This window comes from Zootoca vivipara, chromosome 7 (assembly GCF_965207765.1).
Source record: "Zootoca vivipara chromosome 7, rZooViv2.hap1.1, whole genome shotgun sequence".
NCBI classification, from domain to species: Eukaryota; Metazoa; Chordata; class Lepidosauria; order Squamata; family Lacertidae; genus Zootoca; species Zootoca vivipara.
The window spans coordinates 80960466-81074755 of NC_142590.1; the positions used below are offsets into that span (position 1 = coordinate 80960466).

At 44.1% G+C, this 114290-nt stretch overlaps 4 protein-coding genes across 11 annotated transcripts; 3 read left to right on the forward strand and 1 right to left on the reverse strand.

Annotated features, from left to right (window-relative positions):
* Window positions 1-3845: 3845 nt before the first annotated feature.
* AURKA (aurora kinase A) lies at window positions 3846-51648 on the reverse strand. Of its 5 annotated transcripts, none has more exons than XM_088674670.1 (10): window positions 51356-51582; window positions 50597-50656; window positions 49845-50106; window positions 47844-47922; window positions 44453-44644; window positions 43171-43309; window positions 41828-41976; window positions 40311-40485; window positions 11555-11661; window positions 3846-4166 (listed from the first exon to the last, which is right to left on the reverse strand). In XM_088674670.1, exons 2-9 carry the CDS (start codon window positions 50648-50650, stop codon window positions 11593-11595), a joined length of 1119 nt encoding a protein of 372 aa, XP_088530796.1. In that variant the 5' UTR covers window positions 50651-50656; window positions 51356-51582; the 3' UTR covers window positions 3846-4166; window positions 11555-11592. The 5 variants fall into 5 exon arrangements, with proteins under 5 accessions (XP_088530796.1, XP_088530795.1, XP_088530793.1 ...); XM_088674669.1 differs by having other exon boundaries at window positions 51277-51421; XM_088674667.1 differs by lacking the exons at window positions 3846-4166; window positions 11555-11661 and adding an exon at window positions 39112-39748 and having other exon boundaries at window positions 51477-51648.
* Window positions 23236-36104, forward strand: MIMS2 (mitochondrial inner membrane scaffold 2). Its single transcript, XM_035123047.3, has 3 exons — window positions 23236-24095; window positions 34394-34569; window positions 35717-36104. The coding sequence occupies exons 1-3, from the start codon at window positions 23631-23633 to the stop codon at window positions 35931-35933; spliced, it is 858 nt and encodes a 285-aa protein (XP_034978938.2). The 5' UTR covers window positions 23236-23630; the 3' UTR covers window positions 35934-36104.
* A 1273-nt stretch (window positions 51649-52921) lies between the features above and the next one.
* On the forward strand, window positions 52922-71860 carry CSTF1 (cleavage stimulation factor subunit 1). Of its 3 annotated transcripts, none has more exons than XM_035123664.3 (7): window positions 52922-53056; window positions 54436-54627; window positions 55097-55292; window positions 56543-56820; window positions 57922-58119; window positions 59205-59595; window positions 71174-71860. In XM_035123664.3, the coding sequence occupies exons 1-7, from the start codon at window positions 52937-52939 to the stop codon at window positions 71431-71433; spliced, it is 1635 nt and encodes a 544-aa protein (XP_034979555.2). In that variant the 5' UTR covers window positions 52922-52936; the 3' UTR covers window positions 71434-71860. The 3 variants fall into 3 exon arrangements, with proteins under 3 accessions (XP_034979555.2, XP_088530792.1, XP_088530791.1); XM_088674666.1 differs by lacking the exon at window positions 52922-53056 and adding an exon at window positions 62291-62329 and having other exon boundaries at window positions 54594-54627; window positions 71174-71856; XM_088674665.1 differs by lacking the exon at window positions 52922-53056 and having other exon boundaries at window positions 54594-54915.
* A 7779-nt stretch (window positions 71861-79639) lies between these two features.
* CASS4 (Cas scaffold protein family member 4) lies at window positions 79640-113759 on the forward strand. 2 transcript variants are annotated; one of them, XM_088674671.1, is made up of 7 exons: window positions 79641-80170; window positions 99125-99553; window positions 105496-105594; window positions 107567-107716; window positions 108711-110084; window positions 110698-110778; window positions 112278-113759. In XM_088674671.1, exons 1-7 carry the CDS (start codon window positions 80159-80161, stop codon window positions 112689-112691), a joined length of 2559 nt encoding a protein of 852 aa, XP_088530797.1. In that variant the 5' UTR covers window positions 79641-80158; the 3' UTR covers window positions 112692-113759. The 2 variants fall into 2 exon arrangements, with proteins under 2 accessions (XP_088530798.1, XP_088530797.1); XM_088674672.1 differs by lacking the exon at window positions 105496-105594 and having other exon boundaries at window positions 79640-80170.
* Window positions 113760-114290: the final 531 nt, after the last annotated feature.

The window sequence follows — 114290 nt, forward strand, 5'->3', positions numbered from 1 at the left end:
TGTGGGAGGAATTTTTTTTAAAAAAATAATTTTTATTAATTTTTAGAAAAAGAAAACACGTACAAAGTATACAACATAAACTCTGTCCCTTCATTTTCCCTCCACCCACAAGCCCACCTCTGCCACCAGTGAGCCCCATGGGTATTGGGGAACAAAGGGGTCCATTTTAAGCTGGGTTTGACCTCCCCCCTCCTTCCTCCCCCCTCATCCCCCCCCCCCCTGCCACTGAGAGGACAAAGGCGGAGGATCTCTGGGGATTGGCTTATCCCCCAGCTATTTCTTCACTGTACTGGAAAAAAAGAAAAGCAAAGAAAAAAGGAGATTAAAAAAAAAAGCAAAAATATGAAAAGGGGAAAAAAGGGAAGGAAAAAAAAAGGAAAAAGGAAAAATATTAATGGCTTCCATGACTCTCCTCCTCCTGGATTTCCCAACCTCTTTACATAGTTATGGCGGGTTTTCTAATCCAATTCAGAATCTTATTCTTATAATATTAACACAATCCTCCTCCTTCTTCATGCTGTCCCCCTCTGAGGCCCCCCCCCCTGCCACTGGGGTAGCCCGAGGAGTCCAGCAGTCAAAAGGTTCCATTTTTGTGTCTGGGTTTCCCTCCACCCTTCCCTCTCCCCTCAAGGCACCCCCTGCCACTGGGTACCAAGAGTAAGAAGGGGGAGACAGGCAGTTTTCCACCCAAACACCTGATCACCAAAATTATTCAAAAACAAACTCTAAGCCTATTTCCTCAGCCATTCTTTTTACTCCCTCCAGAAAGCTCTTAACCTTAAACTATAAAAATCTCTCCTTCCCCCTCCCCCCAATGTCCCTCCTCCCAATTGGATCAGCATATCCTTTAACAGGCCAAGATTCCGACACCGTTGTTCATAAACCAAAAACAGTACCTTAAACTAAAATTTTTACCCCACACCAATTCTTTCCCACATCCACTTCCAGACCTCTGCTCCTCCCTCTTTCTGCCTTTCCCTCCCTTCACTAACACCATTCAACATTTCAGTCTCTCCAGGATTTTCACTTCCATCAATCTTCTCTTCACTTTGCTTCTCCTTGTCGGCCTCATCTCTCTGTTCTGATCTTTGTTTTTCATCATCCAACACATATTTTTTATAGTCTGAATCAGTCTCCAAATTGTCCTCAAATTGTTGCTCCTCACACACAATCTCATAATCAAAATTGTCCTCTAAATCTTGCTCTTGCACCTCATTCTCCTTTTCTGTTGGATTGAAACATTGCCTTTCCTTGTAGATATCTTCCCATGTTTGTAGATAACCCAGCACAGCTTCCTGGAAAGCTCGAGAGAATTTTGTTTTCATAGTTCACTTGACCACAGGCAGACCAGAGATAAGGGCAGAAGGGTACTGGAAAATTCCTCTCTACCACGTTTTCGGCTCCATCTTGGCTGTTCTTATCCTTTGTCTTTAACCTCATCAGATTTCAAATTTACAGTCCGCTTAAATCCTTTTAAAACCTTTTGAATCAATTTTTCCAATTCACAGGAATAAAATCGTCTTTCTTAGCCCTTTAACAATTTGACAGCTTTTGACAGCTGTCAAAACGTCCTCCCCCTTGTTGCTGCTGAACCTCAAGGGGCAACGACACCGGGGGGCTGGGGAGGTTTGGAAAAGTCTTTCTTTCTCTCGGGTCCGCAATCTTGAAAGAAGTTTTCCCTTTTCGGCTTGGGAATATTTAATGCGCCTCCCGATTGTCCATTTGGAAGAGATCGGCTTCCGTTACTTTAGAATCTCTTCCTATCTTCAAATTTAAAATTTTTAAGATCCAAATAGAGATTTGACTTACTTTGAAGAAGTCTTTTATTGCCTTCTTTTATTGCCTTTTATTGCCTTTTATTGCCTTGGAAGAATCCGCCGCTTGCAGGCTGAGGACTCGGAGCTTCACTTCAAGGAGGTAAGATGAAACCCAAAAATGGCTCCCGCGACTCCACTCCGCTGGCTCTCGATTGCTCTACTGAGCTCTCGGGCAGCAGAGGATTCGCGTTCAGAGCAAACAGCTGGGCACTATGTCACCGGGACTCTCTACCCGGTGTTTTTTCGGGGAGTCCGCTCGCTCTGCGGACTTCCCCCCCCTCCACGAAGCCAGGGACTTCAGAGCACGAAGTCCCTGCGTCCAACTTCACCAGCGCGACGAATCGGAAGCCTGGATGTGGGAGGAATATGACTTGGTTCACATTTAAAGGTGAATGCAGCCACTTCCCATTTTCCAAACTCGTATGTGAACCAAAACACAGCCATAATTTACCCATATCTGAACTTCGCAATGCAGTTCTCCAACCAAGGAGCATGCACAATAATGCATATGCTAGAGTTAAGAGTGCAAAAAAATGCATATATTGTTGAAAATAGCATACAAAAAATGAAATTATATTAGGGGAAATTGCACAAATATGTATATTAGCCAAAAAGGTATTCAGATCTGTATATTGAGAGAAATCTCCACTGAAATTTCCATGAGGACTTTTTAATAATTAAAAAAATGGAAACCGATGTGGAAATGTGGAGAACGGAAGACTGGAAAAAATGAGAAACCAGAATTGACAAATCTCTCCTCTCCCCTAGCTCCATATTATGCACAACCTGACATCAAGAATATGTAGAATGTGAGAACAGGTGTCACTATGAGCTGCCTGTGTCTAACGCAAAACAGGGAAGGCTGGTGTACCTAAATGGGATCCCAAAAGCCTCAGGTCCTTACCAACTCTAGTCCCTAGCAAGGCTGGCACTCCACAAAAGGTATACTATACAGAACATCTCCATTAAAAGCAGGAGGCATGCCACATGTGGAGTCTTAACGTGAGAGCTATTGCCATTTTAAAACTAGCCAGAAAATTATAAATTGCCCAGAGAGCAATTCCTGGGTGAAAGTGATCAATTAGCCCATCCACAGCACATTATGTACCATGGAAACCACTTCACATATTTGCTGCTGCTTCTCCTTTTCAGCTTTCAAATGCCTGCTGTTTTTCCTATTCCCAGTCTGTGGCTTGTTCCATTTGTCCATCATGCACCTGTAGACGTCCAGGTGTGTGAATGATGTAGCCACATGGACAAGTCAGGGAGGGGGTTCTCTGTAGAATTACCTATGCAAAAGACCTGTGTGATCAGCCCTCTCCATTTAATTGCACAGCTATTTGTTTAAACTCATCTGTGCACCATGTGCTGCTGTTGTTGTTTTTCTAGTGCCCAAAATGACTTCTGAAAATACAGTGATGAAAAAGCAACTCCTTCACAACTGGAGGTGGTGTCAGAAGGTGACTTCCATCAATTCAGATTTCCAGCAGATTGACGTTTGTTCCGATTGAGCTTTAAAGAGCAGGTTTTCACTGGGAAATCTCAGGAGCAAAAGCGAAAACAAACAAAGGTGCTCAGACACAGAGCTTTCAATCGCAGGCCATGCCTGGAAAGGGTGGGATAAAGGTAAGTGTGGATTAGCCCTTTGCCACCTAGGTCAGTGTTAGCTTCCCCTTACTCCATTTTGAATCTAAATTCTTGCCTAATGGACAGAAACTCAGACACCACCACAATAATGAAAACGGGCAGTACCCTGGAGGAGGAAGGGCACCTGGGAGGAGCACAGAAAGAAGAAATGCCATAGTACACCTGGATCAGCACAACCAAACACCTTCATCTGCCCCAGCTGCAACAAAACATGTCTCTCCCATATTGGTCTGTAACTCTCCAGTGGTTTGATTTCACCCCCAAAGGTGCATTCTTTCATTGTCTCCGGAGACAGACGGCTGCCAGCCAACAAGACCAACCCGAGCAGTTCTACATCTCTCAATAGAATCCATCTCTATTAAACATCAGATTTGTATCCTGTTTGTATGTTCCTGTTTTGTACGTTTATTTAGTTAACTTCTCCTAGGCTGCTGTTCCAGCAGTTCAAAGCAACTTGCATCAAATGAAAGAAAAATACATTTAGGAGAACAAAAAAAGCATCAACAACATGCTACTACAGATGAAAGCAGCCACACACAAAAATTGATTTCTCCATCAAAATCCAGAACAGAAGAGGCAGGGCTTGCAACCTCTCCTCCAGCAAGATAATGAAGTTGTATCTCTTCTAACCTCTTCAGAGAGGAAGCTGTATTTAGGGACAATCACTCAGAATACTCAGCTCTTGATTGTTGACGTCTATACCTGCCACCAAAATGGAACAGACATTACAACCTGCTGAATCATTCAGCGAAGCATACATATAGCTCTTAAGGCATGAGAGTCCCAGGCCATCCAAGGCTTTAAAGGTTAAATCACTATTACCTTGAATTGGGTTCCGAAGCAAACCAGCAAGCCCACATAACTGCTGCAGATATGGTTCAATATGCACCTTTCAGCTCCTATTAAGAGGTGGGCATCAGCATTTAAACCCTCTCAGTATCTGTATAGGATTTGAAACTGTTTTAGGATATGCCATCACTTTAACTATTTTTATATATGTAATGGTTTTCATTTGTTTTATGTATGCAATTGTTTAGGTGATTTCATATAGGAAATTATTTGTATACGGTTTTTATTGTATTGTGAATAGGACGTTTCCTTAGGACATTCCTTATTTTAATTAGAACAATGTTGAAGGGTATAGAGTTAGGTGACCCCCCGGAGCCAAGGAGATAAGTAACTACACAACCTTTAGAAGACATCTGGAGGCAACCCTGGATAGGGAAGTTTTTTAATGTTTCATGTTCTATTATGCTTTTAAATATGTTGGAAGGCACCCAGAGTGACTGGGGAAACCCAGTCAAGATGAGTGGGGTATAAATAGTAAAATGGTGGTGGTGGTGGTGGAATAGGACACCCCTATTTTCATCGGAGGGATGCAGGTGGCACTGTGGTGTAAACCAGAGCCTAGGGCTTGCCAATCAGAAAGTCGGCGGTTTGAATCCCAGAGACACGGTGAGCTCCTGTTGCTCGGTCCCAGCTCCTGCCAACCTAACAGTTTGAAAGCACTCCAAAAAGTGCAAGTAGATAAATAGGTACCACTGCAGCGGGAAGGTAAACGGCGTTTCTGTGCGCTGCTCTGGTTTTGCCAAAAGCGGCTTTGTCATGCTGGCCACATGACCGGAAAAACTGTCTGCGGAAAAACGCCAGCTCCCTCGGCCTGTAAAGCAAGATGAGCGCCGCAACCCCAGAGTCATCTGCAACTGGACTGAACTGTCAGGGGTACCTTTACTTTTATTTTCATTGGAGAAATGTTGGAGGGTATGATTGTCAGCTGCAACCCATGGAAACCCCCCTACCCAGGGTTGGCCCGCTGATGAGGCAAGGTGAGGCCCTTGCCTCGAGCAGTAGAAGCCTGCCTCACCTCCACCCCGCATTCCACCGCCAGTGGAGAAGCAGCACCAGCAGCAGAGGCAATTGTTTCTGGCAAGATCTCACTGGAAGCCAGCGCCAAAGCCAGGGTTACACCAGCACCACTGTGCAATACCGGAAAGAATGGCAGCAAGGACATCATATAGTAGTGCATTAACACAGCGCAGAATAGATAGCCTTCTCCAATCCCAGAGTTAAGAACTGAGCAAAGATTGTTGTTGTTGGCAACTCAAGAAAAAGCAAAGCGAAAGGTTAATTACATCAATAAAGGAGGAGGGAAAGAGATGGACTAATGTGGAGGATATTGAAAGGTGTTTTGTTAAGTCATGTCCGACTGTTCGTGACCCCATGGACCAGAGCACGCCAGGCACTCCTGTCTTCCACTGCCTCCCGCAGTTTGGTCAGACTCATGTTGGTAGCTTCGAGAACGCTGTCCAACCATCTCGTCCTCTGCCGTCCCCTTCTCCTTGTGCCCTCCATCTTTCCCAACATCAGGGTCTTTTCCAGGGAGTCTTCTCTTCTCATGAGGTGGCCAAAGTATTGGAGCCTCAGCTTCACAATCTGTCCTTCCAGTGAGCACTCAGGGCTGATTTCCTTCAGAATGGATAGGTTTGATCTTCTTGCAGTTCATGGGACTCTCAAGAGTCTCCTCCAGCACCATAATTCAAAAGCATCAATTCTTTGGCGATCAGCCTTCTTGATGGTCCAGCTCTCACTTCCATACATCACTACTGGGAAAACCATAGCTTTAACTATACAGACATTTGTCAGCAAGGTGATGTCTCTGCTTTTTAAGATGCTGTCTAGGTTTGTCATTGCTTTTCTCCCAAGAAGCAGGCGTCTTTTAATTTTGTGGCTGCTGTCACCATCTGTAGTGATAATGGAACCCAAGAAAGTAAAATCTCTCACTGCCTCCATTTCTTCCCCTTCTATTTGCCAGGAGGTGATGGGACCAGTGGCCATGATTTTAGTTTTTTTGATGTTGAGCTTCAGACCATATTTTGAGCAAAGATGCTCCCAGGTAATTTTCCAGCCGGCTAACCTGGCTAGGGACTATCCAAGAGTCTGCACTGCCACCCACTGGCTGCCAAGTGAACAGCACACTTGCCTCACCTTTAGAAAGCGGGAGAGACGATGAGACTTCACGTCAGCATTAAATAATTTGAAGAGGCCCATTTCAATTAACCTTCACTCCAGTAAGAACTGCAGATAGAGGTGTGAATTAAATCTGTCGGCCCTGGCTTCACTCACATTTAGGCAGAACCGAAGCCTGCACTTAATAATACATTTATTTTCTACCCAGGGATGTGTTGGTGCTAGCTAATTACTGGCCACTGGCACTGGGTTATTATTGACCAAAGCTGAAAGGTGGATCTTGGAGGGGGCACATTAATGAAGTGTTAAAGCTTTCATCACTTTGGTGCATTTGGGCATAAAACATAATCCCCTAAAACAGCCTTCCCCAACCTGGTGCTCTGCAGATATTTTGGACTACCACTGCCATTATAGCTGGAGACTGTTGCATTCAGAAGCCAGAGACTCTTAGAAATAAGAATCTGGACCCAAACTTTGCGTAGTAGTTTTTTTAAAAAAATTAGAGTTCTTTTCTTGCAGAATTCCCCTTCCTTCCAGAATTCCCCTTGATGGAAAATCCTCGAGTGGATTAGTCTCTGGCTAGCCCAGAGCATTCAAAAAAACCTGTTTTGGTACGGGGAATGGATCTGCCATAAACATTACAGCAGGTATGGGGAACTAGTGGGGCTTACTCTCCAGATTCCGGTTGTAGAACTGCAGCCTCGGGGATGTAAAAAAGCAGTTTTCCATTTCTTCCTGTATTCATCACATGTACCACTATTTCCGTTCTGCTGCAGTTTGTCTTCTGCCAAAAACTGTGTTACGTACGTTGCAATGTCATTACGTTATTCTACCCCATTCATTTCAAAGCAAAGGAAATAAAATGCAGGTGGGGTGGGGTGGGGTGTAACAATTAGCTCATCATTTGCGGCAGCAGCAAAGACCTGACACATTCATAGGATTGGTTTCCATTCCAGACACGAGACGAATAAGCAAACCTTGGGAATTTCAGCTCCCTTTGCTTGTTTTCAACAGATGTCTCTGACATCCCTAACTGGGAACCCTGTGGGTCTGCTGCCCTGTGCTCTGTTGAAGAAAAGCATGGATAGAGATGTATTAAATAATGAATAAATCACTGCTTTTGAATTATGGATCAAAGATCTCTGCTGCAGCAACAGACGACCGTAGCAGCATTATTGAAAAACATCACTTTCAAAAACATCTCACTCACCTTGACTAAACTTGTGAAAATATTCCACAATAGGTTTTTTTTTTCTAATTTACACCCCCCCAAAAAAAAAAAAACCTGGGGTTAAATCCTAAAGATAAAAACACAGGATGCCTCAATACTATCACTGTTTTGCAGGCATTCTGAACCCTAACCCTCAAAATGTACCTTTCGTTTGCTATTACTGCTGTTTAGATATTACTTTTATGTTTTATTTTGCATTGATCGTATTTCAATGTTTGTATTTCTTGATTCATTTATTTTTAATGTAAGGAGAAGAAGGGGCCAGGTGAGCCTCTCTGGAGATGCTGTCCAACAGCCAAAGTGTCACTACCAAAAAGGCCATCCATTTGGTAGTCACCTGCCTTGTTTTGCTTGGCAGGAGCCCTTGAAGCAGGCCGTTGGGTTTCTTTGAAATCCATGCTGTGCGATCAGCTCTCAGTGCAACGGGGGTGGGGGGAAAATCACATCATTAGGAAGGGATGTTGGGTCCAGCCAAGGTAGCTCAGAGCTTGCTGTTCTAAACAGGCTCTGCAGCCAACAACACCTGCAGATTTATAGGCATCATGGTCATTTGCATTTCCATCAGGCAACCTTCGAAGGGGCCCAGAAGTACCCTATCAATTTTTCACCAGCTTTCCTCAGTCAAAAAGCCAGCTGAACATATGCTGTGTAGCACTGCTGGGGCAGGTTTTCTATTTTTCCCTTTCTTGTGTATATTTTAACCAGGCTATCTACCCTTTCCCATCATCTTTCCCGGGCTCAGCAGGATGCAAGAGGATTAAATTTGAAGCATAATATTCTCCTTGTTCTCCTTGTTAGCTAATAAACATCTCTCTTACAGTTAATTTTCAGTGATCCATATTTCATTGTCCTCCAAACCACACTTTCCCACACTTCCCCGTCCCACAATCCAGATTCTCTCCTACCCAGGCTCGCCAGCCCATGGGGCAGGCTGAGGCAGCTGTCTCAGGTGGTGGAATGCCAAGAAGAAGTGCCCTGCAGAGATCTCATGAGATGAAACTTGACACAACACCCCTGCTCATACTCTCCCGTTTTTTGGCATATATCTGGTCCGAGAAAATCTAGACCAAGGGAGGGAGAAGTGTGGGAAGGCAGCAATTTAGAGGTCAATGTCATACAGGCAATGGATAAAATGTGGGTGGTTGTTGTTTAGTTGTGTAGTTGTGTCCGACTCTTCGTGACCTCATGGACCAGGGCATGCCAGGCACTCCTGTCTTCCACTGCCTCCCACAGTTTGGTCAGACTCATGTTAGTAGCTCGAGAACACTGTCAACCATACATCACTACTGGGAAAACCATAGCTTTAACTATATGGACCTTTGTCGGCAAGGTGATGTCTCTGCTTTTTAAATGCTGTCTCCCAAGAAGCAGGCGTCTTTTAATTTTGTGACTGCTGTCACCATCTGCAGTGATCATGGAGCCCAAGAAAGTAAAATCTCTCACTGCCTCCATTTCTCCCCCTTCCATTTGCCAGGAGGTGGGTATATATCCACATTAAATGAGAGTATGGATGTGCCCTTTATTAGTTCAGTTTGGCCAGTCTCTGTCCCCATTAGTCCTCCCCTATCCTCCACCACAATATGCCAGTGGTACTCTTCAAGAGGTGGAACAGCCAGGTGTTGTCTGGGCTCCTGCACCTTTGTTGGTTGTTGTCTGGGCAATCTGTCCGGAAGATAAACTGTATTTCGAGGAGTTAGTGGTCTGACATGATTACCCTTCCTGCCTCTGTTCCTCCCCACCCCCACCCCCTTTTTGTCTCTTCTTAAGTTATTTGATGGCATGAAGAACAGCCTTTAGTGTCCTAATCAGTTGGGAGGAAGTGATAGTGCTGGGTACCTTCTTTGAAGTTGGACATTGTTTTGAGAAAGTGAGGCATTGGGAGGGGGTGGCTAATGAATAATATGCATGTAGCCAGTAATGAATGATCTGCACGTAGCCAGTCAGGCAAGCCGCACAGGCTAGCTATCTGTAAATCGGATGGTTGTGGGCAGAATTTTTGAGAAGCTCGTGCACGGACTTGATCAGCCACAGGGCTGTGCAAACTGAGGCTACCTGGGGGGGGGGTCACTTTGCCTCTACTTGAGGGCTTCCAAGCGGCAGATTGAAGTGCTTGCTTGGTATGTATATATTGCATGCTGTTTAGAATAAAATCTTTAAGCTCACTCACTTGTGTTTTGTATTACTCCTGAATCTCATTTTAAAAGAGCCACCTTGCATTTGGCAAGACAGTTGTGTAGAAGAGGCAATTTCAGCAGGGGCATCTTGTCATGCAATTATTATTATTGTATTTTTCTGTTGTGAACTGCCTTGAGATTTGTGGTTGAAGGGAAGAAGAAGAAGAAGAAGAAGAAGAAGAAGAAGAAGAAGAAGAAGAAGAAGAAGAAGAAGAAGAAGAAGAAGAAGAAGAAGAAGAAGAAGAAGAAGAAGAAGAAGAAGAAGAAGAAGAAGAAGAAGAAGACCGGTGCAGAAGCCTTATATTGCCCCCTTCCTCCTCAGGCCCCACTTGTAGTCCAGTGGTAGAGCATCTGAAGTTCCCAAATTCAATCCCTGGCACCTCCTGATAGGGCTGGGAGAGACTCCCTGCCTGAAACCCTACACAGTTGCTACCAGTCCATGTTGACAGTACAGTGGAACCTCGGTTTATGAACACCTCGGTTTATGAATTTTCGGTTTATGAACGCCGCGGACCCATCTGGAACGGATTAATTCACTTTCCATTACTTTCAATGGGAAAGTTCGCTTCAGTTTATGAACGCTTCAGTTTATGAACAGACTTCCGGAACCAATTACACCCATGCTTCAGTTTATGAACGCTTCAGTTTAAGTACTCCATGGACCCATCTGGAACGGATTAATCCACTTTCCATTACTTTCAATGGGAAAGTTCGCTTCAGTTTATGAACGCTTACTCCGCGGACCGTCTGGAACGGATTAATTCACTTTCCATTACTTTCAATGGGAAAGTTCGCTTCAGTTTATGAACACTTCAGTTTATGAACAGACTTCCGGAACCAATTGTGTTCATAAACCGAGGTACCACTGTACTGAATTGTTGTTGTTGTTGTTTAGTTGTTTAGTCGTGTCCGACTCTTCATGACCCCATGGACCATAGCATGCCAGGCACTCCTGTCTTCCACTGCCTCCTGCAGTTTGGTCAGACTCATGTTGGTAGCTTCGAGAACACTGTCCAACCATCTTGTCCTCTGTCGTCCCCTTCTCCTAGTGCCCTCAATCTTTCCCAACATCAGGGTCTTTTCCAGGGAGTCTTCTCTTCTCATGAGGTGGCCAAAGTATTGGAGCCTCAGCTTCACGATCTGTCCTTCCAATGAGCACTCAGGGCTGATTTCCTTCAGAATGGATAGGTTTGATCTTCTTGCAGTCCATGGGACTCTCAAGAGTCTCCTCCAGCACCAGAATTCAAAAGCATCAATTCTTCGGCGATCAGCCTTCTTTATGGTCCAGCTCTCACTTCCATACATCACTACAGTACTGAATTAAATGGACCAATGACTAAAGCAGCTTCCTAGGTTTCTATGTTCATTGGGCCACCATACCAAGAGGAAGAATTAAACATATTGAGTGCTGTCTTCTCCCCACTCCCTGGCATTTATTATTTCCTATTGAATTATTCCAAATTACCGTATCCTACTCTGACATACAAGATGGCACCGTACGTTTCTTACTTGCACAATTGCTTCTTGAATCATATGTCGCCTGGAGAGTTTGAAGTAAATACAAGTTAATCCTTAAATTGGTCTCCTTCATTTTTCTGAAGTGTTAGTTCTTTGATTGAAAGGTGGGGAGGTTTCTCCTACTGTGTAGGAGGCAAAGACGTAGATTGTTATTTAACGGGCTCAGTCATTTCCAGACTTTGGGGGGATTTTAGCCTTACCTTAGCAACCTGTTTGTAATCAGATTCTGATTGGTATTTCAGGCTGAGTTAGGGCTAAAGTTGCTGCAGAAATCCATTAATAGGTTATTTCCCCATGTTTCCAGCAGCTGCAATGGGAGGGGGAGGATATAAGAATCAGGACTGTACTGCTTTAAATCCTACCCTTTTGTAACAAAAAGAAAGTTATAACATACAAAAAGAAAGAAAAACAAAAGAACAAAAAGTTACCTCCCGTTATTTACAGAACGCTTTCCTTTCTCTTGCTATAACTCTTACTTCCCATGTTTCCATTTCTTCACAATGCCTATAAATTAAACCTCACCTCTCATGTTTTCATTCCAAGCACGCCACTAGATTATTTTTTGTAATTTCACTTTCCAAGTAGTTTTGTACATATTCCCATTCCTTCATTATTTTCTTCCTTGGTACATATTCAGTTTTTTTTCTGTTTTGTATGAATGTGAAAATTTGTATTAGTTGATTATTCTATCATATGATTTTGGGATTGTGTTTTCTGTTAAGTTATTTGATGTTTTGTTTTTGTTATATGCTTTTAAATCTTCTTTTACTTTTACTTTTTTGTTAGTATTTTGAGAATTTTGTAACTTTTAACATCTAAATAAAGCTTATTTTAAATTTTAAAAAATTAAATCCTACCCTTTTGAAGCCACTAAGTGAGGTAGAAAAGGTAATGGACCCCCCCCCCTGGATGGTTAAGTCCAGTCAAAGGCGACTATGAGGTTGTGGCGCTCATCTCACTTTTAGGCTGAGGGAGCCGCCGTTTGTCCACAGACAGCTTTCCAGGTCATGTGGCCAGCATGACTAAACAGCTTCTGGCACTATCAGGGCACTGTGACGGAAACCAGAGCGCATGGAAATGCCGTTTACCTTCCCGCCACAGTGGTACATATTTATCTACTTGCACTGGTGCAGTTTTGAACTGCAAGGTTCACAGAAGCTGGGACAGAGCAATGGGAGCTCACCCCGTCATGGGGATTCGAACTGCCAACCTTCCGATCAGCAAGCCCAAGAGGCTCAGTGGTTTTTAGACAACAGCACCACCCGCATCCCTAAGGCCACTAAGTATCCTTTGCAACACACAAGTATCTCTAGTGGTTCCCTCTAAGAGCTAAATAGCTCAATAGTTTCATTGCAAAAAGGCAAAATAAAAAGGTGATCGGTTCCCCCCGGCATCTGATCACAGCCCAAATCAAACCCCCTCTGTGGCAGCTTGAAATCATTATGATTTTAAGACTAGCTCCATCGGGCTTTCACAACAACTGCCCCACAGGGCTCTTGTGAGACTGTTTGTTCTTCTTGCTCAGTTCCTGTTCGCGCTGGCTCAACCTGACCATGCCCACATTTTATTGAATAGCAGGACCGATACCCACCCTCACAGCTGTTGTGAACAAAGGACAGGTGCAAATATCTTATTTCTCTTGCGGGCTCAGGCACAGTTACCTTTCACCTCATGCTTTTTAGGCACAGGTCTGCATTTTAAAGTGCTGTGTCAGAGCACTTCCGCCCCCCCCCCAGCGCTTTCCCAGCAAAATCCCACTCTTTAACACTGAATCGGAACAAACAGTCATTTGGGTTTTCTGTGGGTTGCTGTTTGCTTCGATTTAGCCTCAAAGAGTGGGTTTCTGCCGGGAGAGTGACAGAACCAAAAAAAAGTGCTCAGACATGGCAAATTAAAGTAGGGTTACCATTTTTTCAAATCCAGGCACAAAAGGTTTTGGGCTTCTTTTTTTCAAGATCTCAAAAAAGAAGTTTTTGACCTTTTTTTAAAGGAAATTCACAAAAAATATAGACATATAGGCTGCCATACGTATGGATTTTTCCAGACACCTCAGCGATTTCTGCCTGGTCACTGTTACTGACTGCCATATTCTGGCTATGTCCAGGAATTTCCGGACATATGGCAACCCATAAACACAAAAGGAAGTCTGGATGAGCCCTACGTGAGTGCACAGTTGCTGAGGTTGGTGCATTTTGCAGGAATTGTCTGGGGTGCGGAGCAGCTTGCACTGTGAACTGATGTACCGTTATGAGAAAGGGAATAAGAGAGATGTTACGTACTGAGCTGAATCCTAGAACAATAGGATCCAGAATGCAGCAGTCTGATTGGTCTGCAGGAGCCACCCAATCCAGCTCCAGGTGGAAGTGAATCAGCAACCTGTTTGGCCTGCAGGAGCAGCCAATCAGGCTGCTGGCAGAAGTCAATCCGCAACCTGATTGGCCTGCAGGAGCAGCCCTGAAGTAGCCAATCACGCAAGGCCTATTGTGTAAATAATGTATATAAGCAGACGTTTTTGGGGAAAGAGCCATTCTTCTCTTCTTCCTCTATTGCTACTACAAGCTGAATAAAGAGAATGAAAGTCACTCATAGACTGCCCATCTTGCCCTGACCTCTGTTGATCTTCCTTCAACATTGGGCTGATACTCCTAGGGTTGTTGACCTCATGCCATATTTCCTTTCCTTCTTCCTTCATGTTTCCCTCGTGAGAGCAGCCATGAGGGCAAGCATAGCTTATTGCATCTCCATTATAGGATGATAGATCTGGGGAACTTTCCTACCAACATGGATTTCCAATAATAAAGATTAGCTTTCTTGTTTTCTTAAACCTGGTGTGTGATTGTATCCAGAGAAAGTCACAGAGCTACGTTCTCAGAGTTCCCTAGTAAGGCGGGCCAACTGTTAAGCCATTCTGAGAACTGGAGCTCTGTGAAGAGTATAGGGGTCTCGGAACTCTTGTCACCCTTAATAAACTACAGTTCCCAGGATTCTTGGGGAGGAAGCCATGACTGTTTCAAGTGGTAAGATGCTGTTTCGAATGTGTAGTGCAGATGGAAGCTGAGAAGTAAGAATTTGCGTTGCGGCTTATCTGCACTTAGCTTTCCTCTGCTGTTTCCAGACATGGTCCATGCTTAAAAGCTCCAAAGCTCAATCCATGAAAAACCACAATGGATGTTTGCTTCAACTGAGCACTAAACAGGGTTTTCGCAGGGAAAGCTCCACGGTAAAAACAAAAAAACAAAAATGCTAGAATTGGACAGAGAGGTTTTAAGTGTGTGCAAAGAGCAGGGCAAAAGGCAAGTGTGGCTAAGCCCTTAGTCTTTCAGCAAGTGAAAACACACACACACACAAAAAACTCCTGGCCAGTGGTGGCTGTGGCTCATTGGGACTAGTAAGGCAGAAAGCCAACAGCAGGCAGAGTCAGAGCCAAGGGGAAGCAGAGTCAACCAATCCTACTTTTCTCTCCATCCTCTTCCCCATGAGTTCGGCAAAAGCAAATCTGGGACTAAAATGAGGGAGTTGGTCATGTACCCCCTCAACTGTGGACATCCCAGAATTACAGAAGCCATCCCGGCTTCTGGTTGGATCCTGGGGTGTCCTGCTTTGGCTCCCATGAGAGAGCAGCCCCCAAAGACCTCTGTTTTGGGGGAGGATGCTCTTGTGCGAGTCACCTGGCTCCAGCAAGAGCCCAGCTCCAAAAAAGATATATGCCCAGGTTCCCCCCCTGCAGCATGTTGGAGAGTATGTGATAGGTGGTGCCCCCCCCCCCTGGAGTAAGAAAGCAGGCAATTGGAGGGTGGTGAAGAGCAGACTAAGGTTGGGTGGAAATCAGGCACCCCATTCACCCTAAAGGACCAGTCTCCCATGCCCAAGAGTGCAATTGTCATGGGTTTTCGGGTGTAGCTGCTCCAGCACCTGGAGCGGTGGGGACGGGGCGATCCGCACACAGGGCTACTGTAGCGACCTGCGAACTGGGGTGCCGCGGCAATCCGTGCACAGGCGCCATGGCAATCTGCACATGGGGGCACCGCGGCAAGCTGCCCATGGAGTCTGCCTGGCAGACGCAAGCCGCATGCTGCCTTTTCGGGGACCACGGGGCCCCAAGCCACCACGTCACTCCCAGGAGAGACACATGGCTCGGGTGCGCTGCAGACCAGGCCCCGCGGTAAGTGCCGCCCCCCGCAGAATGCCATTTTGTCACCCCCCTCAAGGATGACACCCGGGTGGACCACACTCCCCGCACACACACCCTTCCTATGCCCCTGTTTGAGTGGTCATTTTGTAATGTATGAAGAAGTTCTTGCTGGCCTCTTCTGGCCACTCAGAAGTCTGCGCTGATCGTTCCTGGCATCTAATCATTCCGAAGCAGAGGGCACCCAGTGGAAGAAACCCTCCCCCCCCCACATGCCCATAACATATTGGGCTAAGCTGCAAGCCACTGATCCACCAAAGTGCTCACTATCGCAAATCAAAGGAGAGACACGGTTGTCAGAGCGCCCATGAGCCCTGCCTTTTTCTTCCAGCACGGATGCTCCAAAGTCACTGGATCTCCTACGTGAATACTTGGAGGAGAAAAATAAGCAAGCACGATTTGAACTTTCTACAAATGTAGATTAATTGGCTAAATAGAATTCCTCATCAGGCTCAGCCGCCTACACCAGCTAATCGGAACTCTCTGTAGCGAGAGGTTGTTTACTGCTGCTTCAACAAAGATCTTACTACAGAGACTGGAAGGGGCCTGAGCATAAGGGAGTGTTTGTTCTGCAGTAATCGGTCCCCAGATGTCTCACTGCAGTGCCAGCAAGTGGAGAGTTTGCTTCTGAGCGCCAGGCTCCAGCTGCAGAGCAAAGTAGCAATGGAAGGCAAGATGTCTCCCTTTCATTCCAGATTGAATTAATATGGGGCAAATGGAAGCCAATCATCACAGGGCCTCGAGCAAGCCTGCAAAACCTGTGACCCGCGAAGTGTGGAGTGTGGCCTGCCTGCTCCATTTTTCCAATTATATTCAGGCAGCAAAGATGTCCCTGGCAGGCTGCCCTAGATTGCTGGTGGTTTGCATTCACCTAGGTAGGCTCACAAGCTGTATTTGGAGGGTGTATTAAGGGGCAAGCTTAATGGACCAGCTGAGCAACTGGTCTATGGAATGCCACAACAGCATACCCTGACGTCTTATTCAACAACAACGTCTTATTCAACAACAACAACAACATCAACAATTTAAATGTTATTTATATTATTTATTTGTGTTGGGGGGTTCTCCAGATTTGGAGGCAGTGAAGGAGACATGAAGGGAGAGGAAAGGAAGAAGACGCTATTTGCACAACCGGAAGCTGTTTTGACTTAACTCAAGTCAGCTCTCTGTTATTCGGAGGGCAAGTAGTACTGTTAAACTTCATTTTTTAATCGTGTATATTTCTTGTTCCAACAGGCTTGGGGGAATGGATAATTTTTAAGTTGTAGGCAAAAAACATCTGGAGGGCCGAGGTTGAGGAAGCCTGATGTAAAAAAATATAATAATCATAATATGGTGTGAGTCTCCAGGAGATGTTTTATATTTGGCAACAGATGATTTGAATTAAAACAATGTATTTACTCCCAGCAGCTGGTAGCAAGAAAGCAAATAATCTAAGATCACAAATAATGGATGGATGGACAGAAGAAATAAAATAAAAATTCTAAGATCCTTCCATACTGCATTAGTGGAACCTCATGCAACCTCTTGTCACTAGGTGGCACTCACCTATTAAAGGTAAAGGTAAAGGGACCCCTGACCGTTAGGTCCAATCCCAATCCCAAATTTTGGGGTTGCTGCGCTTATCTCGCTTTATTGGCCAAGGGAGCCGGCGTACAGCTTCTGGGTCATGTGGTCAGCATGACTAAGCCGCTTCTGGCGAACCAGAGCAGCACACGGAAACGCCATTTACCTTCCTGCCAGAGCGGTACCTATTTATCTACAGTGGTACCTCTACTTACGAATGACTCGATTTACGAATGTTTCTACTTATGACTGGAGCTCCGTCCGCCATCTTGGATGCTGTTTAGATGGGATTTTTTTTTACTTATGAATTTTTAGATAGGGTTGCTTCGACTTATGAATTTTTTCTCCCTATGGGATTTGACTTACAATTTTTTTCAACTTACGAATGTGCGTTCGGAATGCATTAAATTCATAAATAGAGGTACCACTGTACTTGCACTTTGATGTGCTTTCGAACTGCTAGGTTGGCAGAAGCAGGGACAGAGCAATGGGAGCTCACCCTGTCGCGGGGATTTGAACCGCCGACCTTCTGATCGGCAAGCCCTAGGCTCTGTGGTTTAGACCACAGCACAACCCGCGTCCCACTCACCTATTAAATGTGCCTAAAAGAGTTAAGACTCATCTGCACTATATATTTAAAGCAGAATCACACCACTTCAGTCATGGCTTCCCCAAAAGAATCCCAAGAACTGTGGGGTGCTGAGAATTGTCGGAGGACTCCTATTTCCTTCACAGAACTACAATTCCCAGGGTTGTAAGGCAAGAAGGATGGATGGTTAAAACACATTGTAGCTCTGCAAATATGGAAGGCGGGTTGGTGGCATCATCATTACAGCATTTCAGTACTGTGAATTGATGGCCAGTGCTCAAATGAGATAGACCTATTTCCTCCAAGCTCAATCTGGAAGAGAAGGTGATACATCTTGCGGAAGAATAACACTATTTCCTTGGAGCATTTCCTTGGAGTTGGTTTTTTTGAGAGGGGGGGGGAGCCTACCATTGAAATGATTTGTGCCTGTTCACTAGGCTTGCCGTATTTCAAAATGTGAAAATCCAGACACAAATGTTGCAAAATCTAAAAAAAAGAAGTTGTTTTTTAGCTCTTTTTAGGGAAATTGGCCAAAATCTATACTTCCAACATTGGTTGCCACCAGGAAAACTGGTTGCGATTTCTGACCAGGACACTGTTTCCAACTGCTGTGTTCACACTTTAGCACGGTTCCTTTTCTGAAAATGCAACAAAGAAGAGGCCGCATCTGCTGTCTGGTGCAATTGCCAGTTTCAGTGAGTTATTTTGCACGAATCAAACTTCTCTGAACCGCTCAAATAAATAACCTAATAACGAAGTGCATCAGCCCTTAAGCTGCAAACATCTGAGCCTTGAGAGCAGCACCTACCGATTTATCATCCATCTATTTAAGGGTGGGCATTGTATTCAAGGAGCCCAGTACCTACCTTGCAGCTATACAGAGGGTCCTGAAAATATGCCCTCAGTTTCTGTTATGTACTGAGCTGAATCCTAGAACAATAGGATTCAGAATCAGCGGGAGCTACCCAATCCAACTCCAGGTGGAAGTGAATCCGCAACCTGATTGGCCTGCTGGAGCAGCCAATCAGGCGGCTGGCAGAAGTGAATCTGCTACCTGATTGGCCTGTAGGAGCAGCCAATCAGGCTGCAGGCAGAAGTCAATCCACAATATAATTGGCCCACAGGTGTAGCCCTGAAGTAGCCAATCACGCAAGGCCCATTGTGTAAATAATGTATATAAGCAGATGGTTTTGGGAAAAGAGCCATTCGTCTTCTCTTCTTCTCCTTGATGAATATGAGCTGAATAAAGAGCATGAAATTCACTCTCGACTCCGAGTATATTTCACTGGCGACGAAGGTGGGATCCTGCTGAGCTGACCGCCACCACGCACTGCACGACTCCGAGTATATTTCAGTTTCCAAACCTTTCGGAAGAGCTGGAGTAACGTATTTTCACTGAAGATAATCACCCTGGGAACCAGAGGATCATGTTTACCTTCATGAATATTCAGCAGCTAGTACATCCATCCACCTTCAGGTCTGCAATTTGAATTCCATGTTTCCCTCTGGGACCTGTACCACTAAGCCTGGTAAATACTTTACACGTCCGTGGAGAGACTCTGAGCGCAAAGGAGCAGCATAAAAGCTAAACAGAGATTAAATATGAATGGGCTGAGCTGCAGCATTTAGTAGTTAAAAGCCGCATGCTGTGCTTTGTAGCGATATGGCTTTCTCACTGGTGTCCTGGGATAATGATTCCAAGTTAAGGCATCTATAGATGTTACGCAAGAACCAGTACAGCTTGCTATTTCACTTTTCCAAGCATGCAGAAGCTTAAACCAGATACAAGGTTTGTAAAGACCTCATAATACTGGCACAATTGCCTGAAGTATTTATTTGTTTAAGTTATTCATTCATTCATTCATTCATTTATTACATTTATATCCCCAAGTAGTTTAAGGTGCCACACATGGTTCTCCCCTCCCCATTTTGTCCTCACAACAACCCTGTGAGGTAGGTTCATCTGAGCGACAGTGACTGGTCCAAGGCCACCCAGTGAGTTTCATGTCTGAGTGGGGATTTGAACCCAGCTCTCCCAGGTCTTGGTCCAACTACCGGTATCTAACCACTACACCACAGTGGCTCCCATCCTTCTGCTCAGCTATATCTGCAATACAGCCTCATCCCATACCAGCCGACTCCATCCTTAGGAGTGGACTCTGTTCATAGTCCCCACGAGAATCTGTGGTGAGGGGACTCATAAAATGGCCTTCTCTGTGTTGGGGCCTTGACTCTGGAATGATCTCCCCCCAGAGGTGAATGTCTCCTTTGTGGTTGGGGTTTAGATGCCAACTAAAACGGTTTCTATTTCCCTAACCCTTTCAGCCTGAGATGGTAATAGTTTCCCTGAACAGCAATGTGTGGGTTGTGTTTTTTTTAATTGCGATTACATAATTAATGCTTTCGTTTTATATTTGTTTTGTTCCTTAATCCTTTGTCGCACACAGCCCTTTGCTCTGTCCAAGGAAGGGTCATTTATAAATACAATAAAATGAACATGTAGCGTGATGCAGGTTGTTTTTTTCTGCTTCCGTTTTTTTTGTTTCAAAGCAGGCTTAGCAGAATCTTGCCCTCCTCCCGCCAACCACAAAAGGGAACTGTACGGCATACATGCTCATCATCTGAGCAACAGGCTCACCGGCTCCAATGTGGCGGGTTTAGATATCACTTCTTAGGCAAACCCAACAGATGTTGCCATCAGCAGAAATTATCCCTGCAGACAGAAGGCCAATGTCACCAGAGCATTTCCCCCCTCTGTGAAAAAAATACCTGGAAGCAGTGTTACATCAGAATATGTAACACACAATGGAGAGCTGCTGTGGCAAAGTGCTTCTTACAGTGTCGGACCAGGACCTAGGAGACCAGCTGACCTTGGGCCAGTTACTGCTCCTTATCCTAACCTACCTCACAGGGTAGTTATAAAATGAAAATAGGGAGAGCCATGCATGCCACCTTTTGCTCCTTGAGATATAAATTCAAGAAAATAAAGTGCATATGAATATTATGGGTGATATGAATGAGGAGTTGTTCAGATGAATCAAATCTCCTGGGATAGCTCAGTCGGTGGAGCATGAGATTCTTTATCTCAGGGTCGTGGGTTTGAGCCCATTGGGCAAAATATTCCTGTGTTGCAAGGGGTTGGACTAGATGGCCCCCAGGGTCCCTTCCAACACTGCAGTTCTATAATTCCTGCTCGTGGAGCCAGTGGAGGTTGAACCATTTGGGCAACTGGGGTGGGTGCTGCAAACTTTGTACAAAACTGCAAATTGAGTTATTATGTACTTATTTCAGTTATGGAAATAGATGCATTTAAGAACCAAATATATTACTATTACCATGGAAATAATAGGGGTCCTAATATAAAGTCAACTCATTTATTGCAAACTGAAGACATCCTACCCTGTCCTCTTTCATTGTCACACTCCCATTGTGACATTCCCATGTCCTTCACCTCTGGTACCCAATGATCAGGATAAAATATGAAACTCTGGGACAAAACTAGACATGTTGGCAGAGAGATGTGATTGCATCTCTGGGATTTGGTGTGGCTTTGCTATTATGGGACTGGAGTTCAGCTTGACTCCTAGCCAGGTGAGGCTTGCAACAGCAGCAGTGCCATCCTGGGGCCTAAGTTGTGGGGTGTCCCGGGAGAGCAAGGCAATGCATCAGCCCAATGGGACTTGGTTGGTATGTTGGCCCCAGCAAATGCCCAGGTATGCAGGGGATTGAAATGATGGTGAGTGCTGTTGAGGGGGCAAGACTCCAGCATGCCTTAGAAATGTCACACAGTATTCCAGGTCCTGGAGCTGAACCCGACAGCCCTACACATCTCTTTCTACACAAAAGCCTTGATTCAAAGGACCAGCTCATACAATTTCTGAGAACCGGCTGTCAGCGAAGGAATGCAAAGCTCCCTTGAAGATGCTCTTCTCAAGACCCATCTGTTCTGCTGTGCAGTTTTATCTCGAATGTTCCATCTCCTGTCCGCACACATCCAGCCCATGCTCCTTCTACAATGCTGCTTCGCCACTGTATCATCTTGGGCCGATCCCTGCAATTCTCTTTCGCTCCAAATTTGCATGGCTTCCCAGACAGGAAAGCTCTTGTTTAGGTTATGGCCTGGAAGTCTACAGCACTATAGACGTAACAAAACAATGTGCCTAAGGAAGGGTGGAAAATTAGAGATCAAAGGGATCCTTTTTGATGAGAGAGAATGCCAAACATCAGCCCTGCCGATACTGAAACAGAAATCCCTTTCAAGTCAAAGTTTACAAAGGCCCCCTCTGCCCTCTCTTACTTGCAATTCCCAGATCTGCATTTTTAAAGGATGCGCCAAACAATTTTGCTTATTTAGTTAATGGGAATCTTTTCAAACAACACAAAAGGGAAAGTGCAATAGTTTTGTTGCAAACTGATCCCATTCCCACCGATCCACCCGTGGCATCCAACACAAGACAAATCGGAATAAGTGAATAAGCTTTGCACCTGTGCCATTTATAGACCTCCGTGTTCAGAGTACTATAGGGCAGCCGCTTGTAAGTATTTTCTGGTTGCTCCTGTGGTTTGGAATGCTCTTTCCCTCAGTGACCCACAAGGCAACATCATCTATTTTAGGTACCTCCTGAAAACACACTTGGAAAAAAAATACAGGCTGGAGCTGGTTTTAGACCAGCTTGTTTGAGCAGGGGAGTTGAGAGGGTGATGGGGGCACAACTGCAAGCCTTTTGGGGGATATATGGATTATCTAGACCAGGGGTCAGCAAACTTTTTCAGCAGGGGGGCGGTTCCCTGTCCCTCAGACCTTGTGGGGGGCCAGACTGTATTTTGATTAAAAATATGAATGAATTCCTATGCCCCACAAATAACCCAGAGATGCATTTTAAATAAAAGCACACATTCTGCTCATGTAAAAACACCAGGCAGGCCCCACAAATAACCCAGAGATGCATTTTAAATAAAAGGACACATTCGACTCATGTAAAAACATGCTGATGATTCCCGGACAATCTGCGGGCCGGATTGAGAAGGCGATTGGGCCGCATCCAGCCCCTGGGCCTTAGTTTGGGGACCCCTGATCTAGACCCATTCCAATCTGGGTTCCAGCCTAGCTTTGGGGCTAAATCAGCCTTGGTCACCCTGATGTATGACCTTCATTTTGAAGGATAAGTGAATTACTCTACTGCACTCCCTCTGAAACACCATGCAGCCTTGGTGACTTTGAGAGTGCTTCTTACCAGGCTTTGGATACTATTTTGGATACTTTTGATACTATTGTACAGCTGTTTTATTGAAATTATTTGTATGTTTTAAACAGATTTTATATAATGAGTCCCATCAAAGGAAAAAGACGGTGCATTAATTAATAATTAAGCCATTCCCTGCCAGAGAAAGCTTGACTAGAGCAGCTACTCTGCGGATTTGTGGTTGAAGGCTGGAGATGGCGCACCTATTGCATTCAATACTGACTTTTAATTACATTTTTAATCGCTTCTTTCAATTCACCGCGCATTGTAAACACGATGTAAACAAGAACCGAAAGAAGCGTTTGGAAATGCGTGGGGAAATCGTGCAGCGAATTAGGGCAGCGCATCGCAATTGCTACCCAAAGGCGGTGGTGGGGAGACATTCATTGGTTCCCCGCGTCCCCCCGACAGAGAGCCCCGGCGATTTGCAAGTGCTCCCTGCCGAGAGGCGAAAGTTTGGGAGGAAGAAGAAGGCAGAGGCCTGAACGACACAGCGGCTCTAAGCAGGCTCCCTTGCCCTGCCCAAGACAATCGGGGCGCTGTCCCTTTAAGGAGGAGGGTGCCTGGCAAGGCGGTAGGTGGCTGTTTTGCGCTCTCTCTCCGGGCCTGATCAGCCGCCTCCCTTGGCCGGGATCCGTCGGCCGCTTGGGCTGCCAGCCGTGGGAAGCCGGCGCAGCCCCTCTGAGGCCATGCTGCGGCTAGGCCGGCCGTGCGCTCTGCACGAGCTCTGCCCCGGCGGGCTGCTGCAGGTCTCCAGCAGGAGCGTCGCCTCCGGGGAAGCGGTAACCGGCAGCCTCCCGGCGGGCGCGGGACTCCCGATCGGCCAGGTGCAGCCCAGCCCGGGAGTCGAGAAGCGAGCGCCGCGCAGGACGCACTGGAGGGGCAGCCGGAGGCTCCTGCGGGAAGCGCTGCTGCTACTGCTGCAGCAGCAGCAGCCGCCAAGCCCCGGGCGCTTCTGGTTCCCGGCCGCCGGGGCTGATCTGCGCCGAGGAAGAGAGGGCGACCCGTTGCTGCTGCTGCCGCTGCTGCTGCTGACACGTCCTCTGCCACAGGCAGAAGGGGAGGCGGGCGGCCCCCGCCAGCTGCTCTCCGAGATCACCCTGCATGCGGTCGGGGGCGGCGGAAAAGGCAGCGGCGGCCTCGGATCCAGGAAGGTGGGTGAGTCAAGCAGCCAGCGCGAGCTGTGGGTGGTTAAAACTCGGGAGAAGCCGCAGTTCAATGGGATCCCCCGCAAACGTGGGCAAGAGTTCCACTGAGCACGAGCAGAGTGTCCTTTCCTAGGATCCAAGACTGGCAGAGGCCTGGTTTAAGGCCTAGGCACCTCTCTCTCTCTCTGAGGGGCTTTTCTGCGGTGGCTCCCCATTTGTAGAATGCTCTCCCCAGTGAGGCTCACCTGGAACCATAGCTGCCAAGTTATCCCTTTTTTAAAGGGATTTTCCCTTATGCTGAATAGGCTTCCTCGTGAGAAAAGGGAAAACTTGGCAGCTATGCCTGGAACCTTCATACATTTATTTAGGCACCTCTATAACAGGCCCTTCGGCCTTTTAAATGTGCTTGTGAGAGCTGGTTATTGGTTTTGTTTGACTTTAAGTAGTCTGCCTTTTCATTTTGCATTTTTATGCTGTAAAACCGCCTTGTAATCTTTGGATGAAGAATGATACGTGCGTTTAATTAATAACAATGACAATACTAATATTTGTAGTACTGTTGCCTTATTTGGTGCCTGGGAAATGACACTTCATAAAGCCACTAAGAATCTACATAGAAGTACTGCATACATATACAGTATTGTTAACCCAGTACAGTGGGGGGGGGGCCTGTCTGTGGACATTCAGACTGCTACTCCCATGGTCCCTGGCCATTGCCCCTTCTGGCTGGGGCTGATGGGAGTTGGAGTCCAACAACATCAAGAAGGCCAGGAGGAGTTGCTCAGGCCTCTTGCACAACATTCCTTAGGACATGAGAGAGGCTGAGGCTTGCAGAAGGCCAGGTGTTTAATAGCAAAACTTCGTCATTTGCTGACAGTTCGCCCTGGTGACTGCTCTATGCTGCACTAGCTCTGTTATTTCTTCGTATCCATCAGAACCAGCACTTCTCTCTCTTATTTTTATTATCTGTATGACTTGCATATTAATGTTATTACTTGTATAACTCCTGCCTTCCCACTGCAGAGCAAAGCCTAGGCGGCTTTAAACTAACATGATAAAAACAGCACATGATGCACTTTAAAAAAAAATGGATCAAGCAAGGCAGAGGGGGGCAGCATCAAAATACAAATTACAGTAGATGGTGGTGATATCTGAAAACAAGATCGAGCTGAAGAGCTTCTGAAACGAAATTGTTTTTGCATGATGACAAAATGCCATTGATGAGGCAAAGTAGATATTCTGGGGTGGGGAGTCCCAAAGCCTGAGTGCCACTACTAATAATTGAACTTCTGAAGCTCATGGGAGCAGAGAAGAGACTTCTCCAGTTGTATGAGAGGAAGGGAAGATATCTCAGTCCTAAATGGTTAGGGCTTCTGTGCTCTTTGCCTCTCTGTTGCCTACCGTATATGCCTGTCCTGTTGTTATCAGTCTGTTCTTATTGTTCAGCTGCTTCATTTCACTCTGTTGCTCTGCTTCTGTACAGCATCTGGAAACCATTGGTGCTAAATGTTAAATAACAATGGCCAGGTACCATGTAAGATTATGTCATTGAGCACTGGCTTCATTAATCCAGAATCTTTACATGGACGCCTGCAGGATTTTTTTTAAAGAGAGGGCCAAAGTAAAATGCTGAAAGGGGGAGCCAGCTAATTTCCTACAAGTAATTAGAGGAATAGCATCTGTATATTTTGTCGCACATTTTAGATTTTTGCAATGTTAGACACTTACTTTAAAAAAGTGCGGGGGAAGTATTTGGGAGTTGTGGTTCCTCTAGTGAGGAGGGGCAATTGCCTGGCTGGTCATCACTCACCCTTCACCCTATTTGGCCATCCAAGAATCATTACCTTTTATTGGTACTTTGACTTGGTAGCTAATTTAATTGGTAGCCATTGCAGATCCCTCAGCACCAGCGTTACGCGTGTATGGTAGGATATGACACTATGATAATAATGAAATAAATAAATAATAATAATATATTACTTATATCCCACCCATCTGGCTGGGCCTCCCCAGCCACTTTGGGCAGCTCCCAACACAATATTAAAAACAAAATAAAACATCAAACATTAAATACTTCCCCAAACAGGGCTGCTTTCAGATGTCTTCTATAAGTCAGATAGTTGTTTATTTCCTCTGACATCCACAGAGAGGGCGCCACCACCGAGAAGGCCATCTGCCTGGTTCCCTGTAACCTCACATCTCACAGTGAGGGAACCACCAGAAGGCCCTCGGAGCTGGACCTCAGTTTCCGGGCTGAGCGATGGGGGTGGAGACGCTCCTTCAGGTATACTGGACGGCGGTGGCCTTATTTTTCCTACCAGCAAAAATAATCTCATCTAGCACAGCATCCTTTTCTCACAGGGGCTGACCAGATACTTGTGGGAAGCCTGAAAGCACTCTGCCCACCTGTGATTCTCAGCAACTGGTAGCAACAGTAGAGGCAGAACACCACTAACAGGACTAGTAGCTTTCCCTCCATGTTCAGTCCTCTGTTAAAAACATTCAAGTTGGTGGCCAGCACTGCCACCTCTGGGAGCAAGTTCCGTAGTTTTACTATGAGCTGTATGAATTAAGTGTTTTCTTTTATGTGGCATGAATCTTCCAAAATTCATTGGATGTCCGTTCAGTTCTAGCGTTTAGGAAAAGGGGGAAAAGTATCCATTTTCTCCATGCCATGTATAATTTTATAAACTTCTATCATGTCACCTTTTCTCTAAACCAGGGTTTCGCAAACTTGGGTCTCCAGCTGTTTTTGGACTACAGTTCCCATCATTCCTGACAGCTAGGGGTGATGGGAGTTGTAGTCCAAAAACAGCGGGAGACCCAAGTTTGGGAAACCCTGCTCTAAACTAACCCTTTCTTCATTGGGGAGTTGTTCCACCCCCTTTTTTCCATTTTGGTTGCCCTTTTCTGAACCTTTTCCAACCTTGCAGTATCCTTTTCGAGGATGTTTCTTAATTCATTTTCCGATGCATTTGTTTATATTTGTTTTGTGCTGGAACGGTTCAGTTTAAATGTTGCAATCAAACTTCCTTTTCTAGAGATGCTCTTAACGATCCTTGGAAACTTGCCTGGCATTATATGTGTATTTTTCTAGAGCTGATGACCCTAGCCATGAACTGCCCCTTGTGTTCATTATTGACAGAAATCAAAAGAAGCTGTAAGGCTCATTGTCCCTCTCAAATTGCTGGCCTTTTTTTCAGCTGGAGGCACTTGATGCCGTTTTGAGCAGAAGTGTTGGAAGAAGAGGAGCATAGTGATGGGGAGCTGAATCGCTGCCAGTTCCCATCACTTCAGGTCCTTGACAAAAGTTCCTTTCTCTCCCTATTTTTTTTAGACCACCTACAGACTTCCAGGCTTTTATCCATATGCCCTTTTCTTGGTTGGGTTGAAACACTTCATTTGCACCCATTATATGGCCTTTGCCTCTCTTAACATTTTCTAATATTACCATGAGTATTTTTAGGGGGCAACATGAGATTAGCAAAGTTTCAAATGGCATATTTGGGGGGGGGGGTTGCAGAGGAAGAAACATTCTCCTGTTCAAATTTGCATTTAATTTTTTGGTGTATCATGATAGGCCTTTTGCACAACATCACAGTTTTAAGCCAGCCCCTTGCCCCAAAACAAAACATAACACTTAGAGGTGCCAACGAAGAAAGATCAGTCTAGGCTGCTACCCTATACCAAGTAAGCCCATTAAACCGAATGGGACTTATCTGTAAGAGGATGTATATGGGATTCTGCTGTTCGTTGATTAATTTTCTTTCTTTTAAAGGAATGTACATATTACAATTTTTTCGATATAATACACAAAAGTTGCCAAGCATTGTTTGGATGAACTTGATATTTCCTTTTTTTTCCATTACATGTTACGGCAACACACCAAAATACCCTCCTATCAAATCAACCTGTTTTTCATCCTCATCTCCGCCATGTAAAACTGGCTTTTACCAATTAAATGAAAAGCTTCAGTTGATCGACCTATTAAGGGCCGCAGCCCCTATAAGCAAGATTAGCTTGCAGGGTAGGCAGCAGAGATCACGGCACTTTCAGGAGGGCGTATCTTCTAGGTATCGTCTAGCAAGTTCAATGGGGCAAAACGATATTCGAAAAATAGATGTGGGCACGGCGGGTTTGCATTTTGGGTTAGGTGGACACGGCAGGGGGGAACAGAATGGCATAGGGCTAACAAAGGACTGAAGGTGGTGAAAGGGAGAGCAACGGCTCCTTTTGAAAAAGAGGCTCTGGGATCCAGTTTGCTAGAAATCCACACGCGGAACCATAAGAGAGTCCTTCTGGATCAGACCTAAGGTCCGTCTAGTCCAGGATAGGGGATGTAGCTCACTGGAAGCATCTGCTTTTCATGCAGAAGCTCTCACACTATTATTATTATTATCATTATCATCATCATCATCATCATCATTTAAAACCTGAAGGAGCGTCTCCACCCCCATCATTCAGCCCGGACACTGAGATCCAGCACCGAGGGCCTTCTGGTGGTTCCCTCATTGCAAGAAGTGCGGTTACAGGCAACCAGACAGAGGGCCTTCTCGGTAGTGGCACCCGCCCTGTGGAACGCCCTCCCAGCAGATGTCAAGGCAATAAGCAACTATTTTACTTTTAGAAGACAACCGAAGGCGGCCCTGTTTAGGGAAGTTTTTAATGTTTAATGCTGTACTGTTTTTAATATTTGGTTGGAAGCCACCCAGAGTGGCTGGGGAAACCCAGCCAGATTGGGGGTGGTTATAAATAAATAAATTATTATTATTATTATTATTATTATTATTATTATTATTATTATTCTATTTATTTATTTCCAGCCCATCTGGCTGGGTTGCCCAAGCCACTCTGGGCGGCTTCTGACACATATAAAAACATAATAAAACATCAAACATTAATAATAACAGTCTGATCCAATACAAAAACAAGTTCAAACTCAAAGGTTCTGGAGACTTTCTGCTGGTCACTGAAAACAGTACTAAGCTACATGGACCAATGGTCTGTCTTGGTGTAAGGCAACTTCCTCTGTTCATGTTCTCACAGTGGCCAGGCCAACCACAGGTGCCTGTGAGATTCCCACAAACAGGGCTTGAGGGCCACGGGACTTTCCCCACTTAACAGTTCCCAGCTACTGGCAGCAAAGGCATATTCAAAGACGGAGCAAGCTTGTTTCCTACTGCTGTGGAGGGCAGGACTCGAACCCATGGCTTCAAGTTGCAAGAAAGGAGATTCCGACTAAACATCACCAAGAACTTTCTGACAGTAATAGCTGTTCGACAGTGGAATGGACTCCCTCGGAAGGTTGTGGATTCTCCTTCCTTGGAGGTTTTTAAGCAGAGATTGGATGGCCATCTGTCACGGATGCTTTAGTTGAGATTCCTGCATTGCAGGGGGTTGGACTAGATGACCCTTGGGGTCCCTTCCAACTCTATAATTCTATGATTCTACTGCCTCCAACAATGGAGATGGAGCGTAGCTATCATAACGAGTAGCCATTGAGCTAGTGTTGCCTCTGTTATACTTCATTCAAAGGTGACCTTAACAGCAAGAGAAATGTAATCTGTACACGCCCGGGGAGTTGCAAAATGCCTACCAAAAAGACAAGGCATGGTTTGGGGAGATAATACGAGGAGAGGGTGAAGTAAGAGCTCTTTCTTCTGGCTTCCTCCTCTCTCTGGCCTGCCTGCCGGTCATCATCCAAACAGCAGCCAACGAGCACACACAGAACAAAGGTCCCAAAACAAAATGCACAACATTGTATTGATTTTCCCTGCTGAGCAAAAGCCAAATTGTGTCCCAGTCGGGCGCTGCCACAGCCAGTTTCATTGTCAAATGGGAAAGCATTTTCTCTCGCTTCATGCCTCTCCTCGTGACTGCTTTAAGCGTCTGCAAATTATCCCAGTCTCCTTTGTTTGTGTGTGCTGTTTCCTTTTGTATTTTTAAAAAATTATTAGTCCAAATCAAAACAAGTTAGCTTTTCTCCAGTTCTCTTGGCTAGGGCTTTGTTGCTAACCAAATGCATAAAAAGCTCGGGTGCTCAGAAGTGAAAGGGAGGAAGGAGCACGGCCTGTTGTCGCCTTGCAAGTTATCCACCAAGCTGAACGTAGCCCAGGAGCTCACCAAAGAGGTTCACCAAGTGCTTCAGAAGATAGGAAGCTGCCTTAAATTGAGTTAGAGCATGGTGCCAATAACGCCAAGGTTGCACTTGCAGTTATGATCCCTGTAAGGGACAGCTGCATATTCCTGCATTGCAAGGGGTTGGACTAGATGTTCCTCAGGGACCCTTCCAATTCTATGAATTTATGAGTCAGGCCATTGGTCAATCTAGTAGAAGGATAGGGAACCTCAGGGCTGGGCTGTGGTAGGGTCAAATGCAACCCTCTTTCTGGCCCTTGGCTCCCCAGGCCGCATCCCCTTCTCAACCAGATACCCCATCAGCCCTTTTTCATACCCTTCCAGGGGTTTTTTTCCCCCTGGCTAGAAAATGTCCTTGAATTGTGATAATGCTTCTTGATTGCCTGGATGGAAGACAGAGGTGTGTGTGTGTGTGTGTGTGTGTGTGTGTGTGTGTGTGTGTGGGAGCTAGTTACTGTACAACCGTTGCCCACTTTTGCCTTTGGTCTCACCCCCCACTGGCATTTGGACCAGTTAGGAATGTGGCCTCTGAGGGGGAAAAAATTCCCACCCCTGATCTATCCCAAAATATACTTCAAAGAGTGCCCAAATACCTTGAAGAGTGCCTCTCCAATATGTTCCAGCCTGACCATTGAGATTGTCAGAAGGGAACCTTCTTAGGGTGCTATCATATAGTGAGGACGGGGAGCCTTCTCAGTTGTGGCACCTTCCCTGTGGAACTCTCTGCCACTGGAGGTCCATCAGCTCTCTTCAGTTTCATCAGGTGCCAAAGCTATGCCTCTGCACTGTGGCCTACAGGCCTTCCTGACAGATGTCACCAGCTAGCTTCAGGAAAATTTGGTTTGGATGGGATCATTTATGTCTTGCTGTTTTAAGGCAGAAGTGTTTCGATTGTATTTTGCTCTTCACGTATCCGACAGCCTGGGACATGAGAACCAGGCCACCGTGATCCAGGACCTACTGTTTAGTGTGCAGTCGACCTGTAGGGTGAGCTGTCAGAAGCACCTAGAATGCTGTACATAACTCAGAGGTGGTGTGGTCCCTGGAGTCCCAGCTGGGTCGCAAAAACAATCCCCTTGTCAATCTCTTGCCTTTTAAAAGGAGTCCTCTCCTATCTACTCAACATAATCTCTTTCCCTGCACCATTTGGGAGGGTGTGGAAGCGATCCACTCTGGGCACTCAAGGTCTACTATATTTCCTGTTTTCCTGGCTCCCAGTAAATTGTTTCCTCCACCACCTTCTCTCCCATTTAAAAAAGGGCAGGTTTGTTCTCTCATCTCCACTTCTCCTCCCCGCAAATTGCTTATGCAATGGAGAGGCAGGGCCGCCTTGGGAATTTGCTCATGTCCTCCCCCTGGGACCTGGGAGTTCTAAACCTGTTCTTCCAGCAAAACAAACAAACACACTGAACCTGTAGCGCCATTTTAAGGTTCACATATTTGTAACTGATTTACGGCAAATGTTAAGCCAGTCTAAGGTGCCACAGCCTTTGTTGTTTTCACTGCAGTACTAACAGAGCTTCCCCTCTGGAATTTGTTCTCCCAGATCTGCTTTTATTAGTTGCAGTCGTTTCACCAGCCTAGCAAAGCATATTGTCAGCAAGCAATTGCCAGCAATTCCCCAGTGGGGAATTTCCTGAGTTTTCCCGAGTTTTTAGTACAATATTTTGTTGCAAACATGCATATTTCACAACATCATGGGAACTGAAAATGCTGGTCTTTATACTGGGATGAATTATTTCAAGACTCTAAATAGCTTTCTGCTTGCCTGCAGCAGTACAGTACACCTAGGATTTGCACACGTCAGCAGAGCCAGCTGAAGTTGAACTGAAAGTTACTATGCCATAATCAACATAGATTCAGATTCTATAGCTTAGAACAGGCATCCCCAAACTTCGGCCCTCCAGGTGTTTTGGACTACAATTCCCATCATCCCTGACCACTGGTCCTCTTAGCTAGGGACCATGGGAGTTGTAGGCCAAAACATCTGGAGGGCCGCAATTTGGGGGTGCCTGGCTTAGAATCATTGAATTGCAGCATTGGAAGGGACCCTGATGGTCATAAAGTCCAACCCCTGCAATTGCAAGAATCCTGCCCACAGCTGTCCCTGGGGCAGGGGGCCCTCAAACCACCAACCTTCTGATTAACAGCCAAATGCACTGACTGACCCATTGTGCCACTGGAGTCTCTCTGAAATCTGACCCGTGTGCTTCTCACTTATAAAAGTAGGGTTAAAGACTTAGAAGTTACTGTGGTTTTCAGTTTGTGATCCAGTTGCCTTACAGAGTAAGGTACATAGAACAAGGTTCTTTAAACTCTCTGTTTGTGTACAGAGGCCTTCCAAAGTTTGGACAGAGGTCTTTCCCAGTGTTGCTACTTAAGATCCTTTTAATTGAAGATTGGACCTTCTTTTTGCAAAGCACACATTCTTGCCACTGAACTATGGCCTTGGAGCATAAACAATAATGTCTTATACCAAGTCAGGTCATTGGTTCATCTTGCTGGGTTGGATAGCTCAGAAATGTATGTGAAGAATGTGCTCTTTTCTTCCAAATGATTGTCTGCCGCCATATTCTTGTGGGTGTTTTACAACACCCCTGTAAAAAGGTCATGCATTTTATAGACCAGTTACTACGTAGAACTGAAAGAGGGTGAATTGTTGAAGAACACACAGTGAGTCTGGGCCAATTCTCTATATACTTTATCCATAATCATTTCCTTCTCTCATTAGAAGCGTGTCACCATCTCTCAGCTTCATGTTCTCAGTTGCATTATGCGAATGACCATCAGTTTTGCAGCATTAAGAAGACTGTACAGCTACACATTCACAGTGTGTCCTTCTTCTACAATTGACCATCTTTCACATCCTTTTACTCATTGCATGTTCACATCAAAATACAGTGTAGTACCTAGTTATGACTATTTTTCAAAGAGCATTATGGTATCTTTTGAGCATCAACAAATGTGTGTAGTACTCTGCAGTAGGTACTCTTCACTGGGATAAGAGGGTGGTTGTTCTGAAGCAGCAAGCTATCAGTAACTTATAGCATCTTATTATACACATTGTTTGAAATCAGATAGTATAAACATTGCTTGAAAAGTTCCATTGAAAAAAGAAACTAGTTCAACTTCATCCTATCCAAAAAGGTACTCGTTCCAGTTTGTCCTTTTACAAAATAATTTAGTTCAAGTTCATAAAAAGTTTATCCTTGGCAAAACAAAGAGTGTTCTGAATGTTACAAGCTGAAATATAGGGTCCAAATGGAAGCCAGGGGGCACACATAAGTAGTAAAGTGTCTGACAGACAGAATGTCAACAGGTGAAAGTTTTCCTCATAAATGTATTTCCATACTAGGTTTACAAGGTAAAGGTACCCCTGACCGTTAGGTCTAGTCTCAACAACTCTGGGGTTGCTGCGCTCATCTCACTTTATTGGCCGAGGGAGCTGGGGTTTTCCGCAGACAGCTTCCTGGTCATGTGGCCAGCATGACTTAGCCGCTTCTGGCGAACCAAACACACAGAAATGCCGTTTACTTTCCCACCGGAGCGGTACCTTGACTTGCTTTCGAACTGCTAGGTGGGCAGGAGCTGGGGCCGAACAATGGGAGCTCACCTCCATATCTGCCTGATAAGCCTTAGAACATTGTCTCCACACTTTGCTTTCTAACTTTGTCCAAGTGTCTTGGTTTTCTTTCCCTTTCTTTTGCTCAATTTAAAAGAAAGAGTCTGGGCCTCCTTCTGAGGGGTGGGGTAATTGGCTGTGAAGATGAAGTAGAAATCATTCCATGTTCTACCTCCCAAATTAATTCATCTGGTAATTATGGGAACTACTTTCAGGTGTAGTGCAATGAATTGTGTTCAACTGAAGTAGTTCATTCCAAGCACTGGATAGGCATGATGAACATCACCATCGTAATTTTTAAAATTTGTATACCGCCCTTCATCCGGAGATCTCAGGGCAGTTCACAACATAAAAATACAATATAATACATATGAACAATGCAGGTAAGAAATAGGAAAACTATGGTGCACACAGATTATATTGTAGCATTTGAACAGAGCACTATGAACTAAACTTCGAGCGTTTCACTAAAAATAAAAGTGCAATCACTCTAGAAACAAAACTACATATTTTAATGAGCACCCATTCCCCCCACTATACATAGGAGACTAGTGAAACTGCAGGAAACGACCATGAAGATCCTAGCCAGGAGAATGGAAAGAAACCTAACAAATCCCAGCAGCTGAAGAAAGTTTTTAAGGAATATGGAGCTGTAGGAGTTGTATTCCATGTTGGGATTTCTTTGATGTCTCTAGGAATGTTCTATCTAGCCGTGTCAAGGTAAGTTTTCCATACTATTTGTAATTGGGTTTGGTGTGGCGGGGACTTGATACAATGTCACATATAACATGGGAGAAATCTTTATGGCTGTTGGATATAAAAATTGATTTGCTGGATCAAAGAGCGATCCATCCAGTCCAGCATTTGGTTTCCAACAACAGCCAGCAAGATCCCTGTAGAAGTTCTTAAGCATGGAATTAAGATGGCTATTTCTTGTAGTTTGTCCCCAGCATTTGGCATTCAAGAGACAATAGGCTGTGTCGAGCTAACTTTTACCCAGAGTGGAACCACATAAATTAATGAACCTGTTTGTCATGCTCATTTTCAGTAGGTCTACTCTAAGTAAGACCTGCATTGGCTATAACCTACTGCTTTTTGGATATTATGCACACCCATCGATTCCCCTCCCCCATGCAGAACATCTCCTTATAGTTGTCATTTTTAAACAATTGTCTAAACCACTGAGTCTAGGGCTTGCCGATCAGAAGGTTGGCGGTTCGAATCCCCGCGACGGGGTGAGCTCCCGTTGTTCAGTCCCAGCTCCTGCCCACCTACCGGTTCGAAAGCATGTCAAAGTGCAAGTAGATAAATAGGTACCACTCTGGCAGGAAGGTAAACGATGTTTCCATGCGCTGCTCTGGTTCGCCAGAAGCAGCTTAGTCATGCTGGCCACAAGCTGTCTGCAGACAAACGCCAGCTCCCTTGGCCTATAGAGCGAAATGAGCGCTGCAACCAGAGTCGTCTGCGACTGGACCTAACGATCAGGGGTACCTTTACCTTTTTAAGTCTCCTTAAGAGGTACAATTTGTTGATCAGCCCCTTTACATGTTCTTTACCTGTAAAGTATTACTTTGATCAGGTCTTTGTAATAGTTGTACTGGCCAACTTGTATGTGAACAGAAGCAACTCGAGTATAAAATTGTACTTTGAATACAAATTGGGTCCAGCTTCTAAGCCACCACTTTGTAGTGACTCCGATTGATGGACCTTGGAGTTGATACGACACAAATGATGTCTGCCCATCCCTGATCTAAACTGGTGCCCATCATGAAATCTTGCAGTAGCGAAGAATATAACTTTGGAAAATCCATGCTTGTTTTTGTAATGTTACTAAGCTAAGTTGTGGTTTGTTTTCACCCCCTTTTAGTGGAGTGGACATGACTGCCATCCTCTTCAAGTTGGGATTTGATGACACTCTTGTGCAATCAAAGTTGGCCGCTGGGACGAGTACTTTTGTTTTGGCCTACGCTATCCACAAACTGTTTGCTCCAGTCCGCATAAGCATCACCTTAGTCTCTGTGCCATTACTTGTGCGATATTTTCGGAAGATAGGTTTCTTCAAACCTCCAGCTCCAAATCCATGATTAACCACTGGAAGAAAACAAGGCTGCCACCTCAGTTAATATAAAATGTTTTTTAATTGCTGCACCCTGGTGGTGCCTGTGCAGATTCCTGTAATACCCCCTTTGCATTCTATATTCATGGTGGAGGGAGGGGAAGTGTTTTTTCCTGATAAACTACTTCACAAATACTGATTACCTATGTTTCTTCAAGTCCTGTGCCAGCCTAGAGGGGCAATGCTCTAATAACAATAATATGGGTACTTCTAGGAAACTAGGAAACTGCCTTATTATAGAAACTTAGACCATTGCTCAGTATTGTCTGTTTGGACCAGCAGTGCCTCTAAGACAGCAGTCTTTTACCTCACTTTCTAGCTGCTTTTAACTGGAGTTGGCAGGGGTTGATCTTGAAACCTTTTGCAAGAAAAGCACATACTGATACAGTTGAACTTTGGTTCCTCTCCATATACAGATACCTGTATAAGCTTAGTGGACTAAAACCTCATCTCATTAAATGCATGACATCTTCATTGGTGGGTGCATGTATACATATGCATATAAACACATATGCATTCACACATAAATGCAAATGGGAGATGGCATACATCTAACAAAGTGGGTTTTAATCCACAAATATGTGTATATATATGCACATATGCGTGAGCACGGACACATGCAAAGATGGAAAATTTAAGACAGGGGTTACCAATCCAGGGGCCGGATAAGGCCTGAGGGACTCGTTTATCCGGCCCCCGCCACCATCTGCTCTTAGCAGCGCGGGGACCAACTTCCAGGTCGGAGGAGCATCGGAAACAGCTTCTGCATGCACACAGGCCTCCTCTGACCTGGATGTGCACCGGAAATAGTGTTTGCACACGCATATGGGTGCATGCTCCCCGCCCTCCGCGCAATCATCGCTGAAGACACCGGCCCGAGGCAAGGAAAGCTTGGAGACCCCTGATTTAAGATGTCTGAGGACTATAATTCTAGTGTTTAGTGCCAACATGAATGTAGGCTAGAATGGGCTGCTAGGTAATGAGGTATCGTCACACCTGGAGGAATTCCAGGGTTTTCAGAAATACAAAAACTTTTTAAAATTCTGAAGCGGTAGGTCAGTAAAACTGGGCCTAGGCAGTAGCCACATAATGTTGCCTGTCAACTGAAAAAGACTAGGGTAAGGGGCAGGGGATCACCCTATTTAAAGGGAAGGACTGGAAGGAATGCTGAACTCGTATACTCTTCAGGTGAGGTGACTGTTACCAATAATTGTATTTGATGAGATCGGTTTGTTTGTATTTGCATTGGGTACTTAATTTATCTTTCCCAGGTGTTCTCCCACTTGACAAAGTCTAAGATTCTATATTGCCATCACTAGTAATAGTCAATGGTAATAGACTGGACCTGATGGTCAGGGGCCCCTTTACTCGGGACCCAGTTGGCGCTGTGGGTTAAACCAGAGTCTAGGGCTTGCTGATCAGAAGGTTGGCGGTTCGAATTCCTGCAACGGGGTGAGCTCCCGTTGCTCGGTCCCAGCTCCTGCCCACCTAGCAGTTCGAAAGCACATCAAAGTGCAAGTAGATAAATAGGGACCGCTCCGGCGGGAAGGTAAACGGCGTTTCCATGCGCTGCTCTGGTTCGCCAGAAGCAGCTTTGTCATGCTGGCCACATGACCCGGAAGCTGTCTGCTGACAAATGCCGGCTCCCTCGGCCTATAGAGCGAGATGAGCGCCGCAACCCCAGTCGGACACGACTGGACCTGATGGTCAGGGGCCCCTTTACTAGTAATAGTCAATGGTAAATTTATCCTCCATCAATTTGTTACCCTTTTAACAGCCATTACATTTTATGGTAGCAAAATCCATGTGATTAATTCTGTGCTGCATGAGGAACTGCTTTTGTGTCCTGGATATACTGCTAATCTACAGGAGTTGAGAATTGAGAAGTCAGATTTGTTAGCAGGCCATTCTAGTGGACCCAAACACTACAGAAACCGACCAAGAATTGCCATAATCATTTGTTGTTTTCCAGGCCCATATGAAACAAACCAGACACAGGACCCACAAATGTTTCAACTCATATTTTATAGTAGCCTTACATCCTTGCACACAGCATTGTAGGAATGCCGCAGTGAAATATGAAACTTATTGCTAATGACAATTTTAAAAAATCAAATGCCTTCATTTCTGCCTCTTTAATATTTTAAAATTTAGGCTAAAAAGCAGTTAACAAGTTCATCCCCAAATTTAATTCCTTGCAGAAATTAATCCAAATCACTTCCAATTAGAGTGGTGCCTCAGGTTAAGAACTTAGTTCGTTCCAGAGGTCCACTCTTAACCTGAAATGGTTTTAACCTGAGACGTGCTTTTGCTAATGGGGCCTCCCGTTGTTGCTGCTGCGCCGCTGGCGCACGATTTCCATTCTTATCCTGGAGCAAAGTTCTTAACCTGGAGCAACCACTTCCTGGTTAGCGGAGTTTGTAACCCGAAGTGTCTAACCAAGGTACTACTGTAAATTTAAGTTTTGAAGCCATACACAAATAATCCAACAATATAAGTTTTATTATTTACACCACTTAAATAAAGATGCTTAACCCTGTAGCTTTACAGAAGTCTCTCTTCCCTCTCTAATATAGTTTTAATAATCAAGAACACTAGTTCTGTCTTGATTTCTAAGACTAGTTCAACTAGTGTATTTATTCCACCTGGACATTTAAGCAGTACATTCTTCAAGGTACTGTTAAGTCAGGAATGGGGAAAATCTACCTTGCAGGCCCCATACTATTCCCAATTTGGCATGAGGCAAGTTTCCCCAAATGCCCACCTGCCCCACACCTCGTGTGATGTCAGATGTGGGATAGGTAGATACACAACTGGAATGACTTACAAGCAAGTTCCTATTGGAGAATGCCAGGTGTTTGACAGGTGGATCATTCCATGGGGCTGGGAACCAATAAGGATCTGGCCTGTTAGGCCAGAAAGGTTCCCCACCCTGGCATAGGCAGATGTGAAAAAATCCAGAACAGATTTAAGTATCAAAGGCAACTTCAAGTAAGGTATGCAGAATCAGTGTCAGATTGCATTTTATAATGGATCTTTGCTAGCCAGTAGGCATAGTTGTAATATTGGCAAATTTGGTACACCAATCAGAATGTGTGGGTGCTTAGAATGACCACTAAACCGACCATTTTGGTAGCAAAAATAAGTCTTGTTATTAAAAAAAACCTTTATTTAAAACTTTTAAATGCCTCACCTAAGGAAAAGAACAACTAAAGAATACAGTTACACTCAAAGACATATTTCATTCATTGCTTATGTGTTTCAAATGTTATCTTGTGAGGACTTGCTGCTTCATAAACTGCTTCATATTGCACAATAATCCATGGCTCAGTTTCATGATGCTATCAAAAAGGGGCCAAAAGTGAAATGCCAGCCATGAACATGAGACGATCCTCAACCAACTGTGCCTCAGAGTGACATGTGCAAAGAGGACTTCCAAGTAAGTTAGATATTGACAAACTGCTTTATAACCTGATTTGTAAGGTTCATGATCAGAGCTTACAATGTGATAAGCTCTGCCTTTTGAGTCCAACCAGCCTATATTGGGCTGGATTACCACATTGGAACTACTTTGTTCCTGGGAACTACATGCTATGACTGAATATTCTTAGCAGTGGTAGTTTCAGAAATTCTATGCTTGGGAGTTTTTGTAGAGCTTGCAATAATCCATGGATGTTTGAGCACCTCCTCCAGTGGCAGCCTGTGGAATGGATTATGCTTCAGCAGCTTTGAAATCAGATTCTGAGCACCCTCTGCTACAAATGGAGGAAATTTGTACTCTACCTTTAAACCAAAGAAATAGTCATCATTAGACATGTTGCTATGAAAGCATGCATTCAAGGTGCATGAACTATTAAGTATAACCATTAGACTCCCCCCCCCTTCACTATACATTAGTAATCATGGTTTTTCTTTAGCCTTTTTGCTTAGCAGTCCCTTTCTGCGTCACTGTGGGTTCTATTTAACTAGAGTTCTCCCATACTTCAATTTTTGAACTAGCACAGAGAAATTGTTCAAGCCTGTCTGTCCTAGGCTGCTTTTCCACGGTGGACTACAAGTGGGAAATGCAAATTGAGCAGGTAAGTGTGCCATAGGATTGCACCTCAAAGCTTGCAACTGAACCTGTTGGGGAGGACAACCTGGATTTACCAGAATACAAAAAGATACTAAGACAACACATTTAAAAAGCAGAAATTCTAGTTCTTTAATTGAAAACTCCTGAACTAAAGTCAATATTAGGCCCCAAACTTGGAAAGTACAAGTTCCATAACAGCTAGTTGAGAGTTAATTCCTATACCATGAAACGCTCAGATTCTAAATCAAGCAGCGTTATAATTCAACTTACCTTTGAAATGGCTCTGTATGTTTCCTGGTATGTGTCTGCCTCAAAAGGAGGCTTTCCTACTAGGAATTCGTAACACAAGACACCAAGACTCCATAGATCAACTTTTTCATCATGTGTTTTCCCTTCAATCATTTCAGGTGGTAAGTAGTCAAGGGTACCACACAAAGTCGACCTCCTAGAAAACAAAAATGATGCACAGACTAGCAACTGAAGGTTGGCACACACAACTATTAAGATATTTCCCCATGCACTCATCTAGATCTGCATTCATGATTTAACACTTTCTAAAGCACTTTGTCCATGAATAAAGCTTAGTATTAACACAGATGGGATTCCATCCAATAGCTAATTGCTCAAAATCACAACCTCTTACCTTTGTGACTTTTTTAAAAAAAAGACAATTTATTGAATTTTCCAATTAAACACATTTAAACAAAAACAAAACAATCACAAACACAACACATAATAAACACAAAAAAATTCTTCTAAGTATCTTATCAATTATTACAATTTTCTTTGCTCTGCTGAGCTTTGACTTCCCTCCATCCCCCCCCCCAATCGGTATTCTTGTCCATTCCTGTCTCACAGATTCTTTATTCCTTCTACCTAAAGTCAATTCGTAGGATTTATTTCAGTCCTGCAAGTGTCTTTAAACTTCTACAGTTCTTCTCCATATAGTCCACAAATTTACTCCAATCCTTTTGGAACTTTGACTCTCCCTGGTTTTGGATCCTGCTAGTCAGTCTTGCTAATTTTGCATAGTCCATCATTTTCGTCTGCCACTCTTCAATCGTCGGGTAACTCCTGGGTTTTCCTTTTTTGGGCTAACAAAGTCCTAGCCGCAGTTGTCGCATACATAAATAATACTTGATCTCCTTTCAGTATCTCTTCTCCTATAAGTCCTAATAGAAAAGCTTCTGGGTTTTTTGGGAAAAGTATATTTAAAAATCTTTTTCAGTTCATTATATATCATTTCCCAAAATCTTTTGATTTTTTCACATGTCCACCACATATGATAAACTTTTAATTCCTAAATAGCAGACTCCGGTGGAGAGTGCTGACAGAATCACAGCTAAAATGAGGCCACTAAGAAACAGGAATGTATTGGGATGCTTTAGGAACACTGAAGTTTGCAGAAACATTAACAAACCTTTAAACACACCAAGAGGGCAAAATACATGATGAGACTTGAGCATGTTCAGTAACCATGCAATATTGAATGTCAGTTGCACGGAAAAAAAGTAATCTGAGGTAAACGGGGTGGGTGGGGTTGAAATGTCCTGTTTCAGCTCGTTGCAGTAGTATACAGTATACTGGAAGATGGCATGACTGATGGTCAACCTGAACAAGAGCATCCCTTCTAGGGATATACTACAACACTTGCTTGATACCCTTGTAATTAATCTCAGGATTGTGGATCTGAGTCCCACATTGGCCGAAAGTTTCCTGCATTGTAGTGGGTAGGTCTAGATCATCCTCGGGTCCCTTCCAACTCTACAATTCTATCATTCCCTTACCTAGAGGATGGAGCATGCACAGACCATCCAAAGTCAGCGATCTTTAGCTCTCCATTTGATCCCAGCAGCAGGTTTTCAGGCTTTATGTCTCTATGAATTACTTTTTTCGAGTGGCAATATGATAACGCATCTGCTAGTTCAGTGATATACTGTAGAACAAATGAAGATTACAAATATAAGGAGTTCAATCTAAGCATTGTTCAAGCTATGCAAATGCCTAAAATGCATGGGTAAAATGGTAGAAAATGGTTCTCAGTGTATCAATAACATGCTGCATCATTGATGCAAACAAGTCCTTAATATGGGACAAAAACCTTTAGACACACCTAATTCAAGACTTTCTTTCCCACAGCCAAGTACTGTATGAAGAACTCAAAACATTGGACGCCAAGCTCCTGTCTGCATGGGGGGGGGAGGGGATGGTGGAGGCGGGCTGTGTTCCTCTCTCTCTTACCAGCCTTGGGAGAGAGGACGGGGGACTACGCACAGGGTGGGCACCGCTTTGCCGCGCTCCTGGTGCTGTTTGCCCCGTACTCCTGGCTGCATACCATAAGGTTGCGAATATAAGCCACACTAACTTTTCAGTCGGAATTTGGGGGAAAAGTGACGCTTATATTCAGGCCAATACAATAATAGACACTCCTGCCCCAACCAATCTTGCTCCAACAACTCCATAGGCTTCATCTGCATGCACACCAAGCACTGTCCTGTATCATGCAACCTGCCATGTAGCCTTGCCAAAGACTGACACATATAAATGTCCTAATTGTTCCAGTGAAATTCCTCCCGTCCTATTTTGGGATATTCTTTACTGGAAAAGCCAACCTAGCAGTTCGAAAGCATGCCAAAAAGTGCAAGTAGATAAATAGGCACCGCTCCGGTGGGAAGGTAAATGGCGTTTCTGTGTGCTGCTCTGGTTTTGGGGTTCCGTTGCGCTAGAAGCGGCTTAGTCATGCTGGCCACATGACCCAGAAAAACTGTCTGCAGACAAACGCCAGCTCCCTCAGCCTGTAAAGTGAGATGAGTGCCGCAACCTAAGTCATCTGCGACTGGACTTAACTGTCTTGGGTCCTTTACCTTTACCTTTTTTACTGGAAAAGCTATGAACTTCTCAACTCCACAAAACTGAGGAAACATACCTTACTCTACCATTTATACTGATATTGTTTCCCACTTTTAGACCAGCAAAACAAAGCTGTTTAGTATAACCCTGGCTCAAGTCAGTGAAAGAAGAATCTACTCTATCATGCCCTTCTCTAAGGAAGAGTTTGGTCCTAAAAGTGCAGTTTTGGCTTCAAATGTACACAGTTCTGAAAAAAAATATCCTCACAAGGTCAACATACATTAGCAGTCCGCTCCTCATCAAATTTAGTAAGCCTTTGGAGTTCTTTGTACACTTCTCCACGTGGTGCATATTCCAGGATTAGGTAGACTCTTGTTGCATCATGGAAGTAGCCATAAAGTCGGAGAATATTTGGATGCCTACAAGTAAGTATATGCATATTTAATAATGATGGCTTCATTTATAAATGAAGTGCACATAATTCTCCATGCCTCCCTAAATCTGCCTACAATTTACAAAATAAATAAAAGTATCATTTGATAAATTCTGTAACCACCACCAAGTTAGAGCAACTGTGGCTAGGAGTGTGCTTTACCAGCTTTGTCTGGTTTGCCAGCTATGGCCATTCTTGGATGAGGATAGTATGACCAGTGTGACCCAAGTGTTAGTAACTTTGATGCTGGATTACTGCAGTGTACTCTATGTGGGGCCACCACATAGAATGTGGCAGCCAGATTGATAATGGGGGCACACTGCAAATAAAATGTGACACCATTTTATAAAACATCTACACTGGGTGCCTATCTACTGAGCCAGGCTCAATATCCTTTTATTTACACAAACCTGAAGAACTTATATTCAGGATACCTTAGGGGCTGCCTAAATCCGAGCTTGATCACTGGAAGCAACGACAGGAGTGTCATTGGTCATTCCCCGAGTAGGATAAAGTTCATTTGACATCAGCATGAAATAGACCCTTTAGCGTCATCAGCCTAGTCCTATGGCAAATTCTGCCAACAGAGATTCAGCAGGCACCTGTTTCAACTTTTTAACATCTGCTTAAAACTTTTCTGTGCTGCCAGGCATATGCATGCAATTAAGAAAACGTCTTTCCATAATAGTTGATTGCCTCTAAATTTCTACTTGCTTTTATTACCGTGTTTCTCATATTATAAGACATGTCTTATATTTATTTTTTCCTCAAAAAAACACACTATGGCTTATTTTCAGGGGATGTCTTATATTTTTCCTCCTCCTCCTGCCATGGCCGGTATTGCTGCTGTGCCTATCACTATGTCTTATTTTCGGGGTATGGCTTATATTCCTTGAATGCTTAAAAATCCTGCTATGGCTTATTTTATGGGTATGTCTTAAAATATGAGAAACAGGGTATATATTCTTGTAAGATGGATTGATTTTTATAATATAGCATTTTGTGTGTATATCTCTGTGTGCGCGCACACACAACACAAACAAATGTGGAAAGCCTCTAAAAATAAAAATCTGCTAAAGATAGCAAACATATAAACCCATTCAAAATGGCCATTTAAAATCAATCTTACCGAAGATGAGACTGTATTTCTACTTCTCGCCGCAGTTGATGTTCAACACCTGCTTTTTCCAGCTGTGTTTTAAATAAGACCTTCAGAGCCAAGATGAATTTGCTCTCCTTTTCACGAGCCAGATATACATTTCCAAATTTTCCTTTTCCCAGAGGACGACCAATTTCAAAGTCATCAAGAGACCACTGTTTTCTATAAAACAAAGCTATTATTTAGGTTGCTGCAAGGTAATACAGCTGCCTCTCTGAAGTGAGAAGTTACTTTCATGCATATGGTCCTGTCCCCAAATAGTAAACTTGCTGGTAATTAGAAGGCATTCAGTAGCATAACATGCAAAAGTTTTTTTTTGTTTCCAGTATTTTTGCTTACCCCTGTATTGTGCAAGCACTTTGTTTGAGGAAGTATATTGACAAAGCCCACCTTCCTCATATTCAGATTACTGGTATACCACAATCTAAGCTTTACTAAGTCAGACCAAGGGCTTCTCTAGTCCAACATTCCTTTCCAACATAGGGTGATAATTTATTTACTTGAGTATTTCTAAACTACCAATTCTGGAAATGAATTCCACAAGTAACTTCATACAGTTTACTTCACACAATACACTATTGAAGAAGACTCAGAAACAGTCAGACGACTGGTTGCAATTCCATTTGGCTCTTATAACCCATGTTTTAAAACAACAGCATTCATTTTGCTTGTTGGTTCCAGGCTCAATTCAAGGTATTCACAATAGTACTTAAAACTCTAAACTAGTTAGGCCCCAAATATGTGAAAGATCACTTCTCTCCTTACAGATTCTCCCAGGTCTTAAGACTGGCAGAAAGAGCCCTCTTGGTAGCTTCATCATCCTCAAAAGTACATGGGTAGCTGCCTGGAAAAAGGCATTCTGTCACAGCCCTTAAGCTGTGGAACTCCCTCCCCACAAAGGTGCATCTGGCAGCTTTCTTATGCAGCTCTTGTTGGAACACACCTCTTTACCCCAGCATTTGCGATCTCTGGTTACAAACGCTTTGGGTTACAAACTCCGCTAACCCAAAGTAGTTACTCCGGGTTGCAAACCTTGCCCCAGGACGAGAATGGAAATCATGTGCCGGTGGCGTGGCAGGAGCGGAAGGCCCCATTAACGAAAGCTCACCTCAGGTTAAGAATGGACCTCCAGAAGGAGTTAAGTTTGTAACCCGAGGTACCACTGTAAATATTGTTTGGACCCACCCCATTCTTCTAATTTGTTTTAAACTAATTTCAATATTGTATTTTTAAATTGTTGTAACCTGCCCTACGTACTGGACAGGTAAGAAATCATATAAATTATAAATTAGGTATTACTACTATGAATTACTGTACACTTAAAGCCCCATCGTAGCTCTAGTGTTTATCTACCCACTTTTTACAGCATTCAAAGTTGTATGAGTCTTTGCCCATGTATCCCCAACTCAAGTCACTTTTTTAAAAAAACCAACAACTTCATTCACATCAGTGTGGCTTTATCTGTGACACTATACCCAGCTGACATTTTCATCAAGCTAGGCTCCATGACCAAGTTCCTCAAATCTTACCAGGTTCTGAGTGTGGTGCTGACAACATCAAGATTTCAGGTTAGATACCCATATGGGACAGCTGCATATTACTGCATTGCATGGGGTTAGACTAGATGACTCTCAGGATCCCTTCCAACCCCACAATTTTATGATTATTCAGAGTAGGTAGGTTTATTTTCTGTCCTTCAGGGCATAATGTGCAGTACTTAATGCTTCCTTATTATATGTAAGTAGCTGGCCCTGCCACGCGTTGCTGTGGCTCAGTCTGTTAAATGGAGACTCAAGAGTTCCCCTTCAGACTCCCCTCACCTTCAGAGTCCCCCTATTTTACGTGTGTTCTGTTTACGCAGGCACATCCCTGTGACTCCCCCCCACCCTGTGCCAATCCATGACAGATCCTGCCCCCCCCCCGGCTCATCCCTCTGATTCCCCCCTGTGTTTTGCAAAAATGCAGGGTTAGTCAGCATACATTTCCCCTTCTTTACTTAGTCTGGAATTCCTGCTAGTTCGAATTAGCATATTGGTTAATGTTGTTTCAGAATTCCAAGGTTTCTGAGACAGGACAGGACTTTTCTCATTTTCTCAACTGAAGTGTGGATTAATCATGCCTCCGTCTTCGATGATTATTCTGCATTCTGCCTATACTCTTTATTGTTGTTATTATTTCGGCTGCGTAGAGGCTACAGGGAAAGGGGTGAGCAGAAGTGAGAGAGAGCCCTCGATTCATCTCCTTCCTCTTCTCTATGTGTGCCATTTCCTAACTGGCATTCGAGGGTGGGTGTTTCTGAGGTTGCTGCCGCTGCCAAGCAAGAGCAAGCTGGCTTTCAGGGGTTTGCCTCCTGTAATTCTAGCTGAGCACAACCTGGGTTAAAAGTCGTGCAACTGTAGCCTGCTTGGCCAGGGTGTGCATGTGCAAAAGGGGGGTGGGATGGGCAGCTGGGGGAGAGCGGAGGAAAGAAAAGGCGAGAGTGTGGGGGAAAAGAAGAAGGGAGGATGCCGAGCCGGCCGCATTCCCTCTCCCGGGTAGCCCGCTTTGCAAACACTCCTCTCTCCCCCCACGTGCTCTTCTGCCACTGCCTGCCCTTTTTCCAACCCGAGCAGAGGGGGGGGGGGAGAGAGAGAGAGAGAAAGGGAGAGGGAGAGAGTCTGCCTCCCTCCAGGGCTGGCTGAGGGACATTTGTTGTTGCTGCTGCTGTGCAGCTGGCAATAAGGCACCAGGGCTGCCCGAGCGGAGGGAGGGTGAGAGAGCTGCTTCTGGGCAACGTGCGCGTGTGGGGCTGGCTGAGGGACATTTCCCCCTCGTGCCTTCCTCGCCTCCGGAGCAGGAGGGGGGAGAGAGAGTCTACCTCCCTCCGGGCAACGTGCCTGCGCGGGGCTGGCTGAGGGATGTTTCTCCCTCCATGTCTTCCTGGCTGCTGTTGTTTTGTGGTTGTTGTTGTTGTTTGCTTTACAGCCAGGAGAGCAAAAGCCGCTTATAGGCTGTGCGGGTCTTCCGCTTTGCCGCGCACAGCCTGTAAGCGGCTCTGGCTAGTGCCTTCGCTCCATAACACACACAGAGATTTCTCCTTACTCTTGAGGAGGAAAAAACTGTTATGGAGCTAAAATACGGTAATTCTTCTTTAAGGATATATTACCAAAATGTTGTACATTTGATCAACACATCCCATAATAATTATCTGAGAGACCATCAGTAAGACTGGGAAAAGGAAGCAAGCTTAGAAACCAATTTAGAGTAATATTTTTTAATCTTTTACTATGTGATTATAAGAGATTTGCCAAAAGCTGCAGAACAATACATTTGTATTTCATCTTCCTACAAAAAACAACAACATATGAAGTATATAACTTACTTTTTGGTCTCACTTTTTGGATTTGATACCCCTTTTGCCTCTTTCTTCTGATTTGATACACCTGGTTCAGTTTTCTTTCCTGCATGTAGAAAAATTCAATACTCTTAATAAGCTCAGACTTTATGAAGCGACACTGCTCTCTAGCAATTTGTGTTTTAAAATGTCCCTCTCAGAAGGTGAACTTCGTGCTTTATATCCAGCACACAAAATAAAAATCTATTTATCTTCACCTGAAAACCATGCAGACAGATCAATATTCTGAATATAAGCAGCTTGGGTAGCAATCCTCTGCTTACTTGCAACATATGTACCCACCCCGGAAGCTGGTGAAGCTCACACAAAAGCTCCTTCCAATCTGTTTCCAAGTCCTCCCACCTGCAAAACAAATGACTGCAGATGCTTTCTGCAGTATATCTAGGTCATTTACGCTATTGACTAAGTAACACTCCATGCCACCATCTCAATGAATTGGAGCCTAAGCTTCTACTGGAAAGTACCCCAAGACAGGGCCTTACCTAGGGGTGCCAGGCACCCGGGCGCCAAATTCTGAGGGGCGCAAGGTGCTTGCCACTGAAGCTGCCTAAGATAAGGGTGCTGGCAGCAAAGGTGGGTGGCGAGGCAACGCCGTTCAGCCTCCTGGGATTTAAGGTGGGGTGTGTGTGAGAGAAGTTAGTTTATTTGCAGCACGTTAAATATAGTGGTTCTTCTGGGACGGAGGAAGAAGGGTTTCACCAGAGACAGAGCCGAGGCATGGAAGGCAGGAGGCATCTGGAGGCACCTCCTGTGGCTGCGATGCAAGCATCTCTCTCCCTTCTTTCCCCTAAGGGACGGGTCAGTTTGGGGGTTAAACTAAATTTGGGGGCACTGGGCGAATCTTTGCACCCCGGCGGTGCATATGCTAAAGACTGCCCTGTCCCAAGATCAGGTTCCTATTCATATTACACTCCAGCTAATGACCACAAGGAGACATTCAACAATTTCTCGTTTCTCTGGAGCCACTTGAGTCCCTTGAAAATCTGCTCTGGAATGTTAAGGATCATGCCATGAATTGGCCTTCCCTGGATCAATTATACAAGTGAAATGGTTGTTTTTTATGAGACATCCACATATTAGCTGCCAGCTGGGCATTCTAGGAACTGAGAATAGGGCCCCAGTGCAAAATGTAATACAGGCAACCCTCGTTTTGGACAGGGGCTATGTTCCAGGTCATAGTGCATGTCGGCAGAGGGCACATAAGCCTACCCCACCCCCCATCACTCCCTCTTCCAGATTTGAAAACGGCCTGCATGTACACCAAACAGGAGTTGCCTGCACATATTACAATTGAATTCTTGTTTCCTATCAAAGAGACCTAAATTTCTAAGCTTAATTTAAGGTACTTGCCTTGATATTAATGCTTTACATGATTGGGGTCCCAAATACCTTCAAGAGCATCTATGTGCCAATTAGGACATGACAAGTTGCAAACAAAGCTCATCTTATATGGTGCCATTGCCTTTGGAAATGCAGGGAGCTGATGGTCTATAGAGGTGCATCAGGCAGTATCTCTTTACAGCTTTAGGTGCACACTGGAAGGCATACCCCTTTTTGACCTTTGACAGTTGAAATACCATCTGGTTTATTATGTATGTATGTATGTATGTATGGCACATCATTTTGGGGCGAGACTGTTTTATTGCATTATATTATCTTTAAATGTAACCCACCTTGGGACCTTAAGGTGAAAGGCAGGTAACCAACATTAATCAGAATCTCAGCGTCATCCATGAACAGAAAAAATCCTTTTGTTCGGATACCTTGTTAGCATCCAAGCCTAAGTTGCTACTCGGATCATTATGCAAAGTGGTTTTTTTGCAGTAATTTGGTTTCTCTTATGAATTTATAAGGCCCTAAGCCACCAAACAACTTCTTGACTTTATAACCATTTAGTATGAACTTTATACAGAATAGCAACCAGCACATTTGTTATAGAGGTGGGCACATTTGAACAGCACTATTTACCAGACACAGAGGGCTGCTGAGACGTGTCAGTGGCTTTACTTGGACCTAGACTCCTAGATGTTGGTTGAACAAGAAGTGTTGGATGATGCGGAGTTAACTGTTTGGGACGTTTTGCACTGGCAACAGGTTTCTGTGCCTGAGGCTGAATAGGCACCCGCTGAGCAACATTGAAAGCAGTCAGAATACGCTGCTGTTGGACTTCAATTCCAGGTGTCCGGTTCTGGGTCACAGGAACTCGTCTTGCACCATCCACAATAGCTGCCTGATTTTTTTTAAAAAAAAACAACAACAGGAAATATAATCATAGCAGGCTAAGAGATCTCACATCCTAGTTTGTCTGAACTGATCAATGAGAAAAAACCATAGCTTCCCAAGGTGGAATCTAAACACATAAAAATGCTGTGAAAATGCTTTTTAAAAAAAAGTTTTGAAAAAGACATTGAATTTGGCATAGCTCACTCTTGCCATCTAGTGTCACATTTGTATATTGCACTTTACAACACATTTAAAACATTTTATTTGCAGCTGCATAGCCAAATCCCAAGTTTGGACATAACAGTAAACTGCATTTATGCAAGCATTCATCTAGACTTGGCCTTAAATAGATGGGGAACATTACTCCATGTGTTAATTATTCACTCCAGCACTATATGTATAATGTCATCATCAGTATTGGTCACATACAGCAAGAACTGTAGCTCTGATTATCAAAGCCAAGATTTACAATGCTCAGTATCTGAATATCACTTTACCTTGCCATTATGAGCCGGATGAGCATTCATATTCTCTATACAACCTGTGTCCATTATTGCCTGGAGAAAATGAAATTCAGTTATTCAACATGTGTAAAACCACTGGTCCTTTTAGCTAGGGATCATGGGAGTTGTAGGCCAAAATATCTGGAGGTCTGCAGTTTGGGAATGCCTGCTCTAACAACTCTTCAAAACTGCCTACAACCCATGCCACAGAACCTTGTTTCTTTGTTCTGATGAAACTCAAGCTCATAAAACATAACAAACAAAAATGGAAGATTACAGTTGATCCTTGGGGTACCTCCAAACCAGTGTGTTTTTTTTCAGGGGGAACTCATGGGTATGCAATATCGGCACTTTTGCTAGGGAAAAACATCACTGCTTCAAACACTGGTTTTTAAGTACCTTGCACCCCACCCCCCAAAAAACCTGGGAGCTGCATTTTACATCTCGCATAGCTACAATTCCCAGCGCCCTTAACAAACCAGTTCCCAGGAATCTTGGGGAAGGGAAAAAGATATGCTTTCAATGTATTCTATGCAGAAGAAACAGGGCTTTCTAGAAGTTTCCTTGGTGCTGGGCACCTATCCCACCCCAGAGCCATTCAAGCCATTTATGAGCTCACAATTTTTAACAAAAGCGCTACGGCTCTCTGGGATGCGCCTTCCCCCTTTACTCACGCGTGCCACAGCTCAAGGTCGTTACCACTTTCCTTAGCGACACCCCGAAACCAGACTCCGACGCAGGCAGGCCGATTACCTCACGATTCCTGCGCACTCCGAGGTCCAACAGCCTCCGGAGCTATTTGAATTCAAACCTTAGCCCACCTCCTCCGCAACGCTCTTTAAACCGCCGCCGCGCTCCTATTGGCGGAGCTCACCCAGTTGTCGACGTGACTACCGCTCCGCCCATTCGCGGGCTTCTAACTGTCGCCTTTGAAGGAGAGCGCTTTCCTCGCGGCTTGCGATCAATTTGCCCATGCGCAAAGGAAGGGCACTGAGCGGGGCGGGGTTTTGGAAGGCTGCTCTTTTCCTGCCGGTGTCTGTTGTTGTGAACCGTGAGCGAGCGAGAGAGAGAGGGCTAAGCAGGATACGCTCTCAGCGTAGCTCGCGAGCTCTCTTTTAGTAGGCGCGCGATACGCTGGTTGCTTAAACCCGTCGCACAGGGCTCTTTGCTCTTTTCCCTTGCGCATGTGGCGCATCCCCTCACCGCGCAGCCCCGACGGTGGCGAGGGCAAAAATCTCGTATTCGCCGCCTCATTACAGTGTGACGGACTCAGACTAAGACTGAGAATTGGGTCTATTCCTACCCCCAGTCTCTATATTTTGGGGCAGAAGCCCCCACTTTGAAAGACTTGAGTGGGGCGGCTCCTGTGAGGGCAGCTGCCAACACTGCAGGGCTGGTTTTTTATTACAATGAAACTCGCTTCAATGTCCAGAGGGAAACTGTGATCGTGGTCAGATGCCACGACATATTTTCAGGGGGAAACGTGACAGGCCAGCAGAAGTGCAGCTCTGCACCTTGGCAGCGAAGGGGAAAAACGGACAGTAGGGCCTGCCATTTTGCATGAGGCGTGACTCCCTAAAACCAAGCGTTTACCACGCCAAATTTGAAAGACCGTGAAATGAGCTAGCTTGCTGCAAACTGTCAGGAGCAGCGGGACTGCCCAGCCAAAGAGGGCCACAGCCTTCTGGTCCATTGGTGACCTCCAGTAAGTGGTAGCATTTGCCCACAAAGAATGCATGGGTCACATTCACAGCAATATTTTGTTTTGTTTTTGAAGAGATGCTGAGTGGTTGTTTTCTTCCAGGTGGAGGTCACCAGATTGTTTTTAAAACCTATGGGCCCAACAGGAATAGGCGGCACTGGGTGGGTGAAGACCAATGATTCTGGTATTCTTAGTTTTTCAGCCTGTGGCATCAAAAAAGTGTTTGTTTGACGACAAATTTGACCACATTTTATCAGAGCCGTGGTGGTCTATCAGTTCAGGTATCAGGCTGCTAAGTCAAAAAAGAGCAACTTGCCACGGGATGGACTTTCTGTTAACAAATGTGATACAGCATTGTACAGTACCAGACTAGATTTCCCATAATGCTCAGTTCTGTATGATGGGCATTGTGCCTCTCAAGCAGGCAGCTGTGGACAGATGTGAGTGTCCTCTGTCCATGTCTTTTGAAAAGCTACCATGACAGGATTATGAGACTGACCTTTGGGGACCAGGGCAGACATCAGATTAATGTGTGCTTCTCAGGTTGAAGGTCATCTTCATTTAACTTAATTCTTGACGACAAGTGAGAGGATTGAAGAGGTAGTTTGAAGGATATACAGTTGTGAGGAAGAATGACAAGTCGTCGTATCACGCCGCCATGTGATAGGCGACAGTTTCCATGGGGCATGAGTAACATGGCCTTGCCTACCAATGAACCACGACCAATGCGACTGTCATTTCTTGAAGCTGATGTGAGTAGAATTGTTCGATAAGATTGGGGGCATGAGGTATTTGGGCCTGTTGCAATGTAGACTGTCAAAGCAAACATGCCCAATGTCATTCTTCCTATCTTTTGTCACTGAACAGTGCCCATGTACTTATGCACCACTTGTCTAAGGTTGCAATCCACTGTACACTTATTTGACAGTAAACCCCCTTGAACTCAGTGGGACACCCTGAGTAAACATGCAACGGATCAGGCTGCACAATTGCAACTCTACTCAGTTTTAAAATAAGTCCTATTAAACTCAAGTGGGGTTTATCTCTGGGTAACTGCCTAGGAACTGATTGTGAGGTTACCAGGTAAATGCTTTATTTAAGAAAGGCATCCCCAAACTCAGCCCTTCATATGTTTTGGGACTATAATTCCCATCATCCCTGACCACTGGTCCTATTAGCTAGGGATAGTGGGAGTTGTAGTCCCAAAACATCTGAAGGGCTGAGTTTGGGGGCGCCTGATTTAAGAGGAGACCCCGTATTTCACTATCTGAGCTACATGGCATTCAATAGGAAGCTCAACCATCTGATTCCTGCCCTTTAGAATGGTTGCACACCTCTAGATATGAAGAACTGGTCAGGGAAGAGTTTGGGACTTTTAAAGTCAATACTGTATACTATATATTATCCCATTTTTAGCCAGAAAAAAGAACCCAACAGGTCAAGTAATCAGGCCCATTCTCAATATTTTTGTTAAAACTTTTTGGAAATTCCTAAAGGCCTTATATTAGTAAGAAGTTGTGTACACACATTTTTAGGATATCGGTGCTTAAGGTTGCAATTCTGTACGTGCTTACCTAGGAGTAAGCCACATTGTGGGTGGGGCTTACATCTGAGTAAATGCACAGCAGTGTACTGGAAGTGACAACAGAATTATGAATCAGGCTTAGCAGAATTTACTGCCCCTAGAAGTAAATCCTACCGGTATCTACCGTATCACACTGCACATTTTTAAATACGTATAGTGATTATGGGCATAGCCAGGAATTTTGTTAGGGGGGCAGGCTTTTGTTAGGAGGGGCAGAACTTCAGGTTTGTATTGATGTTTATTGATGGGGGGCAGCTGCCTCCCTCTTGGCTACGCCCATGATACCTCGATTTTCAACTAAGTACTGTATCCTTTTTTGTGTGTGGCAAGGCTCCTGTGCCTCCACCGTTTTATAGTAGCCAAAAATTTAAGAATACTGTACTGTAAAACATTTGCCCCCAAGAGGGAGCTACAGCGATAGAGAAAACTTGGCATGCCAAATTCCTTCCCACTATCCATCTTCACGTCGTATTTCGAACAGACGTTGCTTTACTGGTGGCGCATGCGCACAAGTGACCCTTGCTTGCGCTCCTTTTCTCCTCCCAGCTGCGGCTTCAATCGATGTGCGGAGGTTCGATGCAGCAGCCTGTTCGACGTAGCGGCCCTCGGTCCAGGTTGCTGCCGGCCCCTCCGCAGGCTCCGCTCCCGCTGCCTTTGCCGCCGCAGTCGCCCGCCGACGTCGTCGGGCCCCCGGCAGCCATTTTGAGCGCAGATCGACCCAGGCCGAAAGACGGGCTGGTAAGAATCAAGTTCCGCTTTCCGGGCCCGGCGGTTTCGCCAGCTCTTCGCCTTGGCCGTTTCTTGCACGTGGAGAACCGCCAGAGTAGCTGCCGCTTTCCCTTTAATGGAAGAGCCGCCCAGCCCCACAAGCCTTTGTCACGATAGGCTCGGTGTTGTGGGAGGTGGGAAATAAGGATTTCGGCGCGGGCGGAAGAGCGGCCGGGGAAAAGGCTGCAGAAAGGGATCTATCAAAACCCTCGTCAATTTCCAGGTGGCACGTGGGAGAAAAATTGTGGGAGCTATTAGGTTATATTACTTAATATATTTTTTCCTTGGTTGCTTTATTTATTTCTGCTGTGAAAGCAACCTTGGGCATTTTACTAAAAAAAAGAAAAAAGGAGGATACAAATGCTTTCAAAAAGAAAATTAAACACAAATGCCTTCTTCCTGTACATGCAAGTATTATTTTTTTCCTTCTTCGTTTCAGACTTCTGGAAGACAGCCCTTACTCACAATGTATAGACCAAAAGTAAGCCTGAAAGACAGGCAACAACTTTACAGACTCATTATTAGTCAGTTGCTTTATGATGGATATATCAACATTGCTAACGGTCTGATAAATGAGGTAAAACCACAGTCTGTATGTGCACCCTCTGAACAACTATTGCATCTTATTAAAGTGGGTAAGTTGTGATGTGAAACAAATTTAATATGCTGTGTTTAAAGCCAGGTATGCACTATTGCCGTGGTTCTGTTAAGACTGTTATTTTACATGGCATGTCAAAACATCAGTAATCAAAATAGTTCTTTCGTCTCTGGATATTTAAGCCATTAACATTATCTGCAGCCACTTAAGTCTTCTAAAATGATAGCAAATAGCACTGATAGTTGCCCCAGATCAGCCCTTTCTAGAGAAATGTATAAAATGAGTCATTGTATCCTGTGATCCTGCTTGGAATAGGATGTAAAGCAGCAAATACATGTACATGATGGCTCTGTTGCAGCTATTAGTGTATAAACTAGGTCAACTTCCCTATCTGTCCAGTGAATTTGCAACTATGCTACACCTTAGCTTCCCACCAATCTCCATTTTATGCTTTGGAGCAGGGGTCAGCAACCTTTTTCAGCTGTGGGCCAGTCCACCGTCCCTCAAACCATTTGGTGGGCCGGGCCGAACTATATTACCGGTATGAAAAATAATAATGAACGAATTCCTATGCCCCACAAATAACCCAGAGATGCATTTTAAATAAAAGCACACATTCTACTCATGTAAAAACACCAGGCAGGCCCCACAAAAAACCCAGAGATGCATTTTAAATAAAAGGACACATTCTGTTCATGTAAAAACACGCTGATTTCCTGGACTGTCCGTGGGCTGGATTGAGAAAGCGATTGGGCTGCATCTTGCCCATGGGCCTGAGGTTAACTATCCCTGCTTTGGAGCAAAGATCAGTTGCTGCTCACCTACTTATGTGGGTGCCAGGTACACTAGAGAGGCACAGTTGTGAACAATTGCATTTCACCTTGTGAGTTTTTTAGGAAGACTTTATTTTGCACAGGTAAGCACCTCATATAGAGTAAAAATGGTTGTTAACGGTATGAATTATTGTGACAGTTTACCTTCCACAAATTTTCTGATGTTATGCTTCCAGTTAAGTTATAAAAACCTTAAACAACACCCCAGTCCAAGAGTCCATTCAGCAGCCTCAGCTTTTGTAGCTGGGGTCAGTCAGGTCCCCACCCTTCTAGACCAGGTGGGGAAAGGCCTATAAGGCAGGGAACAGGTTTTCTAGGACTCACAGCTTAATAAGCATTCAAAAGATCAAAGGATTAGGTTTGAGAACTATTGTCATAACAGGTTTTTCCCTGTTTATAAAGTTGGGGCTTCTTACTTTTGGAAGATGAGCTTTTGTAATTTCTTTTCTTCCAGGAATGGAAAATGATGATAGTGCAGTTCAGTATGCAATTGGGCGCTCTGATACAGTAGCTCCTGGCACAGGGATTGACCTGGAATTTGATGCAGATGTGCAGACCATGTCCCCAGAAGCTTCTGAATATGAGACCTGTTATGTAACATCTCACAAAGGACCATGTCGTGTAGCTACATACAGCAGAGATGGACAGTTAATAGCTACAGGATCAGCTGATGCTTCAATCAAAATTCTTGATACAGAGAGAATGTTAGCAAAGAGTGCTATGCCAATTGAGGTAAATGCTCAAATAGTAATGAATCAATAAATGTTTGCATTTTCCTTTTGCAGCTTTAGGGTCCTCTGGGAATTATCTGCCAAAAGAAACTGGTCATGCTTCTATCTGTGAGGCTGTTTTCAGAGAGTAGCTTTGAATGACAGCATCTCATCACTCTGCCAGTTAAGCTGTGGGGTGCCAGTGCTATTTACTAGTCATATGAAGCTGTTGGGAGCAGTCTCAATTGGGAGAAGCCTAGACGCAGTTGTGGGCTGGGTGAGGATCAATAAACTGAGCCTCCTCTGATAATACAATAAGCCTGTGGGTGGATGGTTCCTGAGTCCAGGAACTGGGTTGCTTGAATTTGCTTTTAAGGCACAGGTATACAAATACTGGCATTAGATGCCTAGGTAGGCATAGAGAGCCTACATCCAACTTAAGTTGGTATGTCAACTGCACCCTTTCCTAGACAATGATAGCCTAGTCACCACGATCCACACATTGATAACCTCATAATTAGATTACTGTAATGTGGTTTATATGAGTCTGCCTTTGGGCTTTGTTCAGAAGCTTCAGCTAGTGCAGAATGCAGCAGCTAGGGTTCTGAGCAGAGTACCTAGCTTTGCATGTATTATACCTGTGTTTAAAGAACTGCATCAGAAGAAAAGGAGGCCTTTTTTATTATTTTCCCCCCTCTCCCTACAGCCACCCACATCTTCTCTCTCTCTCTCTCACACACACACAGAGAGAGAGAGAGAGACACTCACATTCTGTCAAATTTTGTGGGTTACAGGAAGCTGCGGGGGAAAGGAAATTGGTGACTGAATTCAGTGCTAGCATAGCCATGGACTTGCAAAGTTTGGACCAGTCCTGATCTCTCAGAGTTCCTTTTTTCATTTGTAAGATGGGCTGTTAATGACCCACTAAAGAGAGTTATTTGGACATATACGAGAGATTGTTTCATGCTTTAAACATCCTGCATAAACAGTTGTGGGAAGATGCAGGTCCACTGTGTCCACTATGAAGGGAGCACCATCAGATATGCAATAGACAGCATTTGTGTCTTGGTGCCTGCAGTGAAAATTCTATGCTTACTGTGCTGTGTTTAAATGTATTTTTCAGGTCATGATGAATGAAACAGCTCAGCAGAACATGGAGAACCACCCTGTTATTAGAACTCTGTATGATCACGTGGATGAGGTGACATGTTTAGCTTTCCATCCAACAGAACAAATCCTTGCCTCTGGTTCAAGGGATTACACACTTAAATTGTTTGACTACTCAAAACCATCTGCCAAAAGAGCCTTCAAATATATCCAGGTTAGACACTTAAATCAAAACTTTATAAGGAATAACAAAAATAACCAGAAAAGCATGACTTTGGAAGCCTTGTTGATGCTATTAAATGGTGTGTACAAGTGGGATTAAGACCATCCTGGTGTCCAGTTTCTAACTTAGTCATAAGAGTACAAAACATACTTTGGACATTGCCATTCAAACGCCTCCTAACTTTAATTGAGGGGCCAAACTAGCTATGAAATGGTTTTCATTCTTTCTTCCCCTGGCTTTTTAAAAAATAAAAAGCAGTATCAGCTGCTGCAGTTGAGTGGAAGAACAAAGAAGTAGAAGACAGGGCTGCTTAATTTCCCCCCCCTTTCAACTGACATTTTATATGGGAATAATGTGCGTGATTTTAAATGAGTGCCTGGGAAGGATTTGTATTCTGAAAGGTAGGATGTAAATAATTGTAGCAAATAAATAAAATTACCACCAACACCCAAAGTTGTGTTTTTTTGCTGGGGAAATCCCCCTATATTTCCCCCCTTAGGAAGGGCAATCAATACTGTATAGCTAGAAAATTCCCAGGGGAAGGTTTAAGTGGCTCCTCTGTCCACATACTGACAATCTCTCAAGAAGAAATTAACATGGAACACCATGATCATCATCCAATCTGCTAGAGAAGGGGGGTGGAATGCATGGGGTAGATTACAATAGATCTGAAGTAGTTTGTGACTTCTTTAAGCATAACTACCAGTAAATATTTCTCTTCCCTAACAGTAGCTTAGTTTTACCAGTTGTTTCAGAGCATAAATCCAGCTTGCAGGAAAATGAGAGTGGTCTCTGGGGATCTACAAAGTAGGTGATACTGATCTTGAAAAGGTGTGACTTGGAGGCAACTTCCTTCAGAACCTTTTTTCTGACAAATAATAATCTCACCTCTTTTATGAGGTCCTGCTTTCCCACACTTTGCTTAGAAAAATCTGTTCTGCTGTGTCCTATCTGGCTTCTTTAAATAGCAATGTTGTATGTTTTATACAGTAGCTGACACAAGCTTGGTGTTTAGGTGGATCAGTGTACTGGGAAGATGCCTTTTAATGTTAACTTCCTATTTTTCAACTAAACAGGAAGCAGAAATGCTGCGTTCTATCTCTTTCCATCCTTCTGGAGACTTCATTCTTGTCGGTACCCAGCATCCTACCCTGCGACTGTATGATGTCAATACTTTCCAGTGCTTTGTATCTTGCAATCCTCAAGATCAGCACACTGATGCCATATGCTCAGTTAATTACAATCCAAGTGCTAACATGTATGTAACGGGCAGCAAAGACGGTTGCATCAAATTGTGGGATGGCGTTTCAAATCGTTGTATCACTACTTTTGAAAAAGCGCACGATGGGGCTGAAGTCTGTTCTGCCATTTTCTCCAAGAATTCAAAGTATATTCTGTCTAGTGGAAAAGACTCTGTAGCTAAACTGTGGGAGATCTCTACAGGGAGAACACTAGTAAAATATACAGGTGAGTAGATGTTGACCAATATAATAGATATGTATATATTTCTCTCCCATCCTCCATTACATCTAGTTAAATGTAATGGCCTTCCTGGATGTATCGTGAGGAAAAATGTAAATTGAAAGTTCTGTACAAAGTATGCAATAGTGGCATATAAATCCAGACGTTTTCCCTTGAAATTTTTAACAAATAGTTCATTATTGGTCATAAGGAAATAACCTCATGATCAGTGACCTAGGAGAAAATCAGGTAAACTCTGCAGTCATGTCCAAAATCATACGTGTGTTTGCACAACTCTTACTTAAAATCACTTGGGTGTATTTAAGAGAAATCCTTGGGGTTCACACAATGATTCGTTTCCTACTAATACTTCTTAATATACGAATGATGTTGCTTCTTTTTTTTATCTTGCTGAGCTGGAAACAAACTACATCAACATGTAAGATTGCAATTTTCTTCTCAATGCTTTCTCTAATACTTCCAGTGTGTGAGATGCTACGGAAATTGTATGAATTAACTTCTCTGGAATAAGTCCTTTTCTGTAGAGGCATATTTTGTAATACAAATTTTCAAGTTTCTAACATGCTAAACCAGCAGGGTGCAGTCAAGTCTTGGCATACCTCCGCTGTCAGAGACACTCTGCCTTTGAATGTCAATTGCTGGAAGCAAGTGAGGAGAGAGCTGTTGCACTAGGGTCTTGCTTGCAGGCTTCCCATGGGCATCTGGTTGGCCACAGTGAGAACAGAATACTGTGCTAGATGGCCTGATCTAGCAGGGCTCTTTCTCCAGTTTTAAATAATGTATTGTTCTTCCTTTACAAAGAAACAAGGGCACTGGGGGGGGGGCATAGTATGCATCCTCTGCTGTAGTTGGAAAGCAGTACATTAGCTTGATTTAATGTTTGTGGTTGGTTATTTTCTCACTAGATGAACTCTACCAATCCAACTAGTGCACTACTGGGTTTCTTTCTGAGAGAAGATTTTCTGTTGCTCTTGTATGCTGTGAGCAACAGCTGTTTTGGTTCATGTGAATGGCACATGTTTTAATAATGCTTTCAGTCATTTTATGTTATTAGTGTCTTTGAGATTTTTGGAATACAGTGGTACCTCTACTTACGAATGGAGCTCCGTCCGCCATCTTGGATGCGGTTTAGATAGGATTTTTTCTACTTATGAATTTTTAGATAGGGTTGCTTCTACTTACGAATTTTTTCTCCCAATGCATTCCTATGGGATTTGACTTACAATTTTTTTCGACTTACTAATGTGCGTTCGGAACGCATTAAATTCATAAGTAGAGGTACCACTGTAAATATTTTTTCTACATAGGCATCATTTATTAGAATCTAATGCATGGGTCTTTAAATATATCTCTATATATCAAAACATCAGGCTTTGCAATAACTTTCGCCATGTTTAACATTTCTATCCCTATTAGGAGCATTAGTGTCAGTAAGTTTTAAGGCTCTTGAGAATACTTGTCTCAAAATTGTTGTACCAGCTAATGAACATATATAGTTCGTATAGATACTGAGAACTAAAGGCTTGCTACATTACACTGGAGTAAGAGTTTGGCATTTAAGACAAGGGTACTAACCTGTTAAACCACAGAGCCTAGGGCTTGTCGGTCAGAAGGTCGGCAGTTCAAATCCCCGTGACGGGGTGAGCTCCCGTTGTTCGGCCCCTGCTCCTGCCAACCTAGCAGTTCGAAAGCACAAAGTGCAAGTAGATAAATAGGTACCGCTCCGGCGGGAAGGTAAACGGCGTTTCCGTGCGTTGCTCTGAGATGGGTATTTTGAAACGGCAAGTCATCTCTGATATGACATCTCTGACATTGCAAATTATGATCTGTTCCTGGGATCCTCATGTTTCCATAAACAAAGTTAAAACATCTGTGACAGTAAAATTGGAGTATCCTTTTCCTATAGAACTATCTAATATATGGCTTCCATTAACTTCCATCCACCAAAATTGTAGAGACAGATTTACCATTAAATATTTGTAGTCATGTCAAAGAGAGCGCTCAACCTAAACCCCAAGAAAGGTGGGGGGGGGGAGATCTACTCATTTCATTTGAAAACTTTTCCCTCATCCCTAAAAGACAAGATGAATAATCTTTCAGATATAACTTTTTTCATTCCCAACTGGGAATAAATTTATTTTATATCATAAATAATGTATTTTAGGTTTGAACAGATTCCCTTTCTGCCAACGTGGAAATAAAGGTGGATAGCTGAGATTTAGAAGACAGGAAATGTGGTACAGGTGTGATCTGCAATACAATATTTTAGCATTGGACTGGGTGTTTTTGAGGAGGAAGTCCCTGCCTAGGATTTAAGGTTTTTGTACTTCTGCAAACTTTGAGGTTTTCTGAGCCTGCTGATAATCTGTGTGTGTATGTGGTGCCATTTTGGCTACATAAATACCATCACTTGGAGAATTGAGATCTCTTTAAATATATGTGATAATAGATCACAAACAAGTCCTTGCCCTCTTGGATGTAAAGTTTCTTTAGTGGCACTTTTCAAGACAGAGACAGCTGTTTGGATTAAAGATACTTCAGTGTCTGCTAAGATCCCAGCAAACCTTTTGTAATATCCTGATACCAGTCTTGCTACTCGTAAGTTGACTAATGGTCTCTCTTACTTTCTTTACTCTAACTAGTTGGTTCAACCTATTCTTTTCCTCATCTGAAATTTTAGGAATCTGGACGTTAGAAAGAAAGAGCTCTTTTTCTTTGGGTGAGTCAGACCTGTGTAACTATGAATAGTATTTAACCAGTTCTGCCATACTTAGATTAATTTCCATTTCTACCCTGCCCCAGTACAGCAAAATAAATTTGAAACTAAAAATAATATAAAAGCTCATGCTTAACCCTAGCAATGAGAGCTCATCTAAACAAATTTACTGTGAAATATTTGACTCTTTCAGGCATTCATTAAGGGCAGTCCCACATAGAGCGCATCACAGTAGTCTAGCCTCAAGGTTATGAATACATGACAGTTGCTAGGTCTTGATCTGATAAAAACCTTAAAACTAAACCTACCTTTCCCAGTTTTCAGGTAAAAATCTACAGGCTCACAAGGCCAGCCTCAAAATACTTGATATCCAGGTATGCCTGGAGCTGTAGAGCAAATACTCTCTGTAACCTTTCCAAAATGAAAGGTTAGAAGTGTATCAAAGCTATGTCCAAGGTACTCCCGCCCACCTTTTAAATAGGAACAAAACAATGGCAGACACTGCCCTATCTAAATGGGGGGGAGTACTGCCCAGCAAGGAAACCCAGCTTCTCCCAGTTTTGTTGGACAAGTCATAAGGCCCTTACATCCCTGAAGACTCTTATGTTTGTGTATTAGATACTCAGTCTTCAAAACAGACAGTAGATGTATATTTCTCGAAGTAGAGGCAGCCCATGTTCACTCATCACCAGAAATAGCTTTGGATGATATTCTGTAGGTATTATGGCAAATGGGGAGGAATTACTTGCCACAGGCTTTAGCAGATCTTCTTAACCAAGATCTGCCAGCTTTGTTGCAAGTAAAATACCATCTAACACTCTTAATCATCTTGCACTTCACTTCATCTCTTTTGAGCCCTATGTAAAGTTGTGACTTGTGCCAATGAAGTAGTGAAGATGACCCTTGGAAGCAACTGTTTTAGAGGTTGACATCCACCTCCTGTTCCATTAGTTAGCAAGGTCATTAACAGAGCAGAGGATTCTGGGAATCCAGTCAACTCTGAAACTGCAGAGCCAGGCCAGACTGGCTCATTGCTCCATTAGCAATTTTGCTTAGAGTTGTCTTGAGAAACACACCCTTTCTAACTAATTTTCACATTATGGTCTTTAGAAATGAATATTCAAAACCACAATTTTCTGCTGATGCCAGCCTTCAAATTCCTGTCTAGCTTGGATTGTTGCTGTGGAAGTAGTGCTTCTCTTAACCTCTAGGATGCTTCCACACTAGGCCTTGAGTGTGAAATTTACATGCTTCATTTACTTTCCTATAGTGGGCATTCACTCAGTCATCCAAACCAGTATTTTCCCTGCGGTTTTTGCATCTTTTCTCAGACCAGAAGAGCAGCACAATCTCTGGACAGAGGTTTCCTTTCATGCCATTATTCCATCTTTTTATGTAAAAGCTAGGGATTTATGTGGGCTGTGACTTACTGGGAAAGCAAACCGATTGCAATTCAGCACACATCGGCTTTAATGATGGGTATCAATTTATGATCTCATTTGTTTTTCTTGGGGGGGGGTGGCAATTTTATCTTGTTTATTAGTACAAAACTACTTTCCAGCCACCATATTTCTTTTAAATTAAAAAAGCTTAACACCTTAATAGTAAGGTTTTTTTTTTAAAAAAGAGTTTTAAAAAAAAACAACAACAATGAATGGACAAGTAATAAGGGGTGAGTGCTGTGCCACCATAGGTATGTCATGTCCACTTGTGTTGGCAGAACATAGCAAGATGTACATGTAGAGAAAGTGCAATACTTCTGATAGTGTGGAAGTCTGTCACAATTCCATTTGCAGTTTCAGCAGTATAGCAAGTGATTGGGTAGTGCTGTTTATAAACACTAGAAAATGCAACATGTTTGTATTCACTTGAAAATCTGTTTTTCTTACATAATGTTAAACTTTGAACAACAAAATATTATTGAAATGCCTGAATGCTTAATTTAAAATGGGAGTGTGGAACCTCAGACCTGGGGGCTGAATGTTGTCCTCCTGGCCGCTCTAGGGAACTCTTCTTAGGCCATAACCTTCAACTGCACCCCTCTTTGCTTTTGTCTGACTGGAATACTACTAATACTACTAATAATAATAAATAATAATTTATTATTTATACCCCGCTCATCTGGCTGAGTCTCCCCAGCCTCTCTGGGCGGCTCCCAATTGAATATTAAAACAATACAGCATTAAATATTAAAAGCTTCCCTAAACAGGGCTGCCTTCAGGTGTCTTTTAAAATTAGGATAGCTGCTTATTTCCTTGACATCTGATGGAAGGGCATTCCACAGGGCAGGTGCTGCTACCGAGAAGGCCCTCTGTCTGGTTCCCTGTAACTTCACTTCTCGCAATGAGGGAACCTCCAGAATGAGTCTTTGAATGAGTCTTTGAGCTGTGATATTGCATCTTGATGGTCTGGATAGAGAGGGATGTGGATGTGTGTAGAAGCCTCTGACTTCTGTGTGTTTGGGATGTAGTTTACTATACAAAGATAAGTGTCACATCCTTCAGCCTGCCCACTTTTGCCTCTGGTTCCATTTACCACTAACTTGTGGCTCCCAGCATTTTGCCCTCAAGGGAATGCCGTCCTTGAGCTAATCTAATAACCTACCAGTAATCTAAATAAATGGTACTCGGTTGGCTAGACTTGGGTTCAAATTGCCACTCAGCAATGAAGATTTCTGGGAGAATTGCTTTCTTAGTCTAACCATCTTTGAAACGTAAAGAAAAAAGTGGAATATTCGTTAGATGGGATCCAGAGGGTAGTAGCCAACTAACTTGAACTCAGAGCACACCCAGTGAAATCAATGGACTTGAGTAACTGATGTCTGAATAATTTCAATGTGTCTATATCAAGTCATGTTCAAAGGTAGACCCATTGAAATTGGTGAACATCAGGTTGTTGTTGTTGTTGTTGTTGTTTAGTTGTGTCTGACTCCTCGTGACCCTATGGACCATAGCATCAGGTAATCATGTCTATTGATTTCATTGAATCTGCCCTGAGGGTGACTTGATTGGATCCAACCAAAATGTGGTACATTTACCTAGAGCAGGGATTACCAAACTGTGGTACCTTTTTTCCTGCCCAATTTTGATGGTGACCATTGAAAAGTGCAATCATCATAGGAAGCATAAGACACTCAATTATCATCTACATCAGGAGTGGCCAACTCTCAAGAGACTGCAATCTACTTATAGAATTAAAAACTGGCAGTGATCTACCTCCGTTTTGGGGGGGTTCAGCTCAAAGTTGTTAAACTTTTTTAGGGAGAAGAAAAGTTGGGGGGGGAGTTCCGTTTTTTGGGGGGGTTAAAGGCAAGGGACAAAGGTCACTCAAAAAGATTGCTGTGGATCAAAACAGAAGCACAGAGAAAGCTCCGTCTTCCCTTCCAGAGATCATACAACAATGGAGGGCGGGGCAAGGGGGCGGGACAGGAGTCAGTTTTAGCAACGCTAAGGAAAGGGAGCCAGAGATCGACCGCGATCTACCAAAACCTCACGGGGATCTACCAGTAGATTGCGATTGACTTGTTGGACATCCCGGCTCTACATTAATGCAATTCTCTTAGATGGAAAAGCCTTTGTAAAAACAAAATCTTTTTATTGTAATTAAACTTCTCTTGTGCTTTGAGCATTCAAGCACCATATTTTCTTTTGCTAACAGAATCTTTTGGAGCATTTAACTAGCTAAGTGATCAATCTTTTCTTTGGGCATTTTTTCTGTTCCCTGCTGAAATCTCCTCCTCCTAACATTTACTCTTACAAGCCTGCTCCTTGGTCTCTTCACTGTGGTTGGGCTGCTATGAAATGTTACTTGGCACATTTTGGTCAGATATACAATCTTTCCAGTATTGAGTTCAGGGGAATCTAGGCCTGTCAATTTGTAGGAAAAGATGGCTTATGCAGTGCTGATTGGCTAAGAACTTGTGACTTCGCAAATCCACCTCTTCTCTCAAGAGCAGTTTTTCAACTTTGGGAGGGGGGGTAGGGTTTGATAAGATGCCAAAGTAACTTATGTATGTATAAACCTTCAAGCAGTGTTTTCAATAGTTAAAAAAGACAAATTTATCCGGAAGTGCAGGATGAGGACCAAAAGTGAAGCTTAATTAGCAATCAGCTTGAAAGCAAAGTATATTTTGTTTGTAGTGGAAAGATGGGGGCGGGAGGAGCTGGACTCAGCCTGCACCCCCAAAAGTAAAATAAATATTTTTTTAGATGTGTCTGTATATGCCATTAGTGTTGGTTTTAGCTTTCTCCCCAAGTGTGTAACAATTCTCTCTCTAGCTTCCTTTTAATTTTTCAGTTTCACATTGAATTTTGAGAATTGCTTGTGTAATCTTGTTCTCAAACCTTGCCCTACATTCTATAGCTGAGATTTGACTAACAAATTTCTTTACTTTGGCCATTTTTTATTTTGGGGGTTTTTTTAGATGGGGAGACTAGTATACTTCTATTATTATTTTTTAAGAAAGTTATATATAATGTGTCATTGTACTAACAGAGAAATTTTACTAGAAAAGGGGAAGGAGAAATCTGTACCATACTTGCTTGTGTAATCTTGTTCTCAAACCTTGCCCTACATTCTATAGCTGAGATTTGACTAACAAATTTCTTTACTTTGGCCATTTTTTATTTTGGGGTTTTTTTTTAGATGGGGAGACTAGTATACTTCTATTATTATTTTTTAAGAAAGTTATATATAATGTGTCATTGTACTAACAGAGAAATTTTACTAGAAAAGGGGAAGGAGAAATCTGTACCATACTTAATGCAATTTCCAAGCTGTGACTGCTTGCAGTGGGAGGAAATTGTGACTGTTCTTGATTCCCTTCCATTGCCTCCAATGGGAGGAAATTATGCCAGGTCTCAGGCTGGTGTAGTTTCTGGCTCTTTTTGGAGATATTTTGGGGGAATGAAGGAGCCTTAGGATCCTGTGTGCCCTCAACTGCCCCAGCATGCTCCCAGTCAGCCAGTGGAGCAGCCATGATGTTTGGAAACTCCAGCTCTGTCCCAAGATTACCTCTAGCCACATGGCGAGAGAGGTCAGCAATATCTTATGGCCCCCAAAATGGTATTACAGGGGCCATAGAAATACACCATGAAAGTATTGTTTTAACTATTCAAATGTTTATTTAATCTAACCAGTAATTTAGCCCTAATTTCTCCTCATATCCATTCAGTGATCATAGTGATGTCAATGCTGTAGCTGCTGTTCTAGTCTAAACTTCTCAGATTTATTGGGTTTGGTTGTGGATAAATCATTACCTAGTAACAACACAGATCACATGCTTACACAGGGGTGAAAAACCATTAAGATGTGCCTATCAGATACTGATGCATCCTTTGGTTTTTAGAATTCTTTCTAGGAGGATTTATTGGTGGTCATCTATAGCTGCAGTTAATTACCTTATTGCAGGGGTCCCCAGACTACGGCCCAGGGGCCGGATACGGCCCAAAGGCCTCATTTATCCGGCCCCGCTGCCAGCTCTTACCGGCGCAGCGCGGCTGCCCACTTCCGAGTTGAGGAAGGACCAGAAATAGCTTGTGTGCATGTGCAAGCGTCATTTCCGGCGCACTTTCAGGTTGGAGGAGGCCCGTGCGCATGCGCACAAGCTATTTCCGGTGCTCCTGTGACCTGGAAGTGTGCCAGAAATAGCGTGTGCGCATGCATATGGGTGCACACTCCCCTGCCCTCCGCACGATCGGCGCTTTGGGCACTGGCCCGAAGCGCGGTAAGTTTGGGGACCCCTGCCTTATTGCCTTCTGGAATGACAGGTTGACCTATTGACCTCTCTGGTATAAGGCACTGATAAGCACAGCTGGCAAAGGATGTGCAGCCATAATCAGAGTGAAGTTTTATGCAGTAATGTTGCCAAAGAATACCGTACTTTCCTCTGCTATTGCTGTATTGCAACTTCTCATAGAGCTGTTCAAGTTGGTGTGAGAGGTCCTGACATGGATTATCCCGCCCAGAGAAGGAAACATGTACAGACTGCTGTGGCATGCTAAATATAAAATTGAACCTGTAATGGTGCCACAGAGCAGAAGCTCAACTGGAATCATCATTGGCAACCTTTAGCCGCAAATGCTTGGATTACTTTTGGCCAATTTATTCCTCTTCCATGATATTCTGTGAACTTCATATAATCTAAGCCCTTGCTCAGCATACTTGCTGAAAACCGCATGGAAAAGGCTGGTGTGAAGCTTCTGTTAAAGGTGGATGAGCTGGGTCAGTTTTTATTTTTAAAAATGTTATTTTTAAAGCTCATTGCAGTTGAGGAAAATTACTTCTTTCAATGAGATGAACATAGGTTCTCTTTAAAAATCTTTCTTGATGTGCCAATCCTGACAGGAACTGGTTATTCCTACATTTTTGCCTTTAAACTGGGAAGGTGATTGAATTGACAATTGCACCATACTGTCTGCTTTCTGGGATGAATAAGAAACAGTTTTCTTAAACTCTGTTCTGTCTGGCTTTCAGCATGGGCTCAGGACAAAGACTCCCATAATATCCCTAGTAGCCAGTCATTTTATTAACATGGCCAAGGGAAGTAACACTAGAGTTGTTCCTATTAGTTGTCCCATTTACCTTTGAGATTTTAGATGCCTGTAATAAAATCTTGTTCCCTTTGGGGCTTTGTAAATGTAGTGGTCCGGCCTGGTTCGATTTGTTTGTGGATGTAAATTTTGAGATTGTAGATAGGCAAGTTTGTAATAACACTGTAGAAGCTGGCTTGTAGAGTGCCACCATTCCATTCTATCTCTGCAATTGCTTAATACTGTACTTGTAAGAGGCTGTTGGGACTCATCACCCTAGGAAGATAGCTCCTATAGGAAAAAGAAAACTGTGATCCTGACCCTCTTCACCTTGTGGAATATCATCGGGATAAAATAAGTCTAATGTGTAAGCCCTACACAAATCGGAGTGGAGTCTAAGATGGTTGGGTGGCGCCTTGTATGCCTCCCGGCAACTCCTACAGCCAAGCTGGTGCCAAATGTATTGCTCTGTTTACCTTTGGACCATCAGCAAGGCCAAGAGAGAGGTCTTGTCATCTGGCCAGCTCAAAATCTCCATACACACTGCCCAGGCCTTTGCTCCAGGGAGGTCACTTCAGTGCTGCTAACACAGTGGTTTGACTTTACCCCCGGATGTGCACTCCATTGTCTTCCAAGACAGACAAACGCCAACAAAAGAGGCCATTAACAAGATCATACATAACTCTTGGAATGAGGTGTGATCAGGATGGTGGTACCCTTCTATTTTTTCTTACTCATTTGATTGAGTGGCCTCACTAATGGTCATTGTGCGTTTGGTTAATTGGAAGAGAACACATAGTCTGAAAACTGAATCCAAACAAGCTTGAGGGGTAGTGGCTAATATTCCCTGAGTTTTTGGGAAAGAGGGAAGTGTCTATTGATGGATGTGATCTATCCCTCTTTAATAATCAATGGAAAGTCTGAGAAGAGTTATACATAAAGCAAATGAATCTAGTGGCATAAGCTTTTGTAGGCAAAATAATAACAAGAATATGCCATATTGATTTGTTAGTCTTTAATATGCCACAAGACTTCACTTCTGCTGCAACAGATTAACTCCGTAACCCTTCTGGAAAGAGATAATCAGGTATCAGTTGAGACCCAGAGAGTATGCTGCCACTTGGCATCATCTGCTCTGTCAACTGTTTCCTTAGCAACCATCAATCTTTTTTCTTCAGCCTCCATGTTTGATTACTGCAATGCGCTCTACATGGGTAGTTCTTTTAAGAGCATTCAGAAGCTTCAGTTGTGCAAAATGTTGCAAACTGTTTTCTGTTACAAATAGAATAGGGGAAACATGGGCACTAATCAACTGTGCTGCCTTGTAGCTTCCAGCTACAATTCAAAGTTTTGAACTCCTAAATGGCCTAATCCTTTTAGGTGTATCCCCCTACTTTTGAGTCAGCCCTGATTATCCTACTCCCATTAATTGGGAATAGAGCACTTTTCTATGTAGAACTAGAGCTGTGGAAGACTCAAAAGATGTGTCACTTTGTGCAGGCTTTTCTAAAGGCAAGCAAGGATATTTATTTTATGAAGCATCTCGCTGAATTTACTAATAAATATTCTGTTGATTCTTAGAGGAATATTTGATTATTTTATTGTCTTTTTTCTGATATTTGCTGATGTTCATTTCACCCATTACCAGTCAAATACACATTACACACAGGCCCTGCTATCCGAACACAATGCATTCTCAGGAAATCATTTTGTTAGGCAAGCGTTTGAATAGAAAGTCAACACTTTCCATTGATTTCCTATGGGAAAGTTTCTAATGCATGCCCAATCAAGGAATTTGACCTCAAAATTATGAAAAAAACAGGAAAACCTTCTGAAACCTTGCAAAAGGCAAACAAGGAAGGATAAAATGCTGCATTATTTGTCTGATATGGCCTCCTTTCGCCTCTCCCTTCCATGGTTTCTAGCGAAATGGCTGCCACAGATCAGCAAAACACAAAAGAGTAAGGCTTGTTTAAGGCTGCTATATGTTTACAGTATTACACACACATCTGAATCTGTGGTGTACATAGGGAGGTTTGGATACTAGTTTCTCGTGTTTGAGTACCATATTTTTCCATGTATAAGACTAGGTTTTTTCCCCTTAAAATTAATGTCAAAAATTAGGGGGCGTCTTATACGTGGGGCCATCTCCCTCCATTTTCTTAAATCTGAGTCCCCCAAAATATGGGGTGTCTTATAGACGGAAAAAATACAGTAAGTGAATTTTGGTATGATGAGCATTTGGATAGCAGGACCTGCATGTACTTTCCTTTATTATGTATTTTGATACTGAATATTTATGTTGCAATACCTGCAGGAGCTGGTTTGAGTGGACGCCAAGTTCATAGAACACAGGCTGTCTTCAACCACACAGAAGACTATGTGCTGCTTCCTGATGAAAGGACCATTAGCCTCTGCTGCTGGGATTCACGAACAGCTGAACGAAGGAATCTTCTTTCCTTGGGGCATAACAGTATAGTTCGTTGCATTGTCCACTCTCCTACCAACCCTGGCTTCATGACTTGCAGTGATGACTATAGAGCTCGATTTTGGTACCGAAGGTCAACCACGGACTGAAGCTGCAACTGCAAAAAAGTTGTCTGAATTTTATTCCTTTTTTTAAAAAAAAAAATTGCTTTTACCATTTCTGAATTTAAGTATTTGGACTGATTTCTCTGCACTAGAAATAACATCAATCCCTACTGAATGGACAGTTTTTTTTAAGTTGGGTCCATAGTTGAAAACAGCCAAGACAGCTGAAAATATTTTTCCTCACCTAATTGTACAAGTTTTGCAGGACAGGTTGCCCATATTCAGTAGCAAAACTTGGCCTCCTGTTTTTTAAACCCCTTAACTCTCTTTGCTCTATTTCATTTGATGCACATGTATTGCATTGCTGCTTGTTGTATGTGCTTTTTTCCAGTTCTCTGATGGTCTTTTTTCTTATTTGTAGATGATGTAGATACTTAAAAGTTCTCTTATTAAACTCATTCTGAGAAAGGTGTATCTAATTTTTCTCATAATTGGCTTTTACCCTACTTTTGAAGCCACCTAGTTTGGTGAAAATCACTGAATCTTGTAATGAATTCTGTGTTTTAACTATACTGTGAAAACAAGTATTTAATTTTGTTGTCCTCAATCTCTCACCATTAAGCTTAATTAGATAGCCTTAGCTTCAAATAAGAGGGAGAAAACCTCTATATTAACTTTGTCCACACCATGCATAATTTGAACAAACCTCTACTATGTGGTGTCCCGCCTTTACCACTTTTCTAACTGAAAAGCTTCATACTAACATTTCCTCATATATATGATGCTCCAGCTCCTTGAAAGGGTCATTTCTGAGGTGTGACACCCAGAACTAGACAAAGTCTTCCAAGTGTGACCGCACCATAGAGTAGTATAAAGCCACAATGTCCTGGGAGCTATTAGAATTATAATCCCTCTTTCGGTCACCTCTATGATGAGTTCTTCTAAAGCATAGACTCTTGTGGTACCTAGAAATCACTGGAACATTCATTTAGCCAATATGTTTAAAGGTACATTAAAACTTTCACACAGTGCATTGTCAGAATATGAAATTCGTGTGTACAGGAAGCAGTGGTGGACACCAACTAGGATGGCTTTAAAAGAGGATTAGACAAACTCATGGAGGTAAAGGCTATCAGTGGCAATGATGGCTGTGCTTTGCCTCCATGGTTTTGGGCGCAATATTCATTTGAATACCAGTTGTGGAAGACTGCAGGAGGGGGAAGTGTAGCATCTGGTTGGCCACTGTGAGAAAAGGATGCTGGGTTACCTCAGGCCCAGCAGGTTCTTATGGTGTTCTTGGATACAGATACCTTTGTTAGGTAAAGTTTTGTAGTGTCATAGTCCAGTTTTTGTTGGGTCTCTAAAGCAGTGTTTCCCAACCTTGTGCCTCCAGATGTTTTCGGACTACAATTCCCATCATTCCTGACCACTGGTCTTGCTAGCTAGGGATGATGGGAGTTGTAGTCCCAAAACATCTGGAGGCACAAGGTTGGGAAACACTGCTCTAAAGGACATATCAAACAGTCTGGGAGTGGCCCCTAAGAAGTCTCTGATGATAATATTTTCCCAATTACTAGTTCCTTTGTTATGACCATCTCTTCTCCCTACACACGTGTAAAGTTGAGAGCTAATTTCCATGTGAAAGCTTTATGAGAATAGCATGGGAGATGAGATGTTACTTATTTGTTATTAACGCCTATCAGAGATTGGCCAGAGACATTCCTGCTTAACCACAGATTGAATTAAATACAATTTTTTTGTAATACATGTCTAAGGAACACATGATAAGTGACAGTCATTGGTTCATTTTCATAATGCTGTGTGTTTAAATAGACAGTGAAGTACTGCATATGCTGCTCTAGCGCTCAGCTTCTTAGCCTTCTCAAATTTTGCTTTTTAGGCTCTTTTGGCTGACTACTTTAAAGCACCAAAATAGTCTTACTCCCAAGAAGAAGTGAAACCTTTGCATAAACAATACAAAAAACTAAAACCCATGTTGCATTTTACACATCTCATTTAGCTTGTGCTCTGGTTTAGATGTCTTCCTTGATAGTTCTCAATTTCAAAGCAGTGTTGGATCCCAATTTTTAGATTACTAAGGTTCATTTTTCTCTAGAAAAATGTCAGCCAGCATGTCCAGTTTAAAAGGAGAGCAGTATTTTCATTAAGTGACTGATTATACACCTAGCAATGTATAAAAGGATTTTTATTGTAATATTGTTTTCATCTGGAGATTTATTTTAGATAACTTTTAGTTGCATTGCCTTGACTTGGCAAAATCAACCTCAAGACTTTTTAGGGTTGCTGTTCATTTTAGCTTTCTCCAAATAACGAGTCACCTTTGTAGGCCACTGACATTGGGTTCAAAATTCTCACTTGGATTTTCTTTGTTGCAATTGCAAATAATGCAACTTAATAGGATATATACTCGTGTTCCTCAGACAGCAGACAGATCACTATGTCCTGAATTGTCCACCCACTACATTGCGACACAAAATAAGATACTGTACAGTAATACCTCGGGTTACGAACGCGATCCGTTCCAGATCGCAGTTCGTAACCCGAAAAGTTCGTAAGCCGAACGCGACCCGAAGCGCCATTTTGCGCATGCGCAGACCGCGCATGCTGCTTCTGCGCACGCGCGCGGGGCGAAAACACTTCCGGGTTTGCGGAGTTCGTAACCCGAACTGTTCGCAAACCGAGGTGTTCGTAACCCGAGGTACGACTAATTTCTTTCTAGGATAGGCATACAAAGGGAAACACAATAAATAATGAACTAAGTCTCCTATATACAGCGGTTTCCTCAGATACACAATGGTTTTCTTACTGGCATATGATTGTGCCTGCCATTCAAATAAGCAGATGGCATCCGTTGAAATCTTAATTATGTTAAAGGCTTTTTGCGAGTGTCGGAAGGACCCGATGTATTGAGAAGCTTGGAGAAACTGGCATAGCCTACAGTACACAATAGATGGTGGTAAGAAAGTGAGTGAAGAGAAAAGGAGTATACAGGGGTCTGAAATGGTTGCTAAATTCTTGGTATTTTATGCAGAAAGGAGGCTGCCCCAGGTGACAGCTCCCAGTGTGATCCTTGCTGTATCTCCTGCATATAAATTAGAAAAGTCAGCAGCTGGTCCCTCTTTCTCTCCTCCCGCTTGCTCTCCTATCAGCCTGGTTTAACCAGATGTGCCCAGTAGCAAGGCAAGGATGAGTCATGGGGAGAAGAAAATCCAAGAATGAGATTAAGGGGGAGTGGAAGCTTTAAAATAAAACCCACCCGTTCAAGACAAAACACCTTGGCTTCCTTATGCTGTCATTCCCTTTATTTCCAACATAGAGCCAGTGTGGTGGTGTGATTAGGGTTTGGACTAGGCCATGGGAGACTGGGGTTCAAATCCCACTCAGCCATGAAGCTCACTGGGTGACCTTGGGCCACTCGCTGCCTCTCAGCTTAACCTACCCCCCACAGGCTTGTGCAAATTAAATGAGGCAAGAGCCATGTATGCTGCCTTGAGCTTGGAGAAGAAAGTGGAATATAAAAGGAATAGGATAAAAATAATAAAAACATTCAGACATGAGTGGTGTTTCGCATGTAAGTCAAATGATACCATCCATGCACTAGTGGGAGGTGCCAGCAGGCATGGATTCTCTGCTTTGTGCCTGGAGCAGGTAAGGAGAGGTACCAACTGCCGCCATAAGGACACTGTTTTGTACTGGAAGAAGCAAAGATCACCAGTGTCAAAGCAATGATTCTTCAACATCAACTTCGTTGCCTGACTATTGTCTTCCAAAGCAACTACCGTACTCTATTCCGAACTTTAAAATAGTAAGCGTAATGCTGGTGGTCAACAAAAGAGGTTCAAAGACACACTCAGGGCAAATCTTTAAAAATGTAGTATAAACACCAACAATTGGGAAACACTGGCCTGTAAGCGCTCCAATTGGAGAACAGCCTCTACCAAATGCGTCGTGGACTTTGAAGATGTTCAAACTCAGGATGAAAGGGAGTAGCGAGCTAAGAGGAAGGCACACTTGGCAAAACCTATGTCCCCACTGGGATGTGTGAATCCAGAATTGACCTCCACAGTCATGGACTCACTGTTAAAACCGTGTTTATGGAAGACAATCTTACTCGGCTACTAGTGATCGCCAAAGAAGAAGAGAAGACTGTTTTGTGAAACCTGCTTAACGTGCAAAGTATTTGGCCGTGATATGGAGAAGGTGTTCAGAGCAGGGCCCAAGAACAGCAAGTCCACTTGGCAGGAGCTGGAAGTTGGAAGGCAGAGATGGAAGTGAGCAGTTGATTCTCCATGTGGAGGAAAATCTGCCAACACCTGAGACCAGTCTCAGTCTACTAGCCTACAAAGAAGTGTGAAGGACCATGATGTGGGTGTATGAAACAAGGCCTCAAGTGCACTGATATGTGCAAACACCCCAACTGTGGTAAACCAAGACTTCACTTCAGAGGATGGTGAACATCTATTTGAGGATGATCATTATGATGACTCATTTGAAAACAAAGAAGCTAGACCATATATGTCCAAGGTAAACGAAACATTTTATTTGACCTGTGAAATAGTGACGTTTCTTGCGAAGTTGCTTAGTTGACAGTGACTTACGCAAGCAGAAAGCAGTGGGCCACTCAACTCAGATGACATGTCATGGGTGGGCGGGGGGGGCGTATTCCTCTGGTGGTGTCATTTGAGGTGACCCAATGTTTATTTTGGACTGACTGAGGTCATTGCTCATTAAAGTACTTGGTGGAAAAAACAATACTTTTTGTTCCAGAGAATCTTGAAGGTGAGAGCTTTCCAGTGGTAGAGAATATATGATATGGGATATTATAAGTCATATTTTATTGTGCAGGGTAAAATAAACTAGGGTATTCCCACAGCTCTTTGTCAAAAAAGGAACTAGGACCAGGAAACCAATAAAGTAAAATAAATCCCACATAAGACAGTGAGAATTCCAAGGTCACCACTTGTTTTCCAACTGCTGAGGTATAGATCCTGCAACAACAAAAAAAACATTCACACTTGGTACCAGTTTACTATTTTGGGTGCTGTGGCTTATGCACTAAGAGAGTCTCTACCTTTGAAGAAATCTTGAATGGGATTCAGACCTTGAAACATCAGCCTATTGGAGGTGAATTGGCCAGAAGGGGAGGGGATTTTATTGCGCATGTGGGAATTGGCTGGCTGCCCTTCTTGATTGATTACCCATTCTTTGTCTCGTCTACAGATATGAATGAGGTTGCTTTGCAGTAGTCTGAGGCCTGCTGCGAGAAAAGAATAATTGGGTACTGTCCTTTGCACTCATACATCAGAGTGAGACCCAGGGAATTTAATGGGAATTACTTGTGAGTAATTGAATTGGGTTGTTACCACTTAAATAGGGCTTTTTGGTACAGTATTCACAATCCTTATAAAAGGTTATTTCAGTAATTTTTATAACCCATAAATAAAGGAGCTAGGTCATTGAGGTGCTTCTGCTACCCTTGTTACTGACTTTCAGGGAAATTTTTAAGCACCCCTGTTCATTCCTGCATTTGATATGTGGTAACTAAAATCATCAACCGAGAGTATGTGATTGGCCACCCACACCATGGGCAAATAGCTGAAGCACCAAACATGAGTCTCCTAGCACCACCTTCTGAAACCATTCTTCCAGGAAGGACTGGAACCACCACAAAACAGTGCCACTCAGTCCCATCCCAGCTATGAGAACCAGAAGTATACTATGGCTGACGGTATTAAAAGCTGGTAAGAGGACCAACATGGCAACACTCCCCCCATCTTGCTCCCAGCATAAACTACATACTAAGGGGACCAAAGCTGTCTCAGTCATATAAGTGGGCCTGAAACCAAGTTGAAATGCAGAGCTGGCCCAGGACCTTTTGCTGCTTGAGGTGAAACAGAAAACGACACTGCCCACTGAAGCTACCTTTCCCACAGCCCATCAAAGCTGCCACACTGAAGGCACCACCACCTGCAGCAGGCAGAGAAGGAGGCGGGTGACAAGCCAAGGGTATGGTGAGTGGCATGGACCTATATCTGCCACCTCTCCCAACTGTTCCCCAATCTGCTGTCTGATGTGACTGCCTCACCGTGCCTCATGGGTGGGCTGGCCCTGATGGAATGGCTCTAGATGAACCACACAGAAAGACCTAGAGTGGAGATGCTGTCACATGCTCAAGCATTTTGGCCAAGAATGGAATATTGGAGGTTCCCTAGAAATTGCCCGAGACAGTTGGATTCAGAGAGGTCTTAACAAGTCCTCATTTGGGCCCAGTGGAATAGCTCCTCTCTGTTGTGGAGAGACATTGATCCCTCTCGTTACCCGCTAACTGATCCTTGCTCTATTGGAACTCTCTGGGACTTCCCTTGGAGCAGACAAACTCGTAATTTTGTTGGTAGCATTTTTCTCCTGCCCATCCCCTTAACCTCCATCAAGAGACTCAAGTCTAGATTGCAACTGTGCTGTATATAAATTGTTTGGGGTGGAATCAGTATGTCCCCCAGCTCCTGGTGGCATTTCCAGCGTCGTCCATCAAGAAAAATGCTCTTTTAAAAGATGTGACTGTTGTGTTGTCCCATTCTGGAAGTCAAGCACCTGATGTGCCAAGTTTTTTAAAAGACGCCTGTAGCTAACAAGTCAGGCTGTTCCTCCTATCATCTGTCTAAAATAGGAACGACAGGAAGATGAAGCAAAGCGAAAATATTGTGTCTTTTTCCTGTGTGTGGGTTATTTGCAGAAAGGCTGTCATGAGAACTTACTTCACTTTAAAACTTGAATCCCTTCTCTTATGCTTTGTGCTGATTGTCTGTGGCCTTAGAAATTCCCTTTTTCCAGGAACATTTGTTCGTTTTCCCCCACCAGTGCCTGCTGAAGAATAATATTTTGGTTCCTTTTTCTTGAAATATATATTTTGTGACATACACAGAAGTTTGCAAAATGAAAGCATTGATGGCTGATGATGATATAGGAAGGGGCAACAGTTATTGGTAACAACTATGGATAGAAATATTGGACGTGGCAGATTTGCAGAGGTAGGTCAACAGAGAATTTAAGATGGAATTTAAGAGAGTAAAAGGTCAAGCCTATTGATAACTACTCAAAAGTAAGTTCACTTACAGAGGTCACTGCAACTTACTCCCACGTAAGTGTGAGGTTGAAATCCAATGGGCACTTTCCTGGGAATAAACTACATTGGACTCAGAGGAACTTTTGAGTAAGCATGTATAAAATTACTTTGTATCCTTCCAATAACCACACATATGAGAGTGGCTTACCTCTGAGTAGACATATATAGGATTGCACTTTGGTAGAATGTGATGAGGAAATCTAAATTATTATTTTATTGCTAATAGGTTCTGAAACTAACTGGGCAGAAATGAACACAACTGCATTTGTCCTTGTAACGCTGGCCTAAGAAAATCTGTTGAGGAAATTCTCTTTGCAGTGGTTGCAGTTTGGAGTGCTCATGGTCACAGTTCCAGCCGGCGAACTATGCTCTCTTCTAACATGGGTTTTCCGTAGCGCAGGGGTACCTCTCAAGAATCGTCAGTCTTCTGTGGCCGCTGAGTCCCCACTGGATTGTTTCAGGGAATTTCCCTCTTTGATGGTTCTGTTCCCCCCCCCAAAAAAAGATTTTGCATACTTCTTTTAAACCTGGAGGTTCCCCTTAAAGGCAGTCCCATATTGGCCCTGTAAATCGAATGTTTGCTAGTGTGCACACATTTTATTCTCAGAAATATTGTTTCTGTGAAAAGAGGAAGGTCTAATCAAAAGACGAAGGAAAAGGGTGATGATGAGTAAAAGGAACGGGGGGAGAGATCATTGCACAGAACCGGTGCATGTTAAAAAGTGATTAAGCAGCAGATTCTAGCCAAGGAGACCAGATGGTCAATTTGAATAGCCGGGCCCCAGTGAAAGTATTTCATTTTCGTGGGGCTAATGTGCTTTGTTCTTTCCGAGTCTCCTTCTCTGTGTGTGCCTCTAAAGCGATGTCATTACGAAGCCTTTGTTTTTGTAGTTTGAAGAGGGTTCACTGAGGCAGGACAGTTTCGGTGGAGTGAGCACGGATAATTCAAAGCCGCCACCATTGCCCCAAACCGAACCTTGAAACATCTGCTGGGTTCTTGCAAGCCTGCTGGAAAAAACATCCTCTAAATCTGCCCTGCTCAGATTTTATTTGATTTTTTTGCATTATAGTCAGTGATGTGCTGTTTCTGAAGTGTTGGAGATCTAAGAACAAGAACACACTCTGTTTGGGCTTTTATTTCACTCTCTTCCTTTAGCCCCTTGACACTAGAGGCACCAAAATCCTCAGGGGTGGCGGAGATGGGATGTCCTCATTTGCATGGAGATAACTACAAGCCAATTGCTGCGCTGGAAGGGAATTTGCTGCGCGATTAGCTCCTCGCCTTTCATCCCCGAGGGCTGCTCGCTTCACTCGAAAGCTGCTTCCCCATGCAAGGAGGCTGCACAAAAGGTCTGCAACGAAACATTGCCGTGCTGCAGACCAGCTTGATTGTTTGCCCCTTTTTCACCAAAAGAGAGAGAGAGAGAGAGAGAGAGAGAGAGAGAGAGAGAGAGAGAGAGAGAGAGAGAGAGAGAGAGAGAGAGAGAGAGAGAGAGAGAGAGAGAGAGAGAGAGAGAGAGAGAGAGAGAGAGAGAGAGAGAGAGAGAGAGAGAGAGAGAGAGTGTCTATCTGGAGGGTGCGATTTGGATGATGGTCAAATAGAGGCTCCCAGCTGAAAACAGCAAAATGAAATTCAACGTGAGTATAGCGGACGTTTCCTTGAGCTCTCTTCTGTTTTCATGGGGAAGGGGCATTGTTGTTTCTAAGCGGCATTTATCTGAAGATGTGGCTTATTTTTAAAATGAAATGATTTTATATGGTGTATCTACACTTTGGGGGCATCTCCTCTGTAGATGCTGTCATTGTTTTTCATGTCATTGGTGAATGCCGATACTGTACTTTAAAATCATGCATCTCTGCCCTTACCCTACGATTCAGTCCACAAACGAACATGCCTACTCAGGAGATGTAAGTTCCACAGAGCTCAGTGGGGCTACATCTCTAGTAAGAGTTCTTAGGAATTGCAGCTTTGATTTCTGAAAAGAGGAGAAGCTGATATATGCAAGAGGTTTGTGTGTGATTGTTTTAGGGAGACAACTGCTCTTTGAATGCCATTGCCCTCTTGTAGAAATGATACGCTGTACTGATTGTGGATGTTCAGTTTCTCCATTTTACTTTGACAATCTTTTAGATGAGTTGAAATGTATTTCTGAACATCTGTGGCAATCAGATATGCCTAACCCACCCACCCTTTATTTTGAGAAAGACTACTTGTAACTGCAAGGGAGGAATATAGGAAACTGCCTTGTACAGCATCATCAGACACCTAGGTAGTATAGTGGTGAGCATCACCAGACCACTGGTCCACCTAGCTCAGCACTGTCTCCTCTGGTCCTCTGACTCATAGCAGCAGCGCCGTCTTAAGCGCTCCCGGTGCCGTGGTGTGCCGGATCCCTCTGGCGCCCGCCAGATCCCTCCGGCGCCCTCCCACCCCGTTTCCCAGCGTGGTGGGCGGGCGGGTGCAATAGGCGCTGCTGCGCGGCAGGCGGGCGGGCAGGCGCAGCTCGTGGCGCCCTCCTGGCGGGCCGGCGCCATGGTGCCCTGCGCCACCCAGCCTGCACGTTGGGACGGCCCTGCATAGCAGCTCTCCAGGATTTCTGGGAGCCGCTTTTCCCTACTTTCCCTGGAGACACAAAGTCTACAACTTCTGAATTCAAGGCAGATGCTCTACCAGTGAATTGTGGTCCTGAATCTGTCCAATATGGTCTTTCTTTCACATAGACCAGGCATGCCCAACAGGTAGATTGTGATCTACCGGTAGATCACTGGACGTCTGTGATAGATCACTGGTAGATCATTTGTTGTTGTTTAGTCGTGTCCGACTCTTCGTGACCCCATGGACCATAGCACGCCAGGCACTCCTGTCTTCCACTGCCTCCCGCAGTTTGGTCAACCTCATGTTTGTAGCTTCAAAAACACTGTCCAGCCATCTCGTCCTCTGTCGTCCCCTTCTCCTTGTGCCCTCCATCTTTCCCAACATCAGGGTCTTTTCCAGGGAGTCTTCTCTTGGCTCCCCCCCCCAAAGAAGCTGAACAACTGTGGCTCCCCTAAAGAAAGCTCAACATTTTACTTACTCCCTGAAAAACTCAACAACTTTGACCCAAACCCAAAAAAAGGGGGTAGATCACTGCCAGTTTTTAACTCTGTGAGTAGATCACAGTCTACTGCAGGCATCCCCAAACTGCGACCCTCCAGATGTTTTGGCCTACAACTCCCATGATCCCTAGCTAACAGGACCAGTGGGTCAGGGAAGATGGGAATTGTAGTCCAAAACATCTGGAGGGCCAAAGTTTGGGGATGCCTGGTCTACTGCTTGCAGCTTAGTTGTTGCAAAGAATGAGTACAGGAAGCTGCCTTATATTGAGCCAGGCTCTGGTCCCCCTAGCTTAGTATTTCAGACAGAGTTCTCTCACAACTCTACCTGGAGATGCTGGGGATTCTACCCTCTCTCATAACTGTAGAACCCAGGGCAGGCTGGCACAGCGTCGTGCTACCTCCACCGTTGATGGAGAAGTGGTTCTGGCATCAGGGCCAATTTCAGGCAATATCTCACCAAAACCATGCTAGATTTTCCGGGACATGTGAGATATTGCGCTATTTCAGCACAATCTCACCTGAAATCCGCACCGTGCAAAAGGCGTCATTTCCTGTTTTGCCTCAAGTGGCAAAATATACCACCCCTAACCCTGGGTCATCCAAGGAAGTCAGTTGATGGCAGATTCAGGAAGACAAATAAAGGTTCTTCTTCACAAAGGACTTACCAGTAGCTGATTGTGGAATTTGCTGCCACAAGAAGTGGCAAGCACTGCCAGCTTCAACAAGTGATTAGGCAGATTCAAGGAGGATAAGCTACCGGTATTGGTGTTTTTACTGGTCATGATAGCTTTAAGCTCCCTCTAGGACCAGAGGCACAATTGGACCCCTGAACATTGCAGGAGGGCTGTTGACTGTTGCACTCATCTCTTGCTTGTGGTTTTCACTGAGGCTTCTCTTTGGTCACTGTGAGAAACAGGATACTTGATTATATTGACTTTTGGTCCGTTCTTGGTGTTAGATGTATTTTTATAACCGCCCATAAAACTATAGAGTCATGCTGAACCAAAGACTCATCTAGCATTGACATATATGGATGAACCTTTTGTTCCCCTGGAGACTTTAGCTCAGGGGTTCTTAACCTGTGGTCCATAGGCTTCAGGGGTCTGTCAATCAGGAACAAAACTTTCTGATCCCCCCCATTGCAACAAGATATATTGTATGCAAAATGTTGTGTGCATGTGTTTAACTCCATTATTCTGGAGAGGGGATCCAGGCTTGCATCAGATTCTCAAAGGGGACTGTGACCCCAAAAAAGTTTAGGAACCACTGCTTTACATGTGAATTTACTAGAATGACAATCTATTGTCATTTTTTCTTGCATTTCATTTCCCTCTGACTTCATGGTCTACATATTTTCTCTCTTGACACCCATCTGTATATGTACTTGCCAGCTTAGGGCAATGCTTCATATATTTGATGAAGTGGACTTTAGTCAATGAAAACATACACCATAATAAATTTCAGATGCTGCAAGTCTCCTTTATAATTCTATTCTATGGGATTTACTGGCAAGGAAGAATACACAGGTTTGCTGCCACAAAGTGAAAAGAAAAAAAGAGAATAGCAAACATTTCCAGGTCTACAGTATTCCAACACAGCCTTTTAATTGCAAACTTTTAAAACTGATACATGCCAGTTTGCCTTTAATTGGGTCTTGTCAAACATAAAGTGATGGCAGTTCAGGGTGCTGTTTCAGTTTGACTTGTCTGGGAATCTCAGCAAGGACTTTGTGTTTATTAGCTCATAGCTGAGCAGCTTAAACAGCAACTTCTGTCCACTCCAGAGGAGTAGCTATGTTGCAGCGAAACAATAAATAATCTTGTGGCACCTTAAAGTCTTAGGTCACACCCATACCATCATTTAAAGCAAGTTGAACATGCATAGCTTCCTCCAAGGAATCCTGGGAACTGAAGGGTGCTGGAAATTGTAGTTCTGTGAGGAGTAAATTACAGTTCCCAGGATTCTTTGGAGAAAACCATGTGTTGTGGTGTGGATGTGAACCTAACATATTTATTGTGTCATAAGCTTTTGTGGACTACAGAACCCAGTTTGTCAGATGCTGAAGGGTTATCCTTGCTTAACTAATATCCATACTTTGATGCAGAAAAATGGTGTTAGGGGGTTGTAAATACTAGAGTCATGAATTACAAAGGGAAGCATTAGATCTGTGGCATTTTTATGGAATGCCCCAATGTATACAAGACAAGAACGGGCCGACCCATTCACCACAGCAGGCATAGCCATAATACAATAATGCAATACGACGCTGGTGATGTGATAATCGCTAAAGATAATGCCATCTTTTTAGCTATGCTGTGGTAATTTAATAAGGACACGTTGTGGGAAAGAGGCCCGCAATCTTGATTAAGGCCGAATTGACCTTAATCAACATGGCAGTTTAATAATACTGAGTTGTCCTTCAAAGTCTTTTGTTGTATTAGTAGGTAGAAACTTCAGTGATTAGGTGGGACATAAATGACCAAAAACAGACAGACAGAGTGGTGAATTTGAGGGAAGACTAGCCTAGGAAACTGAAATGTTCTCTCACTGACTTCTGGGTTTCTGTTATGTGGTCTATTGCTGGTGAGCAGCATTTTAAAATCAGGCATAAGGTAGCGGTTCTACAGCCATTGCATAATTCTAATGGGGTGTCCAGAACGTGAACCTGCTACATAGATTTGTCTAAATTCAGGTTGATAGTGAAGTAGAAATTACGCAGTTGTTTTAAAAGATTATACCATGTCCTTCAGCAATTCTACTTCCAGGACAGCTGAGAGATATCAATACATATTTTTAACAGCAAACGAGCATACAGTATTCAAATAATAGATAAAACATAGCTCTGAGGAAAACATATGAGTAGCAAAATAAATTTAAATAACGCATGAAAAGGCATGTTAGAATGCAATGTCTTCACCTGGTTCAAGGCAAGCTTCTCAGGGATGATTGTTCCAAAAGATGGGAGAGGAATAAAAAGACCCTCTCTTTGATCACTTATAAGGCAGAGGTACTCAGCGAAGGGCCTCTGAAGATGACCTCAGTCATCTTTATCCTTACTATTGTTAAATTTAGATACTGCCCATCCTCCCAGGGTGGAGCACAGGGTGGCGAACAACAACAGTGAAAACATCAACACTCCAATACAATTCCAATACAGGTGCCAACTGGGAAAGATCTCAGTTTAAAAGGCTTGTTGAAAGTGGGAAGGTCTTCAGTACAGTAGGTGCAGAAAAGGCAACAGAATTGTCTAATATTTAACAGCAAGGAATTCTAGAGGGCAGATGCCATAACACTAAAGGACAATTCCTACACTGTGCAGAATGAAACTCCTGATAATATGGTGTTTGCAGGAGGCCCTCATCTCTAGAGCACAAGTGATCAATGGGATATATAAGAGGTGAGACAATCTTCTTGTTGCAGTCCTGGTGGAATCCCCAAATGCTTGTTCCCAAGGATTCCGGGTGGCAGTGCAATTTATGTTATCTTTGGTAGAGGAAAGGTCTTTGGGAGCAGGAGCTAACTGCTCCAAGTCAGTTGTGAGTATGTTGTCACACTATGGAGTGTAGCTGATTGGAGTTGTATAGGAGAATTAATTGGCAGGGCTCTTGCTTAAATTCAAGTCACACTGCAAAGGAAATATGGGTCAACCAATGTTGACAATTGGGGGTGCAGGATCTGGCCCACCAAGAATGAAAATACTGTATTTGCCACCCTAGCTGTACAGGTGTGTGAGTATTCATCACAGTGCCATTGTCCTGAGGATAGGGGCAGAGATTATTATGGTTGAGCACGAATTGGCAGGAACCAGGTGGATGACAAAACTGGTTGCTTGTAGCCCATTTTTGTGGGGGTTGTAGGTGCCTAAAGCTTTTGGGCCCAGAGGGAGGGGTGGAACGTGGGGCTGGGCCTGCTGGGCACAGTCCCTCTACCCCATCATGGGTTGATTTAACCCTTAAGTGGAATGCCTGAATAGAGCTCAAGTGATGCTCTGAAGGTGTGAGAGTGGAACATGGGGAAATGTACCGAGTCAAGCTATTGGTCCATCTAGCTCACTGCTGTCTACGCTGATTGGCAGTGACACTCCAGAATTTGAGATAGGGTTCTCTCCCAGCCCTACCTGGAGATGTCAGGGGTTGGGGAGATGCTCTACCGCTGAACTACAGCCCTTTCCCCTACTGCTTCAAGTACAATGCTTTCCCACAGAGAGCTCATGTGCAACATCAAGTGATAACTCATTTAATGATAAGACGTCAATTGATGCACATGCATATACAGTATGCACATGCATGTGTAAAATCAGCTGTATACTGCCTTTCTCAGCTTGCCTTCCTCTACCAAATTTTTTCTGAATCATTGATCCATCGATTCCAATAGTGTCTATTTTGATTGGCATTTGGCAGCCTCTCTCCATGGCTCCAGGCTTGCTCTGATAAATTTAACTGGTCATACAGGTGATCTATGTATATGTTTGAAATGTGGGAAGCTCCAGGTAGGTTTGGATTAGGAAATGACACAGGGAAGGACCCGAAGCCTTGAAGATTAGATGGGGCAATGGTCTGACATGGTACAAGGCAAAATCTTGCATGGCCTGAAGGCAGGCAGGCAAAGCAACAGTTTAGTAGGAATTAAGGCAGGGGAGGAATAAAATAAACTACTCAGCTTGCAACAATTGATTGAGATGAAGGAGCCAGTTATTGGATTCCAGGAAAACAACAACAACTCTTCAGACTTTATCAACAGGTAGAAAAAGCTCCCATCAATCCATAGCAAATATAAGGCAGAATCTGGAAATGTTCCACAGAGGCAAAAAAAATTCATTGTTTATGTTAGAACGAATGAGATTGCTTGAATCTGGGAAGTTAGAATCATTGATTTAAAGCAGGCATAGGCAAACTCCGGCCCTCCAGATGTTTGAGACTATAATTCCCATCATTCCTGACCACTGGTCCTGTTAGCTAGGGATGATGGGAATTGTAGCCCCAAACATCTGGCGGGCCGGATTTTGGCTATGCCTAATTTAAAGGATGTCATGAGTCTTTGGGCCAAGTGTTGCTAAGTATCAGATATCCCCAACAAAAATTGATAAATACATTTAAAAACGCTGAATTTAAATGAAATAAATCAGCCAAATGGCAAAATGCGTGTGGGATTTTGGTACAGCTCCACTCTTGTAGCTTTCACCAGTGTTCATCAGCAACTACAGACAACAGTGGCACCCGAGATCCTTTTCCATCATTGAATCACATCTGCCTGCTTGAATATTGAGCCTATATTAGTTATGAGTTACCAGCCTCTGCAGCCACAGCAGGCGTTGTGATACTCCAGCAGTTTGACTTCACCCCCAGAGGGTGTGAAGTCTTTTCTCTTGAGGCAGATGGATCACAACAACAACAAAATAGTTCTTGCTAAGGCACATTAGAAATTTAAATAACTCTTTAAAAACACACCGCTGGCCAAGTTGATATTCTAGCAGATAACCTCCTTTCAAAGTCAGTTTCCGGTTCGGAATAAAGTTCTTGCTGATTTCAACATGGAACTGTCACTTCTCCAACTGTCCCAGGGATATATCTCAGTGGCCATAGGGATGGTTGGGCTCTTACATGAAAAACAAAATCTGTTAGGAGGTTCAGAGGACAGGGAGGGCTAGATATTGAATATGTGGTTATGATATCCACCCCTGTAGTAGCAATATATTTGAGGCTCATTTTGCTGTTTGGCACAGGAACTGCTAAAGCTTTTAAAAGCTTGAAAGCAATTACTCTCCAGCACTGTCTTTCTGTGGATATGTGAAGGACCACTATACTGTAGTCCTGACTCCCTTGCTTTAACAAAACAGATTAGCAGATAGTATTGTCCATGGCAGGGTTAGGGGCCTTCCAGGGGCTGCAGGACTTCAACTCCCATTATCCCTCACCACTGACCATGCTTGCTGGGGCTGATGGGAGTTGGAGTCCAAGAAGAAGAAGAGTTTGAAGAAGAGTTTGGATTTGATATCCCGCTTTTATCACTACCCGAAGGAGTCTCAAAGCGGCTAACAATCTCCTTTCCCCTTCTCCCCCACAATAAACACCTGTGAGGTGGGTGGGGCTGAGAGACTTCAGAGAAGTGTGACTAGCCCAAGGTCACCCAGCAGCTGCATGTGGAAGAGCGGAGACGCGAACCCGGTTCCCTAGATTACGAGTCTACCGCTCTTAACCACTACACCACACTGGCTCTCCAAAGATGATCCCCACCCCTGATCTAAGGTTTTTAAAACCAAGCAGATATTTTAACAGCGCTTGCCATACTGCAGCCAAAACGGTAATATAGGTCACACCGACATTAAGCTTTTAAAGCACCCTTATAACACTTGAAGAGCCGTGGCTTCCCCCCAAAGAATCTGGGTGCTGCAGCTTTAATCTTAAGGGTCTCCAAACAGCTCTTGTCACCTTTAAACGAACTGCAGTTCCCAGGATCCCACGACTGTTAAAGTGGTGTGAACATGCTTTAAATGTTGATGTGGCTGGGTTTGCACAACAAGAGCCCGATTTCTCATTCTTGCATTCCTCCTGAGCTTTCAGCATGGTGCGTGAGTCACTGCGGCTGAACCAGGGTCGAAAAGGGAAATGAGAGGTGGGGGGAAATAACATGACAAAGTGGAAAATGTTCCGGAGCAGAGGCAGAGCTGAAAGGGCAGGGCCTTCCTCTCGCTGGGTATGAAACACATTCATTTCCTTTGCCTGCAAGTGCGGTTGCCATGGTCTGCACAACAAGACCTCAAACAGTCCTGTGGATAACCGTGGCCAAAGAGCACCTCGGGGGTCAAACCTCTGTGTCTAGAGCTGAAATTCGGGTTTGATCTGAAGAGGGGGGGCAGTGCCAATTTAGGGAATTGTTGGTGGTTCCCCTACACAGAACACCAAGCCAAGCAGGTGTGAAAGTGAGAAGATCCATAATTGAGAAGAAAGAAGATCCATAATTGAGAAGATCCACTTGGGGGTGCCAAATTTTGGCCTCACACAGGACACTATATTATGAAAGATGATCAAAGTCCACCTGGGGGGAACAGGGAGCAAATATGCAAGTATGTGTCCTCTCCTCTCATCTTCTCTTATTTGGTAATGTGTAAGTGGCCACCAGGTTTTACCTGTGCTTTGCCGGCTTGTTTTTCACCCGCTTGACCTGTATATTTGGTAATAAATGAGCATTACAAAAAATGCCACGGACTTCAGCAACTTCTTACTCACAGGAAAATGATCCTGTAAAGATGCCCTTGCAGGCAAGAGCTCTAAAGAAAGGGTGGGGGGGGACTCTTACCTGTTAAAATTTTTTGATATGAGGTTAAATGTGCAGGGACCGAAAAAAGAAAAAAAATGAAAGAATACTTTTAAATAATAATAGCACAGAGTTCCAAACTAAAACATTAAAGAGAACTTTAAAAGCAGTAAAATAAAAAAAGATTCCTTCAGTAGCACCTTAAAGACCAACTAAGTTTTTATTTTGGTATGAGCTTTCGTGTGCATGCACACTTCTTCAGATACACTGAAATAGGAGTCCCCAGGTGCTTATGTAGAGAAGGGGTGGGGAGGGGGTGGGGAGGGGCGGGGCATCACTCAGAAGGGTGGTGGAAGTGGGTGACTGACTGATAGCTGTTGATGACCAAAAACGACTGCAAATGGTTATGCATGAAAAAGCAAGGGTTGAGATGGCTGAAGATCGCTTTATCATGTATAATGAGATAAGAATCCAATGTCTCTGTTCAAACCAGGTCCCTCCATGGTTTTGAGCTTGGTGATAAGTTGTAATTCGTGCATGCACACGAAAGCTCATACCAAAATAAAAACTTAGTTGGTCTTTAAGGTGCTACTGAAGGATATATGGGCCCGAGCTGGGAATTGTACCTCTGGAAGGGATCTCCTAACAGCTCTCAGCACCCTTAACAAACTACAGTTCCCAGGATTCTTTGGGGGAACCTATCTGTTTGAAGTGGTATGGTACTGTACTGCTTTAAGCATATGGTGAAGCACTCTGCCTGTTTTTCAGGGTGCTAGATGCTGCCAGCTTTCCATCTGTGAAAGGGTCGTTCTGTGGTGCCTACAACTGTTTCTTAATGATTTCCAAATGTGCTCCTGGGCCCCCCAAGGGACCCCCTGAAGTGGGGCTTCAATGCTGCATTGCATTTGGTTCTCAAATCCTCTTCTCCTTTGCCCTGCAAGCAAAGTTGACAATTTGACAAGACGGGTAAAATTTTTGCCTTGCTAGTAGCGGGTACTAAAAATATACAGAACCCTCAAGCCACGAGAGGAAGTTGTGTTTTCACAAGATAGTACCTTCTCAAAGCAGAAAGGAGTCTCAAAGCAGATGGGAAGTGTGACTCTAAGGGGAAATGCAGAACGCTCAGATAGACTCAAACAGACTTGGAAGGGACACTGGAGTAAGTCTTTTTCAAGAGTGTCTATACCCAACCATTTTCTTATTCATTCATTCAACAGGATTTGTGTTTAGTCGTGTCCGACTCTTCGTGACCCCATGGACCAGAGCACACCAGGCACTCCTGTCTTGCACTGCCTCCTGCAGCTTGGTCAAACTCATGTTAGTAGCTTTGAGAACACTGTCCAACCATCTCATCCTCTGTCGTCCCCTTCTCCTTGTTCCCTCCATCTTTCCCAATATCAGGGTCTTTTCCAGGGAGTCTTCTCTTCTCATGAGGTGGCCAAAGTATTGGAGCCTCAGCTTCACGATCTGTCCTTCCAGTGAGCACTCAGGGCTGATTTCCTTAAGAACGGATAGGTTTGTTCTTCTTGCAGTCCATGGGACTTCAAGAGTCAACAGGATTTAGATACCGCCAAAGCACCAAAAACCTCTAAGCAGTTTGCATAGAACTTTATAAAATATTCACTAAAAATACTGATGAATCCAAACAATAAAAATAAGTTGATTTTTAAAGTATAATAATCAGCAGATAATATTACATGTCTAAATTACATTTCTGGGTAGGCTTTTGTAAGCATTTTTTTTTAGGATGTGCCAAAAACAATAGAGCAAAGGTCCCTGCTGATTATCAATGAGCAGGGAGTTCCAGCATGCAGGTGCTGCTACACTGAAAGACTGATCCCATGCAAGTGTTGAATGAACATTATATAGTTATTGCATCAGTAGTTTATTATGCAGGCCTGGTCCTGCCATTGGGTAGAGTGAGGCTGTTGCTTCAAGAGTCAGTTGCTGCAGGATGGGAAGGCATGGCATAAGGTTGGAGAACAGAGCTTTGTGTTCCACATAGGTTGCCCTGTATCTTCTCAAGCTATTTTGCTGCCCTTAGATATGGGGAGAATGTTTTTCCATCATCAGGGTCAATGTAATTCTGGTTGGCAGTTGATATTCTGCTTTGATATTCTTGTTGTTAGCCGCCCTGAGCCTGGTCTTGACTGGAAAGGGTGGGGTATAAATATTATTATTATTATTATTATTATTATTATTATTATTATTATTTATTTGGAAATGCAGGGGGTTTGGGTGATGTTATCTTGTCTACTTATCTTGGGGCAGCATTTTTGGGGGAAGTATCCCTGAAGCAGAAGGTTAATGCCTATTGATTGTATTTTCAGCTTGCCTCACATTAAGGCATTTGCTAAGCATACCGTGATCCTCCTTCTAGCTTTTATGATGGGCTTCTGGACCCTTGATTGATTGATCATTTCATTTCTATACCACTTTATATTTTTAAGAAAAACATCTCAGTGCAGTTTACAGCATATTAAAACATTATTAATAATAATAATCTGACATTTTCAGAAGGTAAAATTAAAATTCTTTGGTTTTCTAAAAGCAGTATGTGTGCTTCTTCATCACACATAGACTTACCAAACTCAATGTTGTCTGGTCACAAAAATAATAGCAGATTTGAATTCGTCACTCCCCAAAGCATCTTTTTAAGACCTCTCACTGAAGAAATTTGCAAAAATCAAATTTCACCCCCTAAAATGACACACCAGTGTTACTCTTTGAACCTGGTACAATGAGATAGTTTTCATATCCTTAACTGGTTTGGGTCATTTGTGTTCTCTTAGGATGATCTTCTTAGCATAGCTGCCAAGTTTTCCCTTTTCTCGCGAGGAAGCCTATTCAGCATAAGGGAAAATCCCTGTAAAAAAGGGATAACTTGGCAGCTATGCTTCTTAGAGGTATTAAAAATGTGACTCAATGCTTTGTTAAGCAGAAGAAAACTCCATTTGCTAGCCTTATTTTTGCTTGATTCTTCTAAATGTGTTCGGGAGCTGCAAGAAAAGCTTCTGCAGCCCTCCCTCCAAGCCTTGAAATGACACTGCAACTGATATTCTGCTGCCTCTTTGCCTATCCTCAGGCCCAGCCAACATGGCCAAAGATGTGGATGTATGGACCATATGGAGAGTCACTGGCTGCCCCACCCCTGTTCTAAAGTAATACTTTACAGGTGAAAAGAAATAGTAAAACACCAGGCTTTGCCCTAACCCAACCTATCGTTGTGAGTTGTTGGGGGGGGGGTAATACCTGAGTGCCTCCTAATTCCTGGATCCAGTAAGGATTCAGTTGTTGGAAGTCCCAGACCAACTTCTTGGTAATGCCCCCCTAAGTATGTGTCATTATAGAAGCAAAGGAAGCGGCTCTGTGCCAGGGGGAATCTCCCTGGCTCTTAGTAGTTAGAAGGACAAAGGCGAGAGTTTTGTGAGAGAGAGCTAGAAGCAGGCTGCAGGCAGAGGTAGGGTTGCCACCCATCCCTAGAAAAATGGGATTGTCCCGTTTTTTGGACTAAAGTGTCCCTCGACCCATTTGGACTCCTTTTTAGTGCTCCTCCTCAAAACTGCATAGGCTGAGGGTGGGTGCAGAGGAAAGTGAGAGAGTGAGTTTGCACGGGCAGGGCAGAGGATGGGTCCAGTTCATTAGATTGGTTGGCATTGCCCGCCCGCCTCCCTTCCCCTTGGTTCCCGTCACTGTCCTTGCAGCAGCATCCCCTCCCTTCCTTGACACCATCGGGCATGAGAGGGAGCTGGGTGGCCAGCCCAAAATGGTGGCTGAGTCGCTGTTGGTGCAGTCGATGAGGAGCGTGAGCGACAACAGGGAGAAGGGGGAAGGCATGACCTCCTCTCCCTCCCTTGCCGCTTCCTTCCTTCCTTCTCGCTGGTGCTCCTCCTCAGCTGCCAGATTCATTGAATCGCCCTGGGTTCTAGTATGATGAGAGTGAGGAGTTCATGCTCTCTATGAATTTTCCAAACCCATGAACCTGTCTAATCATTTCACGAAGCCATCTAGCCTAGTGTCCATCATTGCACAACTTCCCCTGTTGCATCACACATTTTTTTTTGACACCGAGTTAAAGTTGAATTCCCATGGGTGGGATATGAATGTACATAGGCTTTGTCTGGAGAGACACCTGGTGTGGCGCTTGGCTAGATCAAGAATTCCTCTTTAATTGCCAAAATAGAACAGAATGTTGGGGTGTAATAACTGAAAGAAGAAACGGGTTGGTTTGAAGCCCTTTGCTACGCAAGGTGAGCCAGACTGCTCCCGCCTGTCTATGACAGCTGTCTGGGCAGTCGGCAAAGCACAGCGCTGCCAAGCCAGGCATTAAAAGACATCCATTGTTCCCAGGCCATCACTGCAAAAGAAACCGATGTTATCAACAACAGGTTGCTTTCATCCCCTGAGCTGGCAAGCGCATGCCTTCCCCCTGATGCTCCACAGCAGCTGTTTCTTTTCAGCAAATGTTGTGGATAAAAATATGAGCCTTGTGTTCCTCGTGCACTGTGCCTCTGTGCCTGGGACTTGCAATTTGGGTGACAAATTCTTCGCAACCCCGGGTGAAATTGGCACAGTGAGGAGTGTCTGCGGTTTACCTCCTGTTTTGCTGTGGAAGCTCTGGAATTCGCCACACTCCCAGGACTCTCCTCTCCAGGACTACAGTGCTGGGGAGGAGTTAAGAGTGGTTGTGGACAACTGTAAGTCATAATTGCTCAGATAGACTGCTCTTGCCCAGCAGTTGCTGTGCAATAAACCTGCACTTCGCTGCTGCCTGGTGTTTACATGTGTCCAGTGTTTGCCTTCCCCAGGAGCATTGATTGCTTGATGTGTTTTACTGTCACAGGAACACTGAAGAGCTACAACAGTGTCCCACCTTGCCTGGCCTGTTGACTTCTCTGAGCCTTGGGAACCTGATTAATTTGTTCCATGCCAAAAAGAAAACATTGCCCAGTTTAACATTAGTTTAACAGGCACAATATATTCCATTCCTGTCTGGGTTGCAGCAGGGCTAATCCTGCTATCATACTGTGAGAAATGGCAGGTGGTATTCAGCATCGCACTATGGTTGGTTGTAAATTGCTTTGGGTTGCCTGGGCCAGGTAAAGCAACTAACAAATTTAATAAGTGGTGGTGATGATGGTGATGGTGATGATGATGATGATGATGAATGTTCTGTCTGTGCAAGTACTGCAGTTTTCCATGTGGAACAATCCCCCTCTCCTCCTGCTGCATACTGTTTTGGGGGTTCTCCTGACCACCCACCAAACCAGTTTCAGGGGGCATGAAGAAGTGAGAGGAAGCCCCATTGCAGAAGTGGAAGTCCTTGCACAGGACTCACGCTGGTGGGGCTTGTTAGGTGAATCCCATCCAGTGAGAGGATTTGTGTTGCTTGTCACCAATCGCACCACAAGCAATGTCCAAGAGATGCCAGTAGCACTCATGCACCTCCTCAGGAGTGCCAGCCAGCTTGGCCCTGTGACTGTGGGTGCCTGGGGTCGCGGCTGCCATGCAGCATGCATGGCCCTGGCACCGAAATTTGTGGGTGCCTGGCCTCCTTGTTGCAGAATTTGGTGGGTGCTCTGGCACCTATGCACCTCCAGTATCTTCTACACCAGGGATAGCCAATGTTGTACCTCCATATGTTCTTGGACCCATCAACCCAGCCAGCGTGACGAATGGCCATGGGTGATGGGAGTTGTAGTCCTAGAACATCCAGACAGCATCACATTAACTACTGTTGCTCAACACAGCAGTCACAGGGTGTGAACAAAAGGGGCGAGGTCTTCAGCGGTTCTCCCCACTTTGTATGACTCCCAGGTAACTTCGTGATATGAAAGGAAAGCATCAAGCTCTCCAAAGACCTCAGGAATAAACTAGATGGGATGGCACCGTCACATGTATTTTATACATGCACCTGTCCTGTAAGCACATACAATAGGGGTGGCCAGTTCTGCTGTTTACATGAATAGGATCATGTGGGGGAGTGAAGTGAAACCGGCCTCCCCCGGGACTTTGCTGTCCCCTGTTGCATTAAGCAACTTCCTCCCAGCCCTACTCACTCGTAGCATCATGAGACAGGCTTAAAGCAGCGGAGTGTGTCAAGGTACTGTGGGTGTGGATGACTGCTCCGTAATGTCTACTCTGGTAAATAAGTGTCAGACCTTGGCCAAAACCAGAGATGTTTCATCTCTGGGATCTAGTTCTAGCACAGGCAGAGCAGGGCCCCCAAATCCAGAAGTTCTTGACGGATGTTGCTTGAGGATGGGTTGGGGACGAGGTTCTGGAAGAGGCAGGTTGGGACTGAATGGAGCCAAGACACAAGATAGGCTGATGGGTAGGTTCCAGATCAACGCAGGGGAACCCAGTGTGTGTGGCTACTCACTCAGAGAAATTGTTCTTGGCAAAGAGCCAAGTCTAGAACAACAGCTACCTAGAGCCAGCCAGGCCGTTATTGGTTCCTCAGATCACCTGGCTCAGCTGAGATTTTGGGCCACTAAACACTTTGCTTTGGTGGTGCGGCACAGGGAAGATGTTCAGGCCAGTTGCTTCACCCTGGGCTGTCCTCCTCACCTTTTCGTTTCCCTCTTCCCACAGTGGGATTCTTGCTTTCTGCACATGGATGTCTTACTCCTGCTCTTACATTCTGTTCTGGTTTCACTGCAGTCATGCAGTTTACTCTATGGATTAGAACAGGCGCGAGGGTGTCCGGATCAGAGTGGGGATAGGGGAGAAATTTGCTTCTGCCTCCATTACTGCAAACCTACCTAATTCCCACTTCCCAAAACAATTCATAGACTGAAACGCAGCTTTCCTTTGAAATGTTGAAGTTTTCCAACCAAAAACAACAATTTGTTCAAATGATTCTGTGACTTGTAAACAGAAACTATGCATGTTCTATTGCTACCCAAGAAAAGCATTTTAATAAAACATACCAGTAATTATTATTTTTAAGTGCACATTGTGCATGTGTTAGTGAAATTCATTATATTAAGGAAAATGGCAAACGCATTAATTAGGATAAACTTGCGGTAAAATGCTGTTAAATGTTAGTGAACTTAAGACCGGGGAGAAATGAGAAAGTAGGAAAATCTGACCCTGGCAATTTCATCATTCCTTGGTCAGAGTGAAGCAGGATTTGCAGCGGGGCAATCACATTTGGTGATACAGCCTGCCATATGCACAACCAGAACAGTTTAAAGGGGGAATAAAGCTGATAGACGAATAAGAGGAGCGGGATAATGGCTACGGGGTGAAGGATTTTGCAGAAGATTTATCTGTCAAACGTGAAGGACATTGTGGTCTTGTGAAATGGTAGCTTTCACCTGCAGGTGGGGGTTGACAGGTGCATCCTTCCTCTTTGAAACACAGGAGGAGTAGAGAAATGACATTGTGGGGCAAGCATTCACCTTAGAAACAAGACAGTGCAGGAAATTGTTAGCACTCACTGCCTTACACTGTCTTCCGTCCCAAATAAGTGTCTGTAGCACTATGTCAGCGGGAGAGAACCTCACATGATCCCTCCACGTATATTCGCCACCATCCCTGCTCCACACCCTTTTTTTGCCTGGCTGGAATGTGAGCATGTCTCTTGCTTGCCTGGGCGGAGGAAGGATGAGTGTGTGTGATTAAACCTCTGGCTTTTGCATGGCTTGAATGTAGCATACCCTCCAACATTTCTCCGATGAAAATAGGGACGTCCCATTCCATAAGGATAATTTCACTATTTATACCCCACACATCTTACTGGGTTGCCCTAGCCACTCTGGGCAGCTTCCAACATACCAGTGTTTCTCCGAAAATAAGACACCGTCTTATATTTATTTTTCCTAAAAAAAAAAACCGACTATGGCTTATTTTCGTGTTATGGCTTACATTCCTTGAATGCTTAAAAATCCTGCTATGGCTTATTTTATGGCTACATCTTATTTTCAGAGAAACAGGGTATATAAAAACATAATAAAACATTAAACTTTTTTTTTAAAAAAACCCTTCCCTATACATACAGGATTGTCTTCAGACGGCTCAGGGGTCAGATAACTCCATACCCTCCAACCTTTCTCCAATGAAAATAGGGATGTCCTAAGGAAAAGTGGGATATTCTGGGATCAAATTAGAGACCGGGACGGCTTCTCTAAATCAGGGATGTCCCTGGAAAATAGGGACACTTGGAGGGTTTGATGTAGCCTACTGTCCAAAGGCAAGAGTTGTGTCCATTGCTCCACCTACTTCTGCGTCTGGCCCAAGCAACAGCTGACATGTAGCTCCCAGAAAGTTCCATAAAAGGGAATGTATGGAAGCCCCATACAAGGGTCTTCCATCCCCTGCCCAATGAAGTGAGAATTCCTGTCTCCTGGTAAGACATACCTGTTTTGTTCAGATAATGTGGAACTGTTTGTACTTTGACTTATTTCAGCTCTTTCAGCATTGCACAGAGTACATCTGGAAGTTAGCGTTCCTTGATAGCAGTTGCCCAACTATGCATGCTGTTACTCAGCTCTTGAATCCTACATGTGGTGCATTCCCTTTATCTTGTTTCCAACAGCTTGTTTCTCTTTCCTGTGAGCCTGATCCACACACACACAAAAACCTATAATATTAGTGCTGTAGTTGGCAGTAGCTAGGAAGGCATCCTACCAATATCTAGTGCTTCTCCAGCTGTCATGTCACCAGTGGTTTTGAGTTGATACTGTTTGCGCAGAGGTTCCCAGGGGTGAGGAAGAATGAAGAAACTGAGAGGTGGAGGAACCAACTGAGGCCTCGCATTACACTGCATCCCATGGTTTATCGCTTGCACAAGCGGCCAAAGGGTTCTGCAGCCTTACTACAGTCTTGTTTGCAGATAGTAGGTGTGGCGAGATTCGGGAAGTCGCAGTTGCTCGCCCTCTTCTTGGGCACATGGTAGGTTCAATTGTGAAAACGTGATATGCTTCAAGAGCACTTGTTGCAAAGCTAGATTGAAAGGTTAGGACCAGGATAGGGAATTGGAGGGTCTTTCCAGATTTGGCCTGCACATTTTCACATGGCTGGGAACTACAAATGGCATGGCAGATAAAAGTGGCATGAAAGATAAAACATTTAGCTAGAGCTCTTATCCCTGACATCTAATTTTCTGTGTGCAGGGAATATGCAGATGGGTCTTCTTTGTGGTGGCTCCCTGCCTCTGGAATGGCATCCCCACTAAGGCATGGTGTTGTTGATTTTTAAAGTAACTTTTTCTTGGGTTTTCATAAATAAGGATCATAGGAATTATAAATGATACAAATAAATAGACCAAGTCTTCTCATGTCAAAAATAGAGCAATAAATTTGCAGTAATATCTACAACATGGGGCCTATTATTAGTGGTTGATGTGTAAGTTCCTGGTCCGTGAATTGGTTTAAACAAAAACAAAGGGGAAACAGAACAGAATAGATAACATTCAGCTTTGCGTAGCTAAATGCCTAGTCAGGAGCCCCTACCAAGGGATGTTGAGCACAAACATTATTAACGTCTCAAAAGCAACTGGAGATGCTCCTCTTTAACCAGACCTTGGGGGTGGGGTGGGGGCTGCGATTTTAAAGCCATTCTTAGATGCTTATTTATCACCTGCATCTATATGTTGCTGATGCAATGTATTTTATTAATGTGATATTTTATAGCACTTATTTTTGTTGTACAGGCAACAGCCGTTTTGTGCGGGGTTGTAATCCTGACCCCCATGCGCATTGGCAGAGCATGCATAAACCCATCCTGCCCCGTGACATAGCTGCCAAGTCCCGGTTAGAAAAATATGGGATCAGCAGCGCCGGCACCGGAAGTCGCTTCTACGCATGTGTAGAAGCGACTTCCGGTGCCGGCGCTGCCCAATTTCCTGTGCCCAGACATGGGCAGAGCAGCACCGGAAGAAATCCGGGGGAATTACGGGATATTTCGCCATTTGGGATGATGGCGGGAAGCGGCTTTAAAAACGGGGGTTTCCCGGGGAAAACGGGAGACTTGGCAGCTATGGCCCCGTCCTGTTACACCCCTATCCTGCCAATTTCGGGGTGGCGGCGATGCATGGTGGCACACATATTGGACAAGTATAAAACGGTCGTTGCCTGTATAATGTTTCTAGGCCATGCTTTGGACCATACGGTGAAGGGCAGACTGCAAATAAGATAAATAAAATAACATACGCTTTTGTATGGAGCATTATTTCATTATCTGAAATAATGCCCATAGTCTTGATCATTGCCTTATGCCTAGCCTCTTTCTTTCTAGAACACTTTGGCAAAAGCGTTGTACGACAACAAAGCAGAGTGTCCAGATGAGCTCGCCTTCCGCCGAGGAGACATCCTGACGGTTCTTGATCAGAATCTCCTCGGGAGCGAGGGCTGGTGGAAATGTTCGCTTCACGGAAAGCAAGGCATGGCTCCTGCAAATCGCCTCCAGCTCCTGACCACTTTACAGGCTCCTCCCTCCATCCAGCCTGGCTCCCCAGGACCGCCAAGCACGCCACGGACTGTCTACCAGGTTCCTTCCGGGTGCAGGCCTCCTGTGCCACTACCCGTCTATGAAAAAATGGACGGCTGGATTATGCCTCCTCCTCCTCCTCCCTCTGCTCCTTACCCGCTGACACCGGAAGTTTACCAAGTGCCAGCAATGGCAGCTGCACTGCTCAGTGAAAAGACCCAAAGTTCATCGGACCAGGTAAAGAGGCAAGCAAACCCTAAAAGAGGAAAGTAGGGAGCAAACAGGCACTGATGGTGACCCACAGTATAATGTGGTGTTTTGTTTTGTCTCACCCACCTTCTCTCTGCCTCCCCCTCCCCTTAAACACAAACATTCTGAAGTTTTTTTTATTAAGTTTTCCAAAATTTCACACATACATTTCAGTACAAGTATAAACTTTTTTTCTGACTTCCCATCCCTTTCCCATGGTGCTTCTGTTTCTCTTCCTCTGCTGCACACTGTCTCCTCTCTCTTAAAGCTTGACAAAACTACTGCAATCTTTAATTCCTCCTGTTGCTCGTAGTTCAAATCCTGCCCGCGTGTTCATCGTATAATAATATCACACACATATTTATTTTCCTTTCATGTAGGTTTGTGTAGTTGTGTAGTCCACTGTAGACCGTTTGCTGATTTTCAGTAGACCATCAACCTGCCTGCTGCTGGTAGAGGCGTTCTTGCAAAGAATGAACCCAGGAAGTTGCCTTATACTGAGTCAGACCATTGGTCCATCTAGCTCAATATTAACTGCACTGACCGGCAGCAGCTCTTCGAAATTTTAGGGAGGGTTCTCTCCCAGCTCCACCTGGAGACACCAGGGATTAAAGCTTGGATTATTTGCATGCAAAACAGATGTTCTACTATGGAGCTACGGCCCTTCTCCTGGCCTAGGTGGACTTTGTTGTTGTTGTTGTTTAGTCATTTAGTTGTGTCTGACTCTTCGTGACCCCATGAACCAGAGCACGCCAGGCACTCCTGTCTTCCACTGCCTCCCGCAGTTTGGTCCAACTCATGTTTGTAGCTTCAAGAACACTGTCCAACCATCTCGTCCTCTGTCGTCCCCTTCTCCTAGCGCCCTCAATCTTTCCCAACATCAGGGTCTTTTCCAAGGATTCTTCTCTTCTCATGAGGTGGCCAAAGTATTGGAGCCTCAGCTTCACGATCTGTCCTTCCAGTGAGCACTCAGGGCTGATTTCCTTCAGAATTGATAGGTTTGATCTTGAGGTGGACTTAGGTACAATTTATTAGGACAGGGATATATGGAAGTGTTAATGGGACCCTGTTCTGGCAAGGGGCGGGCCGTGGCTCAGTGGCACAGCATCTGCTTTGTATGCAGAAGTTTCCAAGTTCAATCCCTGGCATCTCCAGATAGGACGGAGAGAAATCCCCACCTAAAGCCCAAGGTAGAACAGCAATGGTGAACAAAGGGCCGAATTCAGTCGTCTGTCTGGCCCTTGGGGCTCTCTCTGGACCACACCTCCTCCTCAGCTAAAGCCCTTCTCCACAGGCAACACTCCTTTGGCTTTTGCCTGACTAGAATGTATCTTTGAACTCTGGTAACGCTTCTTGCCTTCCTGGGTGAAGAACAGCGAGGGTTGTATCGTTAAATCTACATGCATTGCTCCACCCACTGTAGTCTCTGGCCCCGCCCACCTCTGGCATGTGGCCCCTGGAAGGTTTCCTAGAAGAGTTCCCCAATCCTGGTGTAGACGGTACTAAGCCAGATGAACCAATGGTTTCTGATTCTGCATGAAACAGTTTCCTATGTAGTTGTTGTCATAAGCCCAGGTTTGGGTCGTTTTCTTCTGAAGGGAAAAGCAGAAGGACTCGGGGTATGGCTGGTGGTGAGATTACCAGGCTACAGAAGCAATTCCTCCATTAACCTGGAGATGACATTCGATGACATGTCAAGGCTTCTTTCCCACCCTCAAAGGAGGAGACTTTGCCCCAGGCCTCCTGAGAACCTCACAAATTCTGGAGGAATAGCTGGAAGCCCTTAGGTTCAGGCCCCCTCTACACTATACATTGAAAGCAGTATTGTACCACCTTAGGAAGTCATGGCTTCCCCCCCAAAGAATTCTGGAAACTGCTAGTGTTGTTAGGAGACCCCCTATTCCCCCCAGAGAGCTACAACCCCCCCTCAAAATATAAATATGAATCATCATCATCATTATTATTAACATTTATCAGTTGCTTTATAAAGTGAAATGCAACACATAAAAACAATTTTTTTAAAAAAACCCCAACAATGAACAATGCAAAATGCATAAAACACACAACCAGCAACCTATTGCTGAAGACAAGTCCTACCTTTCCAGGCACATCTCCCTGGAAAGAGCATTACAGATGAGCGTTGCAGAGAAAAGGCAGGTTCTCTGCACCCCCCTCAGGTGGGGCACACAGAAAAGGGTCTCTGATGAAGACTGCAGGGTCCAGACTGGTTCATGTGGGGAGCCTTGTGGCCTTGAGTTGTATATGGCTTTCATGGTCAAAATCCAGCACTTTGAATTGCACCTGGAAACTAATTGGTAGTTAAGAAAAAACAAGATGGATTGCTGCTTGCCACTTCATAAGCATCTGCCTCCTTGGCTCACTGACACCTCAACTTTCTCAGAGGCATTTGGGCTGACCCCCCAACTGGAGACACACTGCCAAAGTACAGTCATACCTCGGTTTAACTACGCCTCGGTTTGAGTATTTTTCAGTTTAAGTACTCCGCGGACCTGTCTGGAACAGATTAATCCACTTTCCATTACTTTCAATGGGAAAGTTCGCTTCAGGTTAAGTACACTTCAGGTTAAGAACCAATTGTGTTTGTAAACCGAGGTATGCAACTTAGCCTGGTTGAGTTTAGCAGTTCTTCATCTTCCTAAACAGCTTTAAATGCTGAAAAAGAGCAAGTAACTGAACCTTTAGGAGTTCTTTGAAACAGGTAGCTAAAAACAACAACAATCTTGAGCACTGGACGTTCTCTGGGATTACGTCGTACCCTGCATCACAGTTGTCGCTACAAAGGACAAGTGTGCCGCAGCAATTCAACACAACACACACCAGCACACGTGCGGGCACACACACTTAAAGAACGCGGAGGGTGAATGGCCCTAGCTGGGTGCAGGAATAGCAACAGGGTAGTCCAAATTGCAGGGAGACAGCTGGCGGGTGATCAGCTGTTCCCCGAGCAGCCGGCCAAAACCATTGCCATTCTGCTTGAGACTCTTAATACGGAATCTGCCTGAGGAAGACTCACTTGTGTACACCCCAGTCTTTAAGCTTCTGTGGTGGAAATCTCCATTATTCCAGCAACATTTCCCCTAAAAACAAGGAGTCAATTCACACACGACAGTGAGAGTATAGCCTTCTTCATGAGTGTGCTAAATGACTGAAGAAGGTTCAGTATAATCACACTGCTGCTGCCATCCATAGGTTGAGTTGAAAGGAGCATGTAGGTAGGCACTCGGTGTGATCATGCCCCCCCCCCCCGTTGTATAGATGCTCCTTTCCCACATGTCCCATTCAAAGGACATCGAGAGGTGGGGCTGGTGCAATGGGGCAGAGCCAGTGGGGTGCAGTCCCACCCCTTCCACATGCTTAAGTTTGTACGTAGAAGCACGCATGCTGCCACAACACCCTTGATATCCATGTCCAAGAATGCTAGATTAGGCAAAATTGCTGATAATTTTTCAGGTCTGGAAGATTCAAAGTTATTGGGTTGGTTTTTGAATCATGAATCTAACCATTGGATTCTCTCCCCGCACCCCCGGATGCAGCTATAGAGGAAAATATACTGACTGTGGGTTGTACCCAGTGGTAGCTCTGAACAAGTGGAAATGCTTCCATCAGACCAGGGCAAGGCACCCCATTCTCACCAGTCCTCTCTGACAATTGCAGCTCTCTGTGCTGTAATACTTGGAAGAGATTTTTTTTGGGGGGGTACAGGGGGCTGCACATGGCAGGAAGAAACAGTGAAAATCCAGTGCCCTGACTTGTGCAAGAAAAAAAATGCTTCCACTAGTGCAAATGCACCATTAGATACAGCCCGCTATTCTAACTGGTTGCTCAGGATATTGTAAACTGGCTCCTGATAGGTGGGTGCTGGCCTTTCCTTTTAAAAATGCGGTTTGAAATGTGGTCGATTGCTCACATTTAGTTTTTCGCCGGTTCCCTGTAACTTATGGTTCTCCTCCACCAACCTCTTGCACCCTTTGGCTGTCTATCAAACATTTCCGTCTCATGGGGTGGAGCTCGCTTTGCCCCTGAAGATTTGATCAATACTTTCCTAGGAAGTGTTTGGTAGCCTTATGGGCAGCTGAAAACCTGCACTGCCTGCCTGCCTGCCTTTTAGAGGCGACCTGCCCATGGAGTGTTGCCAGTGGCCCTGGGAAGGGACCTCCCTTCCGTTTCACAGCCTTTCTGATCTTTCTCGTGTTGTAATATTTCAGCTTCTAACCTCGCCTGGAAACTTCCTGGGGTGACACACTTGGTGTTCCAGTGTTGCAATCTGTTTACAAAATTTGGTGGTGTGGGGAGGGTATGAACTGCTTCAGAATAGGTAGACGCACTGTGCTCAGCGTTTACAAGGCAGATTTCCTTGCCGCTAGCAACACAGAAGTTTGAGTGGTTTTTCTCTGGAATGGTCATACTTTCCAACATCTCTCTGATGAAACACATGCCAGGGTCTTGCTTGTAAGCACCTTCAAGGGAGCAGCGCAGCATCTGCTTTCCATGCAGAAGGTCCCAGGTTCAATCCCTGACATCTCCAGGTAAGGCTAGACATATCCGCTTTCTGAAACCCTGGAAAGCTGCTACCAGACTCCAGCAATACTGAGCTAGATGGATTCATGATCTGACTCAATGTAAGGCAGCTTCCTATGTTCCTGTCTGTGTCTATTCTTGTCAGAGCTGGCTCCAGGCTTGAGAGGGCAAAGTGCTCTCTGGGCCTTCACCTGCATTGGTGGGCTCACCTGGTGAGCTTACCTGGTGGCAGCTGACGCAGCAGTGCTCTGATCAGACTCTTTTAAACTAAAGCATAAAGGAAACGGGGCAGTCCTGTCCCCATTCCGTCTCTTTTATTTGGTTCTCATTTTAATAGAACTTTAGTGTGAAGTGTTTTAATAGAAACAAAATAAAAAAATTCCTTCAAGTAGCACCTTAAAAGGTAAAGGACCCCTGACCGTTAGGTCCAGTCGCGGATGACTCTGGAGTTGCAGCGCTCATCTCGCTCTGTAGGCCAAGAGAGCCGGCGTTTGTCCGTAGACAGCTTCCAGGTCATGTGGCCTTCCCGCCAGAGTGGTACCTATTTATCTACTTGCACTTTGACGTGCTTTCGAACTGCTAGGTTGGCAGGAGCTGGGACCGAACAACGGGAGCTCACCCCATTGCGGGGATTTGAACCGCCGACCTTCTGATCGGCAAGCCCTAGGCTCTGTGGTTTAGACCACAGCGCCACCTTAGAGACCAACTAATAGAATTATAGTGTTTTAATAGAATTATAGTGCTTCACGGTCGCAATATTTCGGCAGTGTGGCCGCTAACATTGATACGTTTCTGATGTAAAACTCTGGGTGAGAGAATAGCTTTCCCAAAAGACACACAGTACATTATTACCATTCTATTCCAACTTTTCTATAGGAGTAAACATGGCGGCTGAGTGGGGATCTTAGAGGGACGGGGCTTACCTCCTCTCTAGGGTTTATAGCACTAAGTTTCTCCTGTCTTTCCAGCCATCTGTTTGGAGAAAATAGCAGGACCTCTCCTGTCTGGCCGCCAGACAAAAACGGCCAAAATGGGAAATCATTGTTCAAAGAACAACCTCATTCCGCAGACACCTCGGTGGCCAAGAATGCCTTTTTACCAGCTTCATAGTCCATGCATTAGTAATCTCAAGACTAGAGTACTGCAATGAGCTTTAGCCAGGGCTGGCCTTGGACCTGGTCTGGAACCTCCAGCAAGTGCAGAATGCTGCGGCTAGACTGCTGATGGGGCAGGTGGCTTGCAGCATGCAACACTTCTGCTAAAACACATGCACTGGCTGCTCACATGCTCCTGGGCCAGCACAAAAATTGACTGACAATAGCTACTGATCTTTATAAAATGTTCACAGATCCTGCAACCTCCTTTCAATTTCTTCATCGTTTTCTTCCCAGCACCTCTACACTCTTCCCAGAGCAACCTGGGCATCAGCAATGGAGAGGAAAAGTGATATATACGATGTCCCATCGCCACAGCATCATGTATTCACACAGGTGAGGCCCTCTGCCTTGATTGATATGGCTATCAGGTAACAACAGGCAGTCAGTTAAAAATCATTGCCAGCTATCCTTCTAAAAAAACCACAACTGTACAGTAGTGTGTGGAGACCTACTAGCTGAAGGCCATGCAGCTAGTTTGTGCCTGCGACAACACAGGCGTCAGATAACATGGTCTCCTTTCCCTGCCTTATTTTCAGACAAGCTTTTCTTTTAAAGTCAACCTCTGTTTGTAGAGGCTGAGCATTCCTTGCTATGCCACTGCATTGAGTAGATCCATATTTTAATTCAGATCTCCGGAAATACGTTTATTAAGCCACTCTGCCATCTAGTGCTCGTTCTCTTTCAGCGTGCCATTATAATGCAATCAGATTTTTTTTTGACAGTACAGAAATGACCAGGAGCCATGCAGATCCCTCTAACTCCACCAGTGAAATTCCTGCCTAGCCGCTCATTTGGGTTTTATATGTTTGCATATTTGTCTTTGCAGTCAAAAGTGCTAGTGTTGTTGTTGGCAACCTTCTGTTTCGGGAGACAATGGAGGAGTAAGCCTTTGCGGGTGAAGTCAAACTGTTGGAAGGTTGTGGCGCCTGCTGTAGCTGTAGAGACCAATATGGGACAGACATGTTTTGTTGCAGTTGGGGCAGATGACGGCATCTGGCTGTGCTGTTGCAGATTTACCCCGGCGTTTCTTCTCTGTGCAACTCCCAGTAGTCATTCCTCCTCCGGTCACTGCTATGGATACATGACCTGACTGCCTGTCTCTAGGCACTGCAGTTGTTTGCAAGGGATTCCCACATGGCAGGGTTGATGTTGACAGCCTTCATGTCGCATTTGCAGACACCAATTTTAAAAAATTAAACAGATTTTAGTGTTAGTCTGGGCTATGCACAATCTAGATTGTGCAGATTGGTGGCTGGGAAGCAGGAACAGCCAATGGTGCCTAAGGAATACCAAACAGAAGGTCAAACTCCAGCTTTTCATACCAGGCTTGGCCAATTGAGAGTCTCGCTGCTACTTTCCAATAGCGGGGGCCTATTCTTTTCTGACTGTGAGACATAAACAAAACACTTGGCTAGATCTCAGTCCCTACTTCCTGGGAGTCCCTGATAGGTTGCCACAAGGACTGGCAGCATACTTAGCATGGTTTTCCCTGATATGCCTTTTTCTACGCCATGCCCTTGTCCCACTGTCTTACCCAACAACAGCACTCCTCATGAGGCAGGTACCATTTTAACAGCCCACAATGTTCCAGTGAAATGTAAAAGGTAAAGGGACCCCTGACCATTAGGTCCAGTCATGACCGACTCTGGGGTTGGCCGAGGGAGCCGGCGTACAGCTTCCAGGTCATGTGGCCAGCATGACAAAGCTGCTTCTGGCGAACCAGAGCAGCGCACGGAAACGCCGTTTACCTTCCCGCGAGAGCAGTACAGTACCTATTTATCAGTTTGCACTTTGATGTGCTTTCGAACTGCTAGGTTGGCAGGAGCTGGGACCGAGCAACGGGAGCTCACCCCGTTGCGGGGATTCGAACTGCTGACCTTCTGATCGGCAAGCCCTAGAAGGCCGGCAGTTCGGAAATGTTAAAGTGATGCCAGGGCAGGCATCAGTTCTGGGCCCTCCGCAGAAGACTGATGCTTCAGTATGGTAATGCCAGGCCGGATCCCTGACATTAAAACCTCTTCCAAATATTACACAGTTGCATTCACAGAGATACAGAAAATGGCATAAGGACAAAGAAGTGTGCATGCACACGAAAGCTCATACCAATGAAAAACTTAGTTGGTCTCTAAGGTGCTACTGGAAGGAATTTTTTTATTTTGTTTCTTTTAATTTGGGGAAACTTAGGGAGACTCATAACGACCAAATCCAAAGAACCTCTGCATGCATTGAAATAAATGTATACAATGATTCCCCCAGCGCTGTTGGTAAAGCATACAGATTAATTTCTTTTTAACAATTTAACTAGGGTCTTGCCACACCACCCTCTTCCAGAAAGGGCTCCAAACTATTCCCCTCCAAAGAATGTTACCTGGGAACAGCACAGCAGCATTACGATATCCCACTGAGCCCAGAAAAGCCACGAACTCACACACTGCAAGAGTCTTCCTTAGAAAATGTAAGTTCAGCATGAGAAAATACTTTGTTGTGTGGATCATGAAGCTTTGTCGTTCTCTGCCAGTCATGCTACTCTTATCATGGGGACCTGGTTGTGGATGGGCTGAACTGGCGTGTGACTACTACAAAACCCGGGTCCTTAAGGTCAGTTGCTGGAGTTTGAAGGGAGAACAAGAAGTTGGCTACTACCTCCAATGTTGGCTTGCAGATACAGACAGCTGCAGATCTGAGGAGGCACTGGATGGAGCCTCTCCCCTGTTGGTGGCCATCTTGGGCTTCCTTGGTGTCAAGCTGCTGCCAGCGACTCCTAGCCGGTTGCCCAGGAACGTACAAAGACAAGGAACGTTTCTTTCCATCTGCTTTTTATTCAGTATTTACAGGGACAGGCTATGGAACCCAGTCTCTGTCTCGAGTGAATCTCCACCCTCCGTCTCTCTCACTTCCTCATTCGTCAGTCTCATCATCTCTCCTACGGGTGCTGCTACGTGCCCTATGTCTTTGAGCTCTTTGCTCTCCTACTTTCAAGGTTCGCCAGGTTCTGAGAGGGGGGTGTCTGCAACACTTTCTAAAGACATTGTGTCTCTCACCTGCTGCCCCGCTGGTGCTTCTTCCTCCTCTTCCTCCTCTCCCACTACAGTATTTCCCAACTTTTCCCCTCATCTGCCTCTGAGCTGTGACCTCTGTTGTAAATCACTGTCTTCCTCTTGCTCCTCCCTGGAAGGGTTAAGCTGGGGAGGTGGTCTCCATCATTCCTCCTCTGCCCAGTCCCTGACACTTGGCAGTGTCAGGAAGCAGTCCTCTGAACAACACTACAAGCAGCATTGGGGGGTCTGAGCCTAGGGCATTTTTTGAGGTTTCGTTATGTTTGTATTGTTACATTTGGTTTAAAAATTGCTAGCATGGGTTTCTGTTTTTTCTCTTTTGTGCACTGCTTTGAGTTTGTAGAAGTGGAATATAATTTCAGTTGTAATAGCATGCGCTTTGCTGTTTTCCAGGTGTATGTCATTCCCACACCACTTTCAAGAGAACGTGACATTATAGAAAGAGGGCCCCAAGGAAAGCACCTGGGTCCTTACAATACCTTGCCAAACCTTCGGAAATCAGAATGGATCTATGATATACCTGTGTCACCCGAAAAAGCAGGATTAAACTCAGCTCTTCAGAATCGTTCTCCAAATATACATGTGTTTTATGATATACCACCAATGAGGCTCGATTCTGGTACGCAGAAAATCCTGCCAACAACAAATAATGAAGTCAAACTGGTAACTTCAGAAGTATATGATGTTCCACCTGTACAAAGGAAACTAACTCTTCCAGAAATTCCTCTGTATGACATACCATCCACACATGAAGCCTTAGTGCAGCGTCAGAATGGTAACTACGATGTTCCTTCGGGTGCGCTGTCCTCCATGATTGAAAAGGAGAGCCATCAACAGACTGTCTATGATATACCAAGAGGAATGCCTGTCGTTTTGTCTCAAAAGAAAGAAAACACACAGAGTCCTAATTCTGGAGACCACACATATGTTTTCCCTCTATCATATTACACAGATGGCAAACGAGACCAAGACCGATTGTCTGTTTCCAGTCTAGACAGCAGAACCAGCACCATATCAACATGGTCAAGCTCTTCCACTGAGTCCTCTTCATCTGCAGCATCCTCTTCATCTGCCCCTTCTTCCTCATCAGAAGAACCCACTAAAGAAGCAACCATGGAACTTGAGTTTGCCATAGAAACACTGACTAAGCTCCAGCATAGCGTGTCCAGTTCAATTGCAAGTCTCATGATCTTTGTGAGCAGCAGGTGGAGATACCAAGAACACCTGGTGGGAAACCTTGACGAAATCCACCGAGCGGTTGACCACATAAGGGTCTCGTTGGGAGAATTCTTGGACTTTGCTAGAGCCATTGAAGGAAACTCTGCTCAGTCCTCGGACAGTAAACTTCATGCGAGAATTAAAAAGCAGCTGAATATCCTCACGGACTCGTTTCAAATGCTGGTGGAAACGAGAGAGGCTTTGAATAACTGCAAATGGTCGCTCGATGTTCTAGTCATTGAGAAGCCTCAGAACAACCCAGACGATCTGGATCGGTTTGTTATGGTTGCTCGCACCATTCCAGATGACATCAAGAGATTTGCTTCTATCATCATAGCTAACGGGAAGCTACTTTTCAGAAAGAATTGCAAAGAGAAAGAAGGCAAGGAATGGAGAGTTGGTGCAGAGCATGAAATAATTAAGCCTGGAGCTGAACAGCGGGTAGATTCTCTTTTAAGACATATTTTAGATAAGCCAAAAGAAAATAGCCCATGTCTGGAGAAAGCAAAAGCTGCCATCACTGAAGTTTGTGATTATATTCAGCAACAGGTCAGTAGGGCTTTGATATACATGCACAATATCATGCCTTTCATTCTAGATTAATTAAACTAGAAAACCTACCACTCCAATTTTGAACCTATGAACTTTAATTTAAAAATTTCCAGTAATACGCCTTTCAGTCCAAGATTATTGAGGCAGCTAACATACAACAAAAGTCCATATTGAAAATCACAAAAATAGAATAAACAGAAAGGGTAGAATACTAGAAGAAATGTAGTGACAATGGAAGCTAGGTGGAACAAAAAATGTCTATGTGTCTTTACCCATAGCTAAGAGGTTGATCATCTTATTTGCATGCAGAAGGTACCAAGTTCGATCCCTAGCATCTCCAGGTAGGGTGAGGTGGGACTCCTGCCTAAAACCCTGGAGAGCTGCTGCCAATCAGTGTAGACAACACTGAGCAAGATGGAACAATGTTCAGATTCATTATAAGACAGCTTCTGATAATATCTTTAAAAAATATATATTTTAAAAGGCTTAGAGCTCAGAGGGCATTTGGACAGGATTTCCAATAATCCATGATCATACAACATGTAGTCTTTTTCCCATTTAAGGATTATGGCCATTTATGTTAAATATTATTTCTCTTCCCCCTTTGCAGAAATCACCAGGACCGGAACAGACACAACCACCTCTTTCATCTAGCAAGGTGGAGAGGAAGAATGCCAAGTTAAAAATAAAGGTAAAATTATTCTTTGCAGCAAAGATCTAAAATTATAAATCTGGTTCAGATTTTTTTCAGCACTCCCACACCACTGTCTCCTTTTCACTGGAGGTTCTCCATTGTGGTTTATAATCCTTCAAATTACACCTTTGTTCCATTGAAATTATGACTGAAACATTTAGTTGATGGATCTGTTAACAGATTAACTGAGTAATAGACATTTTGACCAACTGAAACAGTTTCCCACAGTTCATCAGGCAGCATATTCCCTGCTCCCAAATGTATTGTTATTAAAAACCCTGATGTACCAAGAAACATTCCCTCTTGTGTGAAAGAAAGTGGAATGTCTCTTTAAAGATGATGACTGACACATGCACACATAATCTTAAAACACCATTTTCTCATGTGCAGATTTATGCAGATTTTATTCTCTAATTAATTGACAGGTAACATATGCAATTAATTGAATAACATTCCATAAATTGAGTTACCACCCTAGTTCAATCCCCGACTTCGCTAGAGGAAATAATTTGGTAACAGGTGACTTCTGCCTGATACCTTGGAGAGCTTTTGCCAGTCATAATAGACCAAGCTGGGCTAAATGTCTGATACAGCATAAGGCAGCTTTCTATGTCCCTAACTGTAGTACTTCTGAGTATACTGGTATTAGTAAATAACCTTTACTTCTGATGTGATGGAATGCCTTACAAAAAAACTACACCCAGCCTTCCCCAGGTTGATGCGCTCCAATTTGTCTTTGACTACAACTCCCATCATCCCTGACCATTTGCCATGCTCATTGGGACTGATGGGAGTTGGAGGCCACCAACATCTGGAAGGTACCAGGTTGGGAGTTGGAAGGGACCCCAAGGGTCATCTAGTCCAACCCCCTGCAATGCAGGAATCTCAGCTAAAGCATCCATGACGGATGGCCATCCAACCTCTGTTTAAAAACCTCCAAGGAAGGAGAGTCCACCACTTCTTGTGGGAGTCTGTTTCACTGCTGAACAGCTCTTACTGTCAGATAGTTTTTCCAAATGTTTAGTTGGAATCTCCTTTCTTGCAACTTGAAGCCATTGGTTCGAATTCTACCCTCCAGAGCAGGAGAACACAAGTGTGATCCCTCCTCCATGTGACAGCCCTTAAGATATTTGAAGATGGCTATCATATCTCCTCTCAGTGTCCTCTGATCCAGGCTAAACATACCCAGTTCCTTCAAGCGCTCCTTATAAGGCTTTGTTTCCAGACCCTTGATCATCTTGGTTGCCTTCCTCTGCACACATACCAGCTTGTCAACATCCTTCTTAAATTGTGGTGCCCAGAATTGGACACAGTATTCCAAGTGTGGTCTGACTAAGGCAGAATAGAGTGGTACTATTACTTCCCTTGATCTGGACACTATACTTCTGTTGTTGCAACCTAGAATAGCATTAGCTTTTTCTGCTGCTGCATCAGCAAAAATGCTGAATGTTGATAGCTTTCAGTAATAGTTCTTGTTTTCGTTTTTTCCTCTCTAGGATTCTCCACCTATGATGAGGCATAATGTTGTGAGCAAGGAGGATTCAACCAAGAAGATGGTCCTCTCCGATCTCTGCAGACTATATTTCGGTGCTGTCCAGAAGGCCATTGGTGTTTTCCACAAAAGCCTTAGCAACGATCTGGCTCCTGAAGTTTTCATAGCCAACAGCAAAATGATAATTATGGTGGGCCAAAAGTTGGTGGACGCCTTATGTCAGGAAGCCCTTCAGAAGGCCGATCGAAACGAGATATTGTATGGCAGCAGCAACTTTTGTGGTTTGCTAAAGAACTTGGCAGTTGCAACGAAAAATGCTGCAATGCAATATCCAAGTCCCGAGGCAATGAAGGAACTTCAGACTCAAGCTGATGGGCTGTTGAAGTATACACAGCAATTCCGAGCAATGATGGAATGAAGCCATCATTCTTCTGGTGTTCTGAGGATACCCCATACTGACAGGTCTTTAGATTCAGGCATTCGCTCAGAAATCCTGTGCTATCAAGATTCTTGAATGTGGGGAGGATTCTAGCTGCACTCAGTGAAACACTTTTAACAACCCCCCTTCAGAACTTCCCATTTGACACAGGAAGGTTTGGAGTGGTGGAAGTGGGGGCTGGCAACTGCAGTCCCTTCACAGTGCAAGGTAACAATAGGGCCGAACAGAAGCTGAATTCCACCAAGGCAGACCCTGTGGGTGAGTAGTTCCAGGAATTAGATGGGCTGCCTGCTCTGAATGCATTGCATTTTCCCTGAAAGAACACGTGTGTAGTTTGAGGGTGCTCCTGGAAAAATCAGTGTCCCTGGAGGCCAACTTTTGTGCTTCAAATGGTAACTACAACCACTCCTAGACTGAAATAAGTTGGTTGCAGTGACCCATGCGTTGGTAACCACAAGTTTGGATTAATGTAATGTGCTCTTTGTGAGTCTGTTCTTAGGCTTGATGTGGAAGTTGCAACTGGTGCAGGATGTGGCAGCTATGCTTCTAACTGCACACATGTGACACCTCTCTCGAAGATGCTGCAAGGGATGGCAATAGACTACTGAGCCCAGTTCAAGGTTTTGTTATGGACTTATATGACCCTAAACAACTTGGGACCCAGTTATCTGACAGAGCGCCTCCTTCCATATGATCCTGTCTGTTCATTAAGATCTTCAGGGGAACCGCTCCTAGTGGTGCCATGACCTGCATTGGTCCATCTGGTGACAACCAGGAGGAGGCCATTCTCTACAGTTGTACCAGTGCTATGGAATAGTCGCTCCTCAGAAATACAGCAGGCACATTCAGCGTTATGTTTCCATCAACAGTTTAAAACATTTTTTAATCGATGCAAATATCTACCAACCATTAATTGTCCTTTGCTCATTGTTTTATTGTGTATTTATGCAGTTTGATGTAATTCTATTGTAATTTTATCATTGTACACTGCTTTGATACATTTTAAGTGAGAAGTCTTTTAATAAATAAATTTAAATCAATAAGTGATTTGGAGATATAGTTTTTTTTAAAAAAAAGTCTGTTTGATCTCAGAAACCAGGGGTTTTCCATGCATCTGTGACAGAAGGGGAGATTCGGCGAGAGCCTTTTACACACTTTCCTTGCAGAACTGCTGACCAACGGTTGAATTTCTTTGGTTGCTGCTGCCACTACCACACTGCCTTGGAAACATGATTGAAAAAATTCATATCTATGGTATGATAAGAAAAAAACCCATAAAGGATTTACGAATCATGTGATAAGAAGATCGTTATTTGAAGTATGGGAAGGAAATAAAGCCTTGTTAGAGACTAAGACGCCATGGTGGATCTCACCAATGGAAGTGATCATAGTGAAAAAAGTGAATATGGAAGGTGAGAGACCAACATATGAAAATTTTTTAAGACAATCGGAACAAGGTTGGAAATTGAAACCGTATGAAGAGGTTAAAGTATATTTGACGAGTTGGTTGCAATATCATCAAATTAATGATGTATTTGCGAAAGATAAAAAAATTGGTTTTGAGGAGAGAAGGTCCAA

Excerpts from the sequence above, each read along its gene's own strand:
- AURKA (XM_088674667.1), bottom strand. The coding sequence starts at position 50,650 with ATGGACACAGGTTGTATAGAGAATATGAATGCTCATCCGGCTCATAAT. Across the intron at positions 41,977-43,170 it reads ATGAGGAGCGGACTGCTAAT|TATATCACTGAACTAGCAGA; the intron begins GTATGTTGACCT and ends TTTGTTCTACAG. Across the intron at positions 39,749-40,310 it reads CATACAGAGCCATTTCAAAG|GTAGAGTACAAATTTCCTCC; the intron begins GTAAGTTGAATT and ends TTTGGTTTAAAG.
- CSTF1 (XM_035123664.3), top strand. The coding sequence starts at position 52,937 with ATGACAAGTCGTCGTATCACGCCGCCATGTGATAGGCGACAGTTTCCA. Across the intron at positions 55,293-56,542 it reads ATTGCATCTTATTAAAGTGG|GAATGGAAAATGATGATAGT; the intron begins GTAAGTTGTGAT and ends CTTTTCTTCCAG. Across the intron at positions 58,120-59,204 it reads GAGCCTTCAAATATATCCAG|GAAGCAGAAATGCTGCGTTC; the intron begins GTTAGACACTTA and ends TCAACTAAACAG.
- CASS4 (XM_088674671.1), top strand. Across the intron at positions 110,085-110,697 it reads GTGATTATATTCAGCAACAG|AAATCACCAGGACCGGAACA; the intron begins GTCAGTAGGGCT and ends CCCCCTTTGCAG. Across the intron at positions 110,779-112,277 it reads ATGCCAAGTTAAAAATAAAG|GATTCTCCACCTATGATGAG; the intron begins GTAAAATTATTC and ends TTTCCTCTCTAG.
- MIMS2 (XM_035123047.3), top strand. The coding sequence starts at position 23,631 with ATGCTGCGGCTAGGCCGGCCGTGCGCTCTGCACGAGCTCTGCCCCGGC. Across the intron at positions 24,096-34,393 it reads GCGGCCTCGGATCCAGGAAG|GAGACTAGTGAAACTGCAGG; the intron begins GTGGGTGAGTCA and ends CACTATACATAG. Across the intron at positions 34,570-35,716 it reads TTCTATCTAGCCGTGTCAAG|TGGAGTGGACATGACTGCCA; the intron begins GTAAGTTTTCCA and ends ACCCCCTTTTAG.